General features: G+C 45.6%; 1 protein-coding gene across 1 annotated transcript; it reads right to left on the bottom strand.

Moving 5' to 3' along the window:
• Nucleotides 1-6,631: 6,631 nt before the first annotated feature.
• LOC147121154 (uncharacterized) lies at nt 6,632-70,543 on the bottom strand. The gene is made up of 2 exons (XM_085981209.1): nt 70,325-70,543; nt 6,632-10,889 (listed from the first exon to the last, which is right to left on the bottom strand). The coding sequence occupies exon 2, from the start codon at nt 10,833-10,835 to the stop codon at nt 8,568-8,570; it is 2,268 nt and encodes a 755-aa protein (XP_085837335.1). The 5' UTR covers nt 10,836-10,889; nt 70,325-70,543; the 3' UTR covers nt 6,632-8,567.
• Between the last annotated feature and the right edge of the window lie 73,636 nt (nt 70,544-144,179).

The following is a 144,179-nucleotide window of genomic DNA, read 5'->3' on the forward strand; positions in this document are numbered from 1 at the left end:
TGTGATCATTGTCTGATGTGAGAGTCACTTCCGGACTCCCTATCACCACTTGTACTATGTTTTCTTACTTTCCATTCTTTCACCCATTCTGCCAGACCTCGCTTCTTGGCCATCAACCTGAACATTCGACCAATAGCTTTTCCTGCACGTCCCAAAATTGTTGCATCTCTCCATTCATTAGTCCCTTCTAGAACATATGTTACCCATGTACCCACTTTGGGTAATTGTTCTGTGGATGTGATAGCTCGGTCATGTGTGTCATGATCACTAACATTAACACTGTCCAGCCCATGATCTACCTCATTCTGTTCCTCAGGACCCTCATCAAAAAAACCATGAACATTTGAGGTAGGAGGTGCCTCGTTTACTTCTATTAACTGCTCAGAGGCTGAGATTTTATAATTAATTCCAATTAATCAGGAGGAATGAACCATGACAGTTTGATTTTCATGTTTGACAAGTACTGTCTTATCATCAATGCCTATTACCTTACCAGGGCCTTTCCATTCTATATGACCCTCTCTTTTGTAATATACCAAATCTTCTAAATTGAACTCTGTCTCAGCTGGTCTAATACGATGCCTCAGTGCTCCAGGAATTTTCTCAAATACCTCAACCTTGATAAAAGCCTGTCTCCCTGCAAGCAAAGCATTTATATGCTCAGAAAAAGTGGCACTAATTGTAGTAACTTCTGGAGCAGGAGGATTATCACAAAGAACAGAAGGTAATTTGGTAAGGATTATATCCTCCAACCAGCTGAAGAGAATGCTTTCCGTGAACTGCCTATGCTAGGGCAGTTGACAATTTATACTCTGGTCGATCAACCAAAATTTTACGCACCATGTCATCAATCAGAGCATGATTCCTTTCACAAAGAGGATTGTGAAAAGAGCTCTCAGCTGTTGTATTCATGACAATGATATTCATATTCTCTCACAGATCTCTGAACTCTTCATTAGCGAATCAGCTCTATTTTAGGTCAAAAAATTTGCTGGTGTCCCAAGTTCAGTCCCTATCCATTTTTCCATAATTTTATCTATAATAACCTTTTTCTCACTATATATTAGTGTAGAAATACTAAATCTCATAGCCAGGTCAATAAAATATAATGGGCCATATTTTGCAACCCCTACAGGTGCGTATGAGGTGCGCACACGCCCATAGGGGCTACGCAAGTTTCGGGTTTAGGCATGCGAAGCGCATGTGCTAAAACCTGGAACTTGCGATCTTGACAGATCCTCTGCATCCCCGGGAAATGGGCCTCTGGGGGTGGAGAGTTGCGCTATTTGCCAGTGAAATTCTTACGCATAAGAGTTTTAAAAAATAGAAAAATAAAATTTTATCACTCATTTATACATTAAAAACCCTGTCCAATAAGGCAAGTTTATTTTTAGCCCCGTTAAAATGTTGCACCGGCGATTAGTGCCTAAAGAGGCCGAGAAGTGGGGCATTAGCCAATTTTCGCCCGTGCGCAGTGAACCCAACGCCTCTTGCTATATTGAGTGGGTTTTAGTGTCGGCGCTAAATCTTAGCGCCCGCTCGTGGGCGCAGGCAGATCATGACGTCATTTCAGTGTGAAACGCCTTTTTGGCGCCCCGGACCGGAAATTGAGTGGCGCCCGCCTCCGTTCCGCCTGGCGCTAATAGTGACAGCTTGCTGGAACGTTCTCAAGTCCTTCTCGGGCTAGGGGGGTGCTATTTAAAGGGGACTGCACTAGTATAAAAGCGGCAGCCATTTTTGGGTGGGCATCTTGCTGGTTGTTGGAGAGAGTTGCTGACCTTCAGTGGGAGAGCGTACTTTTCATTGAGCCAGCGGTGCCTTTGGACCTTCAGCCCTGCCCACAACAGTTTGCTGGTGAGATATTACTGTGTCTTACTTCTTTCACATTGTAATGGGAGCTGCTTTGGAGGGGAACGTCCTGCTGGCTGAACATACGGCAAGGGCACAGAGGCGGAGGGAGAGAGGGCCGGGAATGGCCAGAAGGAGGAGGGGCAATGGACGTCGCCAAATGCGACTGTACGCTGCCAGGGTTTTCAGGCAGCAGGTGTCATACATTGCCATGTCAGGGGAACAGTGTATGCGAAGGCTCCGATTCGGAAAAGATGTGGTGACTGAGCTGTGCCACCTGCTTGCTGAAGATCTGCAGCCGCAGTTACGGTGCAGGACCTCTCTGTCGGTGGCCGTCAAAGTCACTGTTGCCCTAAACTTTTTCGCCAGCGGCTCGTTTCAGGCAGCAACTGGGGACATTGCAAATATTTCTCAATTTGCGGTGCATTGCTGCATCCGGCAAGTTACAGCTGCCCTATATAGAAGGAGGTGGGAATTAATCACCTTCCCTTTGACCCTGGAGAAGCAGGGGGAGCGCGCACAGGGCTTCGCGGCTATAGCGGACTTCCCCATGGTGCAGGGCACCATTGATTGCACACACGTGGCTTTGCGGGCACCATTACAGAATCCCGAAGAGTTCCACAACCGCAAGGGGTTCCACTCCCTCAATGTGCAGCTGGTCTGTGACCACCGGCAGATGATCATCGCGGTCAACGCCCAATTCCCTGGCAGCAGCCACGACGCTTGCTTGCTGATAGATGGCCAATGGGGCATCGCGCACCCTCTGGCCATAAAATCAGGTGCAGATGGAGGAATGAAGAAGTTTGCCAAAACACCACTCACCCTCACGACCCGAGTGAGGTCGTTGAATTTCTTCCTGCACTACACAGGGCTCCTGGTCACCATGCTGTTGGAGTTGACCTTTTGAGAAACTTCCCTCCAAGCTCTTCGGTATTCCTTCTGATTAGGCCTCCTGCCATTGTCGGGGTACAGCACATCTCGCCGGCGCTCCACTGCGCCTACCAATTCATCCAATGCCCCATTGGTGAAGCGCTCCGCTCTCTGCCTCACCCTCTCCATCTTCTCAAAGTTTGTAACGCCACAGAATGGTCAGCTCCGATTTTGAGGCCTACAAGGTGCAGAGTGTGGCTGCTGATCCTTACTGACCCACCCCTTTAAGAGCTGGCCGGCACCTGAAAGTCTCGTGGTCATCGGTAATTGACAGCACCTGCGCTGCGCTCGCCCGCCCTGATATTGAGTAGCGCCGCCAGGTTAGCGCCTTAGGAGTCCCATGTAACGCCTGATTTTGCGCCTCAATCACCTTTAGGGGCGCTGCAACCCAATATCGCACGAGGTGGCGATAAGCTGCGTCTGGCTATAAAATTTGCGCAGCGCCAATTCTAACGCCCCAAGCGGGGCTATACTCAATTTCTAGGCCATAATGTTTTTTCAAAAAATTCAATTTTTGTTTAAAATATTTAAATGGCATTTTAATTAATTTTAAATATGTAATTAAAAAAAAACACGAACACATGAAATAAAAATTTTTGTGACCCTATTCATACTTATGGGAGTTCCGTACATACAGTCAGGCCGGCCCATGTGATCACAAGGGCGCTTGCGAACTGCATGCCCCCCTGGGATACGTGGGCCTCTGCCCGCGCGTACCCAGAGAGGCCCAGGATCACAAGCCTCCGTATCTCCCGGGCCACCAGGTAAATGCTTAGATATTTTACAGGTCGGAGGCATCAGCTCACGGGAAGCCTCCGATCGTAAATGTTATAAGAACATAAGAAATAGGAGCAGGAGTAGGCCAATCGGCCCCTCGAGCCTGCTCCGCCATTCAATAAGATCATGGCTGATCTGATCCTAACCGCCAATCCACTATCACAGAACCATCTCCTGAATCTAACAGAATTAGACACATGAAATAGGAGCAGGATCAGGCTACACGGCCCCTGGGCCCGCTCCGCTACCCACAGGGCCATATCCGATCCGAACCTAGACTCATGTTGGGCCATTATGAAAACATTTCTGCTTTTGTCCCAAAGCTTTAGGCCCATGGCAACTACTTTGTTAAAGTCACATGCCAATAGAAGACTTACAATAGGATGCGGGGGCGTACTTCTATACATCTTACAGATTTCTCACTAATCTCTTCCATTAGCCTCATATACTCATCAGCTACACCTGCATCTTTTAGCAGGATTTTAAACATTGGCAAGTAGGGTGGGCAAATTGTCTATGTAACTTTAAGACAACTTGGTTTTTCTCTCTCATCTTTATTGCCTGATGCCATTAATACTTGCCTAACACACTGATGAGAAACATCAGGTTTTGTTAAAGGGCCACAATAATGTCGTGACTGGGTAAACTGCAGATCAACTGATTTCCCAAGTGTTCCATGTCAAGTTTCATTTGTGCCTTTTTCATGGAAGGTTTACTCAAAAGCATAGGTATCTCACTCGAGACTACATCCGTTCTCATAAAATGGCTTACTTCAGCTATCTTACATGGAATTACCACTCTCTTGGAGGACCTCAAAAGTGTTGTCATGGCCAAACATAAAGCATGTAGTATTTTTATATTCCCTAACTTTGCATCGATCATCACTACTTAGTGAATCAAGATAACATTTTAACCAAGCTACCCCATATACCGTTGAAGTACATGCACTATCTAATACCGCACAATTATACTCCTTATGACCAGTATAATCTGTTCATATTCATCATTATCTTCATCCTCTTCCTCAGAACTACTTTCTTGATGTGTCATTTCAAAGTCCGTGTCTTCGCTCTGGGAAATTTGCCGCATAATGATACTTAAGAGTCACATCTAAAGCATTCGCCCATTATTACTGTCCCAATTTCGTCTTCTGTCGATATAACCGTATTTGCTGTATGTGCTTTCATCATCATCCTGTCTGTCTTTAATCCTTCTGTTTCATTGACGCCTGCATCCGGTATCTGGAATATTTCAAAACCTGGGAACCACTGAATCTTCTATTCTGTATCACAGCGGAATGCCTTGTTTGTTCCATGAAGGCTGAAGGGAATGACTGTTTCCCCAGGAATGTTTTTAAGGCAGCAGACATCTGATCCAACAGTCTCCTTTTCAGAGAACTTGACTCCAGTTAGGACCAGTTGCCTGTCCATATGAGACACCTTAGCACAATCTAGTAATTTAAATGATAGGACAAATCCAGGGATTCCCAAATTAAACTTTGTCAACATTTTGTACAATTTATTAAAGTCCATGGTATACTCTTTCATTGAATGACCGTGTGTTTTCTGAAAGCTATCAAATTTTGACCAAACTTCGTAGACATTTAACAGGTCATCTTCCTTGTAGATTTTATCCAGGAATTCTATTAGAGAGTCAAAGCCTTCATCATTATCCAACTGAGTTGCATCCATCTCAGAAAATACCTTACTTGTGATTTTACTTCGTTCAGGAAGCGACAACACCAAGGCTATGCCTCATTTTCTTATTGGTAGAGTAGTAACCAGTGTTCATATATCAACCTCATTCTTCCACTGGCCATACGGCTCAAACTCGGAGAACATCAGAGGGTAATTAAAGATTTGCATCAAAAAATAAATCACAGTTTCCAATCTCCACCTTTAGGCAACCATTCTCAACTACCATCTAAAAGTCAGATAGCCAGGTGGTGAAGGATAGAATACTAAAGCCTATTCTTCAGTCAGTTATGAGCCTTTATTTAGAGACACACATTATATACCCCACCCCCAAGATAAGCTTACCCCCCTCTGTCCAAACCTGCTCCCATATATATGAACACAAGAGAGTCCCCAATTAATATTCACCACCTGAATACAATTAACAACCAATTGATATACACCACCTGAATACAATTAACACTAAATGATATAAACACAATCTTAAACACGCTACAGATATTACAGCAAAATTTGTACTCCATGTTGACCATGTGCTGTAAAGCATCACCAAGAAAAGTAAATATGGAGTCTGTTTGTTTTGTTCAGGTCTTAACTCACGTCTGACACATGAGGTTCTTGAGCCACTTAGTAAGGAAGAGTAAGGAAGGTTTCCCATTGCATTCCTCACAGTTGTTATCTTCAGAGCACTTAGGTGGGTTGCAACTAAGGATAAAGAGCCCCACCAACCCTTTACGATGCCAGAAAGCCAGCTGAGCCAGACTGCAACCAAAGTCAGCAGTCTGCAGTTGGGCCCTCAAAGGCTCGAGCACCCCAGAAATCACCGGCCACAAGCATCTCAAGAGTTCCCACATGTGCAGCAGCCTTCGTCCAGCTCTGCTGAAGTCACTGGGGGAGCATCTTGTAGGAGCAGTAGAGTTAGTAAACCTTCTTTTAAGAAAAACACTACGGATTGATGATTAGGTGACAAAGTATTCACTTCAACATTGTGTTTGGAATTAAAATCATAGGGCTAATAATTTGATTAGGCCCGAAAACAGGCGCAGGGATCGCGATACACTGCTGAGTGCTTCCCAGGGGGGCGAAGTTCGTGCGAGGCTGGCTCTATTTAAAACTAGCCTCTTCTTTGAAAGGCAGTCTGCACCTCTTAAAGGGGAGGTGCATTCTGCATTCAGCAGCTGGTGGAGCTGGTTGTCAAGGCAGCTTGTAAGGGGTTTTCCTTCCTCGAGAGGTTTCCCAGAGGTTTCTCTCTCCAGAGGCCTCTCTCTCTTGCACAGTAAAACTTTGAGTGGCTCAACCCACTCACCCCTTAGGTTCTATACTCTGGACTTAGGTGCAGGAACTACAATGTAGAGAAAACTCGTGTAGACCAAGTTTGATGAATCAAAATGAAATTTTATTGCAAATGGAAAAATATATCAAATCAAATGCAACACAGATAAGAGTACAGTACATGGGAGGCAAAAACAAACACAAATAAATCATAACGACATTATACTAACTAAAACAACTACAGGCATCTTATACTCTACAAAGATCATCATGAAATAAGGAAACACACGGAACATCGAGGGACAACAACTCATGTTAATTGCACCCTTAAATCCACCCCCTTATTAAACCCATCTAGATCTGATTGTGAAGGGCCAGAAACATGTTCACCAATCCCACTAGGAAGTGCAAGGTTTTGAAAACGAGTCTGTGTTTGGTCCTTTCAGGTGTCTCGTCTCCACGTGGATCGTGGAGCCCCTGCGAGCTGCACCACACCTCTCCCCTGAGGTGGGGGTCGGGGGCGACTGGACACCGGCGGGCCTGGATGTCGGCGGGGTCGAGGATCGTCGGCTCGACCCTGGTTAGAGGAGCTTTGGGCTGGTGTGGCTCCTTCTACCTTCAGCTATGGCCCGGGGATGGTCGATGATCTCCCGATAGTCTTCCCCGGGGTGGGACGCTGGTTCCGAAATGACTTTCTTTATACAGTCATAATTATCCTTCTGATTTCTCCAACGGTGGAGCAGAGTCCGCTGATCTTTCCCCACGCCAGCTCCTCTTTGCCCAGCTCAAAAGCTGGACAGGCTGCTGGGGCTGCAACGATTGTCCGATTTTAAACTGTCCTTTTCTCGGCTCTCTTTTTGACTGTCCGAGCTTGTTGATTCAAGCTTCCTCCAGCGTCTTCTTCCAAGCTGTTTCTTCCTCCTCAAGCTGCGTGTCCGGGGTGCTGCGCTCCGTGCTCCCTGGTGCTGTGTCGAGTCGTGTCCCACTGCCGTATCAACTGCCGAAAAGTCTCTCCAGATATACCTTTCTTCCCGAGGCCTCACTTCCCACCCAAAATCAGGTTAGTCTTTGTTTTAACTTTGGCGGGCTTTTAGCACAGCGGGGCAGTTATTATATTTTAAATGTCTTAAACGGCTGGTAACGGGCCCATCTCTGGTTGGAAATGGCATTCATTGTTTTTAATGTCCTGCTGATCTTGTTACCGAGCCCTTGGTGTTGTCCTCATGAATATATATTGTCCTCCTACGTCTGGGTCAACATTTAGATGGCCTCTGTCTCCAAGCCGATCTTGAGTGGATCTGCATCTAATCCATATGCATGCCTGTGGGTCTGGTTTCGTTCTCTCCGAAACGGCTTCCAGGACTTACTGTGGGTTCAATCCACATAGCTGTCTGAGGTTGCGCAGGAACCATTTTAAAGTGTCCCAATGAGCTGATCACATGGTATGGCGGCCATTTTGTATACCCCTTTTTCTGGGCTTCTTTTAAAACAGTCTTTAAAATCACGGCCTCTTCTGCCATTTAACCCTTATTAATATGAAATCCAATTTTGCGAATCCTACTCTCCCCCCTGATGATACTGTAACTTGCTTGGAGTATCATAATTCTGGGTGAGCAAAATTTTCTCTCCTTCCACAATCTAACCATCCCCAGTATTTACCTATCTATGACCCCACGACACATGCATTTCCCATTTCAGAAAAATCTAGTGTACATTAAGCATCTATAGATGGCAATACCTTGGAGCTAAAAATCTTATAACTTACTTCCAGGTGTGGAGGGGCTCCTTATACCCCTACATCACCTAGTATATACACATTACCTTCTAATAATGACATCACATCTAATTAAACTTCAATAATAAAATAAAATACCTACAAAATCCCAAAAAACATGAATACACATCAAAAAATAATACAGAGGAGGGAGGGGAAACTTTAACTTTATACAAAGCATCATCAATCTAAACGGGTGTCTCTTCTTCTACCCGCATATAATGCTCCCTCCATTCCCCTCTATTCTGGTACTTTTGCGAATGTTTGACCTTTTAACAGTGTACAAACAACAAATACACTACAATGACAACCTGGCACACTACAAGAATGTGGGAGGCTATCCTAATCCAGGAAGGGACTTCTATATTCGTGAACAGGTCCCACCACGGTGGGGTCACTATGTCCAATATGTCTGCCCCTATCTCTAGAGTCTTCTGCTCCAGTGTGTAGAAGTGTTTCTGTGAAACAACAATGGCTTTTAATATCTTGGTGAGGTGTTCAGGGAGAGGGGGAATGATATATCCAAAATGTGCAATGAATCGCTGCAAATCAGTGAAATTCTCTTTCACAGTGAGGTGAACAGTGGAAGGTTCAGGGATGTGGACAATTCGCTCTTGGGCCACTTGAACTTCTGCCCTGGGCTTGAAACAGAAGCTGCTGTCACTCACCGGACACCAACCGTGCTGTCCATGCTGGTAGTGGGGCGCTGCAGTGGTGACACAGTATGTCCCACCTCCTATATATGCCACCTGCGGGGGCACATGGCCTTGTGCCGTTGCCTCCATGGTGCAATTTATAGGCTTCGCGCCAGCAGTTCTGAACCCGCACTGTGGTTTTGAATGGGCATTCAAGTGCTGGGGACACAGGATGATGTGTGCTCCCCGGCTCCGGCACCCCGAGAGGTCGGTACCCGTCATTGCATGCTCCCATCGAATGACGTAAGGTGGGACCCCCGTGTAGCGAATGTGCGCACCCCCCTGAATGACTCCAATGTTTTCCACCCTGTATACCGGGGCGGGTTTTGCTGTCTTTCCCATCACCGGCATTCTTACCACTATACCCATAATGGTGTGATTAGACCGTCCACAGTCCACTGGGACTGGGTAAGCCTCTGAAGCTAGTCTGAGCTGGCACGGGCTCAATGTACTCTCAAAAGGGTGGAGGGCTGCGAAGTGCTTGTTGCTAATCCAGGAGGGGACTAAGCCTTGCTTTAAATCCTCCAGGTTACTGCGGCCCTCGCCCAGTAACCACGCCCTGTATAGCACACAAGCTTCGTTCTGCGCAACCTGATCGGACGCATTCCGATCCTCCCTGATGAGAGCATTTACCGTTCTGGCGTGTTTCTCCAGCTCCGCTATTATCTCTTTTAAGTATAGTGTCATGGGCTGGTCCTCGTGTAACTCAGAACCCACTACCTTATTCTCATCAATCAGTATCTTTCTTAGCTGTGTTTTCAAACCATTAATCTGGGTTTGCAGCTCCACGTCATCCAGTGTGTTGATGATGGAAGTTCCTGTATTAAAAGCTGTGAAAATATCATTTATTGCACCCCTTCTTTGTCTTCCTATTCTGTCCAAGACCTCATGTGGTGTGGTGTACAATTCGGCTCTGTCGACATCGGCAAAGTCGAATTCGTAAAACTGTTTAAACATGTTTGTTAACAGGACCTGGTATAATTGCTCCGTTTCCTTGGGGCACCATGCTGGCAATCTTACCTCGGTGAGATTTAAAATCACCGAAGCCACCGCGTAGTGGACCCCTTGGTACAGTACCTGACCTGTGGGTACCAATACCAATCCGTTCCCAGGTCCCTTTGTCGTGGTGGGGCACCCTTCTTTGAGGGCTTTAGCTACTGGAACTGTGGGCAGGGGCTTGCGGGATCGGGTGATGAGCTCAGTGGCGTTTACTGGGATCTGTGAGTATGGGACTCCGCACGCCCGTGAGCTGACGTCCCACCTCATTCCATGTCCAGCATCCTGCCACTGTCTTTGGAAAAAGATGGAGACGCCTGTGGGGCAAGCGCTTTCTGAACCCCACATACAGATGTAGACCCCCTCATCTGGCTCCCACCATTTGTCCCAACAGACACTCAACCCCCCGTGAGTTCCCGTTATTGTCCGATGGGTGTTGTTACCCAATCTTTCCCAGTCCACAGTTGAGTTCTTCATGGTGCTGCTCAACTTGCGCAGCCACCACCAGCGGTCCAAAGGTACATTTCCGTTGCAAACAAGGCTAATTTTCTTGCCCACGGTGACGCTGATCCTGGGTGCAATGATCCGCACCCTGGGGCACATCAGAGACGTTTCTCTGTATGCAAACCCCGTCTGGCTGAAGTATTCAGAAGAGTTCGACCCCAGCCAGCCTGGCCATCTCCCTTCATGGAAGTAGACCGCAGTCTCTTCAGCGTCCCGTGAGCCGGTTCCGTCAGTTGCGACGGGGCCTCTATTTCCAGAGCACCCGTAGATGGTGGAGTCCTTGGTGCGGCCCCGATAGGCCCAGCTCCATCCAACCATCACGATCGCGACGAGGATCCCTCTCATCTTTACCGGCGTCTGTAACAAGCCAAACAAATATAGCCAGGCTCCCGAGAGATTCTGGCTTAGGTGACGGCATGATTGGATCTTTCGAACTCGATCCAAAACAACACACACACACTGGGCAGATTTAAAACTACTTAAAATTCTAATCATTTTATATTTACACACCTTAAACTTAAACTTAAACTAAACTTATGTACAGCGCCGCCCGTCCCCGGGCGGCTTGCCTAATCCCTGATCGGACTGCAGCTTGCCGCTCCCTGTGGCGGGGCTGCAGTGACCTGTGGCTCTGGACTGCAGCTTGCCGCTCCCTGTGGCGGGGCTGCAGTGACCTGTGGCTCTGGACTGCAGCTCGCCGCTCCCTGTGCCGGGGCTGCAGTAACCTGTGGTTCTGGTTCCCCGCAGCCTTTTGCTGCTAAACGGGGACTGTGTTTTTTCATGGATTTCTGAAGTCGGCGTTTACTGGGAGTGGGGGAATCGGGCCAAGACTTTACAGGCTGAGGCGTTCGGGTCGACCTGCGAGAAGGTACTTTGGGCGTGGCTCCCTTAGCGAGTGGACCTTCGGGTGGGACCTTAGCTCTCACAGCCCGTGGCTCTTCCACGACTGTAGGCTTCGGCTCCCTTCCTTCAGGCTCCGCCCCTTTGGGATTCGGGCAGGCTCCCTTGGCGAGTGGACCTTCGGGTGTGACTTCAGCTCTCACAGCCCGTGGCTCTTCCACGACTGTGGGCTTCGGCTCCCTCCCCTCAGGCTCCGCCCCTTCGGGAATTGGGTCTGTGGCAGACGGCTCCTCCCCACCTGTCCCTACAGGTGGAGGAACTCTGCCCCCAATTTCTACCTCCCCCACGCTCGAGTTGAGGGCGGGACCTCCGTCCTCCGACTCCTCCTCCTCCATAATCGTGTCGAGGGCGGGGCCTTGCTGTTCGGGTCCCTCCTTGTCCGAGTCCCAGGCCATCGGAGAAGGCTCCCCTCAGGTGGGCGTCCCGGGACCTCTTCTCCTTCCAAGCAGGCTACAATGCCAGCTTGTGTGGTCTGTGACTCATCGCGCGCCTCAGGCTGAGGATCTTTATCCTCAGACCTGGCTTCGGTTGCTGATGCTCTTGCACCCGGTTTAAACAGTTTGCACTGATTGATGTGAAACCATTTACAAGCCCTTAGCTGACCCTCTAAACTGCCAGCCCTCGCTGTTAACCTAGCGTTCTCCTCCCTTAAAACCTGCTCAACAAACTTAGCCTCCGCAACCTGGCACCGCAGGTAATCCTCCATTTTACAGGAGGTCTCTTCCTGTGCATGTCTTTCTAGAGGACACAGGTCGACAGTGTGGTGTATGTAGCCGTTCCACCTTTAAGAGAACTATTTTAAGAGATGCACTACTTTATCTTGGCTGCTGTATGTTGTAATACCGGTGGTGACCACACCGGTATATAAGTGCTGTGTAATGATTTATTGGGCAGTTCAGCCTGACCTCCGACTAGTAAAGACCTGTTGAATTTACTCTTGTGGTCTGTGTGCAGTGATTCTTATTAACAATAACTAGAACACACAGACTTAACAGTGGCGACGAGTACGATCTTACCCTGCGGCAGAGATACATCCAAGGCAGTTTAACGGGCGTCGAGAAGAGGCATCCGCCCTCATCATCCTGCTGAGAAAAGACTCGGGTCTGAAGAGCAAGGAAGAATCCTGACACGAAGCCTTCCATCAGCAACAGGCAGTGATCATCCCTTCTATCACGGTGGTGGGTAAGCCGATCAACGACGAGCAGCAAGTCGGCCACATTGGCTGTGAAGTAGGGGAGGGAAAAACGGAGGATATAAGGGCGGAGAACTCGACCACGGCCGGGGAAAAGAGCCGGACAGAAGTCGGGGCCAGAGGCGCTGAGACTGGGGCAGCGTAAGGCACGGGAGCCGCGGTGAATGCAAACGCAGCCGGTGTAAAAGACCGGGCTGCAAGCGGGCTGGGAGACGCAACAGCGTTGAGAGAGAGCTCGACCGCGACCGGGGAAAAAGGCCGGGCAGCTACCGAGACCGCGAGGCGCGGGATAAAATTTAAAAAAAACGCGGAGAACTCAGCCGCAGCCGGGGGAAAGGACCGGACTGCAAGAGGGGCTGGGAGGCACGATTTGAGAACCGCTGGGGAGGGCGAACGCAGCAATACGGCAATCGCCATTACAGCCAGCGGGGGAGAAAGGCAAACGCGGGAAGCCGCCATTTTCGTAGGCGGGGGAAGAAGACAAGCGCGAGAAACCGCCATTTTGAAAAAAAAAAATAAAAGAAACATTTCTTTTTGTTTCTCAAGAAGATTGCGAGGATGCCTACGCGTGGGAACGTCAACGATTTCGATCCCGATGTTGAAGATTGGGCCACGTATGTAGAACGCATAGAGATTTATTGTAAGGCAAATAAAATATCAGATGAAGATAAAGCACTAACCTTACTAAACTCAATGGGTGCGAAGACATACGGGCTATTGAAGCATCTTCTATCACCAGCTAAACCGGTGGATCAGGCTTTCGCTAACATTGTTGCTGTCCTGAGAAATCATTTGAACCCCACACCGCTGATGTTAGCGGAACGATTTAAATTTTATGCGAGAACGCAACTGAAAGAGGAAAGCAACGCGGAGTATTTAATTGAACTGCGTAAGCTAGCGAAATACTGTCAGTTTGGGGAAAGACTGACAGAGGCACTGAGAGACAAATTCGTGTGTGGATTGTCGAAAGAAGGAATACAAAAGCGGCTGCTTGAAGAGAATGATCTTACACTTGATAAGGCTGTCACTATTGCAGCATCGCACGAAGCCGCAGCGAGAGGCACTGCGGAAATGCAGCTGAAGGCAGCGGTACTCAGCGTAGATCAAATGGCTTTGGGTACAATGAAATGTTATCGTTGTGGAAAGACAACACACGATCAGAACCAATGCTGGTTTAAAAATCAGGAATGTAGAAAATGTGGCAAGCTTGGTCACATAGCTAAAGTATGCCGGTCAGGAAAGAAGACCAGCAACAAAAAGTCACCGCAGGAAAAGTGCAGAAAGGTACATAAGGTGGCTGAGAAGAGTTCGGATGAACAGAATTCGGATTCAGACTCCAACAGCAAGGAACTGGGTAGTCTGAGAATTCACAATGTGAGTAAGGAAGCTGACCTACAAACTATCTGGGTCACACTTCAGATAGCAGGAGTCCAAGTGAAGATGGAATTGGACACCGGATCGGCGTTGACGGTCATGAATAAGCAAGATTACAAAAGGTTATTCACACATATTCCCCTACGGGATACGGAGATAGTATTGCAGACATACACGGGGCAAAGAGTATACCCCATCGGAAAGATAAAAGTCAAGGTGGTACACAAGGGCAAAGAACACCAAGGAATGGACTTATATGTACTACCTGAGGGAGGTCCACCACTTCTGGGACGGGAGTGGATCAGGAAAATAAATATGGACTGGCACTCCCTAAAAGCAATAACGGTAGATTCCGGAAAAAAAGATGTCAAACCTGAACGATTGTCCAGAATATTGGATGAGGCTAAAGAGGTGTTCCAACAGGGACTGGGAACACTGAGAGGAATTACGGCAAAAATCAAAATTGCAGAACATGCAAACCCAAAATTTTTCAAAGCCAGACCAGTACCTTATGCGATACGACCTGCTGTGGAAGCTGAGCTGGAAGGGCTAGAACGTTCAGGAGTACTGTCTAAGGTGGACTGGAGTGAGTGGGCCACGCCCATTGTTCCCGTCATGAAGCGTTCATCGAGTAACAAGCCAGGGGAACCGGGGAAGGTCCACATCTGTGGAGACTTCAAGATCACAGTTAATCCGGTGCTTCACACGGTGCAATATCCGCTTCCACAGATTGAGGATATCTTTGCTTCATTGTCTGGCAGGAAACACTTCACCAAGATAGACCTGGCGCAAGCGTACTTACAGATGGAAGTTGAGGAAGAGTCGCGCCAGTATCTCACAATCAACACGCACAGAGGCTTGTATCGATATAATAGACTGGTTTTTGGAGTGGCTTCGGCTCCAGCAATTTGGCAAAGGGCCATGGAGCAGGTATTACAGGGAATTCCAAGCACTCAATGTTACTTGGACGATATCCTGATTACAGGAGATGACGATGAGGAACACCTTGCAAATTTGAAACTGGTGCTCACCAGATTGAAGGAATATGGACTTCGAGTTAATCGCCAGAAATGTGAGTTCTTTCAGAAACGGATCTCGTACTGTGGTCATGTCATTGACCAGGAGGGGCTGCACAAGTCACCTGACAAGATCGAAGCTGTTGTGAAGGCTCCCGCTCCGGAAAATGTATCCCAGTTGAGGTCGTTCCTAGGGTTGATTAACTATTACCATAAGTTTCTGCCAAATCTATCCACGGTGCTGCACCCGCTGAACGCTCTTTTGCAGAAAGAAGTACCATGGAAGTGGAGCGAGGACTGTAAGAAGGCCTTTCGCAAAAGCAAGGCATTGATCACCTCAGAGGAAGTGTTGGCTCACTTCAACCCAACGCTACCTATTCGTTTAGCTTGTGATGCTTCTCCTTATGGTATTGGAGCAGTACTCTCACACAAGTTGCCAAATGGCTTGGAAAGGCCAGTCGCATTTGCATCCAGATCATTGACCTCCGCTGAGCGCAACTATGCTCAGATAGATAGGGAGGCTCTCAGCCTTGTGTGGGGAGTAAAGAAGTTTAATCATTACCTGCAGGGTCAGAAGTTTACACTGCTGACAGACCACCAGCCGTTGGTATCCATTTTTAACCCTAAGAAGGGTGTTTCGGTGATGACAGCACAGAGGCTCCAGAGATGGTCCCTTTTCCTAGGGACACATCAATATCAGATAGAATTCAAAGGTACAAAGCAGCATGGTAATGCTGATGGGCTGTCGCGCCCGCCACTACCTACTGAGGAGGAGGCACCGACGGTTGACCCGGTGGAGTTATTTCACTCGACCATCATCGAATGTTTACCTGTCACCAATGCAAATATTGAAAGGGAGACTAGGAATGACCCGACACTGTCCCGGGTCTACGAATTGACAGTAAAGTGATGGCCAGCCCATGGTGATCCACTGTTACCGGCATTCTCAGCAAGACGAGAACAGCTGTCCATCTGTCAGGGAACATTGATGTATGGAACAAGGGTGATTATCCCTCCTAAGTTAAGAGAGAGAGTTCTAAAAGAACTACATGAAGGTCATCTGGGGGGAGTCAAGATGAAAAGCCTTGCTAGGGCTTATGTGTGGTGGCCGGGTATCGACCAACAGATAGAGGATCTGACGAAAAGCTGCTCAGGGTGCCAAAAAGTCCAAAATGCACCTCCAATTGCACCGCTGCATCCATGGGAATGGCCTTCAACCCCATGGCAACGTGTACATATTGACTTTGCTGGTCCATTCATGGATTCCATGTTTTTAATTGCGGTGGACGCACATTCTAAATGGCCAGAAGTGATTAAAATGACTACCACTACCTCGGAGAAGACGATCGCGGTGCTAAGAACGATATTTGCAAGAAATGGATTGCCAGAGCAAATATGTTCAGACAACGGACCACAGTTCGTGTCAGAGGAATTCCAGAAATTCCTGAAGAAGAATGGGGTGAAACATTATACCTCTGCCCCATATCATCCAGCTACGAATGGGCTGGCCGAGAGGTTTGTACAGATGTTCAAAAAGGCAATAAAGGCCATGAGCGAAGATCAGATTCCACTGCAACACAAGGTGGACAATTTCCTACTGGCATATCGAAACGCCACCCATGCAGCAACAAACCAAAGTCCTGCCATGATGTTCTATAACAGGAGGCTGCGGTCCAGGTTGGACTTGTTAAAACCAAATGTGCGGAGGGAAGTCGAAAACAAACAGTTCCAGCATATCAATAACAAGCCCACTCGGAGTTTTGAAATAGGACAACCGGTGTTAGCCAGGGACTATAAAAACGAGAAATGGCAATCTGGAACAATTCGGGCCAGACAAGGACCCCTGGTGTACACGGTAGATGTTGGTGAAAATGTAATGCGACGTCATGCTGACCAACTGGTGGGATCGAGAACAAGGGTCGAGCCCATGGTTACGACAGAGACAACCGTGGAGGAAGTTAGTGAACCTGAAGCATCTACCTCAGAAGTGAATATACCTGATGATGATGTCCTATCCATAGGGGATCAACTAGATGAGTCACCCCAGCAACGAGAACCAGAGACCCCTGAAAGGCGTTATCCGTCTCGGATCAGGAGGCCTCCTCAGAGACTGAATCTGTGAACTGTTTTTACATGAAGTTGTGTATATATGTTATTATGTTATGTTTAATGGGGAATATATACTGTTAAGCTAAAAAGGGAGGATTGTGGTGTATGTAACTGTTCCACCTTTAAGAGAACTATTTTAAGAGATGCACTACTTTATCTTGGCTGCTGTATACTGTAATACCAGTGGTGACCACACCGGTATATAAGTGCTGTGTAATGATTTATTGGGCAGTTCAGCCTGACCTCCGACTAGTAAAGACCTGTTGAATTTACTCTTGTGGTCTGTGTGCAGTGATTCTTATTAACAATAACTAGAACACACAGACTTAACAGACAGGCTGCGCTGGCTCTAGTCAATTGGGCACAGGAGTCGGGGTTTCGGGAACGACAAGACCAGTGGTGACGGCTATCTTCCCCTGCGAAATCATCAGAGACCGCATTGTCTCTATGATTGACTCAATCGCAGCGGGATTCATAACCGCACCAGCTCCTTGTGCTGGGGCAAGAGCTACGGCTTGGGTTTGGGTTGGTGCTGGGGCAGCGGTCTGGGCTTGGGCTTGGGCTGTGGGAAATCTCCCTTTATTGTTCTTCCACGGATTTCTACAGTCCTTGCGCCAATGTCCATCCTTCCCACACCCGTAGCAATTGAGCTTGGCTTGGACAGGGCGATTCCCCTCCTGACGCCACTCCTGCTTGCTTGGGGCTGCAGGTTTTGCCTCATGCACCTTTCCTTTCTGGGGAGGTGTTTCCTCACTTCTACAATTCTTGTATGCCACATTAAGCTGACGGAGTACCGTCTCTTCCGTGACACCGGGACCTTGGGGATCAAACCATGATCTGGCTGGGGCCCGTATCTCTGGCAAGCTGTTGGTAACCAAGCAACGGAGCCAATGAACCCGCTGTTCGTCGCTCATTTGAGCCCGTTCAGGCATACCCGGACAGCTGCGTCGATATACTGGCCACAGCCTTTCTGCGAAAACCCGTGGGGGTTCTCCAGATAGCTACACGGTTCCTTCTACGCGGTCGAACGGACTACCATCGTCCACTCCCATTACCTCTAAAACTTCCTCCCTGAGATCCGTATACCCTTTCCGTCCCCTCTTGCCATCCTCTGAGAGGCACTGAAGGATTGTGGAATCCAGGGAGAAAAGCAACAGTTTGACCTGTTCCTGTTCATTGCAGTCGTTAATGGCTGCTGTTTCCTCTATCTCTCTGAAATGAATCGAGGGATCTCCCTTTACTGTGAGTCGCGTGAGGTGGCTCACCATGGACCTTAATTGCGGGCCAGCGTAGGGCACCACGAGCTGGTTCTGGTGGGATCCGACACTGCCATCGGCAGCGTTGGGACCGAATCTCTGATGCCAAGCAGGACACATCGGTGCCGGTCCCGTCTTTGCTACCAGTGGTTCTTCCACACACTCCACCTCGGCTACCTCCTCTTTCGCTACCCCCTCCTTTTTCGACCAAGTCTCACTATAGCTCGGCGGTGCTGAGGGCTCGGTGGCTGGTACCACAATTACCTCAGCTGGAATCGGCTGTTTTGATTCCTTCAAAAAGTCCATGTGACTGGCTTTCGGGCTGACGAGACACACCATGCTTCTTGCCTTAACCAGGGCCGCTCTTAGGTCCTCTATGGTCTTTTGGCAGGGGCCGTGGTCTGTGCTCTCAAACCCGTGCTCGAGGGCCAGCTTGTAAGCTGCCTTAACCTCCACTACTCTCTCCTCCTGCGCTCTTAGCTGTTGTGCGAGGCGGGCGTTTCTCTCCCGTATCCTCGTTTCATTAATCTTTGCTTCAGTAACCTGGCACTCCAGGAACTCTATCCTAGCCTGACGTTGACTAGCTACCACTTGGCGTTCCTGATTCAGCGCGTGAAGCGCTGTGATGAGTTTTTCCCCACCCATGGCCTTTTCCTCTATCTCTGCTGCCTGGGTCGTGATCTTGGCTGCCTGTGCTGCAACGACTCGGTCCAAGATCTGGACCTACTTCTTGTAACACATCAGCCACACTGCCTTTTCCGCTGACTTCTTATGCTCTTTGCTCTCTGTCCACCTGATGGCTACGTCCACCGGACGCCCATCCAGCAAGAGATCGGAAATCCACTGTTTAGTGAGATTTACCTTGCCAAAGTCATAATCCGCTATTCTCTCATCCATTGCATTTCGGCCATTCAAACTTGGATCTACTACATTGCAATCCTGCCGCCAGAGTCCTGCCGCGGTCGCCATTTTCTGTAAGGGGTTTTCCTTCCTCGAGAGGTTTCCCAGAGGTTTCTCTCTCCAGAGGCCTCTCTCTCTTGCACAGTAAAACTTTGAGTGGTTCGACCCACTCACCCCTTAGGTTCTATACTCTGGAATTAGGCGCAGGAACTGCAATGTAGAGAAAACTCGTGTAGACCAAGTTTGATGAATCAAAATGAAATTTTATTGCAAATGGAAAAATATATCAAATCAAATGCAACACAGATAAAAGTACAGTACATGGGAGGGAAAAACAAACACAAACAAATCATAATGACATTATACTAACTAAAACAACTACAGGCATCTTATACTCTACAAAGATCATCATGAAATAAGGAAACACACGGAACATCGAGGGACAACAACTCATGTTAATTGTACCCTTAAATCCACCCCCTTATTAAACCTATCTAGATCTGATTGTGAAGGGCCAGAAACATGCTCACCAATCCCACTAGGAAGTGCAAGGTTTTGAAAACGAGTCTGTGTTTGGTCCTTTCAGGTGTCTCGTTTCCACGTGGATCGTGGAGCCCCTGCGAGCTGCACCACACCTCTCTCCTGAGGTGGGGGTCAGGGGCGACTGGACACCGGCGGGCCTGGATGTCGGCGGGGTCGAGGATCGTTGGCTCGACCCTGGTTAGAGGAGCTTTGGGCTGGTGTGGCTCCTTCTACCTTCAGCTACGGCCCGGGGATGGTCGATGATCTCCCGATAGTCTTCCCCGGGGCGGGACGCTGGTTCCGAAATGACTTTCTTTATACAGTCATAATTATCCTTCTGATTTCTCCAACGGTGGAGCAGAGTCCGCTGATCTTTCCCCATGCCAGCTCTTCTTTGCCCAGCTCAAAAGCTGGACAGGCTGCTGGGGCTGCAACGACTGTCCGATTTTAAACTGTCCTTTTCTCGGCTCTCTTTGTGACTGTCCGAGCTTGTTGATTCAAGCTTCCTCCAGCGTCTTCTTTCAAGCTTTTTCTTCCTCCTCAAGCTGCGTGTCCGCGGTGCTGCGCTCCGTGCTCCCTGGTGCTGTGTCGAGTCATGTCCCACTGCCGTATCAACTGCCGAAAAGTCTCTCCAGATATACCTTTCTTCCCGAGGCCTCACTTCCCGCCCAAAATCAGGTTAGTCTTTGTTTTAACTTTGGCGGGCTTTTAGCACAGCGGGGCAGTTATTATATTTTAAATGTCTTAAACGGCTGGTAACGGGCCCATCTCTGGTTGGAAATGGCTTTCATTGTTTTTAATGTCCTGCTGATCTTGTTACCGAGCCCTTTGTGTTGTCCTCATGAATATATATTGTCCTCCTTCGTCTGGGTCAACATTTAGATGGCCCCTGTCTCCAAGCCGATCTTGAGTGGATCTGCATCTAATCCATATGCATGCCTGTGGGTCTGGTTTCGTTCTCTCCGAAACGGCTTCCAGAACTTACTGTGGGTTCAATCCACATAGCTGTCTGAGGTTGCGCAGGAACCATTTTAAAGTGTCCCAATGAGCTGATCACATGGTATGGTGGCCATTTTGTATGCCCCTTTTCCTGGGCTTCTTTTAAAACAGTCTTTAAAATCATGGCCTCTTCTGCCATTTAACCCTTATTAATATGAAATCCAATTTTGCGAATCCTACAAGCTGCCACTCAGTTATGGCTCAAAAGGACTCCAAGGTTCTCCGACGCAGCTCTAGAGGCCTTAATGAAGGTGGTAGAACCAAGAAGACAGGTCCTCTACCTGCAGGAGGCTAGGGGGCCCTCCATACTCACAGTCAGAAGGCACTGGGAGCAGATAGCTGAAGTTGTCACTGCCAACAGTCTTGCCCTCAGGACCTGGATCCAGAGTTGAAAGAAGTGCAATGATCGCACACGAGTGGTCAAGGTCAGTGAATGCATCTTCAAAAGCCATCTCCCACAAACTGCAACAGTAACCTCACACACTGCTCACTGCACCACACCCCCATCACTCACCTACCAACAACCTCTATCCATCAAGACTCATACCTCACATTCATAGCTTCACCTCAACCTCACACACTTACCACTGCTGCAAGCCTCACACACACATCTCACACCATGCACACACCGCCAGCTATGCAACCATGACAGGCACATCACCCAAACACATTGCACCACACTCACTGATACACTTCCCTTTCTCTTGAAGGACAAGGTGGCTCACAACCGCAGACAGCAGCAGCTAACCGGCAGGGGACAGGCAAGTCTGCATATCCAGACCCAGCTGGAGGAGACGGTGCTTGACATTATTGGAGGGGCCATCACTGAAGCCGTGGTGATCAGTGAGGCTGAAATCATTGAAGATGATAGTATCTTCATACCTAATCCTCCTTCTCACATCCTACTTCCCCCTCATTGTACAATCTCTTCTCACTTACAAGCTGCTGATGGTGTAAGCATGCATATCTTGCTTTCCCCCTCTCCTCACCGCAAACCTATCCTTGTGCCTTTCTCCTTTCAGATACCAAAGAACTCCAACCTGCCCAGCCAGTGCAGGAAGAGCAAGAGGAGAGTGATGGAGAAGAAGAGACACTGTCAATTGATCTCACACTCGCAGGCACCAACTCAGAAACTGGCACTGCACAGAGTTTAGAGGGTAGTATAGAGGCAGGATCCACACGTGGTGAGTCACCAGGCATGAGTGGCCGGCAGCCAGGGCAGGGGGAAAGGGTAGCTCAGGTGCCAGCTCCCCGGAGGGCGAAGTTGCACATGAGTTCTGCTGCAGAGGACTCAGATGAGGACTTCAATGGGGCGGCCTACAAAAGAAGGGTGATGGGTGTAGGGGGTGGCGTGTGTCCAGTCAGCTCTGCCCCTGACTGTCTCTGAGCGGTTCGAATCGCTCCACACACCTGGGTTCTAGACACCGGACTTATGTACAGGCGGCGATACAGAAATAGAGTAGACAACTGGTTTGGTACAAGAAAACTGCAATTTTATTAAAGGCACAACAATATAACAACACTGGAAATTACTAGGATAATTACAGACATATAAAACTACACTTAGTTGGGAATGGGGAACACACGGCACATCGAGGGAACAAACACATTAAAATCCCCCTACCCTTGTCCCACCCCCAATACCTAACTAGATTGAGCTACGAGGGGCCAGGGATTTATGCTCACCAATGGGGTTCCTTTTTGACGGTTCGAAACCTGTCGATTAAGCCGGTTGTGGTTTTGGGGTTCGCTCTTTGTGTCCTTTGGAGCCTGCTGTCGTCACGTGGTCCCAGGGCGCGGCGGTGGAGTCATCTGAGTAAAGTACCCTCTTTTCCTCCATTAGAGATAGGGAGTAAAGTCTTTGTTGGGTACTTTACCTCGCAGAATGGTTGTTCTTCTGGTGGTGGTCTGGTCATCGAAGGTTTTTTTGTGGTTGGGGTTCGGTTGGCGGTCTATGGTGTTAGCTTGGGTCTGTTACCGTGGTGCTCGTGGTCGTCAGCTACTCCTTCTACCCATGCATCAAACGTCCGCTTACCGGGGTGTGTGCCCACTCGTCCCCAACGCTTCTTTACACTGCCCTTCTCTGCTTATCGGCCTTGCCGTTCGTCTCATCTCGCCTGCCCGCTTACGTCCCCGTGTGTCCTGTGTGTGTTGAATTGAGAGAGCGGGGCCCGAGAGTTTGGCTACCGGTGGGCCTACAATTATACTGGTTCTTCACCCCTTATCTGCGCGCCAAATCAGGTCAGTTCTTTGTTTAATTTTGACAGGCTCGTCTAAAGTGATTACAGTCATTCACTTTAATTGTTTTTGGGGCGGTTGTCTCCTTGTTTAATGGCTTCAATATCCTGGCTGTTTGTCATTTATGAAGTTTAATCGGGTTTTCCTGGCTTGGTAGCTACTTTGAGCTGTTACCGATTATTTATTCAGAAAGTTAATGGCATCAAGATTAGGTCTATCCTGAGTCGATCTGTTTCAAGATGAAGAATGCATATTCTGTGTTTATCTAGCTGTCTGGCTTTAGAAATGACAAAGTCCTTCACACAGATCCATGCATGTTAGGTTTTGTTTCAGGATTTGAATGGGCCTGCCTTTGCAGGGCCTTGCTTTTTAAAATCCTGCAGGCTTCTGTCACGAGGTTTCAGAAGCCATTTTCCTTTGGGTATCCTTTTTAATAGCTTGTCCATACAGGGCCCCTTTATCCATAACTTTTGGGGAATGTGGGAATTTTGAGAACCCTACACTCACCCCTGTTGATACTAAACTCGCTTTAAGTATCATCCTTTCAAGGTGAGCAAAGTTCCCGACCCTCCATAGTCAATCTTCCCCTGTAATTACCTATCTATGATTCCATGACACATGCATTTCCCATTCTTTAAAATGTAGTGTACATAAGCATACATAGGCAGAATACAGTCGTTTACACACATCCAAGCATGGAGGGGGTCCAACACTCAAGCCTGCCAGAGAGCCTGTTGCCACTGCCAAGGAGCATGGAGGAATCCAGCTCCAACCTTGCACAGGGCTTTGCACAGAGCGTGGAGCTCATGATTTTGAGGATGGAAGTGATGGGAAACTCCATTAGAGCATTTCTGGGCCTAACCATGATGCAGGATCTAATGGGTGATGTCTCAGCTTCCATTGCAACCCAACAGAAGCCATGTAAAGTCTGAGTGCTGCAATGGAAGCTCAGACTTCTGTCATGCAAACTCAGCTTGCTGCCACACAAGCTCAGACTGCTGCCATCTTGGCTGCATTTACCAGTGTGGAAAGGGGCTTACAGGGTGCCACAGCAGTCCAGCAATCTGTCCTCCAACAGATTACGAGGATTGCTGAGGCGTCAACCCAGGGGAGTGGCAGTGGCTCCATGGAGCACGGAGCTGCTGTCCTCTCTCAGGATGACACTCTGCCAGTGCTCTTGCTGTTGCCTGTCAGCCAGTCAGCCCAGACTGCTGCTGCCCATGCCAAGATGGTGCAGTCAACAGCCAGGCCTTCTAGGCCCAGAGCTGTTCGATGTTGTCCTGCAAGGCCATCTGCAGTGCTGCCACAGAAAGTCAGCAGCCTTCCACCAGCCATGCTGCAGCCACTGGGGAAGCACTTCATAGGAGCACTAGGACAGGCAAAGACACACACTAAGGGAATGCAGAAGGGTGATTAGTTGACTTTGTGATGTAGTATTGAATTGAATGATTTATAAATGAGGTTTGGAATGTTTGTTTTGTGGTTGCTTTCATTTCAGCATTGTGGCCAAGAGGACGCTGTGATGTTCCATGACAGAGGAATGGCAAGGTGGGAAAGTGATGATCTGGGGTTTCATTTGGGTGAACAGGAGTCTGATGAGGTGCTCTTGGACAGCCCGTCTGAAATGTAGATATGCCGCCGCTGCCGCGGAACCCGTGGTGGTGAGGGCTGCGCCGTCATGATGGCCAAGTTGTGGAGGATCCAGCAGACCACCACAAATTGGGACACCTGCTCCACCGAGTATCAGAGGGCTCCTCCTGAACAGTCAAGGCAGCTGAACCGTTGCTTCAGCACCCCGATGGTCTGCTCGATGATGTTCCTCGTGGCAGCATGGTTCTCATTATATGATTGCTGGCCATGAGTTGTGGGGTTGCGGAGGGGAGTCATCAGACAGGTGTAGAGTGGATAGCCCTTGTCGCTGAGTAGCCACCTTCAGGTTTGACATTGGGGCTGGAAAATTGCTGACACAGCGGACTGGCGCAGAATGGACACATCATGACTGCTGCCAGGATAGCAGGCATTCATCAGTATGATGTGCTGGGCGTTGCCGCACACCAAATGCACATTAAGTGAGTGGTAGCCTTTGCAGTTACGGAACATCTCAGCATTGATATGCGGCGCCCGCAAAGCCACGTGTGTGCAGTCGACGGCACCCTGCACCATGGGGAAGCCCGATATCCATGAAAAGCCATGTGCGCGCTCCTCCTGCTTCTCTCTGTTTAGAGAGAAGACAATGATGCCCCCTCTCCTAGCGTACAGAGCCTCTGTGACCTCGTAGATGCAGCGATGGACGCCAAACTGGGAGATGTTTGCTATGTTGCTTGTTCCAACCTGGAAGGATCCGCTGGCAAAAAAATTCAGGGCCATTCACCTTCAGGGGCACTGGCAGAGCTGTCATCACCCTGCTCCTTAGTCTTCATTATTAGAATGAAGGGATAATTACTAGTCCTAGCCCTGTTCGGGCTACCCCAGATCAGGCGTATTCCCCAGACGTTCACCTTCAACTAAAGTTAGAGATAGCCAAATTCTATAAGACACTTAAATGGGTCTAAAGGTTTAGGCTATCTCTCCCTAAAGGAAAGGAATGACTGAAGATGTTACCGTCCTCCGGATAGCACTTTTAATAAGTTTAACTAGACTGTAACCTTCCGGATATTATGAGGGTCCGGAATACCCCCCAGAACTCTGCAACTCTTCACCAAAGAATGTACAGAGATTTGAGTTCGTGAGTTTATACAGAAATACTTTGTGAGACAATTCTAAAAATATCTAAATTTATTAAAGAACCGACATGTAGTTAACAGCTGGTGAGTCCATCACAACATTAAAGTTCAAAAACAAACAGCTTACATTTCTTATTTCTCAGAGATCCTTATTTTCAAATCTTAACTGTTACATTTCTACATTGCTTACTTATTGCTAAATCCAGATTATCCACCAAAATCAAATTATAGTACCATTTCATCCCCGAGACTCAAAATTAAAAGCTTACAGATGGTGCCTGTAAAGTTGAGCTACGCTTGGCCCGTTCAGCGACTTCTAACTTTCTGTTTGAAAAGGTCTATCATTTATACCCTTTTTGCAGTGGTTTATTCTTTGAAGTTCTCTGCTGATGTAAGCTAATTGTCTTATTCATTCCTTCTGTTGAATGCTTTCTATTCTTACTGTCAATTCAACTGCTGCATGCATAATTATGTCTCTACCTTTAGGTGTTTCAAAAACCATCATAAAAACAATATGACAGCAATGGTTTCTGTTTGATGCCATTCTTATCGAAGATTTTCCATTCAATTCCTAATATCACTTTTAGCTGGTTTAACAGACTTTGAGTCTCCTAACTGCTCCAAGTTTAATACAAACACAATGTAATTGCTTGGTGTATCTATTGATGTCATATCTTCAAAGTGTTTTTGTTGGTATCATATTTACTATGTATAAATTAAAGACACTTTGACTGAGTGTTTACTTGTTTTCTAGCTATCTCAATTGGTTGCATATTTAATCTTATGTTTCCTGTCTTCCAAGTTTAACATAAAAACTATTTGACCAGCAGGTGTTTCTTTTACTTGATGTCATCTTTTCAAAAGCACATGCCTCTTTTAATGTTTGTGCTTCTGTTTCACATGTTAGTTCTTTAACACTTTAAACTGGGCATTTCATTGTGTTCCCTCCAAACTCCAGACCTTTCGGAAGCGCCAAACTGCCATTTCAATAGGGTTATTGTTTTAGTATATTTAACTAATTCCCATTTCAAAGCTTGTATGTTTACAACTTTGTTAACAACTGATCTTTATCTCAGAAGCCTATTTTTCTGTTTGCAGCCTGTGTCTCCGAGGCTTTAGATTTTTAAACCCAGTATATCATGTATTAATAAATATCAGAATTCTGTTCATATTATAGTGTATCTTTCCAAAATATGGCTTATTCCTTCACAAGAATTTCATTGACATAGAGGTTGTCTGATGTTTTCAATGTTCTTTCATGCAGAATCAAGCGAGTGATGAAGGGGTGACAAGGACTGTTAATGCTGAGGGGCTTTTTCTGACTTTTTAGGTGCTGCTCTATCAATTGCTCCCTGGACTCACTAGCTGCAGTGCATGCCCTCCTTCTCCCTTGTTCTCTCTTGCCCTCATCCAATTCTTCCTTGTCTGATGATGCCTCTTGTTGCTGTGCCTTCTCCAATCCTCTTTGCATTGTCAGCTTGTGCAGAATGCAGCAAATTACAAGAATGCGGCCCACTTTGTCTGGGCCATATTGTAGGAAGTCCTCAGATCTTCAAAATGCCACTTATCTGTTCCATGATGTTCTGGTGGTCCACTAACTCTCTTTGCAGCTGTGTTGCTCAGGCATGGTGGAGTTGTGCAGAGGTGTAAATCAACCAGGTGTGGAAGGGGTATCACTTGTCCCCATAGCAGCCATCCTCGAACATTCCTGGATGCGTGGAAAAGTGGGGGGATGGATGAGTGTCACAGAATAAGAGCACGGTGGTAGTTGCCAGCAAAACTGGCACACACTGCATTATCCTTCTGTGGTGTTCATACACAAGTTGAACATTGATGGAGTGGGATCCCTTTCAATTCACATAAGCTGCTGACTCATCTTCTGGCGCCCTGATAGCGACATGCGTGCAGTCTATAAATTTGTCTTTCTCAGATCCGAAGTGGATGACCTCACACTTCCCCACATTGAACTCCATCTGTCATAGTTTTACCCACTCACTTAGACTGTCCATGTCCCTTTGTAACTTCCTGCTCCCTTCCACGCAATTTACTGTGCCTCCTAGTTTAGTGCCAACTGCAATCTTGGAGATGCTACGCTCTATTCCTTCATCCAAGTCATTCATATATATGGTGACACGGCTGTGGTGTATGTGCCTTTAAGAGCCCCAGGTGTGCGTAATGCCGGTAATTGCCACTTGGGCTATATAAGCCTGTGTATTGTGTATATCTTTTAGAACCCCCCCCAGACTTGCTTAGTAAATACCTATGAACCAACTCCTGTCTTCAGTGTCTTTATCTACACACGAACACTACAGTGGCGACGAGGTGGAAACGGACTTACCTGCAATTCGGCAGCACCTCAAGGACATCGATTCCTCCAGCGTCCAGAAGACTCAAGGAAGTAATAGAAACTGTGGTTTCACCAGCTGGCCAAGCTGGTGGCAGGTACTGCGCTAATCCTTCCTGGGCGTCAGGCTGGGGCTCCAGCGGCGGGCTCTACAGCTGAGACAGGCAGCGAAATCGGAGGCAAGCAATAACGGACTGGGAGGGTGCACTCGGGAGACGGCCGGCGCGGCAAGCAGGTCAGCGTTTAGACCTCCGTCGGGAACGAGTCTCCAACAGTGAATAAACGGAAACCACAGTAAAACAGCGTTGTTGTCGGTAGCAGCGGCGGGAAAGCGCAGGAAGCGCCATATCTTTTTTGCAATGCCTAAGTCTGGCAATATTGATGCTTTTGATAACGAAACAGAGCCTAACTTTGGCAATATTGATGTTTTTGATAACAAGATAGAGGATTGGACCACATATGTAGAAAGAGTGGAGGTGTTTTGCACCGCAAATGGAATAGAAGATGAAAAAAAAGCTTCAGTGCTTCTGGATCTAATGGGCGCAGAAACATACAAGCTGTTACGCAACTTAATCACTCCAGCCGAACTGATGGACAAGAATTTTGAGGAGATTGTTGATACCCTACACTGCCAATTCGAGGCAGGACTGGCAGATTCTCTGCAAGACAAATTCATCTGCGATCCCCTAAGTGTAGAAACACAAAAAAAGGTATCTTCTGGAAAAGATTTAACACTGGACAAGGCTTTCAGTGCAATAGGAGCAGCAAAGATACAGCAAAGGCCACAGGACTTCGGCACCCATGAAATGACACGGGGTTTCGAGAGATGTTATCGCTGCGGCAGATCCAACCATGACCAGAGGGATTGTTGGTTCAAAGAAAAAGCATGCAGGCGATGCGGAAAGATGGGACACATTCCACGTGTATGCCGATCTGAAAATAAAAAATCCACTAACGGGAAAAGAATCAATAAGGAAAAGCACAGAAAGGTACAAATGATGACGGACAGTAGCTCCAAAGACCAGAAGAGCGATAGCGACTCCGGGAACAAGAGACTAAGCTCTCTCAAATTACATAATGTAATTGCCAATGAAGATTACCAGACCATTTGGGTTACCCTCATAATAGCAGGGTCCCCAGTTAAAATGGAGCTAGATACAGGATCAGCTCTAACCGTAATAAATCGACGAGATTACGAGAGGCTATTTTCGCATATACCTCTAAAAGACACATCCATTATCTTAAAAACATATACGGGGCAGAAAGTATACCCCAAAGGAAAAATAAAGGTGCCTGTGGTATACAACGGCAAAGAAATACAAAAGTTGTATTTATACATTCTACAAGATGGTGGTCCACCGTTGTTGGGACGTGAATGGATAAGGAAGATACGTTTAGACTGGCATTCCATTCAGGCACTGACGGTGACCAGTAAGGAAAAAAACAATGATGACATCATACCTGAACGATTAAAAGACATCTTGGCCAACGCCAAAGAAGTGTTTCAAGAGAAACTAGGAACCTTGAAAGGCATCACCGCCTCAATAAAAGTGGAAGATGCAGCAATTCCAAAATTTTTTAAGGCAAGACCAGTGCCATACGCAATACGTCCGGCAGTCGAGGCAGAGCTGGAGAATTTGGAAAAGACAGGCGTATTATCCAAAATAGATTGGAGCGAATGGGCAACACCCATCGTTCCAGTCATGAAAAAAGCATTGAAAAATAACTCTGAGGAACAGAGAAAAATTCACATCTGTGGGGACTTTAAGGTGACTGTAAACCCGGTCCTTCACACGGTACAGTATCCTCTTCCGAGGATAGAAGATATTTTCGCCTCACTATCCGGAGGAAAACGTTTCACAAAAATTGACTTGGCACAGGCATATCTACAGATGGAGGTTGAGGAGACCTCTAAAAAGTATCTCACAATAAACACACACAAAGGCCTGTACCAGTACAATCGACTGGTTTTTGGAGTAGCATCAGCTCCAGCTATCTGGCAAAGAGCTATGGAGCAAGTCCTGCAAGGGATTCCGGGGACTCAGTGTTACCTAGACGACATCCTTATAACAGGAGAAAACGACAACGAGCACCTTGCCAATTTGGAGCAGGTGCTCACTAGGCTGAAAGAACGGGGCCTACGAGCAAATCGCCCCAAGTGCAAATTTTTCCAAAATCAGATATATTGTGGCCACATAATTAATAAGGAAGGGTTGCATAAGTCACCTGAAAAAATTGAAGCAGTTATAAAAGCCCCAGCACCTGAAAATGTTTCACAATTGAGGTCATTCCTGGGATTAATAAATTACTATCATAAATTTTTACCGAACTTATCAACTATTCTACACCCTCTTAATGATCTTCTACACACAGGAGTGATTTGGAAATGGAGCGAAGACTGTAAACGTGCCTTCCATAAATGTAAAGATTTAATCACATCCGAGAAAGTTTTGGCTCATTACAACCCATCACTACCAATCAGACTGGCGTGCGATGCATCCCCTTACGGCATAGGAGCGGTATTGTCCCATAGATTCCCTGATGGCTCGGAACGGCCGATAGCTTTTGCGTCACGCTCATTGAACTCAGCTGAGCGTAACTATTCCCAGATAGACAGGGAAGCACTCAGCCTGGTATGGGGAGTGAAGAAATTCAACCATTACCTACACGGACAAAAATTTACCTTGCTGACTGACCATCAACCCCTCATCTCCATATTCAACCCTAAGAAAGGTGTCCCCATTATGACGGCACAAAGACTACAGAGGTGGTCCCTTTTTCTAGGGGCACACCAATACAACATTGAATACAAAGGGTCAAAACAGCATGGGAATGCTGACGGTTTATCGCGCCTGCTGTTGCCAACGATAGAAGAGGCACCTACAGTAGACCCAGTAGAGATATTCCACTCAACCATAGTGGAATGTCTACCAGTGACAAATTCTGCCATTGAAAGGGAGACCAGAAATGACCCTACTCTCTCACGGGTCTACGATTTAACAATGAAGGGATGGCCAGCACATGGCGAACCACTGTTGCCAGCATTCTCACAAAGAAGAGAACAGCTGTCAGTGTGCCGAGGAACCTTGATGTGTGGATCCAGAGTGGTGATTCCACCCAAACTCCAGGATAAAGTGCTAAAGGAGCTTCACGAGGGGCATCTGGGTGGAGTGAAAATGAAGAACCTAGCTAGGGCGTTTGTATGGTGGCCAGGTATCGATGGAGACATCGAAGACATGACCAAGAGCTGCCTAGGATGCCAGAAGGTCCAAAATGCTCCGCCACAGGCCCCTCTACATCCATGGGAGTGGCCCTCATCTCCCTGGCAAAGGGTGCACATCGACTTTGCTGGTCCATTTATGGACTCAATGTTCTTAATCGCAGTTGATGCACACTCCAAGTGGCCGGAGGTAATAAAGATGTCCTCCACCACCACGGAAAAAACCATCACAGTATTAAGGACCATGTTTGCCAGGAATGGGCTGCCGGAACAGATATGTTCTGATAATGGACCGCAATTTGTGTCCGAAGAATTCAGAAAGTTCTTAAAGAACAATGGGGTAAAGCACTACACGTCCGCCCCATACCATCCCGCCACCAATGGATTGGCTGAAAGGTTTGTCCAGACCTTTAAGAAGGCCATAAAGGCCATGGGTAATGAAGACATAAAACTTCAGCACAAGGTGGATAACTTCTTATTTGCATATAGGAATGCAACACATATGGTTACAAACCAAACTCCCGCCATGATGTTCTACAATAGAAACCTAAGATGCCGGCTGGATTTGGTCAAGCCCAACATCCGAAGGGACGTGGAGAACCGGCAGTTTCAGGGCATGAATGAAAGGCCAACTAGGGCCTTCCAGATAGGCCAACCGGTTTTGGCCCGGGACTACCGTACCGAGAAATGGCAGCCTGGAACTATCTGCACACGACTAGGGCCACTGATGTATACCGTGGACATCGGAGAAAGCATAATAAGGCGCCATGCTGACCAAATCATCAAGTCATCCGAAAAGGGACAACCTACACCACCACGCTATACATCTAACGATGAAGTAGAGATACCCATATCTACCTCCGATCCGGTGATACTGGAACCCGATGAACCCGACACTGGCCTTCAAGCCGAATCAGCCTTGCCAGAAGAACCTACTACACCCCCAGAAACTACTACACCCCCGAGGCGTTATCCGGACCGAGTCAGGAAGCCTCCTGAGAGACTAACTTATAATTAATTAATACAGCAATGTATATTATTTTGCATATAACATGTAATTAATAATTACTTAAAATATGATGTACTAGTTAGCTAGAAGGGGAGGAATTGTGGTGTATGTGCCTTTAAGAGCCCCAGGTGTGCGTAATGCCGGTAATTGCCACTTGGGCTATATAAGCCTGTGTATTGTGTATATCTTTTAGAACCCCCCCCAGACTTGCTTAGTAAATACCTATGAACCAACTCCTGTCTTCAGTGTCTTTATCTACACACGGACACTACAACGGCCAGTTAAAATCCCGTTAGGGTTCAGATGACATCATTGGGCCCCTATTTGAATTTATTCATGAGGCTCCGCTTCTTTCCGGCAGGTGAGATTGCGAACAATATTTTTTCTAGTTTAACCAGATAGACATTGAATGTACACGTCAGACATGCTGGGGAGAGTTTTAACCCCAAAAAAGGGGCAGGTTTGGGTCGGATGGGCGGTTAAAGTGTTAAAAATCTGAACCCTGACCCCAACCCACCTCCAACCTGCCCACTTCCGGTTTTAATGGAGGCGGTGTGGTAAACCACTGTTGTTAGTATTGTTGTTCACTCTTGCATATTGTTGTACTTGTCTGTGCATGCCTCAGCTGACTCCGCCCCTGGCTCCACCCTCATGGCTGGGTATAAAGGTCGCTGCTCAGAAGCCTCCAGCCCTTTTGGATACCAGGCAACCACAAGAGGCATGCTCTGTTCTTTGGTAATAAAAGCCTGTTTATTACTTTCTCAATCTCCAGTCTTTTGTAGCAATTGATAGTGCATCAATTTTATTACCAAAGTTAAATGTTGGCTGCGGATGCTGATCAACCGATGGCGCAAAACGCTGAGCAGCAGGCGCTGCTGCGAGCCCTCAGACCAACATGCCTGGACCTAGACCCCCAAGAAGCGGGTTCGTCGACTAAATTCGCACAATGGCTGCGTTGCTTTGAGGCGTATCTGGAAGCCTCGACCGTGACTCTTGATGAAAATAAACTGAAAATCCTGGCCTCGAAGGTGAGCCACCAAGTCTATACTTTAATCCAAGATGCGACGACCTACGCGGCGGCTATCGACCTACTGAAAGGGCAGTATGCACGCCCGGTTAACACGGTCTATGCCAGGCACCTTTTAAGATCTCGCAGACAGCAGCCCGGGGAATCGGTGGAAGCCTTCCTACGGGCACTGCGGGTACTCGGACGCGGCTGCGACTGCAAGGAAGTATCGGCCGCGGCACATGCGGAGGGATTGATACGAGACGCTTTCGTTGCGGGTCTAAGGTCCGACTACTCCCGGCAGAGGCTGCTGGAGAAGGGTGAAATAGACCTGACAAAGGCAGTGTCCCTCGCGCTCTCGCTCGACGCGGCCCACAGAAATATGGATGCTTTCTCCCCTCATCGCCCCGCGCCGTGGACGCCGCAATCTTGGGCCATGGGACCGCCACCTCCGACTGCTGCAGCGATGTCCAAGGCACAAAAATGCTATTTTTGTGGCCAAGCTAAACACCCTAGAGCACGCTGCCCCGCGAAGAATGCTACCTGCTCCGGCTGCGGGAAGAAAGGTCACTACGTTAGCGCCTGCAAAGGGAAGACCGCTAACGCCAGCAGCGCTGCGTGCGAACCGTGGGCGCAGCCATCTTGTCCGCCATCTTGGGCTCCCCCAGCCGCGTGGGGATCGGGACCGTGGGCGCCGCCATTTTGTCCGCCATCTTGGACGCCTCCGACTTCAACCACGGGGGAGCCGGACTCAACCACCGCCTCATCTGACGACCACATCGACTCGCTCGACCATACGCTGGCCTCCGTGACGCTGGACCAATCTCTCCCTCATCAACTGTCCAGGTCCATGATGGATATTACGATAAACGGCCGCGCCACTACCTGCCTTTTTGACAGCGGGAGCACGGAGAGCTTTATCCACCCCGACACGGTGCGCAGTTACTCTCTCCCGGTCCTGCCGACGCGCCATCGGATCTCTTTGGCTTCCAAAGCCCAGTCAGCGGACGTCGGTGGCTACTGTGTAGTGACCCTTTCAGTAAGGGGCACAGAATACAAAAATTTTAAACTTCTGGTCCTGCCCCATCTCTGCGCTGCCGTTCTACTGGGGTTGGATTTTCAGTGCCACCTTAAGAGTGTCACATTAGCGTATGACGGACCCCTCCCCCCACTCACAGTCTGCAGCCAGCAGCTTTTAAATCGCCCGCCGTGCACCATTTGCAGCCTCTCCACCCTTAAAGTCCCCCCCCCCTCCTTGTTCGCTAACCTCACCCGCGACTGTAAGCCCATCGCTACCAAAAGCAGGCGTTACAGTGTTGGGGATAGGAGCTTCATTAAATCCGAGGTAGCGAGACTCCTGAAGGAAGGGATTATTGAAAGTAGCACCAGCCCATGGCGAGCACAAGTGGTGGTAGTGAAGACTGGCGAAAAACAGCGCCTAGTTATTGACTACAGCCAGACGATCAATCGCTACACCCAACTAGATGCATACCCACTCCCCCGCATATCTGACATGGTCAATCAGATAGCACAATACCGGGTGTTCTCGACGATTGATCTGAAGTCGGCATACCACCAGCTCCCCATCAGGGCTGAGGACCGCCAGTACACAGCTTTTGAAGCTGACGGTCGGCTCTATCACTTTCTCAGAGTTCCCTTCGGCGTCACCAACGGAGTTTCTGTCTTCCAACGGGAGATGGACCGGATGGTTGACCAGAACGCGCTCCAGGCCACTTTCCCATATCTAGACAACGTCACCATCTGCGGCCACGACCAGCAGGACCACGACGTTAATCTAGAGAAATTCCTCCGGACGGCCCAGCGGCTGAATCTCACATACAACAAAGACAAATGTATGTTTCGTACTACGCGCCTCGCTATTCTTGGCTGCGTAGTGGAGAACGGAGTCATCGGCCCAGACCCCGATAGAATGCGCCCCCTTATGGAGCTCCCCCTCCCCCACTGCCAGAAAGCACTGAAGAGATGCCTGGGGTTTTTCTCTTACTATGCTCAGTGGGTGCCCAACTATGCGGATAAAGCCCGACCCCTCATCAAGTCCGCCTCCTTCCCCCTGACAGCAGAGGCCTGTGCAGCCTTCACTCTCATAAAAGGAGACATTGCGAAGGCCACAATGCACGCTGTGGATGAGTCCCTTCCTTTTCAAGTGGAGAGCGACGCATCCGACTTTGCCCTAGCTGCAACCCTTAACCAGGCGGGGAGACCCATGGCCTTTTTCTCAAGGACCCTCCAGGGCCCCGAGATTCGACACTCCTCTGTCGAAAAGGAGGCCCAGGCCATTGTGGAAGCCGTGCGACATTGGCGGCATTACCTGGCCGGAAAACGATTTACCCTGCTCACTGACCAGCGTTCAGTGGCTTTTATGTTTCATAATAAGCAGCGGGGCAAAATCAAGAATGACAAGATCTTAAGGTGGAGAATCGAACTCTCCACCTACAATTACGATATCTTGTACCGGCCCGGGAAACTCAATGAGCCCCCAGATGCCCTATCACGTGGTACGTGCGCCAACGCGCAGGTTGATAGGCTACAGACCCTCCACAATGACCTCTGCCACCCGGGGGTCACCAGGTTCTTCCATTTTATCAAATCCCGTAACCTGCCCTACTCCATCGAGGAGGTCAGGACCATGACCAGGAACTGCCAGATCTGTGCCGAGTGCAAGCCGCATTTTTATAGGCCAGACAGAGCGAGCCTGATCAAAGCCACGCGCCCCTTCGAGCGGCTGAGCATCGATTTTAAAGGGCCCCTCCCCTCCTCTGACCGCAATGTGTACTTCCTCAATATAATTGATGAGTACTCCCGTTTCCCGTTTGCCATCCCTTGCTCGGACATGACCAGTACCACGGTCATTAAATGTCTGAATGACCTCTTCGCCTTGTTCGGTTTCCCTAGCTATATCCATAGCGACAGGGGCTCATCTTTTATGAGCGACGAACTTCGGCAGTACCTGCTCGCGAGAGGCATTGCTACAAGCAGGACCACCAGCTACAACCCCCGGGGTAACGGCCAGGTGGAAAGGGAGAATGCGACAGTCTGGAAGGCAGTCCTTTTAAACTTAAAATCTAAGGGCCTTCCGACCTCCCGCTGGCAGGAGGTCCTCCCTGCGGCGCTCCATTCCATTCGGTCGCTGCTCTGTACACCCACCAATGCCACTCCTCACGAGAGAATGTTCTCCTTCCCCAGGAAGTCCACGTCGGGGATTTCGCTACCAACATGGCTGACTTCTCCAGGTCCCGTCCTACTGCGGAAGCACGTGAGGACCCATAAGGCGGACCCCCTGGTTGAGAGGGTGAGCCTCCTCCACGCCAACCCGCAGTATGCTTACGTGGTGTACCCGGACGGGCGGGAGGACACAGTCTCCATTCGAGACCTCGCACCTGCAGGTGCTCCTGAAACACCCTCTTCGCCACCCACCGCTACTCCTGCCTACCCCCAGGACACAGTCCCCGCACGAGACCTCGCACCTTCGGGTGCCTCTGAGAGACCACCATCGCTACCTCCCATTACCCATGCTCTGACCCCTGTAGACGGCATGCAGCAGCCCCAGGGTCCGCCACCTGCTACACCTCCTCTGAACGAGACACCGGGTTCACCATTGGATGCTGCACCATCACCGCCGCTGCTGCGACGCTCAGGACGGCTTACAAGGCCTCCTGATAGACTTCAGTACACGAATTTTTAGTGCACTTCACCCCGCCGGACTCAATTCTAAACAAGGGGTGAATGTGGTAAACCACTGTTGTTAGTATTGTTGTTCACTCTTGCATATTGTTGTACTTGTCTGTGCATGCCTCAGCTGACTCCGCCCCTGGCTCCACCCTCATGGCTGGGTATAAAGGTCGCTGCTCAGAAGCCTCCAGCCCTTTTGGATACCAGGCAACCACAAGAGGCATGCTCTGTTCTTTGGTAATAAAAGCCTGTTTATTACTTTCTCAATCTCCAGTCTTTTGTAGCAATTGATAGTGCATCAGGCGGGATGGAGGCTGGGCAGCCAACCTGCTCCAAGGAGGGGGGAATGGCACTTTAAATATGATAATGAAGGTGGAAGGCTCGGATTTTACCTGCTTTGCAGGTTTAATAGTGGCCGGGCTAGGGTTCCCGGACCTCGGGACTCCCGGCAGCTGCAGCGAGGCGAGGACAGCCTCGGGGTGCACTCTTTGTGAGCTAGGAGGAGCAGGAGTGCTTCCCCCTGGCCCCCCAAGCTCCCCCACCATACAAACTCCCCTCAAGGATCGGACCTCCCCCGCTCCAGGATCAGGGATTGGACCCCCATCCCCTGGGATCAGAATCCCAGGGCCGGGGATCGGAGCCTCCCCCGCCCCCCCCGCCACAATTTAATCTCCCACCCCAGGGTCGAGGATCGGAACCCCCAGAATTGTACTCCCTTCACCGGATCAGACTCCCCCTCGGGGTCGGGGCTCGACCTACCTGGGACTGTGGCCTCTTCTTCAGCATTCCCCGCCCAGCTGGAAGCCAAGCCTGTCCATCAGGCTGACTTCTGGTTGGGGAACCTGTCAATGACGTCACACGCACGCTCTGGAGTTAAACTTCACAGCGTGCGGGGCGACCAATACTTCCAGGTTTCCCCGCACGCTACTGGACCCACCCCAATCCCAATGGGCCCAAAAGTTAAAACTCCCCCTATTATCTCAGTCGGCTGCAGAGTAAAAATAGTGGTCAGCGAGTTTCCGGTGGGGACGTATGTAATTTTTCCTGATTTTAACTGCTCACCCGCCCCGTCCCCACCAAGCGGGTTGGATTATAACCAGAACCCTAGGAGAGACTGTCTGCCTTCCAATTTTTCAACAAAATAGATTTTGAATATATTAATTTTCATAATTTTACGATTATATCAGTATAAGCAGATTATCTTCGACCTAGATTCAAGTTACGACACCCTCTTCCTGCAATTATGCAGGGGAAAGCTACTGTGGGCCTGAACTATGACACCTTATTTACCATCAATTTATACGCATATAAAGTAAAATAACAAAGCAAATATTTTGAAAACAAAAATCAAAATTTGACCATTCATGTTATACTGGTTCTTACTGTAATGCTTTCAGCAAAAAAATGTCCTCCAAACCAGCCCTAGTACCATAGGTACTGTGGTTCAGTGAAAAATACTGCATTTAGTTCAGATAGTTAATTAGCTGTTGTAACATTTTTCCTCTGTAAATTTACAGTGACTATTCCTCTGTTCCTTTAACCTTGAAGTATGAAACAGTTGCTTTGCTATGATAATCTTTACAACTGCTTCCATTATCTCTGAGTAGAACACAACAAAAGGCATTTAAAAGCTGCTTTTTAAGCAATACTTTTTTCGAGTTCAATCAGATACACATTGTATGCACACATCAGATATACCATCCAGAAAACAGAAGGATATTGACTTCAAAATCACTGCTGAGGCAAACAGAGCCTGCAGGAATGTCAAATCTCCAACCTGCATTTTGATGTTTTGCCCCAGGTTAGTCTTTACTAACATGCTTCGAGCATTCTGTTTGTGCTTGAGCATCCATTAACTGTCCTTGACTCAATGTTATACAGGCCTTTATGGTTGGGTCGATGCAAACGGCTGCTGCACATTGTGTGCCATGAGGTGTAAGAAAAGCATACGCCTCACTTTAGTGGATCACATTGGCTATTCCATACTTCATTATGAAGTATTGTTTCATCCCAAATTAATGAAAGCTTGTTAATTATTATTCTGGTAACTGTGCTGGTGCAGGAGTGTGCCTGGCAAGTATGGTGTCAAAGAAACACTAACTTTAAAGGGAAAAATAAAATAAAGCCAAGGTTGAGATGTCTTTGAGTGAGACTTATTAATACAGAAAGTCATTCTGCCACTAATTAGGATGCTTTTGTAGGTATCAAAATTGATGTAAATATCACAGCCCCGAGTAATAGTATGGTTCTTTTACAAAAACTTATAGGTGAACCATACAATTAGATACAAATAAATCTTTGTAAATTTAAGGTAAAAGCTGTTCTGAGATAAATAAACACCTTTGTTAGAAATCTGTCTCAAAATCCTGCCTTCTTGTAAATTTTGATCTAAACAAAATACCTCAGACAATTTAACCCTATCCTTTGTGACATTTTTAATCTCTGCGGCATTCTGTGTGTGTGGGAAGTGTATGTAAAGTAGACCCAATTCAGTTTAATTCTTAACATTTATCAAAGCTCTAATGAGTTAAGTACCAGAGACCCAGAGACAGTTTTTCAACAGCCAGGACTGAGTATACCAGTGACATGGGCCGATTTTCAATGGAATGAAAATCATACAGGCTCTACAATAAGCAGCGATTCACTCCACCAGATTATCACCCACGGAGGGTCATTTTGACTTTGTGCGATAGTGTCAAATGGGTGATAGCGAGTTGGCAGCCAGTTTTACATCACTCAATTTTTATTTTATTGAAGTCAATGGAAATAAAAATCAGGAGAGATGTAAGGCAAACTTCATTTTACACTATCAACAAAGTCAAAATTACCCTCAGAAAATGCTGGAAAAACTCAGCAGGCCAGGCAACATCCGTGGAGAGAAATTATAGTCGACGTTTCGGGTGAACCCTTTTTCAAAACCATTTTGAAAAAGGGTTCACCCGAAACGTCGACTATAATTTCTCTCCACGGATGTTGCCTGGCCTGCTGAGTTTTTCCAGCATTTTCTGTTGTTATTTCGGATTTCCAGCTTCTGCAGTATCTTGCTATCGTCAAAATTACCCTCCATGGGTGATAATCTGGCAGAGCAGATCGCTGCTTATTGTAGAACGTGCGGATGGGGTGAAGATGGAAATTGATCCCATTGTGCAAACTTCATCTGTGTAGATTTTTATCTGAGAGATTCACAGCAACTACAATATCTCTGTGTCTTTATTTCATAAAATATGTTTTGATTCATAAGCCTGTATTTAATGCTTCTATTACTAAGTCCTCACTGATTTAGCTAGAAATCTGGTGCATGTAAAATAACAAATTCCTAAAGATATGATAGCCATATTCTGTCACACTTTTAGAATGTTCTATGATTTACTGCGATCTCTCTCTTATAGCACCCTCCCAAACAGGAAAATCATAAAGTACACAATCTATAAAGCATGGCTCCTAAACGTAGAGCTATAGAGAAAACCTATTGTTTTTGTGACATTAGTAATATGTTTCCTTTAAGCTGCTTTGTACTTTGTTTGTAGTTTGTATTATTCTGTGTGTACACAATCCCTGTGATTATCACACACAGGGATAATCTAATTTCTCTTCCTACAGTATTTCTGGCGTTGTGTACAGATATGGATGGGTTATTTTCATCAGAGAATTTAAGTCATTATAAGCAATATAACATTGCTGACTGCAACGAGAAGAATCTGAAAATGTTACCGTGCTAAGTGAAAATGTTGTACCCTATGTGAGCCTTAGTGTGGCTTTTAGTGCAATTACTGACCGAGACCTTCCTCTTTGATGGTTATGCTATAAGTGTGGTGGGCAAGTGCCACTGGTCCCCTCAAAATTCTCAGGCTCAACCTAATTGTGATAGTTTTGGTAGGCTCTTGGCAGGGTTTCTGCCTGTGCCAGGAATTCCACGTGAGGAAGGGGGGCAAGAAAGTGAGGAAAATCCTTGCAGGCTAGGGAAAACTGCCAGATCCTCCGGTATAACTAATCCTCTGCTTTACTGCTTTCCCGCCAGCGTTCTAGACTTGATTTCCCTAAATCTACCCTCTGTGCCTCTCTTGGCGTTGTCCAAAGGGGCCATCACGGTACTGGCTGCTGACTCCATACAAGCAGCAACAGTAACTGCCCCATCCTCCTCTCTCACCAACCTAACTGCCCAGTGTGCCTGCAGGGAACGATCTTCACCAACCTCCTTCCCACCCACCACTGCCCTCTCCGACTCTGTCAGCAGAACACAATTGCTGCCCCTCTCCACCCGCATTTTCAGTTTGTCCATTCACTTACAAACAAGGCCTTGCCATCCACAAGCATATTATGGATGATTACATTGACATCCTGTCTTTGACTGAAACATAGTTCACAGGTAGTGACACCTTGCGTCTTCCTAAAGCCACCCCACCTGGCTTTCCATCACCTACTCTGCCCAAACAGCTGTGGTGATGGTATTAACCCCATCGCCAATGTTAAGTATGTGTATTGTATTGAACAATTAACACAAAGACTTAAACGTATGACTCAAACAGGTCTTTACTGGTTGGAGGTAGGGACTATACGTAGGTCTTTACTTCATGCCCACAGGCGGGAACTGAGGGGAGATCAGTACCCACAGTACTATTTATACCCCTATGGCCAGGAGTGGTACTGCGTATCACTACGCCCTACAAGTAGTGCAGTCCTGTCCATAGGTTCAAAGTAGCACACATATTACATACACAACATTCCTCCCTTCTTAGCTTTACAGTCATCTCCCCATTTAACATAACGTAATAACATATATACATATATAACTTCAGGTTTACATAACAGAATAACATAGATAACTTCATGTCAAAACAGATCACAGATTCAGTCTCTGCGGAAAACAGTTCACAGATTCAATCTCTGTGGTGTAGTCGGTTCACGTTGCTGGAGTGACTCATTCAATAGTCCTTCCATGGATTTAACAGTTTGAACTTCCGAACTGAATTGGCTCCGTTCGGAGGGACCACGTGTGTGATCTGGTAGAGGTAATAATGGTTCAGATGGGTCATCTTCTGTTTCGACTTTTCCTTTTCTGCTTCTTGGAGACTCTCTGGGCTCCACTGTCAGCTGCCAGCTGCATGCGCAGTTCCGCCTTCTCTTCCTCCTTTTTCCGTAGTAGAGCCACCTTCTCCCGATGTTCCGTAGACTTTCGGTGCTCCTCCATGATTTCTGTATGGTGGGAGTCGAAGTTACAAGTTGGGCAGGACAGGACATAGTAATATTCGGTGTCGTCCTGATCTAGGCCAGCGAGAGGGTCTTCTATTTCCTCCATACCCAGCTGGGCGTTAGCCAGCTTTTGTTCCAAGTCCAGACATCTTTCCTGAAGAGACTTCTTCATGCGTACCTCTTCATCCAGCTTTTTCTGGGCTTTCAGCAAGTCGTTTACTAATGACCTCATTTGAGATTTTACTACTTCAACTTCTTTTGGAGATTGATTGATCGGACTATTCAATCCCTCTACCGGAGCAGCTGTTTCAGCGGTCTGTTGTTCTACGTTGACGTGAGTCAGCGTACTTTTGGCATCCAAGGGCTGCTCTGTTGCAGTCATCTCAGTCTGTGTTGCCACCTCAGCTCTTCCAATAACCTTTGAGAGCTCCGAACCCCTTTCGTTTGAATATTGAAGTTCGTGTTCAAGTTTTTCCCATTTCAGAGTCCTGTCCTTCAGCATATGCAGGAGTTGGCTGACCGTTAACTCCTCTGACATCAGACGTTTTGTGTGCTCCTGCTCCATTTTCTCCATCAGCTGCTTCTGTTGTCTTTCCAGATTCTCCAACTCTATATCAAAGAACTCTTTTGTTGCATTCAACTCTTGCTCAAAACGGCGAAGCATTTGTTCTAATTGCTGTTGTAGTTTGAAATGGAGTTGAGTTCGAGCCCGGTGTCCCTCAGAAATGGGCACATCAGTAGACTTGCCAGACTCAGAATCCACAGTTAAACTATGTTGTTGTTGCTCAGTGGAATTCTGTGCTGAAACTTTGTCTTTTGCACCTGAGTTGGGCTTACCATCATCCGTTCCAGAATCTGGGCCGACTATCTTCACCGAGTTCTCACTCGTTATTGTTTGTAGGAAATGCCAGTCCATATTCATTTTCCTAATCCACTCCCGTCCTAGTAGTGGAGGACCTCCTTCAGATATCACATATAAGTCCATTATTTGACTGTCTTCGCCCTTGTGGACCACTGCAACTTCTATTTTCCCAATGGGGTACACTCTTTGCCCCGTGTATGTTTTCAATATATTCCCCGTATCCTGTAGGGGAATATGTTGGAATAACTTTCCGTAATCTTTCTTATTTATGACCGTCAATGCCGATCCAGTGTCCAATTCCAGTTTTACTTGGACTCCTTCTATCTGAAGAGTGACCCAAATTGTCTGGAGGTCTGCACCCTTACCAGCGTTGAGTACTCTTAAGCTAGCCAGTTCATTACAGCTTAAGCTAGCCAGTTCATTACTGCTAGCGTCTGAATCGGACTCCTGTTCGGTCACCTTGTGTACCTTTGCGTATTTTCCTTGCGGTGACTTCTTGTTGCTGGTCTTCTTCCCTGACCTGCATACTCTAGCTATATGTCCAAGCCTACCACAAGTTCTACATTCTTGGTTTTTAAACCAACACTGGTTCTGATCATGCGTTGTCTTTCCACAACGATAACATTTGCCAGAACTCACACCCAATTTGTGTGCACTGAGCTCCGGTGACCGTAGCTGCATTACTGCCGTGCCTCTCGCTGCGGCTTCATGTGCTGCTGCCATAGTGACCGCCTTCTCAAGCGTCAGCTCATTCTCCTCGAGCAGTCGCTTTTGTGTATCCTGTTTAAATAAACCACACACAAATTTGTCTCGTAGTGCATCTGTCAGTCCCGTTCCAAACTGGCAATATTTCGCTAATTTACGCAATTCCAGCAAATATTCAGCATTGCTTTCATGCTGTAGCTGCCTTCTGTCGTAAAATTTAAATCGTTCCGCTAGCATCAGCGGCGTGGGGTTTAGATGATCTTTCAGAACAGTAACAATCTCATCGAACGTCTTATCCGCCGGTTCATCTGGTGATAACAGGTGTTTCAATTGCCCGTATGTCTTCGCACCCATTTAATAATGTTAGAGCATTATCTTGGTCACGAATTTTATTGGCCTTACAATAATTTTTTACTCTTTCAACATATATGGCCCAATCTTCGAGGTCACTATCAAAGGTGCTAGTATTCCCGTGTTTAGGCATTGTAGATTTGCAATTTCTCAGATTTTATTTTGTTTACTTGTTATCAAAGATGGCGGCTTCCCGCTCTTGCCGTCGTCCTCCGCCCACAAAATGGCGGTTTTCCCGCGCTTGGCGGTCTTCACCCGTCCCCCGACGCTGTCTCCCTTCAGCCCCCGAGTGCGGCCCTTATCTTCGCCGCGATCGATAGCCCGCGCTGTGCACCGCGGCTCTCGCACCTTGAGCTTCTGCAGCCGCCGCGCCTTTCAGTCCGAGTGCGGCCCTTATCTTTGGTCCCGATCGCTGGCCCGCGCTGCGCCTCGCACTTGAAGCGGCTCCCGGCCTCTGGCTCACCCGCTCGCGCGGCTCTTGCTCGCTCCCTCCCGGGCTCTGGCTTACCCGCTCGCGCGGCTCTTGCTCGCTCCCTCCCGGGCTCTGGCTTACCCGCTCGCGCGTTTCACCGCGGCTCTTATCAGGGATTGCGATCGCCCTTATCTTCAACTTCCCCAGCCCTGTCTTTGCAGCCGACGCTGCACGGCTTACCCCACCACCTAGGTTGAACAAGGAAACTACAGAAAGACTTCTGTCAGTCGCTGGAAGCTGTCAGGATGGCTGCTGCACTCCAGTGCTCAGTCGCTGATGGAGGCTTCAGAGTCCTAAAGCCTGTCGCTTCTAGTGGGGTGGTGATGTTTGAAACCTCTCTTCAACTGCCGCAGGGTAAGAACCTGACTCGTCGCCAGTGTTAAGTATGTGTATTGTATTGAACAATTAACACAAAGACTTAAACGTATAACTCAAACAGGTCTTTACTGGTTGGAGGTAGGGACTATACGTAGGTCTTTACTTCATGCCCACAGGCGGGAACTGAGGGGAGATCAGTACCCACAGTACTATTTATACCCCTATGGCCAGGAGTGGTACTGCGTATCACTACGCCCTACAAGTAGTGCAGTCCTGTCCATAGGTTCAAAGTAGCACACATATTACATACACAACAGCCAAGTCACAGCTTGGTGTCTCCCCTACTCCCCTGGCACTTTCTTTTCCTTTGAGCACCCCACCTTGTTCCACCCCTCTCATATCTTCTTTAAAATCCTCATTGTCTACTGCCCTCCCCCACCCCCCTAGCCACACCCCCCCCCCACCCCAGCCACCCCGCTACCAAGCCCCACCCAGAGTTTCTAACCAAGATATTTTTCCTCCTTTCCTTCCTCAGCCTCTGCATTGAATGACTTCCCGTCCTTGGTGATTTCAATTTTCAACTCACCTCCCCTTGCCCTCTCTTCTCTACCGTTCTGTCCTCCCTAAACCTCTCCCTCCATATAAACTCTCCTACTCATATTGAGGGCCACCCGCTCGACCTTGCCATCTCCCACGGCCTCTCTGCTCTCATGGTCTTGATTACTGACAAAGCCATCTCCAACTACTTCCTTGTATCCTTCGCTACACATGTCCCCCTACTGCTTTCCAACCCCACTTCCTTCTGCCCAAAAACTTTGCCACAAGTCATTTCCAACAGGACTTTCAAACTCCCAAGTGCCTAGCCTTTGGCTTTCCATTCACAATGATGCTTCTGCAGCTATCGAGTTGCTTAAACCACTCCCTCACCTCCACTTTTGATGCCCTTATACCCAGTGAAACCTTTACTCTCTTCCATCCTGGTCATTCCCCAAGTTATGGCCCCCATCTTCGATCTCTCAAGCCCAAGGTGCTCAGATTTGACTGTATCTGGTGCACAACTGGTTTAGCTATACATCACTGGATCTGGTTGGGCCATATTAGTGTTCTTAGGCCTCACTCTCCTCTGTCAAAACTGTCCACTACTACAGGATCATGCTGGAAAACAAATATACCCACTGATTTCTTCGCTACCAACCATCTCCTTAAACCTCTCCACTCTCACCTCCAGCAACATATGAAAAGAGCTCATGGACTTCTTTGTCACTAAGGTCAAGACCATCCATTCAGCTGCCTCTGCTGCTTCTCCCATTTGCCTTTTCCACCAAACCTCCCCCCAGCCTCACCCCACCTGAGCCCTAGACCCACATCTCTCTATAGCTTCTGTGCCATCTCCAAACTAATTTTGTCCATGAGACCAACCTCCTGATCCCTTGACCTCCTCCTCACTAAAGTGCTTACCACCATCCTAGTCACCACACTAGCTGACAATATAAATAATTCCCTCTCTTCAGGTACTGTCCCCCTCCCTTTCAAAACTGCCATCATCACCTCCTACTTCAAAAATCTCATCCTTAACCCCTGCAAACTACCCCTCCAGTGATCTCCCTTCCCTCTCCAAAGTCCTTGAATGTGTTTTTGCCTCCTACATCTGTGCTCATCTTTCCCACAACTCCCTGTTTGAATTTCTCCAGTCAGGTTTCTGACCTGTCACAGCACTGAAATGACACTAGCCAAAGTCACAAATGACATTCTTCTTGACTGTGACCGTTGTGCAATATTCATCTTTGTCCTTTGTCACCACAGCTGTTCCAAAATTCTCCTGGCCGGCCTCCCATCCTCCCCCATCCATAAACTTCAGCTCATCCAAAGCTCTGCTGCCCATATCTTATATCGCCCCAAGTCCTATTCACCCATCACCCCGTCATCACTGATCTACATTGGCTCCTGGTCATAGGACATAGGAAGGAGTAGTCCATTCAGCCCCTCAAGCCAGTTCCACCATTCAATTAATTTATAGCTGATCTGTATTTTAACTCCATCTGCCCACCTTAGTTCCGTAACCCTTAATATCCTTGCCATACAAAAATCTAACGCTTCAAATTTAAAATTCCCATCCTTGTGTTTAAATCCCTGTGGTGATTATTCCTTGATTAGTAAAAGTATTGTGATTCGTTGTTTGTTAACTGCCTTGGGATATGTGTTGTAATCTCATTGGTAGTTGATGATCACATGATGTGTTGTGGCTACCTTAAATTCAGTCCTTTTCTAGCTTTAGTTGGGACTGGATGTGGAAAGATATGCTGCTGATTTTAAAGTTAATAAAGCCTAGCTTTGGAAGGCCAATCTATTCTTTATCTCAATTTATTAACTTTATGTTAGAATGGAGCGATATCTTCAACCAGAACGATTCAAGGCTGACCCCAATTCTGCTGGAGTGGATAATAAATGGAAACATTGGTATTGTACATTTAAAAACTTTTTGGGCGTGTTGGATCAAGAGGCTCTAAATAAGCTGAATATGCTGATCAACTACATTGACCCGGATGTATATAAATATATTTTGCACTGTAAAACTTATGAAGAGGCTATTTCTACATTGGAAAAGATTTTTGTTAAACCAAAGAATGAGGTATTTGCACGTCATCTTCTATCTGCCCGTAGGCAGCAGGTGGGAGAATCTTTGGATACTTATTTACAAGCACTTCGGTGCCTTAGTGTTGACTGTAATTATAAGGCTGTGACGGCTGAAGAATATAAGGACGAATCGGTACGGGATACTTTTATTAATGGATTACTGTCTAGATCAATTCATCAGCGGTTGTTAGAAAATAAGACTCTGGATCTTAAAAGTGCTTTTGAGCAAGCTTCTACATTGGATGTGGCTCAGAGAAGTTCGGATTCTTATGCTCTTTTTAATCGGCCTGCGACTATGGTTTCGGCAGTTTCGGATGAAAAGGAATTATGTGGACTTAATGGGAGTGGTTTACTAGATTTTGAAACAGTTTCTACTTCGGCGGCCGTTGCCTCTAGGATTCAGAAGTGTTATTTTTGTGGGAATATCCGGCACCCTCGTCTGAAGTGTCCTGCTCGGGAGGCTGTGTGTAGTAAATGCGGCAAGAGAGGTCATTATGCACGTGTGTGCAAATCATCAGGTTCAATTACCTTCCCTTCTCCTGGTGTGGGAGGCTCTTCCTCCACTACCTCTTCTGTGACTATTCAGCCTTTAGATAGGGCGTTTATTGCATCAATTTCTGCTGCATTTGCTCATGGCCTAAACAAAGCTATAGTTACGGCTCAAGTTAATGGGTTGGAAGTGAAGGCCCTTATAGATACGGGCAGTACTGAGAGTTTTATAAGTCTTCAGTTTGCGAAGGAGAAGCATTTGAAAATTTTGCCTGTTACGTATCAGGTGTGTATGGCTCAGACGACCCTTACTTCACAAATAGCTGGTTGTTGCTTTGTGAAAATGGTTCTTCTAGGTAATACGTATACTGATATATGCCTATCTGTTTTGCCTAATCTCTGTGCGGATATTTTGATTGGACATGATGTGCTTCAGTTACATGAGTCTCTTAGTCTTTCATTTGGAGGGACTAAGCCACCTTTACCTATTTGTGGATTAACCTCTTTATCTATTCCTCCATTATCACTTTTTTCCAATTTGATGTCGGATTGTAAGCCAATTGCTACCAAGTCAAGAAGATATAGTAGTCAGGATAGAGAATTTATTAATTCTGAAGTTCAACGTCTCTTATTGGAAGGAATCATTGAACCTAGTTGTTCGCCTTGGCGAGCACAGGTAGTTGTCACGACTAATGAGAGACACAAGAAACGAATGGTGATAGACTATTCCCAAACTATTAATAGGTATACTCAATTAGACGCGTACCCTTTGCCTAAGATTGATGAGCTTATCAATAAAGTATCTCAGTATAAAGTTTTTAGCACTATTGATTTAAAGAGTGCTTATCATCAGATTCCTATTGTTAAGAAGGATCAACCATATACGGCCTTTGAGGCTGGTGGAAAGCTGTATCAGTTTTGCCGAATACCATTTGGTGTTACTAATGGTGTTGCTTGTTTTCAACGGTCAATGGATGCTTTTATAAGTGATAACTCCCTCTCTGACACCTTTTCATACTTAGATGACATCACAGTGTGTGGCAAATCAAGGGTAGAGCATGATTCTAATTTAAAAAGATTCCTTCAAGCTGCGGAAAAAGTTGGTTTAACTTTTAACAAAGAGAAATGTATCTTTTCGACTACTGAGGTAAATCTATTGGGGTATATTATTTCGGGAAATAAGATTAAACCAGATCCAGAACGTCTGCGACCATTGATCGATTTACCTTGTCCTACTAATTCTAGGGCTTTGCAACGAGTTGTTGGACTGTTTTCTTATTATTCTAATTGGATTGCAAATTTTTCACGGAAGATCCGGCCTCTTATTCGGGTTACGACATATCCTCTATCATGGGAGGCCAGGACATGTTTTGAGAATTTTAAAAAGGATATTTTAGGAGCAGTTGTGCATTCCATTGATGAGCAGGTTCCCTTTGTGATTGAGACGGATGCTTCGGATTTTGCAATTGGGGCTACTTTGAACCAAAATGGAAGACCTGTGGCCTTTTTCTCACGTACTTTGAATAATAGTGAAAAAAGACATTCCCCAATAGAAAAAGAGGCATACACAATAGTAGAAGCATTGCGTAAATGGAGACATTATTTATCGGGGCAATATTTCACGTTGGTAACTGATCAAAAATCTGTGTCCTTTATGTTTGATGTTAAACATTTTGGAAAGATTAAAAATGATAAAATAATGAGATGGAGGATTGAGTTGGCATGTTACCATTTTGACATAGTTTATCGTCCGGGGAAGGATAATGTTGCTGCTGATGCACTGTCGAGGGCTTATTGTTCTGTGATTCACGGAGATACGCTTATTAATCTTCACAATGCCTTATGTCATCCTGGGGTTACGAGGATGATACACTTTGTACGCAGTAAGAACTTGCCTTTTTCAGTTGAAGACGTCAAGCGGATGACTTCATCATGTTCTATCTGTGCTCGGTGTAAACCGAATTTCTTTAAGCCTCAACGAGCTCATCTTATAAAGGCTACTTCTCCTTTTGAACGTTTGAGTGTCGATTTTAAGGGACCTCTTCCTTCAACTACTCAAAACCGATATATATTTACTGTTGTGGATGAGTTTTCAAGGTTCCCTTTTGCTTTTCCTTGTGCAGATGTATCAGCTGCTACAGTTATTAAATGTTTGACTCAACTTTTTGTCATCTTTGGGATGCCTGCGTATATCCATTCGGATCAGGGAAGTTCTTTTATGTCTTCCCAGTTGAAGGAATACCTTCAGAGTCGGGGAATTTCTACTAGTAGAACTACCCCGTATAATCCCCAGGGTAATGGACAGTGTGAACGATACAATGGGGTGATCTGGAAGGCAGTTATGTTGGCGTTGACATCCCGGAACCTTAAGAATACACAGTGGGAAATGGTGCTGCCTGATGCCCTGCATTCCATTAGATCATTGCTTTCAACGGCTACTAATGTGACCCCCCATGAAAGGCTCTTTAACTATCCGCGGAGATCTACTATGGGATATTCGGTACCTTCATGGCTTACTATGCAGGGACCTGTGTTGCTTCGACGCCATGTTAGATTGTCAAAATATGACCCCTTGGTGGAGGAGGTGGAGCTGTTGGAGGCAAATTCCCAATATGCTCATATTCGATTCCAAGATGGGAAAGAAAGTACTGTTTCAATTAAAGACTTGGCTCCTTGTGGGGGCCAGCCCTCTTCTGAGGATATTAATAATGGTCATGATTCGGATAATGTGGATGCCGTTACAGATACTACGAATATTTCCAATCCGATTGCAGATAATCATACTTCTATTAGTCAGCCTTTGATAGATGTTTATGACCGTCCCAGTTCATCTTCTGATGGGATTTCTAATCCGGAAACCGTTGAGAATCGGGATATGGATAGCCTTCCTGTTGAAGATACTTCTGTGCCTTCTGGCGTGGGAGGGCAAGGAATTTCACCAAGGTTAAGAAGGTCGACACGAACAAGATATCCGGTCGACCGATTGAAAATGGACTTTTAAATTGATAGTAATGTTTTAAAAATTGTTGAAATATTATAGTATATTGTTTTAGTTGAAAGATACTTAATACTTATGCGTAATGTTATTATTTGTTGTTGTTCATTTAGTATTGTGTTATGTAAATAGTTTTATTCTCGTGCATAGTTTAGTTGTAAATAATTAATTGTAAATTGTAAAAGTTATTAGGTTGGAGTATATTTTAAAAGGAGGGGTGAATGTGGTGATTATTCCTTGATTAGTAAAAGTATTGTGATTCGTTGTTTGTTAACTGCCTTGGGATATGTGTTGTAATCTCATTGGTAGTTGATGATCACATGATGTGTTGTGGCTACCTTAAATTCAGTCCTTTTCTAGCTTTAGTTGGGACTGGATGTGGAAAGATATGCTGCTGATTTTAAAGTTAATAAAGCCTAGCTTTGGAAGGCCAATCTATTCTTTATCTCAATCCCTTCATGGCCTCACACTCCCTATCACTGTAACCTCCTCCAGTCCTACAAACTCTGCCGCCCCCCCCAAACTCTCCGTTATTCTGACTCTTGTGCCTCATCCTCTTCGCCCTTGCATTGGCAGCCATGCCTTCAGCCATCTAGGGCCCATGCCCTTCTCTCCCTAATCCTCTCTGCCTCTCCATATTTTCCTTTAAGAACCTACTTAAAATCCTGTTTTTGGTCAACCCTCCTGATATCTTATTATTTGTCACAATGCCCATTTTTTTCTGTACGCTTATGTGAAATGTTATGGGATATTTTTTGCAGTGTGTTGGGCCTTGGCAGTGCTGGTTGCCTTATGTTCCTTATGTCCAGTGCTGTAATGACAGTAATGACAGAAATTGTAACTCAGGACCTCGCACCATCATTACCACATTCTTTGGTTATGCCTGACCCTTTTTGGTGGGTGCTTCCAGTATCTGGTGGAAATGATAATTTAAGATCATTGTAGGGGTTAGAAATGGGCAGAGACATGACCTGATAGATCCCACACAATTATTTGCCCCTGACTGAGTTACTCCAGAAAATCAGCACGACACAAAAGGGAAATGCACCCTCATGTTACTGAGTTCTAAAATCCAAAGAAATCTTATGGGAAACACATAGACTATTTTTTATTGCAAGATAGTTTTTCACAGTACTTTCCTCTTTATTCAAAAAATGGCTAATAACACTTCTTGATAGTTGTTGCTGATCTGGTAGTAGAATTGCTGGGTGTGCAACATTTTTAAATGGGTGATTTCATACAATATGGTTTAATTTGGGGGATGATAAAAAATATCAGCTAATCATACTGTACCCATAACCATGAAGGGAAAGAATGTCGAGTGGGGTGTAAAATGGGTTGAATCTCTATCGTCCGTTTGGCACTACTGCCGAAGACCAATTTCACCCTCACTATGTGTTATGCATACTTAAGCTATGAATCTGGTTAATGGTACTGTTGGTAGTCTGGACTTGGCTGCTTCTGAAGGGGTGCAACCTTCTTCTGCATCTGTTCCTAGGTCAGGTGTGCTTTGTACACACCAGTAAACATGCCCGCCAACCCATAACAGGCATAATGCACTGTTTTCCTCTGGGATAATTCATGTTTTTAAAGGGCTTCACACATAAAATCATTCTGGCATAATTGGAGGAGGATTCAGGAAATACAAACCCTATAATCCCTAACAGAAGGCCAAACAGGGCAACCCTTCTCAAAGCACCTCTGCTCCCCAGCCATCAAACACACGGTTTCGGTGTTCATCACTTGCCCAAAGACACCGGAGGCTAAACTGGATAGCCTACGGAAACAGGCACGGGGATCGCGTGCGATTAACTCACACCCATTGATTGGTGCTCTCTGCTCATTATAATGATTTCCACATGCAGCCAGCACTAAAAGTACTGTTCATTGGCTGCATGCATCAGCAGGGCACCCAAAATCCTAATTTCCGAGCACCACTTAAAGCTAGCCTGCACTGCTTAAAGCTAGCCTGCATCTCTTAAAAGGGAGGTGCATTGTGGCTGGAGCAGGTGCTGGAAGTCGTGCAGGAAGTGAACCTTTCCTGGGAAACTGAGGAATGGCACAACATGGCTGAGGGAGGGCTCCAAGGTTTTCGGACGCTGCACTAGAGGTCTTTGTGGAGGAGGTGGAAAGGAGGACAGAATTCCTGTATCTGCAGGGGTCAGGAGGCCCTCCAGACACACGGTCAATAGGCAGTGGGAGTAGATAACCAGGAATCAAGCCCCAAAGTCTTGGATGCAGTTCCACAAGAAGTTCAATGACTTCACACAAGTGGTCAAGGTCAGTGAATGCATCTTCAAATACCATATCCTGCCAAATGCACCACTAGCCTCAGCCTCTGCTCAATTCACCATACCCCATCACTCACCTACCAACAATCTCTATCAATCAGGACTCATACCTAACATTCATAAGCTTCACCTCACCCTCACACACTTAGCACTGCTGCAAGCCTCACACAGACATCTCGCAAACACTGCCAGCTATTCAACCATGATAGCCACATTAACCAAACAGATTGTACGAAACTCACTGACACACTTCCCTCTCTTTTGCAAGACAAGATGGCACACAACTGGAGGCAGCAGGAGCAAACTGGAGGGGGACAGGCGCGCCTGCATGTTCTGCACGTCATGGAGGAGATGGTGCTGGCCATTATTGGAACAGCCATTGCTGAGGCCGTGGCCAGGGGCAGGGCTGAATCCATTGCAGATGACGGTAGCCTCATAACTAATCCTCCTTTTCATATTCCACTCCCCCCTCAGACCACAATCCCTTCTGATTTACAAGCTGCAGATAGTGTAAGCACGTACCTATTACTTCCTGCTCCTCCCCCCTCCACTCACCACAACCTTACCCCTGTGTCTTTTTCCTTTTGGATACCCAAGTGGTGCAACCTGACCAGGCAGTGGATGAACACCAAGAAGAGAGTGATGATGAAGACACAGAACTGTCACTTGATTTCACATTTGCAGCCACCAGCTCAGATACCGACAATGTGCATAGCTTAGATGATGGATTAGAGGTAGCATCTGCACGTGGTGATACACCGGGCACGAGTGCGCTGCCGCCAGGGCTGGGGGCAAGGATAGCGTATGAGTTGTGTTACACAGGACTCAGATGAGGACTTTGATGGGGCGGCCAACAGAAGAAGGCTGGTAGGTATGCACAACAAATGCTTGGTGCATTGGCAGGCCTGCCAGAAAGCCTGCGTTCAATGTCTAGGAGAATGGAGGAGTCCGGCATCAACTTGGCACAGGGCTTTGCGCAGAGCTTGGAGCCCATCCTTTCCAGCTTGGAAGTGGTGGCCAACTCCATTAGTGCACTTGTGGACCCAAACACGATGCAGCATCTGATGGCCGATGTCTCAGCTTCCATTGCTGCACAAGCAGCAGCCACCCAACGTCTAGTGCTGCAGTGGAAGCTCAGACTGCTGCCATCATGTCTGTGGATTACAGTCTTCGAAGGGGTTTGCAGGGTGTCACAGCAGTCCAGCAATCTGTCCTCCAAGAGATTACTAGGAATGCTGAGACGCTGCCCCGGGGGAGTGGCAGTGGCTCCATGGAGCATGAACCTGCTGTCCTCTCTCAGGATGACAGCATTCGTCCTCCTACCCCTGCCACTCCACCAGTGTCCTTGCTGTTGCCGGCCAGCCAGCCCAGACGGCTGCTGCCCATGCCGAGATGCTGCAGTCTTCAGCCAGCCTTCTAGGCCCAGAGCTGCTCAAGGTCATCCTCCAAGGCCATCTGCAGTCTCCCCCACTGAAAATCAGCAGCCTTCCACCAGCCAAGCTGCAGCAATTGGGGTAGCACTTCATAGGAGCACTAGGACAGGCAAAGGCTCACAGAAGACAGGCACTAAGAGAATGCACACAGGTGATTAATTTACGTTTGTATGCAATATGGCATGATTTGATTTATAAATTTGGTTGTGATGGTCAGTGACAGAGGGAAGGTAAGGTATGGGACTGGTGGTTAATGAGTAAATAGGGTTGCAGTTACTGGTATCGAATTAGTTCTTCACGAACAGCCCGGGCAGAAAGGGGCTGTCTAGGTTGCCTCCTCCCATCCTCTTCCTCCTCTTACTCTTACTCCTCCTCCTCATCTTCCACCTCCTCCTCATGCTCCTCAGCTGCTCGCCGTATAGCTGGGGGCAAGGGCTGTGCCCTCATGATGGCGAGGTCGTACAGAATGCAGGAGACCACCACGAATCTTGGCACCCGCTCTGCCGAGTACTGCAGAGCTCCTCCAGAGCAGTCTAGGCAGTGGAAGCGATGTTTCAGTACAGCAATGGTCTCCTCTATCACATTTTGTGTGGCAGCATGGCTTTCATTGTATGTATGCTGCGCATGTGTGCGTGGGTTGCGCACCAGGGTCATGAGCCATGTCGTCACCAGATAGCCTTTGTCACCCAGTAGCCACTCTTTGGTTTGCTATGGTGGCTGAAATGCACGTGGCACAGCGGACTGCTGCAGAATGAAGGCATCATGACTGGGCATTGACCTGCACGATGCACTGCCTATGGTTGCACACCAGCTGGAGGTTGAGGGAGTGGAATCCCTTTCAGTTCTGGTATATAGCAGAGTTGACATCCGGCACCCGCAAAGCAATGGGCGGCAGTCAATGGCTCCCTGCACCATGGAGAAGCCTGCCATCCTTGCGAAGCTGTGTGCTCGCTCTGCCTGTTGGTCTCTGGCAAGACAGAATGAAATGTAGTTTGCTCTCTAGGAAAATAAAGCCACAATAACCTCACTTACACAACAGTTGGTGGCAAACTGTGAGATGTTGCAAATATCTCCAGCTCGAGCCTGGAAGGAGCCCGACACATAAAAGTTCTTCACCATGGTCACCTTCACGGCCACTGGCAATGTGGTCCTTGCCCTGCTTGGAGGTTGCAGTTATGGCTACGGCAGGTGACAGCGTTCAGTGGGGACGTCCTTACTGAAGCACAGACATCTCACATACTGTGCCTCGCTGAGGTTCAGGTAGGAGAATTGCTCCCTGAAGACCTTGTGAGGATATGACCTCCTGCTGTGAGCCCTCCTCCCCCTCCCTCTTCTAGCAGATTGTTCTGCCCTGCATGGCTTCTGTTCATTCTCCCAGTCATGCTGTATTCCAAGTGGAATTCCTACTAGTGCACCTATGCACGGGAGCAACTGATTTGTGCAGAAGCCTTCAAGACAGCAAAAAGTCCTTCAGCACCTGCCACACCACTCCCTGTAGACTTTAGCAACTTTAAAGAACTCTAGAAAGCACCAAACACTCGTACACTCGTAGTAACAGCCAGTAGAAGTCAATCAGCAATTAACCTGGAAGTTGGTGATGATCCCTTTAAATAGCACTAGTGGGGTGGTCCTTCCTGCTGCTGAATGCCTGTACGAGGTTCAGAACATTAGCTGGAGCGTTGAGCTCCAAAATGGCACTCTGATTGACGTCATGATCTGCCTACTCTGCATACAGCCGGCGGACGTTGATGGTGCGTGCACCAACGCCCTCACCAATATGGCATCTGGCACGACTCTCACTGGAAGTATGCGCGCGCCACAGACGCCAATTTGGACCTCTAAGGGCAATCATACCACCAAAAAACGGGCGCTATGGATCCAAATTTTGCACCCGAAGTCTCTATTTATAAAGTCCAGGATTCCATATGCTTTATTAACTGCTTTGTTAACCTATCCTGCCACCTTCAAAGATTTGTGCACAAACACCACCAGGTCTCTCTGTTCTTGAACCGCCTTTAAAATTGTACCATTTAGCTTGTATTGTCTCTTCTCATTCTTCCTACCAAACTGATACAGTTTCTCCTTATTTACTCTTTCAAAACCCCACATGATTTTGACTACCCCCTATCAAATCTCCTCTTAACCTTCTCTGCTCTAAGGAGAACAACCAAAACTTCTCCAGTCTCTCCACATAACTGAAGTCCCTCATCTCTGATACCAATCTAGTAAATCTCCTCTGCATCCTCTCCAAGGTCTTAACATCCTTCCTCAAGTGTGGTGCCCAGAATTGAACACAATACTCCAGCTGAGACCTAACCAGTCTTTTATAAAGGTTTAGCATAATTTCCTTGCTTTTGTGCTCTAAGTCTCTGTAGTGGCGCTCCGTAGTTTTCAATATGCAGCCACTGAGCTTTGAGGCCTTTAGCAACGAGTAAACGCGTGTCGAAATAAAACGTTCCAAAACGTAACTTTGTCTTTTAACTGTTTACTGTAATACATTTCAAACAGAATTTCAAAGTAAAGCATGTTTAAACACGGTCAAAAACTGTATTGCTTCACAGCCATCAAAGCTTCTACCTTTCCCAGCCTCGTGGTGCTTGAACTGTAAAAATGGCTGGATATATTATGTGACAAGCTTAAGGACTATACCATTGGAGCAAGAATAAAGGGGGTCTCTCAGACTATACTATTGGAACAAGAAAAGAGGGGGTTTCTCAATACAATAAGTCAGTCAGGTAAATTAACTATATTATACTAGAATATGCATCAATGATAAACAAATGTACATACATATTGTACCATAATATTTAACCAATATTTTAAGGTATTTTCTTTCTTCTTTACACTTTCTTAAACTTTCATGACTCTTACATTCCGGCCCCTAATTGACTAGGCACATGAAGCATAGCAATTACTCAAACATTCTTAAGAGTCATAAACTAATGAGTTCAACATATTTACAATATAAATGTCCCCTTCTTTTTTTGTTCGGGAACATTTCACGCTGCTTCTTGTAGCAGGCAGAGCTTTGTGATCGGTCTTTCCAAGGTACTGGTCTTGGTTTGCAAACAAACGTGACAAGCAATGTTCTGGAGTCTGGCATGGTCTAAATTATTTTTCCCATCAACCAAGAATTTCTGGGGGCAGAATCATCCACGATTAAGACGATGTCTCCGGCAATGAAGTTCCTCTTTACTTTGGACCATTTTTGACGCTCCTGTAGCAGAGGTAAGTATCCTCTTGTCCATCTGGTCCAGAAAAGGTCTGACATATACTGAACTTGCCTCCACTTCCGACGTGCATACAGATCTTCCTTTTTGAAGACTCCCGGGGGCATGACTGGCTGTGTTTTCAACAACAACAGGTGGTTCGGGGTCAGGGCTTCGAGGTCATTGGGATCATCAGATGTCTTAGTTATCGGTCAGTCATTAATGATGGCTTCAACCTCACACAGAACGGTTTGAAGTCCCTCATTGTCAAGCATTTGCAGCTTCAGTACAGAACTGAGTAGATTTCTTACGGTGCGTATCTGTCTTTCCCAGACACCTCCGTGGTGAGATGCAGCCGATGGATTGAAGATCCACTTAATCCCTGTTTGCATCATGGCTTCCTGTATTTTGAGCTGATTCCAACCTTCAATAGCTTCCCGTAGTTCTCTCTCTGCTCCGACAAAATTAGTGCCATTATCAGAACGCATAATGGACACCTGTCCTCTTCTACAGACAAAGCGCCGCAGGGCATTAATACAGGAATCAGTGTCAAGCGTGTGTGCCACCTCAATATGAACTGCTCTGATGGTCAAACAAGTGAAAAGCACACCATATCTCTTGACAAGGCTCCGTCCTCGCTTTACCTCGAAAGGCCCGAAATAGTCCACCCCTACGTTTATAAATGGGGGCTTGTCTGGTAACAAATGGTCTTCAGGCAGGTCTGCCATTTTCTGCTCCCCAGCTCTAGCGTGTAACCGTCTGCAAACAATGCATTCAGACAGTATGTTTCTTATTACAGAATTAGCTCCTGCAATCCAGTATCTTTGTCTTAGCTTCACAAGCACGTGGTTCCTCCCACTGTGTCCAATACTCTGGTGTATATGCTGAAGAATGAGAGTAGCAACCCGGAGATCCTTAGAAAGGATAGCAGGATGCTTGGCCTCCTCTGGCATAGCAGATTTGTTTAGTCGCCCTCCTACCCTCAGTACTCCATCTTGGAGTGTAGGGTCCAGCTTGTAGATATGACTACCTTTCTTGATTGGAGTATTTCACTGTAAAGCTTCGATTTCTTCTGGATATCTTTGTCTTTGACTGAAGCAAACTATCTCCATCTCAGCCTTGGCCAAATCCTCCACGGTCAGTGAATTCTTACGCAATGTGGTCTTGTGCTGGTGTATATACTGCTGTAGAAGCATTCTCTGCTTATCAGGGTTACCTTCAAACTGACTGACAGTGGCTCGATACTTTTTTCTCTTACCGCTCAGGTGTAGCAGCAATTCTTTCAGCCTTAGAAACCGTACAACTGCTTTCCTCAACTGGTGCCATCCTGAGAAATGGTTAACAAGCTTGTTCACTGTGTCAAAGTTCTCTTTCGTAGTTATGAGATTTGCTGTGACTGATCTCTTGACTTCGACGTCGTCTTCAGCAATCTGACTTGGCATATCTGGTCTTTCTGGCCATGATCTCTCTGTTTCCAGCAGATAACTTGGGCCTTGTATCCAAGTTTCGCTCCTCATGAAGTTTTCAGCCTTCAATCCCCGTCAGGCTTGATCTGCTGGGTTTAATGAGGTGTTTACATACCTCCACTGAGATGGTTGTGTAGCTTCTCTAATGGATGAGATTCTGTTTGCTATGAAGGTCTTGAAGCGTATCTTCTCATTCCCTATATACTTCAGCACTGTAGTGCTATCCGTCCAGAAGACAGATTCTTCTAGTGGGAGCTGTAACTCTTTCCGCATCACCTTGTCAACTTTAACTGCAACAACTGCTGCCGTCAACTCCAGTCTCGGGATGGTGACCTGCTTCAGCGGAGCCACCCTGGATTTCCCCATGAGGAAGGAACAATGTTTCTGGCCCTGTTGATTTGTCAGCAAGAGGTAAGTAGCCGTGTCATAGCCGTCCTCACTGGCGTCCGAGAAATGATGTAATTGAGCCGTCTTTGTAACTCCAAAACTCACAGGCTTGATGCATCTGCTGACGTTGAAGCTAGAAAGTTGTTGCAAATCTATCAACCATCTGAGCCATCTCTGAGCTTGACCTTCTGGAATATCTTCATCCCAGCCTCTCTTGTCTCTACACAGCTCTCGTAGGATCAGCTTCACCGGCAGAATGAGTGCTGCCAGGAATCCAAGAGGGTCATAGATGGAACTGACCATGGAGAGAATCCCTCGTCTTGTGGATGGTCTTTCGTTCACCATTATTCTGAAGTTGAACGTGTCTGACTCAATGCACCATTGTACACCAAGAGCTCTCTCGATAGGAAGGACATCGTGGCTCAGGTCCAGATCTTTGACTTCAGTGGCTCTTTCCTTTTCTGGGATAGAAGCTAGAACTGCTCTGCTGTTGCTTATCCACTTAGTCAGATGGAATCCTCCATTCGAACACAGAGTTCTAAGGTCTCTTGACAGTGCAATGGCATTGCCTTCTGTTGACACGGACTTCAGACAGTTATCGACGTAAAAGTTTCTGAAGATTGCCTCCACAGCCTCTGATGGTGCCTTGCCTTTGCCATCTTCTGCAGTCTTTCTGAGAGCGTAGCTTGCACAGCTGGGAGATGATGTGGCTCCGAACAAGTGTACAGCCATTCTACATTCCACCATAGCTTGACTAACGTCGCCATCTGGCCACCAAAGGAAATGCAGAAGATCAGCATCTTCATCAGGGACTCTGACTTGGTAGAACATTGATTCTATATCCGCCATCATGGCAACGAGCTCTTGTCTAAACCTCATCAAGACGCCAATGAGGGTATTGGTAAGATCAGGACCTTGAAGCAGCTGGTCATTCAGTGAAGTTCCTCTGAATGAAACGGTGCAGTCAAACACTACACAGATCTTTTTCTTCTTTGGGTGATACACACCGTGATGAGGAATGTACCAGACCCTTCCATCTTCTCTGTTCAACTGTTCCTCGGGCACTTTTACAGCATAGCCTTTTGCTACGATGCTTCTCATGAAGCCTTTGTAGTCTTCGTGAAAGTCGGGGTTCTTGTTCAGCTTTCTCTTTAGACTGATGGCGCGCTGCTCTGCTATGCAGCGATTGTTCGGCATCTTCGCGGTCTGTCTTCTCAGTGGCAAACCAATGTGATAGTGGCCATCAATGAACTGTGTAGACCTTGTCATCAAATCCATGAACTGATTGTCTTCTTGTGACATCTCTGTCTTTTCCTCACAGATGCGTTCTGAGAAGTCTGCGTTGAACTGCTGTATCAACAGCTCTTCAATGCTTGTGATAGAGATATGATTAACTGTTACATTTTGTCGTTGCTCCTTGTTCGACTTGTTGCCATCATCTCTCCTTACCGGTCCATTGGTTACCCATCCAAGGGCTGTCCTGACGGCGTAGGGTCCGTCATCCTTGCTGTTTATCACCTGCCATGGCTCCATAGTTTTGTAGGCATTGGTTCCAATTAATAGGCCAATTTCTGCTTCAATGTATGGGAGACGCACCTTTCCCAGGTAAGGCCATCTCTCCACATCCTTCTGCAGGGCTAAGTTCCCTATTTTAACAGGAATCTCCCTCTGTGTGAAAACATTACGCAGGTCTATGAAGTCCTTCTCTTCAAGTCCACACACTTCTAAGTCTGACAGGATGTAACTTTGCATTGACTTCTCATGACCCATGATGCGTAATAGGATTTCTATTCTTCTGCCTCTAAAGTTCAGCTGTCGCATGAGTGTTTCTGTACAGAACGTTGCTGAACTACCTGGATCCATGAAGGCGTAAGTCTCCACAAACTTCTCACTCCTCTTAGACTTGATCTTTACAGGTACGATGGCAAGAATACAATCACTGTCACCAGCCCCAGTGAATCCACAAGTCTCTTGTTCTAGCGACACCAGAGCACTTGAAACAACCTTCTCATCGGTATTGTTTTCTTCACTCTTCTTAGAGACTTGTTCTTCTTTATGGATATGCAGCAGACTGGGATGTTTCCGAATGCACTCTCTGCATGTTGTTCTTTGCTTACAGTTTCTACTCAGGTGCCCCTGAGAAAGACATCCAAAACATAGGCCATTGTACTTCAGGAATTCGATTCTGTCTTTATGTGACTGTGCTTTGATGTCACTGCAGAAATCCAATGTGTGATTCTTCTGGCCGAATAAACATCGCTTCTGAAAGGCATTAGCAGGCGTCACTGTGCTGCTCTTTTTGGGAGATGAGTTCTGAGACTTTTCTTCTCCAGCTTGAGTGACGATAGTTGCAAAGCTGCTTCCCTTGGAATCACCTTTCCTGAGAATCTTTGATTCAGCAGGCTTGGCTTTCACTCTTCCATCAGTAGTTGGGCTGACATCCTAGATGTTTCCGAACAATGGGTCCATAGCAATTTTAGCCTGTTTGTCTATGAAATTCACTAAGTCTGCAAACCTGGCTCTACCTTTCCGTCTCTCCATTATCTTAAAGGCTGTTCCTCTCCATAGTTCTCTCATCCTGTAAGGAAGCTTAGAGATGATGATTCTCATAGTCGTAGGATTGTCCATCTCTTCCATGAATTCAACATCCTCCATGGTGTTGCGACATCCTATGAGAAAAAGAACATATCTGTTCAATGCCTCCCCTTCCTCCGATCTGATCCGTGGCCACTTGATAGCCTTTTCAATATATGCAGTGGCTATCTTCAGCTCATTACCATAGTGCTCCTGAAGCAACTTCCTGGCTTCTATGTATCCCCGGTCCGGTCTCATGTGTTCACAGCTTCTGACCAGGTCTTGTGGTTTACCACTGGTGTACTGTCCCAGGTAGTACAACTTATCACTGCTGCTCTCTGTTTTGGAGTCAATGGCTTGTTCGAAGGATCTGATGAAGGGCTTATACTTGAGTGGGTCACCTTGGAACACTGGTATGTCTCTTTGAGGGAGTCGGAACAGATTCTGTTGTTTTACAAGCACCTCTGTAATTTCGTTCTGACGTTGCATCACTCGGTATAGGCGTCTCTTTGTGTCTTCAGGCCTCTGGTGGTCATCAGCAGGGTCTAGTCTAGACCGTCTGACGTCTGGTGTAGCAGCACGTGCTCCTGTTAGTGGAGAGGCCTCTCGTCCATTCTGTAATGCCAGGAGATGGTCTTCAGACTCTCTTTTAACTCTTGAAGGTGCCCTGGATCCAACTCTGTGTGACACCATTGACTGGCAGTAGTCGTTCATGCCATCCTGTGAGCCTTCCTAATCTTCAAACACTCTCAACTTGGCATTTGAGACCGCAATAGCTGTTTTTAGCTCCAGCTGTTCTTTCTTAGCCTTCAGTTGGGCCTGCAGTTGGGCCTGTTGGGCCTGTTGGGCCTGTTGGGCCTGCAGTTGGGCCTCTAGTTGGGCCTGCAGTTGGGCCTCTTCCCGTTCAAGAGCTTGCTTCTCCACTAAAGATGCTGCGCGCGCCATCAACGCTGCCCGTTCAACCTCTCATGCGCTGCGACGAGCATGTGGTAGAAGCGACTGACCTGTGTCCAGTAACAGAGCTACCTTCTTTTCGATTTTTGCTCAGTCTGGCTGAAATCTCTGAAATGCTATCATCTGGTCCAACTTCATCGTCATCTTTATCTTTCTCTGCTGTATCAGCATCTTGACGAATCTTCAACATCCACTGTTCTGTGGCCTTGACATAGTCCTTAATGTTAGATGATTTAAGATCAAACCAGTGGTGCTGATCAGCGTTTCCCTCATCTTCAGACAAAAGTGCTAATACATCTTCATTGAGTACAGTAAATTCTTCATACAACTTGGAGAAATCATAATGCATTATGTCTTCAACTTTCTCAATATCAGCATTATCTTCCATGAGACAATCAATTATCTTCATTTTTCCAGTTATCTGAGCTAATTTAGCCCTCCTTGCACTTATGCTTCTATGTAACTTCTCTTCCATTGCCTTTGGGGTGAGCTTTACTTCCCTCTTTTGGCCAACAATCCTTCGTACAACCGGGGGAAGCCCCTCACGGCTTCATGAGGCCTCGGCCATTTTACCCGCAGCTCTTATCTAGCTTCTGAATAGAATGAACAAGGCAAGTAACAGTCACTGTACCTTCGCTTTCTTATATTGCCGTCTGGCTCCGTGACCATTCCTGTATATACGTTCGCCGACAATTCCATCCTTTCCTTCTTAGGGAGCTAGTTTTTGACTAATGTAGTGGTGCTCCGTAGTTTTCAATATGCAGCCACTGAGCTTTGAGGCCTTTAGCAACGAGCAGACGCGTGTCGAAATAAAACGTTCCAAAACGTAACTTTGTCTTTTAACTGTTTACTGTAATACATTTCAAACAGAATTTCAAAGTAAAACACGTTTAAACACGGTCAAAAACTGTATTGCTCCACAGCCATCAAAGCTTCTACCTTTCCTAGCCTCGTGGTGCTTGAACTGTAAAAATGGCTGGATATATCATGTGCCAAGCTTAAGGACTATACCATTGGAGCAAGAATAAAGGGGGTCTCTCAGACTATACTATTGGAACAAGAAAAGAGGGGGTTTCTCAATACAATAAGTCAGTCAGGTAAATTAACTATATTACACTAGAATATGCATCAATGATAAACAAATGTACATACATACTGTACCATAATATTTAACCAATATTTTAAGGTATTTTCTTTCTTCTTTACACTTTCTTAAACTTTCATGACTCTTACAGTCCCTATAAAGCCAAGGCTCCCATATGCTTTTTTAAGAGCCTTCTCAACTTGTCCTGCTACCTTCAATGATTTGTGTACATATATCCCCAGGTTTCTCTGTTCCTGAACCCCCTTTAAAATTGTACCATTTCGTTTATGTTCTTGCTTTGCCAAGTCAATATTCAGTCAACCAAGCCAATGACGATTCCATGCAACATTGTCTTCTATTGAAGTCTCAGATGTGGAACTTTATCAAATGCCTTCTGAATATCCAAGTAAATTATATCCATTGGACAGTCTTTGCTCTTTAATGTAATTACCTCCTCAAAGAATTCCAGCAGATTAGTGAGGCATGACCTAATGGGGCAGATTTTAGCTCCCTCGCCTGGTAGGAACAAGCCGGTTTAAGATTTAAAATAAAGGTAGATGACTTACTGCCCCATTCCTGCTCTGCCATCATTTTTCATGAGACTTCCACTGGGTGGCCGAGATGCCCGTCTGAATCAGGCAGGAGCCTCATTAATCTATAACCAGGGCCGCGACTTCCCCTACCTTGGCACGTCCGGTAAGGCTGGGGTCTGTGGCGGGTCCCGACCTCGCTGCTGGCTCCAGCCCGCTGTCCAAAGTGATTTTACGTTGATTGGGCTCGTTAAGCCTGCCCAGCGCATTTGCTGGCTAATTGAAGGAAGCAGATCTGATGATGTCACTTGATAATGTGTCTTCAGCCGGTTTCCTTACAGGGGCCATGCGCAAATTTACTTTGACAGTTGTGCTGTCAGTGTTCTACAGCATTGAGGTGCTGCAAACACTGTCAAGCACCGCACAGAGGTGCACGGCTGCACCCAGGCTCGCCCATGACTCCCTCCATATGCTTTGTAGGGTTGCTTTATGGTGTTGGTGTGGGGTGGTGCCAACCTGGCGCATCATGTGGCAGCCAGGGTGTACAGCGTCAAGTGAAGTAAATCTGGCCATGGTGAAGCCATCGCTGGCATCCCAGGCAGCAATGTGCTTGGGTGCTGATGCCCTGTGTCCTGTGCAGCATCAGTTGATTGCGAAGAAGGTTGGTGTTGTTGTTGGTGCTGCTGGTGTGCCTGGTGCTGCTGGTGTGCCTGGTGCTGCTGGTGTTAGGGCTGATCGTGGTGGGATTCTGAGGGCCAAGGCGAGATAGTTTCAAGGGCACCGATGCTGATGTAATAGATGGCAGGTGAACTTGAGATGACAGAAGCGATCTGTCAATGGTGAGAGAGGTTGTTCCAATGAGGTGACACTGGATACAGAGTTTACTCCAAACACTCGCAACCTGCATAAAGCTCAATTTGTCTTCCAAATGCAGTAAGCAACAGCTTCTGAGCTTGGAAAGTGAACAGCTGGGAGATGGGAGCTTTTATTGCACATTTGCAGCCGTCAAGTAAAGAGATAATTTCATGGTAACACAACTCCCGACCTCCTTACCTGACATGATCCCCGAGCAGCATGGACCCTGTGGGCGACCTCGTGAAATGGTAAGGTGAGCTCAAAATACTTTTGAAGTGGCGCTTAACAAGGTTATAATGACCTAAATTGCCTTCCCCGCCGCTGCATGTCGGGTCTGTTCAGTGTTGACAGACCCAACATCTGGGAAAGCCACGTGGCTGCGGGTTGACAGCGGGTTCCCGACCCGCTGTCAGAAAAAAAATGTTCCCACCTGATCCACCACTAAACGTGCCCGCTGACCCCCTGAAAAATTCCTCCCCAATAGTCAAAATACAGTGATGGCGGTTTTCTGAATTTTCTACAAATTATCTTAATATTGAGCAGGTAATGGAGCACCCTGCATCATAAGGAGTTAAAGAATGGTCTGAGATACTGAACCTGAGAAAAGTATTTAGAGTAAAAAGTCAAAAATGTAGCAAGGACATCAACAAACTTCTGATAGAAAATGCAAATTAATATTCCAATCTGAATTCTCATGAAATAAATATCTCTGATCTTGTAATATGGTTGTCAAGACCTCAGGTTATTCAGTTAGGGCTGTTTCCCCCACCTTCTGCTTTGCTAATGCCATTATCAAACCAATGGGGAAAAAAATCTATTGACCAATACATAGTCTACAAAATGCCAACATAATTCTAAAAGATTATTTGCCGAAACATTTTATTTCCTCTGGAACAGAAACTGTTAAGTGCTGGCACCAGAGATCAACAAAATAATCCAGGGTGTGTGGTCTGCGTTTCCCTATCATGCAGTGCATTTATATCAAGACCAAGAAACAGCAGATGAATAAAGAGTAGTTGTTTTAGGTCAAAATAAGTAAAATCTCAGTTTTAATGCTTCAAAAATGAAATTAATTAAAATCATGAAACAAAAATAGAAAATGCTGTTTGCCTGTCTTTACAGCTCCTGACTGACCTGCTGTGTATTTCCAAAATTTTCTGTATTGATTCAGATTTTCAGCATTTGTAGTTTTTTATAAATTAAAATTCTAGTCCTGGAATTTGCCCACAGCTGCCAGGTTTGCCAGGTATGATAGTATAGTGGTTATGTTACTGGACTTGAGTAATAATCTAGGCCTGGACTAATAATACAGCAAATCACAGAAACCCCACAGTGCAGATAGAGGCCATTTCGGCCCATCGAGCCTGCACCGACACATATCCCACCTGATCCCCGTAACCCCACGTATTTAATCCCCCTAACACTAAGGGTCAATTTATCATAGCCAATCATCCTAACCCACACATCTTTGGACTGTGGGAGGAAACCGGAGCACCCGAAGGAAACCCACGCAAACACGGGGAGAATGTGCAAACTCCACACAGTCACCCGAGGCCGGATTCGAACCCGGGTCCCTGGCGCTGTGAGGCAACAGTGCTAACCACTATGCCACCGTGCTGCCCAAATGTGACTTCAAATCCCACCTTGGCAGTTTGAGAATTTGAATTCAGTTTTAAGAAAAGCTGGAAAGAAGAAGCTGGTATCAGTAAAAGTGGCCATGAAGTTGTCGGTTTGTCGTAACAACCCAACTGACACACTACTGTCCTTCAGGGAAGGAAACCTGCCGTCCTTACCCGGTCTGGTCTATAAGTGACTCCAGTCCCACACCAATGTGGTTAACTCTAAACTGCCCTCTGAAGTAGCCTAGCAAGCCACTCAGTTGTGACAATCAAGAATAGACAACAATTGCCGGCCTTGCCAGGAATGACGAGAATGAAATAAAGGTCTGGCAGAAACCGTGCAAAATTAAGTCAGTGGAGTGGGAGCAGCTGTGAGTAAATTCCGGGTCTTAATTTTTTTCCAAGATATTTTTCAGGGGCATTCAGTCATTATTTCAACAAAAATAAAAGGCACACAATAGGGGATATGGTAGTGTTGTGGTTATCGTGTTAGACTAAGACTCCCGATGGTTGTGAATTCAAATCCCGCTATGGGGAGTTGTGAAATTGAATTCAATAAATCTGGTAAGTTGTGAGCTAGTACCAGAACAATGACCATGAAACCTGCTGGACTGTCCTAAAAGCCCCATTGGTTCACTAATACCCTTCAGGGAAGGGAATCTGTCACCCCTATCTGGTCTGGCTTGCATATGACTCGAGCCCCACAGTATGTGGTTAATGCTTAATGCCCTCAGGATGGCAATAAAATACTGCCTTGTCAGTATCATCCACATTCCAAGAACAAATTTTTAAATTTTAAAATATTTTTTCCAATAATCAGTATTATAATAACTATGTTAAGAATTTTTTAACTACCTAACAGTGATCAGGATAATCCATTTCAATGATTTTGAAGTAACCTTACATTGAAATTATATAACTGTTTTTACCATAGGTATTAAATCCTAAACAATAATAATTAATGGTAAACTATGTCAACATTTCCTGAAAAACAAATAATGGAAGAAGCTGTATTTAGTGTCTCATCCGATGCCTCGGAACCAAGTAGAAGGTTAACAGCAGAGTGTAAAGTTCACATTGTTAACCATTATAGCAGGTTGTTCCTTTCTAGTGCTCCCTTGTTCTCAAATAGCCTATCGAGTCACCCATGTTCTCTTTATCAGGCTGCAGACATTGCCTTATGACAGCAAACCCAAGGAGCATCAGTTGTGCCTGAATTGCTCTACAAGCAACCTTGCCAAAGGCCCTTTTTTGCACAAAGCTCGCTCTATCTTTGTATATTGAATGAGTTAAATCGATGTTAAATGCTGGCTTTTCACAGGACAATGGTCAGGGCTATGCTGTGTCCTCTTGCTGATTGACACTTGAAACAGCACGCTGGAATCAGCCAGAGGCAGTGTATGTGCTTGAAGCCTCTGCTGGGGATAACAACTGGTGACATCTGCAGAAAGGCCAACAAAAGCCAGTTGAAAGCTGTGTTTGTTGCCTTCCCCTCTCAGATCTTGTCGCTTTAATGGAGATCTTCTTGCTTTAATATTATGATTCAGCACCTGGCTCTTTTGAACTTGCTTTAAACTTCAAAGATGAAGTGGTATTAACAAACATGAAACGAAAAGTGGCAGTAGTTTGATTTACCACTGCCGACTTATCAAGGGTTTTTTCCTGTCACCAGCTGCCACTTTCTGTCATCTTTGGAACTATTATAATTTCTTTAGAATCCAAAAGATTTGGCTTAATGGTGGCTTTGAATCTAGCCAGGATCAATAACAAGTAGCAGTAGATAATGGGCAAAAAGACCATGAAAAAAATTATCAATAAAAGTTTAAAGCTGCAGTCTTCCTTTTAGATGGCCTTGATTTCAGAACGATCAAATCAAATCAAGTCAAATCTATTCAACATCCTTTTTCATCACATCTAAAACACTTCATTTTGTGAAAAGATTTTTATAAATATGAAATTTCTGTAATTAGAATGTTCCTACAGTATTTGGTATGTGGATGCTATGTAGATTAAAGAGCCTCTCTATTTGAAATTGTGAAAGCATTTTTTTAAACTTTATCCATACTTTGGAACATGTACTATAAGTTTCAAAGGTCATTTCAGTATTTTTTAATATTTCTGATATTGTCTTGTGTTTCTTTTTCCTTAAAAATTATGGCCCAGTAATTCCTGTCACAACGCGTGAGTACGGACAGGGTACTCACGCGTGTGCCAGGAGGAATTGTCGGTTTTCAGCATGCACAGCGCATGCGCTGAAAACCGGCATTTCCTGTCCTCTGACCCAAGGGGTTAAGAGGCTGAATGCATGCGCGGTATCGGGCAGCGCGTGCGACTTGGATTTCCTGTATTTTTACAGATTTGCGCATGTGTAAAGGGCTCCGGTTTTTACGCATTGAAAAACCACACGTAAGTACTTAATTTTACAGGTAAGTGGTCTTTTAGTACAATTTAGAATTTTTTTTTCCACAGGTTTATTATTTTTAAAGAATCTACAGTAAGGTAAGTTTAGTTTTAGACCCTATTTATTTTTTTCAAAAATTTGATTAATTGTTTAAAATAGTTTTTTAAAGTTATTCATAGTTAATTTAATTATTGGGATGCTTTTTAAAATTTTATTTAAAGTTTAAGTAGTGTTTTGGGGTGCCGTACTTTTCATGAGTTTGACAGTCTTTACTATCAAATTTATGAATGAAGTTTCCCCTCCCCTGATTGGCTGAACAGTGCTCACCTGATCCCAGCCGGCACATCGCACTAACTACGCCACTGGGTCAGGTTAGATCAGAACCGGGCCACTTACAGGAAATCCACTGCGGGCCAGGTTTCAGATGTCGGCGCGCCGGGTAAGTGCACATCGGAGGCTTGCACGCGCGGCAAGCCCCCGACAGGAATTACTGGGCCTATATATCAGCTTCCCTCACCTCTTGTTTCCTGCTGGCATGTTCTTCCTCCGCAGATTTCTCCACTGCCACTTTATTGTTGATCCGCAGGTGGTGCACTGGCCATAATAGTTTTTCGTTCCATTTAGGGAAGGGCTCCACTATTATGTAAAGAAGGGCGAGGAAGGCAATTAGGTCTAGCAATGTTAATCCTATTTGTTAGTCAATGCCATCTTGTTCACCTTCCTCAATTGTCAGTGATGCTAATTCCTGCGGGAGGCAAAACAAACAGAGAAACGTTAACAGTCCTCTGTCTCACAGCCTAGCTAAGAAAGTGGCAAAACGTACCCAATGGGCAAGCAGGTGAGTTTAACCTTAATCCAATGCTTCAATTCAAATTCACAATCCTGATTGAGATGCCAACCTTCTACTGTCAGAGATACTGAATCAATGATGCTTTGTTATCATTTAATGTTATCCTCATGGATGAGCACAGAGCACCTCTAGTGCAACCTCATCTGCCTAATATCCCTTCATTGGCCCACCTCTTGTCCTTCATAGCACTTCAGATGGGGGATTTCCAATGGGAAGTCCAATGGTGCAGGGGACACTGAATAAATAATTTACAACAATTTCCACAAAGGCTCAAGAGACCCCAAGTGCCAGAGAAAAGAAATAAAACAAAAAGAAAAAGCGTTAAGAAATACCGTAAGTTCCTTTTAAAAAAGCTTCCATATACTTACTATCACCTTGCGTAATATATGTGGATAGAATAAATGAAGGACAGAGACAGGATGAGTTGCTAGTCCATGTGCTTGCTTTATTAGGCCAGAGCAAACTGTGCATGCTCATATTAAACCATGTGACAAACCATGTGATAATTCATTTTTTTTAAGGGGAAAGCAGTGTAATGTATGTACTCCCCTCTCAAATACAACAAAACTATGGTCCACCTTTCCCAGCATTACATGTACCACATAACAAAAACCCCAGGCTTTTTTTTCTTTTAACTCAACTACAAATGCGACAAATTAACTACAAATCCAGTTTAATAACAGGTTTGCGGAGCCTTCCTGATCTCCTTACTGAAGGTTTTGGTGTTGAACCAATTTTCGGGTTGTTTTGTCATGGTTCTGAACTCAAAGATGATCCTGTTTGAACCTGGTACTTCAGTTTCTGAAGTCTGAATGGAGTCAAACTCATGTATGTGTTCATGATCAAGTGGTTCAAGATCACGTGTTGGTTCATCTCTAGCAGAGATCATTTGATCTACATCAACACTTCGGATATTGTCACCAATTTCAACCAAATATCTCTTGGTTCCACCAACGTCTACCACATTTCCTACATCCCACTTGTGTGTGTTGATAGTGAGATACTGTTGACTCTCTTTGTTAACATTCAGCTGAGCGTAAGCATGCGACAGGTCAAACTTGGAGAAAAGCTTTGACCCAGAGAGTGCTGCATACAAATCTTGTGATATAGGTAACGGGTACTGCTCATCGTCAACTGCTTGGTTGATAGTAACTTTGCAGTCACCGCACAAGCGTACAGTTTTGTCTGCTTTGGGCACTACCACAATCGGGGGAGTCCATTCACTTTTGTCAGTTTTTACTAGCGCTCCGTTCTCTCTCAGTTTCTCTAGCTCTTCCTCCACCTGACTTTTCAACGCATAGGGAACGGCTGTGCCCTACAATAGACAGGCTTCACGTTGGATTTGATGCGGATATACGCGTCATATCCAGTGATGCCCCCATAACTGTCTGAGAACGTGCTTTTATACTTGTTCAGCATTGTGTCAAGTCGTTTCTTTGAAGCATCTGTACAGAAGATGTTTTTCCAGTCTAGTTTTAACTTTCTCAACCAGTCTTTGCCCATGAGGGTTGGCCTGTTGTTGTAGCTCGCTACAATAATAGGCAGCTTTACTGACTGGCCATTGTGTTGAACTGTACATTTCATTTGTCTACATGGATTTCTCTTGGATTTCTCCGGAGTAGGTTTTTAACTCTACGGTACTCCTTGTAAATGGTATAGTGGTATTTGATTAAACTTACTCTCATATGTGTCCTTACTCATGATCGAGCAGTCCGCTGCCATGTCGATACACATATCAATATATTGGTCGCTGATCAAAAGTTTTGTATTCTTTCTCACGACTGCTAGCATTGCCACTAGTGGCATAGTTACTGTAGATGTCTAGTTCTTCAATATCAGGTATGTTCACTTCAATATTGTGAACTCCTCCCTTTTGTTGTCACTGCTTTGCATTGTGACTAGAAAGGTTCGTACTTTCTACTTTAGTTCTAGCTCTGCAAGCTGTTGAAATATGGCCTTGCTTCTGGCAGTGAAAACACTTCACATTTCTGTATTGGCAGGTCTGTGGTGAGTGATTTTCATTGCATCGATAACAATTCACTGAACTGCTCTCACCGACATGCTTTTGACTTGGTCTCAAAGCTTTAGGTTTGGCGGTGGCTTTGTGACTGTAGACCTCAGCTGCACTAGTCACTTGCGTTGGACGGAGCTCCCTAGCATTCTTAGACGCCATCTCCATAGATAGGGCAATTTTGCATGCTGTGTCAAACGTTAGGTTCAGAGTGTTCAGTAACTTGGACTGTGTGCGCTCATCCACCAGTCCACACACAAACTTATCTCGCAACGCACGATCCAAAAATGTGCTGAAGTTACAATGCAAAGACAGGTTTTTAAGAGCTACAATGTTCTCACTGATGGTTTCACTTTCTTTTTAGTTTCTGGTACCAAACTTATAGCTCTCTGCTATCTCTAAAGGCTTTGGGTCAAAATGGTTCTCGAGTTTCTTGACAATGTCTTCAAACTACTTTCCCTGGCACGAGTAGGTTTGTCAATGTTCTGTAGACATCTGGCCCGATCTCCGTTAGAAAAATTGCTTTTTCCCATTCACGAATTACTTTATTTTGAGCTTGAACATTCTCATCTGTGTTTTCGGTCTCAATAATGTTATTGGCCTTTAAAAACATCTCCATCCGCTCAATGTAAGAACTGAATGGTTCACGAGCTCGATCATACATGCCAAGGCTTCCGATGAATCTCGTAGATGCGGCCATGATTGTTCTGACCCGGTTGAACAGTGACTCAGCACACTACAGGTGTACCTATGAGAATCAACGCCGCTGTTGCTGTGTATACATACATGCGAAAGCAAAGCACAGACAATTCTGCATCAGCATTAACAGCAAAACATCGCAAAAATTCAATATAGGTGTCACAAATTCACCTTAAACTTGTCCACTCGAAGGTTGAACACTGTCCTTCCAAGACCCTAAAAATAGTTTTGGGATCCCATTCTCGTCACCAAAAATGTAATACATGTGGGTAGAACAAATGAAGGATGAAGACTCGATGAGTTACTAGTTCATGTACTTGCTTTACTAGGCCAGAGCAAACTGAGCAAGCTCATACTAAACCATGTGACAAACCATGTGATAATACATTACACCTTGCAACCCTGGACACCCATTTTACATTGATATTATTTACATCTGACATCCTGCAGGCGTTGGGTCTGCCTCACTCAGGATTCTTCAGTGGCCGCTGTGGCCACCAACAGGAGGTACGCCTTTAAAAATAAAGTAAGCCAAAAGCAAATTGCTGTGGAGGCAGGAGGTGCAGGAATGCCACCCCCCACCCCCACCCCCAAGCTCCACAGCCCTCTGGATGGCTGCTGCCCAACCACGATCAGCAACAACAACAACAACTTGCATTTATATAGTATCTTTAATGATCGGCCCCTCTCCTGTTCTCCTTCAGCTACTCTTCCATAGCTTGAGTTTTCAACTGTACTCACAGACAGACCAGTCCTGACTCTCACTCTGGTTTGGAACACTTATCCTCATTCCTGCCTCTTGTCTGTAACTCATGTTGGACTGGACAATATCCCAACTCCTGAATTACACTCGCAGCCAATCCAAGTCACTGAATCCAATCAATGTACCCAGCCAGTCCTAATCTGGATTCTCATCCAAGTGACTCACTCGGGGTAATGCTGGTGTGGAGCCTCACTAGCAGTGAGTCCGGTTCAGAAAGTCAGGGCCATAATATTCGAGCATTATCTCTGACCTGTGTTTGCATCTAACAAGACCCAGCATGGGTAGTGGCGCCTCATAGAATTACTCAAATCCAACTCCGCGTGTCCCATTTTTAGGTAATTCCAGTTCCAATTCCTTCCTTAATTTCACTTTCTGTCTCTTCCCCTCCCCTGGGGGAGAGTTGCTCTGCACACCGGGTGTAGTGAAGTTAGAAATATATTTATAAAGAATGCTACACCTCGCACACAGAGGAAATCTTCCCCACTTGCCTATTTCCTTTCTATTACCTGGTCCGATTTCTGCATCTGTTATGCTAATTTATTATTGATCCTGTTCCTATTCCTAAATTGTTATTACTACTTAGATTTGCTGTAAGTAAGAACAGGAGACACTTCAGTCATACACTATCACAACAAATGGTGATTATCTTGCTGATGCAGTCTTGCAGTTAAAAACAAAGCAACATATTATCATCAAAAAGTCTTTCTGTCACAGTTTAGTTCCAGCTTCTTTACTCTTTAATACTCTTAATATTAGTTCAGATCATGGATTTAGTATATTCCCATTTCTTCATGTACACATTTACATTAATGAACTTAGAAGAAAACGTCATTTCTTTAAACATGGCTGACAACACCTTTTAAACATGCTAGACAACGAGTTCATCAAAATCTACAAGCAATAAGGATTTCATGGCTTATCAAAGGCGCTGTACTTCAGAATAGCATGATTTTTTTTCAAGTATATTGAGCGATGCTGTTACAATAAGCCTGTTGTGGAAGATTGCCTGGACTCAAGTAGTGTAAGGCCTTGTTGTTTTCAACAGCTAGAAATAACTAGGTCCCAGAGTCACTTTCCCGATACAATATTACAATTACAATATCCTTTTATTCAGCCTTTTGTAACTCTGCATTGAAATCATAAATAAATATTGATGGGCCTCCCTTTCCCGCCATATTAATTTTAAAATTGTCATGATGTTATTGAACTTGTCTGCTTTTACATCACTCTGAGTGCACAGAGATCACTGGCTCATTGATTTAGAATGAATGAAGTTAACCTGAAATGAGAAGTAGATTGCGGCAAAGTGCTAGTGCAAGCCTATTTGTCTTTTTTTTAATTAGTACAGCACTGAATAGACAGTGATACTGGCTTGATGCCAAGGCAGGAGGCAGATAAAAATAATAGAGATACCGGAAATCAGAAATAAAACCCGAAAATGCTGGAAATGCACAACAGGACAGATGGATTTGGAGCAAAAATGGGGTTTACTTATCCAAAGCATGAAAACAGGCACTAAATGGGTGCAGTGCTAATAAGACTCGTCTGTTTGAAAGTCTAGATTTAGCACACAATTTTGGTCCTAATTGCTGATTACCATAATTTGAACTTGCCTGGAGGTGCTAAACCAGAAATCTGCAGGTTTAGCACTCAAGTGCTGATTAGATGCAATTTTCGTGGAGCAGTATATGTAGGCTCCTCACACCCACTTCCACTGAAGGTGTGGAGTGCTCTGGCTGTCACATAGCAGCACATTGCAGAATGGCTCAGGGACCAAGAAAGAGAGCGCACAGGTTTTCAGATGCGACACTGGCGGTCCTGGTGGAGGAGGTCCAGAGGAGGAGGGATGTCCTGTACTCGCAGGGGCGAAGGACACCACCTCGCCCTCCTGTCCCTCTCTCCTGCAGCAGCCGGTGCTGCTCTGCCTGGCCTCATCTCCTCCTCCCATTCCTTGACCAAGGGGGACCCCTAGCAAGATGCCCATGACCGAGCACTCCCTTCCTCCTGGTGACTCCTATAAGGTCTCCAATAAGGTGGAGTAGCACAGCACTTACTCTTTTTAGGTGAAGTCCTCAGAGAATTTCTGGAATAAATATTGCTCGAGTGTTGATGAAGTCTTAACAAAGTGTCCCAGAAAGTCCCCCGATGTGTTACAGAGGTCCTCTTCCCTGCTCCAGCAGCTATCATAGAATCATAGAATAGTACAGCACAGAAGGAGGCCATTTGGCCCATCGAGTCTGCACCAGCTCTTTCGAAGAGCAATCCAGTTAGTCCCACTCCCCTGCTCTTCCCCCATATCCGTGCAATTTTTTCTCCTTCAAGTATTTATCCAATTCCCTTTTGAAGGCTACTATTGAATCTGCATCCACCACCTATCAGGCAGTGCATTCCAAATCCTAACTACTTGCGTGAAAAAGGTTGTTCCTCATGTTGCCTCTGATTTTGCCAATCACCTTAAATCTGTGCCCTCTGGTTATTGACCCTTCAGCCATTGGAAACAGTTTCTATTTATTTACTGTATCTAAACCCTTCATGATTTTAAACACCTCTATCAAATCTCCTCTTGGCCTTCTCTCTGCTCAAAGGAGAACAACCTCAGCTTCTCCAGTCTATCTACGTAACTGTAATCGCTCATCCTTGGAACCATTCTAGTAAATCTCTCCAAAGTCTTCACGTCCTTCCTAAAGTGTGGTGCCCAGAACTGAACACAATACTCCAGCTGGGGCCAAACTAGTGTTTTATAGAGGTTTAGCATAACTTCCTGGCTTTTGTACTCTATGCCTCTATTTATAAAGCCCGGGATCCCATATGCTTTATTAACTGCTTTGTTAACCGGTCCTGCCACCATCAAAGATTTGTGCTAAAATTGTACCATTTAGCTTGTATTGTCTCTCCTCATTCTTCCTACCAAAATGTATCACCTCACACTTTTCTGTGTTGAATTTCATCTCCCATTCCACCAGTCTGCCTATGTCCTCTTGAAGTCTATTACTATGAATAGGAAATGGTGAGTATCCCTTTAAGTAGCACTTGAAATCGACATCAACACTGTGTTTACTCCCAACCAGCTGGTCACTGTTAGGAGAGGCCATTAGTTGCAGCGCTAGCCACCAAAATGCCATGCAACCTCTTTAATGAGCGCGAGCAGGCATTTCAAATGGCAATCAGCTGTTTAACGAGCCTCCAGGCTGTTGTTCTTAGCACTGGCTTCAACTCCTTTACCAAGATGGTGTCTTGTGCTAACCACTTAAAACCCCATCTTGGAGGATCTTTATCACCTAAAGTATTCGGCGAAAATCGCCCCCAAGGTCTTTTGAAAAATACAAACGTGGATGTGTTTTTGGGGGAGGGAAGCAAGTGCAGGGTCTCTTCCCCTCAGCCCCTGCACACACAAACAATTCAACAAATTCTACATGCTCATCTTCACAAGGGGATAAAGGGCAGAAACAAAGCAGGCAGCATCGCTACAATCTTTTCTTTTCTGTGGCCCTTTCTGGCTATCTGAGTGCGAAGCACATTACTTGTTTTTTTTTAACTTGTTAGATGATTGACAGATGTATGGGCAGCCTGGGAGAATAAACACACTTGAACAATGTGAGACATGATATGAATGCATTGTGCGCTCGCAACACTGTCCACTGTAGTCTCCCAATTAGCAATGTTCCTCCTCCACAGGTCATTCTATGGAAAGAACTCTTACTATGCAAGAACAGATACAACATACGTGCGCCTAATTTCCTGTGACACAGATTCTAATGTTCTAGATTTCGTACAAGTAATACAGTTAAACTCTAACAAGATTAAACTCAGTTTCACTGAGCTAAGCTGAGAAGGAAAGTGGTTTTTATTAGGGTTAAACATACATTAATAAATAATACCTTAGATTAGTGTATCCAAGTGCTGACCTTAAGACGCAAGTGAGATGTTTAAAGAATGCCATTGTTAGCTGAGTGGGTAGAATATCTTCTGTTCCTGAAGACCAGCTCACAGATCTTGATTTCTCTGATTAACCACAGGACAATTCACTTTAGAAGTATTGTGGTGCTTTGTTGCTTTGTTTTGTGGTTGGTACAGTTGCTTCGTTTAAATGCAGCTAAGAAGTCTACAGAATGTTTCAGCATGGCCTGTACAAAATGCAATTATTGCTGTCTGCTTCAGTTGACTACAGATCAGGTCACACGCCAACTGTGTGCCAGAGAAAAATGCAAAACAGGTGTCGTTCCCTCGGTATAGCTTTAACAAAATCCTCTACTGCCGAGGCAAGAACAGTCCTCTTCTGATTTCCCAATTTCTGAACTGCTGAATTTTTCCAAACCACTTTTCTATTCCATGATCATTTTAGCTTTTTTTTTTAAATCCTCCCATTTTCTCCTAAAGGGGCTGACTCTTACTGGCATACTCGTCCATAAATAGCAGCAACCTCCAGGTACATCATCCATGTAGACATTCTTTATACGTGAGCCTATGCAGTTGCTGCTGACATGCTATTGAACTGTGAAGGGCATCACAATTGTAGCCGATTATGACCTCACCTAATGTTAGCACACAGAAACTTTCCAATCACAGAAACTTTCCAATCAGGTGGGCATCCAAATTGTTTTATCCGCTCCCTAGCCAAGGGGCGCAGAGGCCGATTGTAGTCCTCCCCCCAACTGGTATCATATTGAGACCAATGATCGAATCTGGGATCTTTGTTCTGTATGAATGCCATTCAGTGTATTTCCTCACTAATCTATCAAGAGGGCTTGATTTAGCTCTTTAACATCATAGCATCTTAGAAATTGAGGCACAGAAGGAAATCAGTTAGCCCGTCGCATTTGTGTCTGGGCTTGCTCTATATCAGAACTATCTACTCTAATCCCATGTTCATGTTCCTTCCGTGTATCCCATAATATTTTTCTTCCTCAAGTATTTATATAATTCCCTCTTAAATGCTTTGATTGACTCAACTTCAACAGCCACTTGTGGTAATGCATTTCATATGCTAATAACTTTTTGTGTGAAAAACATCTTTCTATTTAGAATTATTCATAACCTCTCACCCCAATGAGTGAAGACATATCTATGAAGGGCAACAGTAATTATATTCTTAATAGTTTGGATTGGCTGGGCTACTGTTGTGACACAGTTCAAAAAAGGTGATAGAAAAGTTATCTCAATGACGTTTTGTACAATTTAAGTTTGTGAAGCTATCTATTTGAGTGAAAGGTTTTGTCTGTTATTGGTAAACCACACTACAGAAGACACATTTTAGCAGCTTTTCCGCGCCAGTTCCTCAGGCTGTCTCTCCATTTGGGACAATTTCTTCCAGTCATTATTCATAGTAAAGTCATAAATGTGGGCATGATGAATGAACTTACAATTTTACTACAAATAAAGAGCTGAGGAAACCTTCCCTCTATCACATTATAGAATAAATGTGCATGTGCTGCGACTGGCACTTGACAGTTTACATTGTGGATTATGAACCCGAATCAGCACTAAGAATTCAATTGTTTTATCTGCTCTGTTCTGTAAGAATATTCATCAGGTAAGTTCATGCAAATTTCAACTAACCAGCAAATAAAATGCTCAGAGACTAATGTTAATGATGATTAGAACTTAAAAAATCGGCAGAATTGGTTCAGTTCTGAAGCATTTCACTGAGGCTCTATTCATTATGTGGTACATTAAGTCAAACGCATGGCAGGTTTTTTTTTACAAGAATTCATATTGGGGTGGTAGGTCTTTTATCATTAAATTAAAACCTAAGTAAAGTGCATAGCATTATCTCTGGGTACAGTAGCTTAGTGGTTTTGGTGCACTAGAAACCCATAGGTTGTTCATTCAAATCCCAACATAGCAAGTTGTAAAACTGAATTTAATAAATCTGCTCATTTGCATCAGAAAATGGCCATGAGAGCCTCCACATTATCATAAAAACCCAACCAGTTTTCTGATGTCCTTCAGTGATAGGGAAGCTGCTACTCCTGCCTAACCTGACCTACATGTGACTCTACATGGTTGACTCTAGGGATGGGCAATCAATACTGCCTTGCCAGTGTTGACCACATCCCAGGAACAAGTGTTTTCTTAATATCAGTCAATTTGTACAATTGCTAAGATTTCTGCTGAAGGTGCAGTTTAAAATATTAGGATAGGTTCCTGGACCTGATGTTGAAGTAGTGGTGAGACTGGAATGCAGCGAGACTTTAGCGCTTGCTAATAGCTCACCGGGTTGACTGCACGGAATTTCTCAAGGTCAGCCCTAATTAGCTATTCATGGATTGCCTGAGCATTTTATTTGCTGGTTAGTTGAAATTTCCATTAAACTACCTGAAGAATATTCTTACAGAACAGAGCAGATAACAGGGTAGAAATTCAGGCACACCCATTTTTGATCATTCCCTGTGCCTGAATGGCGAGGTGCCTTCTCCAAATGGGGGCGTGAAAGGAAATCACATGTGTCATCTGCCCTAAAGAGCTACAGGAAAATTTAAAGGAAGGCAGCCACTTAAAGGTGAATGGCTGCATATGAGGATGTAAATAGCTTCAGACTTTACAAAAACTGCAATTATATTAAATGTATCAGCCTTTCAAAGGGCAGTATTGAAGAAAAGAATTGGCTGACAAAAGCCGCAAGCAGGCAAAACAAATGTGAAGACAGGAAATGGTGGGTGCGAAATTGGGCTCGGTAGCGCCCATACAGGTGCCGTTTGGGCACCAAAATAGCCTCTGATGCACATGCGCACTCTTCTGCCGCTAATCGCGCTGAACGCCATCTTGTTGGGGGCTACCTGAACCTCAGCGAGGAACAATGTATGAGATGTCTGTGCTTCAGTAAGGCACACAACTAACGTCTGCCGGAAGTATGCAGAATAGATCATGACGTCAATCAGTGTGCAATGCTGATTTGATGCCAGCTGTAACATTTTGGAGCTCAACGTTCCAGCCGACACCCTCTCTTAACCTCGCATGTGTTAAGCAGCAGGAAGGACCCCACCACCAGCACTATTTAAAGGGATCATCACCTACTTACAGGTTAGTTGCTGGTAGGTTTCTACTGGCTGTGGCGATGATTCTACAAGTGTTTGGTGCTTTCTATAGTTGTTTCAAGTTGCAAAAGTCTACAGGGAATGGTGTGGCAGGTGCTGAAAGACATTGTCCTGACTTCGACTTCTGTACAAACCAGTTGCTCCCAGACATGGGTGGACTAGTAGGCATTCCCCTTAGAATACAGCATGACTGGGAGAATGAGGAGAGGTCATGGAGAGCAGGACAAGCTGCCGGAAGAGGGAGGAGGAGGAGGGGGAGAACGGCTCTCAGCAGGAGGCTATTTCCACCCAGGGAGCAATTCTCCTACCTGAACCTCAGTGAGGAACAATGTATGAGATGTCTGTGCTTCAGTAAGGACGTCCTCACTGAAGTTTGCCACCTGCTGCAGCCACAACAGCAACCTCAGAGCAGTGCAAGGACCACATTGTCAATGGTGAAAGTGACCGTGGTGATGAACTGTGATGCATCTGGTTCCTTCCAGGCTGGAGCTGGAGATATTTGCAACATCTCACATCCACAATTCCCCATTCACCAACAGTCCCACCAATCTTACCTTCCCTCTGTCACTGACTATCACAGCATCCACTTGGCCACAATGCAAAAATAAAAGCCACAAAATAAATTTATAAATGAAATCATGCCATATTGCATACAAACATTACACTAACAATGCCTGGTGCACTAACACGGACATAATCGATAGATCCTGTTCGGCTGATTTGGAATTCCTCATGGTAAGGTGCAGACCCTTCTACCTGCCTCGGGAATTCACGGCTGTTATCATCACTGCGGTCTACATCCCACCACACGCTAATGCCAAACTAGCACTGAAGGACCTCTACAGGGCCATCAGCGAACAACAAACTGCGCACCCAGACGGAGCTTTTATCGTCGCGGGGGACTTCAATCACATAAACCTAAAAACTGTACTACCGAAATTCCATCAGAATGTTTCCTGCCCCACAAGAGGGGAGAACACACTGGATCAAGTCTACACGAGCATTGTAGACGCTTATAAGGCCATTCCCTGCCCCCACCTTGGGAAGTCTGACCACCTCTCCCTGTTTCTAGCCCTGGCATACAAACCGCTCATCAAAAGAGTGAGAACATCAGTGAGATCAGTGAAAGTATGGCCAGAGGGGGCAGTCTCGGAGCTTCAGGATTGCTTCGAACGCACTGATTGGGGCATGTTTGCCCATAATGACATCGAGGAATACGCATCCACAGTGCTATTCTACATTAACAGTTGCGTCGAGGTCGTCACGACCCATAAAAATATCAGGACATACCCCAACCAGAAACCCTGGATGAACGGAGAGGTCCGCTCGCTGTTGAAAGCACGCGACGCAGCATTTAAATCTGGCGACGCAGCGGCTTACAGTGCAGCTAAGACCGACCTAAAAAAGGGTATCAGGACTGCCAAAAGGAAACAGACACTGCGGATAGAGGATCATTTCCACAACAACTCGGACCCCCGGCGCATGTGGCAAGGCATCCAGTCCATCACTGACTACAAGAGCAAAAACACCAGCCCCCCGGTTAGCGATGCCTCCCTTCCGGAGGAGCTTAACAACTTCTACACTCGCTTCGACAGGGACAACAGGGAGTCAGCTACCAAAGCCTTGCCACCCCCGGAAGACCAGGTGCTCACTCTGTCGACCTCCGACGTAAGGGGTGTTCTACGCGGAGTGAACACACGAAAGGCTGCTGGACCGGATAGCATCCCTGGACGGGTACTCAAGAAATGTGCTGATCAGCTGGCTGATGTCTTCACCGTCATCTTCAATCTGTCATTGGCCCAGGCAGTAGTCCCTACATGCTTCAAGACCACTACCATTATTCCTGTGCCAAAACAAACGGCTGTGACGTGCCTGAACGACTATCGGCCTGTCGCACTCACACCCATCATAATGAAATGTTTCGAGAGACTGGTCTTAGCTCACATCAAAGCCAGTGTTCCTGCCTCTCTTGACCAACACCAGTTTGCCTATCGTGCAAACAGATCAATGGAGGATGCAATCACAACTGCTCTACACTCTGCACTAAATCACTTAGATGGTAAAGAGACCTACATCAGAATGCTGTTCATAGACTGCAGCTCAGCATTCAACACTATCTTCCCCAACAAGCTGGCCACCAAACTCCACACTCTTGGCCTGAGCACTTCCCTCTGCAACTGGACCCTGGACTTCCTAACAAACAGACCCCAGTCTGTCAAATTAGGTAACCACACCTCCCCCCCCGACCCTGAACACGGGGGCCCCACAAGGATGTGTGCTGAGCCCCCTCCTCTACTCCCTCTTCACCCACGACTGTGTGGCTGTTCATGGTTCCAACACCATCATCAAGTTTGCGGATGATACCACGGTAGTAGGCCAGATCACCAACAACGATGAGTCAGCCTACAGGGAGGAGGTCCAGCATCTCGTGAAGTGGTGCGCCGATAACAACCTGGCCCTTAACATCAAGAAAACCAAAGAAATCATTGTGGACTTCAGGAAGTCTAAAGGCGGAAGTCACACCCCCATTCACATCAATGGGGCTGTGGTGGAAAGGGTGGACAGCTTTAAGTTCCTCGGTGTCCACATTACAGAAGGCCTCTCCTGGTCCCTCAATACCTCCTCTCTGGTGAAGAAGGCCCAGCAGCGCCTATATTTCCTAAGGAGGCTGAAGGGATGTAACCTGTCACCCCTGATCCTCTCTAACTTTTACCGCTGCACAATAGAGAGCATCCTGACGAACTGTATCACAGTATGGTATGGCAGCTGTAGCTACTATGACCGGAAAGCCCTGCAGCGGGTAGTCAAAACTGCCCAACGCATTACCGGCACCCGGCTACCGACCATAGAGCACATATACCAGAAACGCTGTTTACGGAGGTCACGGACCATCATCAAAGACCCTACCCACCCCAGCCACAGTCTGTTCGCCCTCCTGCCATCTGGGAGACGCTACAGATGCATTCGCATCCGTACGACCAGATTTAGGAACAGCTTCTTTCCCAGGGCTGTCATCCTACTGAACTCCACAAATAAACTCTAAAGCCTGCACATCTGCCAATGCACTTTATTATGGTTATGTTTATGTTAATGTATTACAAGCCAAATGTATGTTGAATGTTTAAATGTCTTAATCTAAATGTACACTCTCGGGAGCCGCAAGCCTACATTTCGTTGTACTGCACTTGTGCACTAACAATGACAATAACGTTGATTATGATTATGATTATTAAACTAATCACCCTGGTGCATTGCCTTAGTGTCTGTCTTCCGTGTGCCTTTGCCTATCCTAGTGCTCCTACGCAGTGCTACCCCGGTGGCTGCAGCATGGCTAGTGGAAGGATGCTGACTTTCAGTGGGGAGACTGCAGATGACCTTGGAGGATGAGCTCGAGCAGCTCTGGGCCTAGAAGGCCTGGCTGCAGACTGCACCATCTCGGCTTGGGTGTCAGCAGCCTGGGCTGGCTGGCTGACTGGCAACAGCAAGGGCACTGGTGGAGTAGGAGGATGAATGCTTCCATCCTAAGAGAGGACAGCAGGTTCGTGCTCCATGGAGCCATTGCCACTCTCCCGAGACGTGCCTCAGCAATCCTAGTAATCAGTTGGAGGATAGATTGCTGGACTGCTGTGACACCCTGCAAGCCACTTTCAACACTGAAATCAACAGCCATGATGGCAGAAGTCTGAACTTCCACTGCAGCACTCAGACGTTGGGTGGCTGTTGCTTGTGCTGCAATGGAAGCTGATATGTCGGTCATCAAACGCTGCATCATGGTTGGGTCCACAAGTGTGGGGATGGCATTGGCCACCACTTCCATGCTGGAAAAGATAGGCTCCAAGCTCAGCGCAAAGCCATGTGCCAATTTGGTTCTGGACTCCCCCATGTTCCTTGACATTGAACGCAGGCTTTCTGGCAGGCCTGCCAATGCTCCAAGCATTTTATTGTGCATACCCATCAGCGTTCTTCTGTAAGTTGCTCCATTGAAGTGCTCATGTGAGTCCTCTGCAGCAGGACACATGAGTGACCTCGCCCTCCAGTGAGCTGGCACCTGCGCTATCCTGGTCCCCTGCCCTGGCTACAGGCCACTCGTGCCCAGTAACTCACCATGCGCAGATGCCACCTCTAACCTATCCTCTAAGATACGCGCAGTGTCAGTATCTGAGCTGGTGGCTACAAGTGTGAAATCGAGTGATGGTGTGTCCTCATCATCATTCTCTTCTTGGTCTGCCTCCACTGCCTGGCCAGGTTGCAGTTGTTGGGTATCTGAAAGGAGAAAGGCACAAGGGTAAGGTTGCGGTGAGGGGAGGGGGGGATGTAAGAGGTCCATGCTTACACCATCTTCAGCTTATAACTCAGAAGAGATTGTGGGATGAGGGGGAAGTGGGATGTGAGAAGGAGGATTAGGTCTGCAGATACCGTCATCTTCAATGGATTTAGCCCCGCCGCTGGCCACAGCCTCAGAAATGGCCATTCCAACATTGCCGGCACCATCTCCTACATGGGGGTTAGAGCATACAGGCGGCCTCTACCCCTCCGGTTGGTTCCTGCTGCCTCCAGTTGTGCACCGCCTTGTCCTGCAAGAGAGAGGGAAGTGTGTCAGTGAGTGTGGTGCAATCTGTTAGAGTGATGTGGCTCTCATGGTTGAATAGCTGGCAGTGTGTGCAAGCTGTGAGATGTGGGTGTGAGGCTTGCAACAGTGCTAAGTGTGTGAGGGTGAGGTGAAGCTATGAATGTTAGGATTGAGCCCTGATTGATAGAGATTGTTGGTAGGTGAGTGATGGGGTGTGGTGAATTGAGGAGTGTCTGAGGCTAGTGGTGCAGTTGGTAGGATATTGCATTTGAAGATGCATTCACTGACCTTGACCACTCGTGTGGTCATTGAACTTCTTGCGGTCCTGCATCCAGGTCCTCGGGGTTTGACTCCTGGTATTGACCTCCACGCTATCTGTTCCCACTGCCTTTTGAGCATATGTCTGGAGGGCCTCCTGGCCCTCTGCGGATACAAGATATCTCTCCTAATTTCCACCTCCTCCACCAAGACCTCCAGTGCAACGTCTGAAAACCTTGGAGCCTACTCTTTCCCATGTTGTGGCATTCCTCACTGTTTCCCAGAACAGATTCACTTCCTGCATGATTTTGGGCTCTCTGCTGATGCGTGCAGCCAATGAACAGCGCAGTTAGTGCTGGCTGCATGCAGAAATCATTCTAATGAGCAGCCACACTGCCTGCATTTCAATGAATGGGCGCGGGTTAATCATGCATCGCTATCCCCGCGCACTATTTGGGGGGCTATCCAATTTAGCCCCCAGGGTTTTTAAAATTTCTGGTTATTATGTTTTGAAGTTGCTTATTGATTTATCCACTGTCTCTGATGTCCAATGATGGCTGAGTGTCAAGTCCTGACAATCACACAGGCACATATGTATGTGTGTGTATTGTGTGTGTACTGTGTGTGCATGTGTATGTACTGTGTGTGTATGTGTATGTACTGTGTGTGCATGTGTGTGTACTGTGTGTGTGAATGTGTGTGTGAATGTGTGTGTGAATGTGTGTGTACTGTGTGTGTGAATGTGTGTGTGAATGTGTGTGTGAATGTGTGTGTACTGTGTGTGTGAATGTGTGTGTACTGTGTGTGTGAATGTGTATGTACTGTGTGTGCACTGTGTGTGCATGTGTGTGTACTGTGTGTGAATGTGTGTGTACTGTGTGTGTGAATGTGTGTGTGAATGTGTGTGTGAATGTGTATGTACTGTGTGTGCATATGTGTGTACTGTGTGTGTGAATGTGTGTGTGGGTGTGTGTGGGGGTGCACTGTGCGTACATGCTTGCTGTGTGTGTTTGTGCTTGTGTGTATCTGTTTGTGTGTCTGTTTCTGTGATGGGGAAACAGATGCATTTGATGTTTAATGGTTGAACAGTGAATGTGCAGTCAGGTATGTAATGATCCAGCAAAAGGAGGTGGCATTCATTTAACTTCTGACAACCTATAGTGTAGGACACCATAGGGCAAATTCAGCGATCCTGCACTACTAGTGCTCAGCCTCATTAGGTGGAAGCACGTGTTAGAGAATCGGGGCTACAGTGCTGCGTTCCTATCTCCAACCTGCACTGCCGTCTAGCAAGGGGAATCACTACTAGTGCAGGATCACTGAATAAATCCTTATATCCCTGCAGGCAGTCATCTATGAAGCCACTTTTCTACTGGCACATGTTTAGGTTAAATTCTGGGAGATTGGCATCCAAGAGCCGAAAGCCGGCGTTTACGCCAGGAAATCCAGCTCCCTTATCCTGACTGTCGATTTATAGATCCAGTTTTTGAGCTCATACGAATTTGCTGTTGTGATAAGGGAGTCAGATTTAGTAGTGTTAAAGCTAGGATTTTGGCTCATGGACTTCATGGAATCCAATCTACACAAACACAGGGGTCATTTTGACTTTGGCCGATAGTGTAAAACGGGCGATATCTGATTGGGAGAGATGTAGAACAGGCAGCTGATCCGATATCGCTCATTTTACACTATCGCCCAGAGTCAAAATAAACCCCGCACCAGTTTAAAAGTGGCCTAGGAGTCCCTAGTGGTCTAGAAATAGGTAAGTGTTTATACTCCGATAATCTAGCCGGAAAAAAATCCTGCCCTGAAATTCTGCTTTCAGCCGTTAATGCTGTTTCTCTGGGGATTCCACTGGAGTTAGGGCGGGAGAACTGTGGAACTTCAGGACTGTTATATTTAGACATAACAAACCAAATGATGATACATAAATCATTTCATTAATGCCATTCTAAATATATTATAGCAAAGGTTAGTGTTAAGCTACTTAATATGGCTGTTCTAGCAACTGAGTCATGCGTGTTATATCAGCATGGTATGTCAGCGATTGTTGCTATGCAGAGTTATTTAATACTAATTTATAATTTGGTCAATTTTTTATCCTCATTTTACAAGTGTTCTATTAAATTCAGTAGGCAAGCTGCAGGGCGCCAAACAGGCACCTCAACGCAGCTCGCCTGATTGAAGCCTGAAACCCTCAACACCCCCCACCCCATCCCTGTAATTTACCTGATTGCCGCCAGCAAGGTAAGTTGCGGGGGGGAGGGGGGGGGTGCAGTGGGGGTTGCAATCACAGAGTTTGGGAGTCCTGGGGAGACAGCAGCTGCGGCCCAGATTATTTTCGTAGGCCCTGGAGGTGTGATCCTGCTCCTCCAGGGCCCACAAAAATAATTGAGCACGTACCTTTAGAGGACCTCTTCTCTTCGATTGCCCATGGAACTGATCGAAGCCTGCACTGCGCCAGCTCCGACCAGTTCCTACCTAAAATGGCAATCGGGCTTCTATTTACATCATGGGACCCCGATTTCCATTTTAAAAGGGGCTGAATCAGGTGGGCACTTTGGACATCGGGCGATAGGCCCCTTTTAAAATAGATAATGAAACTCTCAACTCCTGGGGGTAGATTTTGACTTCTGGGCGGCCACCCATTCCTCCAGTGTTAACAGGCACTAAGGATACTGTTCTCATTTTGAGGTCGTTAACATCAGGCGATGGCACTCAAAATCGACCCCACATTGTATCATTGAGGAAGATTTCTTCTGTCTACCAGGTGTAGTGAAATTATAAAGCTACTTACAATTTAACTCGGCTTTGTGCCGAACTGAAATCGTTCTCCAATTAACACTGAAAATCCTTTCCAACCGTCCCAAATTCCATTTCTTCCTTTCATACCTTGGCAAAAAATTATTTGTTATGACTAATATGAAGTAGAAGTAAAGCAAAATGCATGGAGAGCTTTATGGTATACTTTAAAACAAATATATTATGTTTTATATTACAGCAGAGGTGCTAATGGGAGCTGTCAAAGGATTAAATGGAAATAAAACCCCTAGTGTGGCTTGGCTATCACGATCAATGGACTCTCTTTCAAGCTGAAGCCCTATCCACAGCTGTTACTGTGTTAAGAATTAGTGTGTCACACTCTTTAAAATACAGTCAGCTGGAAATAACTAAGTTGTATTTTTAATACACAGCAGCATATGTAATCTTACAGATCATTCTTACAAGGAAATGTTTTCAATTATGCTCTTTACTGCATTTATTTTAAACATCGTAAGGTTGTAGTTAACATTGTTTGACTGCTGTGTTATGTCGTACGGTTAACCTCCTCATTTTGATCTTGGAGTGAAATCAATATTGCATGACCTGAAATTTATTGGTCAATATATATATATATATTTTTTTTACTTAAGCTGTTTTTTTGAGCCAGTTTGCCACGAGCCATTTCCATTTCCATTCTTCTTTCCCAATGAATTAGCACTGCATTTTCAAAGTAAGCGTTGTGCAGTTATCTTCTCTCACTTTCAAAAATAGTGTCACTGAATGTGTAAGTAATTAGCGATTCTGGAAGGCTTTTAATTGCTTTATTTCCAGTATGAGCTGCGTGTAAAATGTTATTAACAAAAAGAAATTGCTGACATGCCTCCTCTAAAAGATGCACACAGCAATCCTGTCTGAATTAACCTGAGAAAAAAATTTCATTTCCAATAATGCTGAAGTAGTAATTGTAATAAAACAATGTATCCTATTAGTGATTTTATACATTTGTCATTCAAGCACATGCCCTATGAAGCAAGTTCATGCTTTGTAAGCAGACTAACTCATAAGTGTTTTGTTTTTCTTCGCGCCTCAGGCCTTGTACAGTTCCTTTTTATGTATTGCTTTTGTCTCTCTTTTTACATTTCTTTTCACGACACAAATTGCACTTATCGCATCCAATCCACAAGGACTAACATGCGACAGAGGCATTAAATGTCACATGACATCAATTTATTTTGTTTTCTAAAATATTCTCTAAAGTTACTGATTAATCTCCCTAGAGTCAAGGAAAAGCTAGCATTTCATTTTTGGTTTTTTTATCTGAGGTTTCAATCCTGTTTAATATACAGTAAAGTTGCTTAAAGGTTGTTTTCAACAATGGATTGCCTCTGCTCACTTTTTAAACTTTACATCTTCCATATTCTCTTAAAAAATTTCAAATGCAATCAAAACAATCTACAGTGTTATATTTATCCAGCAAATCATCAAGAAAACCGATTTACAAAATAATCTTGTTAAAACTAACTCTGTCTTTTAATGTTCATTCACCTCCTTTTCTAATTTTTTATATTCCTTGTTTGAGATCCTGCACCATGTGACGCCCCATTCCCCACACAGTGGAGAGGTAGACCAGCGACCCATTCTCATGTTTTGCCGAGTCACTCTTCAGCCAGCGACTAGACAGTGAGTGGGGCTGCTACCAGTTTCGTTGCTCTCCTATTTCCTGCCACTTACTCCGGTGAAGCGAAGAATCAAATGTGCAGCTGTTGATACAGATTAAGGCACACAAACATGGTGACCAAGATCAAAATCCACAATGTTATTTGAAAGGTTTTATGAAAGGGAAATCGTGTTTGACAAATTTACTCGAGTTCTTTGAGGATGTAACGAGTAGGGTGGATAAAGGGGAACCAGTAGATGTAGTGTATTTGGATTTCCAGAAGGCATTCAATAAGGTGCTACATACAAGGTTACTGCACAAGATAAGAATGCACGGGGTTGGGGGTAATATATTGGCATGGATAGAGGATTGGCTAACTAACAGAAAACAGAGAGTCGGGATAAATGGGTCATTTACAGGTTAGCAATCAGTAACTAGTGGAGTGCCACAGGGATTAGTGCTGGGGCCTCAACTATTTACAATCTATATTAATGACTTGGATGAAGGGACCGAGTATGCTGTAGCCAAATTTGCTGATGATACAAAGATAGGTGGGAAAGAAAATTGTGCGGAGGACACAAAGGCCTAGAAATTTGGTGGGCTGCGCCACCAGTTAGCGCCCAAAGAGGGCACTTAGTGGGTTTAGCGCCACTGGCCATGCCTCCTGCGAAATTTAGCGGGGCACTAATGGCGGCGTTAGCCTGTAGCGCTGCGCCACCACAGATGACGTCATCGGTGTGCGCAGCGCCCCGCTACCACCCCGATCGCGATATTTGGTCGCGCCCCCCGCTGTAACGCTGGTCGCAATTTGCGACCGGTTCAGGGGGGGCCTACCTGCGGCGGTAGTGGTGCTAATTAAAGGGGAGGTGCGGGGCGGCCATTTTTTTTGCTGGCCGCCTGCCAGCACCTCCTCGCGCCGCCGTCCCCGGCCTCCTGAGCCCCCCACCCCCCGGGCAGTGCCGGCTGTGTCCCAAGAGCCCTGCACTTTTCCTCGGTGCCGGGCTCTTTTGCCGGCACTCGCGGTCTCTGATCGCGCTGGTGCAGGCCCCTCCCCTTTAAGAAGAGGAGGAAGGCCTGCAGTACCGCAGCACGCCGTGCCACAGCACGCCGTGCCACAGCGTGTGGCGCTGCAGCACGTTGCGCTGCGATATTCAGTTGCAGCACCCCAAGAGGGACGCGGGGCGCCTCGAGCAGTGCCCCGCTTCCGTTTGGGGCGCTGAAACTGAATTTCCGGCTGGCGCAAGCGGCTCCATCCGGAGCGGTAATTCCGGCGCCCAGGTGAGCTTGGCGCCACCGAATTTCTAGGCCAAAGAGCCTGCAAAGGGATATAGATAGGCTAAGTGAGTGGGCAAAAATCTAGCGGATGGAGTATAATGTGGAAAAATGTGAGGTTAGCCACTTTGGAAGGGAGAATGAAAAAGCAAATTATTATTTAAATAGAGACTACAAAATGCTGCAGTACAAAGGGATCTGGGGGTCCTAGTACATGAAACACAAAAAGTTAGTATGCAGGTACAGCAAGTAATTAGGAAGGCTAATGGAATGTTGGCCTTTATTGCAAGGGGTATGGAGTATAAAAGTAGGGAAGTTTTGATACAACTTTACAGGGCGCTGGTGAGACTGCACCTGGAGTACTGCGTACAGTTGTGGTCTCCATATTTAAGGAAGGATATACTTGCATTGGAGGCGGTGCAGAGAAGGTTCACTAAGTTGATTCCTGGGATGTAGGGGTTGACATATGATGAAAGGTTGAGTAGGTTGGGCCTATACTCATTGGAGTTTAGAAGAATGAGAGGTGATCTTATTGAAACATATAGGATTCTGAGGGGGATTGACAGAGTGGATGCTGGGAGGATGTTTCCCCTAGTGGAGGTATCTAGAACGAGGGGGCATAGTTTCAGAATAAGGATTCGCCCATTAAGACGGAGATGAGGAGGAATTTCTTCTCTCAGAGGGTTGTGAATCTTTGGAATTCTCTACTCCAGAGCGCTGTGGAGGCGGAGTCATTGAATATATTCAAGGCGGAGATTGACAGACATTTGAACTACAAGAGAGTCAAGGGGTATGGGGAGAGAGCGGGAAAGTGATGTTGAGGCCAAGATTGGATCAGCCATGATCTTATTGAATGGCGGCGCAGGTTCGAGGGGCCGATTGGCCTACTCCTGCTCCTGTTTCTTATGTTCTTATGTTCTTATTTGAATAAAGTAAAGTAGGGGTACAAATGCATCACTGTAATTTCATTTGAAAGACTGTAATTGAAAAGTATTTGCCATATTTTGGTTCAAAGCCAAAAATACTTTCCTACATCCTGGAGATCAAAACAACTAGACTGCCATTATGTTGCATAAGTTAATACAATTATTTTGGTAGAAAGAATGAGGAGAGGTAATATAAACTGAATGGTACAATTCTAAAGGGGGTGCACGAACAGAGAGACCTGGGGGTATAGGTGCACAAATCGTTGAAGGTGGCAGGGCAAGTCGAGAAAGCAGTTAAAAAGGCTTACGGGATCCTGGCCTTCATAAATAGAGGTATAGAGTACAAAAGTGTGGAAATTATGATGAATCTGTATACAACACTGGTTCAGCCCCAACTGGAGTATTGTGTCCAATTCTGGGCACCACACTTTAGGAAGGATGTGAAGGCCTTAGAGAGGGTGCAGAAAAGATTTGATGGAGGTGTTCAAAATCATGAGGGGTCTGGACAGAGTAGATAGAGAGAAACTGCTCCTATTGGTAGAAGGGTCGAGAACCAGAGGACACAGATTTAAGGTGATTGGCAAAAGAACCAAAGGTGACGTAAGAAATAACTTTTTTACGCAGCGAGTGGTTAAGATCTGGAATGCACTGCCTGAAAGGGTGGTAGAGGGAGACTCAATCTTATCTTTCAAAAGGGAGTTGGATAAGTATCAGAAGGAAAAAAATTTGCAGGGCTACAGGGAAAGGGCGGGGGAGTGGGACTAGCTGAGAGTCGGCACGGGCTCGACGGGCCGAATGGTCTTTTTCCGTGCTGTAACCATTCTATGATTCTATGATTCTGTTTTAAGTTGTGTAAAAACAGTACCAGAAAAATGCAATTTAAAAAATATTGAGTGGACACATATAGAGGTTGGTATTAACCCCCTCACGACACGCACGGGATGGTCAGGGGAGTTAAAAATTAAAAATCGCAAAACGCGACCCCAATCCACGGGTTGTGTACCATGCATGTCTCCTGTCTTGGAGAGGTGTGACACTTCATTATAATATTTAAATCAGGCTCCCACAGTGCAATTGGGAGCCTGATTTAAATTTAACGGTTGCCGGCTACAACTAAATGTTGACCGGAGCAGTTAGCTGCAGAAGCTAAGTGCTGTTTAGAGCACTGCTTGTGAGCCAGGAGGAGCAGGAGTGCATCCCCCCCAACTCCTCAAGCAAACCGTCTGCCGATCATGGCCTCTCCTCGTTCTGTGATTGGCCGAACACCCCCCTTCAACCTATGATCTTTCCCAACAGTCTCCAGCTGCGGCCTTCTGCCACTGGCTTTCCTGCCCGGCAACTGGCCAGCCTGTCAATCTGGCCGGCTACTGAGGGGGGAAAATGGAATTTTAAAAATTATAATGAGGGCCTGCCGTCAAAAAGGAACTGGATATATGTTTGAAAAGGAAAAAGTTACAGAGCTATGGGGAAAGAGCAGGGGAGTGGGATTAAATAGATAGCTCTTTCAAAGAGCCAGCATAGGCATGATGGGCCGAATGGCCTCCTTCATTGCTGTAAGATTCTATGGGAGAAAAATTCGGTTGCGCCCCCTTTGGGGCGCTAACTTCGCTGGGGCACAAATTTGAGCACCCCGTAAATTGAGTGGTAGCACCCCAAGCAGGAGGCGAGGTGCTACTGGAAGTGCTCCCCCTCCTTCCTGGGCGTTACCATTGAATATCATGGCGCTACATGCAACAGCGCCATGCACGTTGGCACGTAGTATTACAGGCTTCCCTCCCCTGATTAAAGGGGAGGGGCCTAGTGCAGTGCACACCGGGGCCCTGCTGGACCACCGGGGAGCAGGGTGCCGGGAAAACAGCCCGGCACTCAAGAGGAGGCGCAGCGCTGCGGGGGCACGACCGGCTACCGCCGCTAACCTCCCGCTGAATTTCACGGGAGGCGTTAGCAGCGTTAGCAGTGCCATGCTCGGGCGCTCGGGGCTTTGCGCCCCGTTAGCGCCCCCTTGGGATTCACCCGCCTGTAATTTCTGAGGGGTTTCTCATGATGTCCTGCTGTAACTTCAGCCGAACTCCCCGAGAAACAGCATAAATGGCCATTTTTAATCATTTACACCATTTCTACAGTTATGGCAGGAGATCAGGAGACAACCCCAAAGGAAATAGTACCCCATTATTATTTGTATTTAGGGAAGAGTAGCTATGTTCTGTAAAATATTGTAATCTGCTGCATTGTCCTTGCCCGTGCTTAGCTGTTATTATTAATGAACCTGCTATGTACTTTATAGCCTAAGCCATGATCTGATTAATGTGTGCAGAAAGTGAGGGTTCATTTATGGGAATTATTATCTGAGAAAAAAAACTAAAAATGTAATAAGGATAGGGGAGCAGTGCATCACCGTTGTGTCTGATCCTGTTCTCACATGTACACATCCAGCAAGGGTATGTGGATAGTGATCGGGAGTAGGAACTCTACCTGATTCGCTCCTCCCTAACTCAGGGATGCTGCAATCAATTGATGTGCACACACCACTGCCCAGGCTGAGATCAGCACAAACTGGAGATTGAACTTGAAATCTTCCTGGTATATATGACTCAGATATTCATTGGTGCATCAGTATCAATTGTAGTTGGCTCCTAGGAGGTGTGTGAGAGTGGTGCTGTGTGACTCCCTCGCTATGGGGATGTGCCCAGATTAGCAAGGCCTCACCTGAAAACACAGCAGGTATCAATAAGGAAATCCGTATACAACCACTTCATCACACTGAAGTTCCAATTCATTTCAATCTTTATGCCTCCAGTATTTTTGAATTCAGTTCATTGGGCCACTGCAGTATTACTATTGAATACATATTTAATGTACATGCTCTATTGTTTTGAATTGACAAACATTTTGTTTCAGGATGAACTACAAAATTCCCTTGGCAGTTCCATTAGATTCCTGGCGTAGTTACAGCCAGAATCCAGCAGAACAACTCAGGCTGGCATCCAATTGCACAATGCTTGGCCTGCATCCACCCTTTCTAAACCACTTATGCAGAGGGTCCTGGCCCAAGGGCAAGGGATCCCTGTGCTGGGAGTTCCTGCTTCCCTGGCCCATAAGGGACGTGGTGTAGACTGGTCCATCCAGTGAGATGAAGCATACTGACCTCCAGAAGGGCGGATGTGGACCCCACATGAGGCCGAAGCGGGAAGGATTGCCTGGGATCTCCAGGGGCAAAGGTTGGGCACTCCCCTCTCGATGGCAGCTACGCACCAGAGTTTGCGGCAGGCACGGGGCAGGTGGTCGCCCAAGATATACCCATAGTGTCGTGGGCACCCACTGGCCACATGTAAATGAAGTACTCTCCTACTGGCCCCACAAATTCAGTGCTGGAGGGCACCGGCATTACTGCCAGGTGGACAGCCTGTGCATTTCACAGAGGTTCTCCCGATCTACTGCCGGAAATTGTGTTAACACCGTTACTGCAAGGATTCCAGTGAAGTTACAGTGGGAGGTCAGGAAATTCTTACATCTTCGCACCCCCACCCCCCCAACCCCCGCCCCCGCCCCCTGCTGGCTTTTATGTGTTACCAAAGTGGCCTCAAGCTTGTACCACATGAGTGGTAATCGTCAAATCAATGTGCAAATCAATGAGCCCCTCCCCCATACATGGCTTTATTTCACTCCCTAACCATCTGCTGTGAACTGTAATGCACAAAAAGAATGTTATTCTAATAGTGGAAGATGTGCAGAATGATGGGTGTGTGATATCACAGACGCTACAGTATTCAATGTCTGAGCTATAAAATAATGGACAGAGTAGCAGTGATTACAAGGAAATAACCAAGTAGAGTGGTTCAGGTGACCTAATAAACCACCAGTTTGGATCTTATTTCATTTTATAGAATTTTATGCAATTCCTGATCCAAGCTTTCAATGTTCTCCATCTATCTGGTTCTTTTTCTGTATTCAGTGTCCTATCCGTTCATTGCCAAGTCTAACCTAGAGAAAGCATTGTATTTTTGAAATTTAATCTCTTCTGTATAATAGGAATGTTTTCATCTTTTGTTCACACCAGATTGCTTATTGAATGATTTCACAAGTTGTGCTACAAAGCTTTGCAAAATGGTTATTTCTGTCCACAGTTTACAAAAATCCTGACATAAAGATAAAATTTCTTGACAAATATAAGATCCAACTCTACTTATGAATAAAGCATTATTTCCCGATGATAATTATAACTTAAAGACACTATAGCCCTTGTTTTTTTAATGTTCCTCATCCTTCAGAGAACTTTTTAAATGTCCTTTAATCATTTTGCAGTTTGTTTTTAAAGGATAAATTCCTCAGTCTCTCAATGCCCTCCACCCTCTCGTTAGGTCAGGTAGAGTGCCAGATGCACATGGCTGCCTGAACTGTGAAGAGGGATTTCTACCTGACCGTACAATCTCCAAATGACAAATCTGGAGAGCATCGCATGGGGGAGGGGAGGGGACAGGAGATTACTCTTGGTTGCTAGGAAATGTGCTAGCTGGAAAAGGATAAATGTAACAAAGTAGCCAGTGTGCATTATTTTCACAATGGGGTTGGAACTATGGTCAATACAGATATGTGTTTGTACAAAGTGTATATGATATGGATGTACATTTCTCACTCAAATATAGAATATTCTCTCTATATATATAGATATAAAGTATATACAGTAAACTCTTTCATATCCAGCACCTACGGGACCGGGATGGTGACTGTTGATAAAAAAAATTCTGGATAACAGAGAGGTAGGCAATTTTTAACACAAAAAAAATAAAAACCACTGACTAACTCGGCCACCGCAGGAAACTCGGACTCGGAAAAACGAGTGCTGGATGGATTCGGCAAGATTACCGGTTATCTATTTTGCCAGTTATTAAAGAATTCCGGATGATTGAGTGCCGTTCAAACAAGAGTTTACTGTATTTAAGAAATACATAACCCTAAAATTTCTGCAGGGGTTCTCCCACCATAATGTTGGTGGAGGGTCAGCAGAACTTCCCGGAGTAATAGTGTAAATGACTGAAAACAGCTGTTTACACTATTTCTCTTGCTGATCTTCTGCTGATGTTACAAAGGGAGATCGTGAGAAAGCTGCAAAATTCTCCCCATAGTTTTTTAAAAGAGACAGATATAATAGTGAACCAAGTATGTACTGTACGAGAAAACAGGGTCAGACTGCAAGTGGGCAACAGTGTGTCATCATCATCTACTCGGTGGACCCACATTCAAAATGGTGGCTCTCGTGAGCGCCTGGTAGAGGTAACGTATAATAAAATATATTTTTAAATTGAAATATATGTTTCTGTTTAGCAGATATTCATTGTGGAATTATAATATTTTTGACTGTACGGGCAAAACTTAAAAGGACCAAGGACCTTCTTTTAGAAATTTGCCTTTCTTACACAACTTCCAGTATTTTTGGTAAAATTATGCAAATTTTCTGCTTTCAAATAAGTTGATGTGTAAAAGAAAAAGACTTGCATTTATATAGCGCCTTTTACGACCACCGGACATCTCAAATGCTTTACAGCCAATGAAGTACTTTTGAAGTGGAGTCACTGTTGTAATGTAGGAATCGCAGAAGCCAATTTGTGCACAGCAAGCTCCCACAAACAGCAATGTGATAATGACCAGATAATCTGTTTTTGTTATGTTGATTGAGGGATAAATATTGGCCAGGACACCGGGGATAACTCCCCTACTCTTCTTCAAAATAGTGCCATGGGATCTTTTACGTCCACCTGAGAGGGCAGGCGGGACCTCGGTTTAACAACTCATCCAAAAGACGGCACCTCCAACAGTGCAGCACTCCCTCAGCACTGCGCTGGAGTGTCAGCCTAGATTTATGTGCTCAAGTCCCTGGAGTGGGACTTGAACCCACAACCTTCTGACTCAGAGGCAAGTGTGCTATAAATAGAAGTAACTGCGCCAGATCTGGACAAAAAGATTAATTAGTCTCCAAACTATTCACCCTGCCTCTGACCCGCCACCCCAAAGAAGAAGCAGTTATCTGAAACCTCTAGTTTTGAAGAATTATAAGACATTTCGAACTTGATAATCCATTGATTGAAAAAAAATTTCAAGAAGGAATTTCAACAGTAGGTACAGAAAATAGTTGTGATTTGTTTTTTTCTGATGGCGTTGATTCCTGAATATTTTTGTTCAAATAGTACTGAACACTTGGGGAGGTTAGGAATAACTATATAATATGAAATAGCTGAAATAGTAACACAGGGCAGAGCCTTTAAGCCAGGGTGTTTTATACTTCATGCACTTTGCTACACTGCTACTGCTGGCTTCTGATGAAGGGTCTGGCCCCAGGCATTAACAGATGCCGACTCACCTACTGGGCATTACCGACACATCGGGGGTGAAATGGGTGCCTTTGCACCTCCCGGGGCCGCTAACTGGGCGCAAATGGCGATAGCGCCCTAAGAAGGAAGTGGAGCACTTTGATTTAGCGCTCCACTTCCCTCTTGGGGCGCTAAAATTCAATTTCGTGGTCGCCGGCGCTAAAGTTCACGCCCAGGCGATGTTAGCGCCCCAAAATGGTCGATACCGAATTTTTCCCCCATTTTGTTTTATTTTGGATTCTCCGCATTTGCCATTTTTATTTTTAACTCCATAATAGCCCCTCATCAGGTGCTCCAAGGATGTTTGTTAATCATAATTATTTTAACCAGTTTTATTGTTAAAATAAATAATAAAAATATATGAATAACTGTATAAAGTGAGAAAGGACACAAACTGTACAGCTGGCATGTTTACCCCTATATGAATGCATTAACCTTTACTATTGTTTTTCCTGAAGAACACTCCAGAGGGCCAACCTGACAGTTATTAGCAGGTCCTTCTGGTCCATTGCACTGACCATCTGACAGAATCTAAAGTCCACTGGTCCATGTAAACAGAAATGACATTGCATTTAAAAATCACCAGTTGAATTGGGGCATTTGCAGCTGTTTACACAATCTATCTGTAGGTTATGGTCACTTTCATCATTTAAATAGCGTGAATCTGTGCACTAATACTGTCTATTCGTGAGCTCTTTTAGTGAAAGGAGAGGATTCAAGAAACCTGTAGAGAAAACAAGAGCAAAAACAAAAGTTAAAATAGCAATATCTTCTGGGGGACTGAGTTTAAATGAAAATCTGATTTTCTAAATTATTTGCCTTTGAATACAGTACATTCTGTGAGTTATACCTTTTTATATCATAATCCAGATATTATCATCAAAACTGTTAAGCATTTGGATTTTAAGTTTCTATAGAATAATTTAACCTTTTTTATTTGTTCTTGGGATGTGGGCAATGCAGGCAAGGCTGCAGTTATTGCCCATCCCTAGTTGCCCTGAGAAGTGGGATGTGGGCCTTCTCTTTGATCCACTGCGGCGATGATGGTACTCCCACATGGTGGTAGGTAGGGAATTGTATCATGTACGTATTTTGATTGCAATTGTGCTCCCCACTAGTTATAAATACTTTATGCAAGATGGAGAGCAGGGTTTTGCTCACTTCGGATTGGCTGGAATGGATTAATAATAAAGGCAGTCCCTTGTATTGAAGAACTGCCTCCACTGGGTCTCTGTTTAGTGATAGACCATATTGCCCACGAAGCAGATGTCCTGGTCCTGTTTGGTTATTGACAGTAGACTTTATATTAAAAGTTTTGCAAAACCGATCACAGTAACAATGTCCTATTAATTTCTAACGATGAAGCAGCTGAGCAGCCTAAAATTGGCAGCTGCCAACAAAGCATAATTTATTTGGTGACAATATAATTCAATATTTTTTATTGTTTTATTTATTATCCAAGCCATGGAGCAAATAATTCAAACTGAGATCTACAGATCACTGGTAAATAAAATTGCATCTAGAGCTGAAAGGTCCTGTGGACATATATTTAGTGGCTGCAAAGGGAATTTTCAAAATGGCTTATAGACACTTCTGAATAGAAGTCACATGTAACTCATGTGACATAATGGGGAGTGTTAAAGCGCCCTTTGTGTTATCATTAATCTCCATTAGGATTTTTAGACTTATTAAACACATTATGAGCAATGAAATATAACTAGGTATTTAACCATTATATGCATTCTGTATGCATCAGACTTCTCAAATACAAGATATTATGCTGTACGGTGTTAGTGCACGAACACTTAATTCACAAACCTGAAATTCCTTTCTCCAGCCATTACCTTATTTAAAATAAATTGGTTGAAGTCTCCATTCCAATAGCATTAAGGGCGCGATCTTACTAGCCCTGGAGAGGTGGGTATGGAAGCGGGACTGCTGGGAAAATGGCAGAATTTGGGGGCGGGTACCCATCCCGCCCCCAACCCACCTCTGTGCCATCTTTCCAGGAAGTGGGTAACTGTTCCGTGCCGGGTCCCATCTCCTTGGAGGTGGGAAGGGGATTACAGCCACTTAACTGCCCATTTTACCCACACAAATGCGGACTTCCCGAAGGCTGCGAACCCCGCCAGTGTCACCGATGCGAGTAGTGGGTCTGCGGGGTCGGAGAGGTGCAAAAGTGCACTGTGAAGGTAAGTGATGGGTGTGAGTGTGCAGAGGTGAGTATGTGAGGTAAGTGGAAAGTGTTAGAAAAAGTTTACTGACCTTTTTTCTTCCTGCAGGCTTCAAGAGTTGGGTATGCGGAGAGTCTCGCACCTCCGCAGCAGAGATGACAGATGGCCGTTGCATTCTCCAATGCAGCAACCATCTAATTTCTGCAAAAGAAAGAGGTTTGATGAGTCTTGAATTCAAGAACTCATCAAAGTACAGAGAATGTCAGTGTTTGACAGCTTCACAGAGCTGTCAAATGATGACAATTCATCTGTCAAAAGTTTTTGACAGATGAAACGTCATACGCTGACAGGGCGGGCTTAACAAGGTCAATCAAGGAAAAATAGCGTGGGTTGGCCACAAGTCGATGGAGGCGGGACATCAACCCACCAAGCAGCAGTCCCGCATTCAACGCGCCCCCATTGACAAAATCGCCACCCAAGTGTTCATACCCTAAAATCACACAGTATAATTTGTAGGCTATAAGTTTGATAATGGAAGCAGAGTTGAGAAAAGCCATGTGCATAAATCATGTTTTCCTATAAATGAGATTCCAAAAACACTTACCATAGGCTTTGTGGGCAAGAGTGATTTTCCAAGGCCCCACACTGCCAGTGGAGTCTCACGTACCACATTAGCAAATCTTTTAGATTTCCTGGGGGTGCCTCCATTCTTACAATTTTTGGATTTTTTTCTCCCATCCAATACTTTTCTTCATTATTTTTAGCTTCTGTTTGCATTGACAAGGTGCCATATAAATAGGCAAGGAAGTGTATACCTTTGAGGGTTCCAGACATGCTGTAGAACTACAGTGAGGAAGATGAGTTTGTGAGGGACCGAACAATAAAGGTGCAACAACCTCTGAGGTGTGTTTGTGCCACACACACTAACTGGCGATCTGTTCCATGACATTTTTAAAAATTCATTCTTGAGATATGGGCATCACTGGCAAGGCTGGCATTTATTTTCCATCGCTAGTTGCCCTTGAGAAAGTGGTGGAGGGCCTCCTTCTTGAACATGCCAAAGGAGTTCTGTTTTTGCTGCCTCTGTTTCACAAGACAGACTGCCACAGAGTTGTACCATTCGCTGCCCAATGATCTGAATGCAACACTGTGATCACAGATGGTACTTCCAATAGAAGTGAAGCCTGCCATATCATGCAGCCTTCATGCCACCACGTCCTTCCAAGCCACTCCAGAAGACATCTCCCACATCAGGCAGTCTGCAATGTATTTTTTATTAGAGAATGACAACTGCTATGTTGGCAAGGGCAGCAACTTCACCATCTTTCCTGTGCAAAAGAGGCAACAGCTGGATAGGACATACAGTTTTCAGCAGATGGCAAAGTACCCTTGAGTGCAAAGAGTCGCAGACGGAACCCAAGCGTCCATCAGAGCTCTTCATAGTAAATCCATGGCCTTCATGAAGAGAAAGGGGGGAATTTTTCGCGGGGTCAGCGGGCACGTTCGATGGCGGGTCGGGTGGGAAAAATAAAATTAGTGACAGCGGGTCGGGACCCCACTGTCAACCCGCTGCCACATGACTTTCCCAGATGTCAGGTCTGTCAGGGCTGAACAGACCCAACACGCAGCGGCAGGGGAGACAATTCAGGTCATTATGACCTTGTTAAGAGCCACTTAAAAAGTATTTTGAGCTCACCTTACCATTTTACAAGGTCACCCATGGGGTTCATGCTGCTTGGGGATCACGTCAGGTAAGGAGGTCAGGAGTTGTATGACCATGGAATCCTCTCATTACTTGACAGCTGAAATTGTGCTATAAAAGCTCCCATCTCACAGCTGTTCACTTTCCAAGGTTAGAAGCTGTTGCTTACTGCATTTGGAAGACAGATTGAGCTTTATGCAGCTTGCAAGTGTTTGGAGCAAACTCTCTATCCAGTGTCACCTCATTGGAACAACCTCTCTCATCATTGACAGATCGCTTCTGTCATCTCAAGTTCACCTGTCATCTGTTCAATCAGCATCAGTGCCCTTGAAACAATCTCACCTTGGTCCTCAGAATCCCACCACGATCAGCCCCAACACCAGCACCAACAACAACGCCAACCTTCTCTGCAATCACCTGATGCTGCACAGGACACAGGGCATCAGCACCCGACCACATTGCTGCCTGGGATGCCAGGGATGGCCTCACCATGACCAGATTTACTTCACTTGATGCTGTACACCCTGGCTGCCACATGATGCGACTGGTTGGCACCAAACCACACCATAAAGCATCCCTACAATGCCGAAGCCATTCCTTTCACACTCCTCATCATTGCGGGGGTACCGTTATGTCTCACCATTCACTGCAACTCATGAAGCCACTTCCAAAGGTGCACACAAATCTGTCCAAGAACGCAAAGTGTTGAAAATAAAGATTTCAATGTTTGACACCACATTAACAGAAACTTCACATGAACATTGACTAAAACACACAAGTGCCTACCCTTGTGTGTTAGTTGGTATGATTGGACTAGGATGAGAGTGAGTGTGAGTGGTGACTAGTGAGATGGGGAAGTGATAATGTAGATAGAGAGGGATGGGTGGAGGTGCAAGGTAAGTTGGTGTGAGTAAGGATGTGCAGGAGGGCAGCACGGTGACATAGTGGTTAGCACTGTTGCCTCACAGCGCCAGGGACCCGGGTTCGAATCCGGCCTCGGGTGACTGTCTGTGTGGAGTTTGCACATTCTCCCCGTGTTTGCGTGGGTTTTCTCCGGGTGCTCCGGTTTCCTCCCACAGTCCAAAGATGTGCGGGTTAGGTTGATTGGCTATGATAAATTGACCCTTAGTGTTAGGGGGATTAAGTGCATGGGGTTACGGGGATAGGGTGGGATATGTGTTGGTGTTGGTGTCGGGGTTACAGGGATCGGGTGGGATATGTGTCGGTGCAGGCTCGATGGGCCGAAATGGCCTCTATCTGCACAGTGGGGTTTCTGTGATTCTGTGAGTACGGTAGGGAAGGCAGAGTGATGGGGATGTGATGAGTGGCACAGCAGGATGAGGCTGAGTGTGGCTTTGCAGTAAAGTTTCATGATCTACTGAGATCATTGAAAGGTTTGCGCCACTGCAGCCTGGTCCCCCTGACGACATCCCTGCTTGTTTCTTCCTGTGCAATGTGCAACCAGACTGTGTTGGTCTCCTGGAGAGGTCATTTCCGCCCATTGGGAGGGAAGAGAACCTCCCTGCATGCTGTGACCAGCCTGGGTGCAGCCATGCACCTTTGTGCAGTGCTTGTCAGTGTTTGCAGCACCTCAATGCTGTGGAACACTGACAGCACAAATGTCAAAATCAATTTGTGCAAGGTCCCTTTAAGGAAACCGGCTGATGACGTGTCATCAAATGATGTCATCAGACTCACTTCCCTCAATTGGCCGGCAAACGCGCCGGGCAGGCTTAACAAGCCCAATCGATGTAAAATCATTCTACACAGCAGGCTGGAGCCAGCAGCGGGGTCAGGACCCACCGCCACAGACCTGCCGAGGTATGGGAAATCACGGCCAAAGGGTTTGCACTCAATTGAAATTCAGGTGGTATCTGACTTTAGAAACATCACCGCAGATATCAGTGACTGTTGTCTGGGAAGTGACAGTCAACAGCCTGCATTCTGTGAAAATGAAGAAACACTGGGTGAATGATTTTTGGTGGAACCAGGCTATCTTCTGTATACGTGATTATTGACCCCATTAAGAAACCCTGGAATTACAGAGGAGGAGCTCAAGCTGGAAGTTTAAACATGTGCTTATAGTTCCGCATCTGAAAATGCCTTGCAGCTTGACAGGTGGATGTGAGAGAAAGGGCAATGATTGTGTATGGTGCTTGAAATGGTCCCTCCTAGATTATTGGTGAGCTTCTAACTCAGGTTTGTTCCATAGTTGATGGGCTTCCAAAAACATTAGTGCCTAAATGAGGAGCACACTCAGTTTCACCTTACCCTTGACAACAGAACAAGTCTTCTTCATTTGCAACCAGGTACAGGGAAGCTGCATTAACGTGAGCAGACTTCCTTCCATAAAGTTGACACCTTTGCTTTTACTACAGCCCAAAATGACACCACCCTCCTTTGGTGCACCTTTTGCAGGAGAAGCTCGGAACCTTCAGTATCAAAAGGGAGCTGTGTTGTCCACATGGTTCTGAACTTTCCCTTTTATGGTGAGTTGCAACTGTTAAAAAGCTGTTCTTGTGCAAGATTTTCTAATCCCCAGCCAAGTGAGCTGCAGGCCAAGTTTCCCCGTAGCCTAATCAAATAGTGGGCAGAGCTAAGATTGGAAAATGTAGTGCATTCCATTTCCCGCCTCCTCCTCCCCCTCCCCCCTACACATGCTAGTGACTTGGATTCATCTAATATTTTAGCTGTCACAAGACCATTTTAGCCAGGATTCGAAAATGAGGTTGTTAGGTTGTTACCTATCCGACAGCTGGCCTCTGGTGAATGTTTATCTATCTATAAGAATCTTGTGTATAGTGCACGTTGTAGGCCATCACACCCCACACTGTACATGGGGCATAAAATAGTGATTAGTTGAAATAATTACTGTCCGTTAAATTATTGATGCTAAATGACTGAAATATCCCACTGAATAAATGTGAAGCAATTAAAAACCACTTCCATTCAATCAACAGGTGGGGAGAAACACCAATCAGCAAGCGAGCACCACAAAACCACTCAAGTCAAATCACACATTTTTTTTTCAAAATGAGCGATTTGGATCAAACAGCTACCACAAAACAAATGAGTCAAATTACTCAAAGAATGTTTTCAAACTGCCTTGGGCTGCCATTTTTCTTCCTCATTCAGGTCAGTGTCTGTAGTGAAAAAGAACATTTATACTATAAAATTATACAATTCTAAAAAAAAAATCACTATTCAAACCCTTAAAATGAGACATTTACTGGCAATGTTTTCAATTGCACACTCCTGCATGGAGCCTTGCCCACTCAGAGCGCATATCGCGAGATTGCCGTGCGTAGCCTACAATTTTCCATTCCATAATAATTATAAAGTCATGGGCTGTGTGCACAGTTTCTGAATATGCACTTTCATCAGGCTAGACTCTGCAGCAGGAGTGCAAAATCTGAAAATTACCTTTCCATTTTAGAAATGTCTCTATTCCACCCATGGTACCTCATGTTCTGCTTCAGCCCTGGACATTTCATCTGGGCCTTCACCTGGGTGCTAGGAGTTCCATTTCCTGTTGACACGTTCTGTGCGTGTGAGAGAACTGCAATATTCATAATGCACCATGGCAACATGTGTCCCATGACAACCAAGCAGATAATTGACAAATAAATAATTGTGAGACATCGACAACAGAAAAAAACCCATCAAAAGCAAAACAATTCTCTTTTGTCACTATTTTATATAGCTTAGGCCATTACATAAGAGTTCTGAACTAATGATATTGTTTGGAAAGAATTTTTTGCATCACTGAAGAGTACTGATGATTGCGCCAGGGCTAGAGGGGAATGCTTATGAGTTTGAACATTGCATCTAGAATCAGTCAGGCCCAAAAAATGGTAAATGACCATCTGTTCAAGGTGCTGGTCATTGGATATTCAGCAGTAAGGAAAAACATCTCTGCTGCAACACTATGCCAACTTCAACAGGAATTACAAATCCACTGTGGGAAGTAAAGAATAAGAACAAACATTTCTTATGATCATGTGAATAACTGAGAAAAAGACATAAGATTTTGAGGAGGGACGGAGAAGAATAAACAAACAAATAAAGTACTTGCATCTTAAGGAAATACTGCAAATCTACTATAAAAGGCAGAGCAGAAAAATGTGAATAACTGAGAAAAGAGGTTTTGGGGGAGGGAGGAAAAAACATGTTATTTGCATCTGAATCAAAAGTGGCCTCTAGATAGTATCATAAACGCAGTAGATAATTTTTATTTATGTAGGACTTTCTGGTCCTGGTGTGAAGCCAGAAGGACCAGATTACAGGAAATGAAGCACTCACAGAAATCCAATCTCATGCTATATTCTGTGGTTGGACAATTTCAATAATGTATGCAAGCTTCCAACCCACTTTCCACTTGCAGGCAGGGGAATGCCAAAGGTAAGTGGCCACATATGGAAGAAAAAAATTATTAGAATTTTCGTCAGCATTTGAAAGGCTGTATGGGCGGCGGTAGATTGGCTGACAAAAGACCAAGAGAATGAAAAGTAAATGTGCAGGTCTGAAATTTAGTCTGTAGACAAGTGACACAATGGGCAGCACCCAAACTTTTAATTCATGGCTGGGGAGTGGAGGTGCTGCTGCATTAACACTCAAAAGGAAAGCAGTGCGGTAAGACTGGCAGAAGGTGGTAGCCAGGCCTAATACTGTGTACACTACTTGTAGGACTTCAGAATAAACTTGGGCGAAGTTGACACATCATAGAAATCCGATAACCCAACAGTACTATTTACCAGGTAGATGGCCCAAAGTGTTGACTTTCAACCTGTTCCACATGCATTGCTAGTTCATGACAAGACCTCAAATAACCTTACAGTTCTTTCTTTGCATCACATGCACACCCACACACAGCAAGGCACACATACAAGCTATAATTGAAACTTTTGACACACTGACATCTTCCAAGAGCTTCAAACATCAAATCATCGTAATGCAACCTAGCTGCATGATCACATGTCTGTCACTGTGTATGTGCTCCTACAACTTATAATGGCCGCAATATTCGGCTTCGTAGTACCCGTTGTTTGGGCGCTATGAGTGCCGTTTTGATTCCAAAATGGTGTCCACGGCGGGTGCGCACACTTTTGGTGCAGGCAGCGCCGGATGCCATCTTGGGTAGTGTAAGAGCCATAAAAGCTTAAGAAAATACTTTAAAATAGTGGCTAAATGGCATAATACAGTTAATTTACCTGAACGACTTATTGTATTAAGAAACCCCCTATTTTCTTGCTCCAGTAGTATAGTCCGACACCCCCTTCATTCTTGCCACAATGGAACAGTCCCTAAGCCACACATGGGTGCAGCCATCTTACAGTTTTAAACTGCACGTGGTGAAAGAGGCAGAAGCTGTGAGGTTTGGAGCAGTACAGTTTTTGACCGTGTTCGTTTATACGTGTTTGCTTTGTAATTCTGTTTGTTAAGTGTTATAGTAAACCGTTTAAAAGACAAAGCTACGTTTGGGAACGTTTTATTTCGACACGCGTCTACTCGATGTTAAAAGCCCCACAGCCCAGTGGCCTGCCTGTTTGGAAACTAAGAAGCGCCACTACATTAGTCAAAAACTAGCTCCCTAAGAAGGAAGGGACGGAATCGTCGGCGAACGTATACATGAATGGTCACGGAGCCAGACGACAATTTAAGAAAGCGAAGGTACAGTGACTGTTACTTGCCTTGTTCATTCTGTTGAGAAGCTAAATAAGAGCTGCGGGTAAAATGGCCGAGGCCTTACGGAGCCAGGAGCTTCCCCCAGCCAGAAGGATTGCTGGCCAAAAGAGGGAAATAAAGCTCACCCCAAAGGCAAGGGAAGAGAAGTTACATAGAAGCATAGGTGCAAGGAAGGCTAAATTAGTTCAGATAACTGGAAAAATGAAGATAATTGATCGTCTCATGGAAGATAATGCTAATATTAAGAAAGCTGAAGACATGATGTATTACGATTTCTCCAAGCTGCATGAAGAATTTAATATACTCAATGAAGATGTATTAGCACTTCTGTCTGAAGAAGAGGGAAACACTGATCAGCACGACTGGTTTGATCTTAAATCAACCAGCATTAAGGACTATATCAAGGCCACGGAGCAGTGGATGTTAAAAATTTGTCAAGATGCTGATACAGCAGAGAAAGATAAGGTTGACGATGAAGTCGGACCAGACGATAGCATTTCAGAGACTTCCGCCAGACCGAGCAAAAATCGAAAAGAAGGTAGCTCTGTTTCTGGACGCAGGTCAGTCGCTTCTACCACAAGCTCGGCGCGACGCATGAGAGCGGAGGCTGAACGGGCGGTGTTGATGGCGCGCGCAGCATCTTTAGATGAGAAGCAAGCTCTTAAACGGGAAGAGGCCCAACTGCAGGTCCAAGAGGCCCAACTGCAGGCCCAACTGCAGGCCCAACAGGCCCAACTGCAGGCTCAACTGCAGGCCCAACAGGCCCAACTGCAGGCCCAAGTGCAGGCCCAACAGGCCCAAGTGCAGGCCCAGCGGGTCCAGGTGCAGGCAAAGAAAGAACGGCTGGAGATGAAAACAGCTATCGAGGTCTCAGATGCCAGGTTGAGTGCGTACGAAGATTATGAAGGCTCACGGGACGGCGGGAGCCACTGCCAGTCAACGTTGCCACATAGAGTTGGATCCAGGGCACCTTCAAGAGTTACAACAGAGCCCGAAAGCAATTCCCCGGCATTACAGCGTGGAAGAGTGGCCTCTCCACTAACAGGAGCACGTGATGCTACCCCAGACGTCAGACGGTCTAGACTAGACCCTGCTGATGACCACCAGAGGCCTGAAGACACAGGGAGAAGCCTATACCGAGTGATGCAACGTCAGAACGAAATTACAGAGATGCTTGTAAAACAACAGAATCTGTTTCGACTCCCTCAAAGAGACATACCAGTGTTCCAAGGCGACCCACTCAAGTATAAGCCCTTCATCAGATCCTTTGAACAAGCCATTGACTCCAAGACAGAGAGCAGCAGTGATAAGTTGTACTACCTGGGACAGTACACCAGTGGTAAACCACAAGACCTGGTCAGAAGCTGTGAACACATGAGACCGGACCGGGGATACATAGAAGCCAGGAAGTTGCTGCAGGAGCACTATGGTAACGAGCTGAAGATAGCCACTGCATATATCGAAAAGGCTACCAAGTGGCCACAGATCAGATCGGAAGACGGAGAGGCATTGAACGCATATGTTCTCTTCCTCATAGGATGTCGCAACACCATGGAGGATGTTGAATTCATGGAAGAGATGGACAATCCTACGACTATGAGAATCGTCATCTCTAAGCTTCCTTACAGGATGAGAGAACAATGGAGAAGAACAGCCTTTGAGATAATGGAGAGACGGAAAAGTAGAGCCAGGTTTGCAGACTTAGTGAATTTCATAGACAAACAGGCTAAAATTGCTAGGGACCCATTGTTTGGAAACATCCAGGATGTCAGCCCGACCACCGATGGAAGAGTGAAAGCCAAGCCTGCTGAATCAAAGACTCTCAGGAAAGGTGGTTCCAGGGGAAGCAGCTTTGCAACTATCGTCACTCAGGCCGAGGAAGAAAGGCCCAGAACTCATCTCCCAAAAAGAGCAGCACAGTGACGCCTGCTAATGCCTTTCAGAAGCCATGCTTATTCTGCCAGAAGAATCATACATTGGATTTCTGCAGCGACATCAAAGCACAGCCACATAAGGACAGAATCGAATTCCTGAAGTACAACGGCCTATGTTTTGGATGTCTCTCTCAGGGGCACCTGAGTAGAAACTGTAAGCAAAGAACAACATGCAGAGAGTGCACTCGGAAACATCCCAGTCTGCTGCATATCCATAAAGAAGAACAAGTCTCTAAGAAGAGTGAAGAAAACAATACCGACGAGAAGGTTGTTTCAAGTGCTCTGGTGTCGCTAGAACCAGAGACTTGTGGACTCACTGGGGCCGGTGACAGTGACTGTATCCTTGCCATCGTACCAGTAAGGATCAAGTCTAAGAGGAGTGAGAAGGTTGTGGAGACTTACGCCTTCATGGATCCAGGTAGTTCAGCAACGTTCTGCACAGAATCACTCATGCGACAGCTGAACGTTAGAGGCAGAAGAACAGAAATCCTATTACGCACCATGGGTCATGAGAAGTCAATGCAAAGCTATATCCTGTCAGACCTAGAAGTGTGCGGACTTGAAGAGAAGGACTTCATAGACCTGCCTAATGTTTTCACACAGAGGGAGATTCCTGTTAGAATAGGGAACCTAGCCCTGCAGAAGGATGTGGATAGATGGCCCTACCTAGAAAAGGTGCGTCTCCCATACTTTGAAGCAGAAATTGGCCTATTATTTGGAACCAATGCCTACAAAACTATGGAGCCATGGCAGGTGATAAACAGCAAGGATGACGGACCCTACGCCGTCAGGACAGCCCTTGGATGGGTAATCAATGGACCGGTAAGGAGAGATGATGGCCACAAGTCGAACAAGGAGGAACGACAAAACGTCACAGTTAATTGCATCTCTATCGCAAGCATTGAAGAGCTGTTGATACAGCAGTTCAACGCAGACTTCTCAGAACGCAGCTGTGAGGAAAAGACAGAGATGTCACAAGAAGACCATCAGTTCATGGGTTTGATGACAAGGTCTACACAGTTCATTGATGGCCACTATCACATTGGTTTGCCACTGAGAAGACAGACCGCGAAGATGCCGAACAATCGCTGCATAGCAGAGCAACGCGCCATCAGTCTAAAGAGAAAGCTGAACAAGAACCCCGACTTTCACGAAGACTACAAAGACTTCATGAGAAACATCATAGCGAAAGGCTATGCTGTAAAAGTGCCCGAAGAACAGTTGAACAGAGACGATGGAAGGGTCTGGTACATTCCTCATCACGGGGTGTATCACCCAAAGAAGAAAAAGATCTGTGTAGTGTTTGACTGCGCCGCCTCATTCAGAGGAACTTCATTGAATGACCAGCTGCTTCAAGGTCCTGATCTTACTAATACCCTCATTGGCGTCTTGACTAGGTTTAGACAAGAGCTCGTTGCCATGATGGCAGACATAGAATCAATGTTCTACCAAGTCAGAATCCCTGACGAAGATGCTGATCTTCTGCGTTTCCTTTGGTGGCCAGATGGCGACGTTAGTGAAGCGATGGTGGAATGTAGAATGGCCGTACACCTGTTTGGAGCCACATCATCTCCCAGCTGTGCAAGCTACGCTCTCAGAAAAACTGCAGAAGATGGCAAGGGCAAAGCACCATCCGAGGCTGTGGAGACAATCTTCAGAAACTTTTATGTCGATGACTGTCTGAAGTCCGTGTCAACAGAAGACGATGCCATCGCACTGTCAAGAGACCTTAGAACTCTGTGTTCGAATGGAGGATTCCATCTGACTAAGTGGATAAGCAACAGCAGAGCAGTTCTAGCTTCTATCCCAGAAAAGGAAAGAGCCACTGAAGTCAAAGATCTGGACCTGAGCCACGATGTCCTTCCTATCGAGAGAGCTCTTGGTGTACAATGGTGCATCGAGTCAGACACGTTCAACTTCAGGATAATGGTGAACGAAAGACCATCCACAAGACGAGGGATTCTCTCCGTGGTCAGTTCCATCTACGACCCTCTCGGATTCCTGGCACCACTCATTCTGCCGGTGAAGCTGATGCTACGAGAGCTGTGTAGAGACAAGAGAGGATGGGATGAAGATATCCCAGAAGGTCAAGCTCAGAGATGGCACAGATGGCTGACAGATTTGCAACAACTTTCTAGCTTCAACGTCAGTAGATGCATCAAGCCCGCGAGTTTTGGAGTTACAAAGACGGCTCAACTACATCATTTCTCGGACGCCAGTGAGGACGGCTATGGCACGGCTACCTACCTCTTGCTGACAAATCAACAGGGCCAGAAACATTGTGCCTTCCTCATGGGAAAATCCAGGGTGGCTCCGCTGAAGCAGGTCACCATCCCGAGACTGGAATTGACGGCAGCGGTTGTTGCAGTTAAAGTTGACCAGGTGATGCGTAAAGAGTTACAGCTCCCATTAGAAGACTCTGTCTTCTGGACGGATAGCACGACGGTGCTGAAGTATATAGAGAATGAGAAGATACGCTTCAAGACCTTCGTAGCAAACAGAATCTCATCCATTAGAGAAGCTACACAACCATCTCAATGGAGGTATGTAAACACCTCATTAAACCCAGCAGATCAAGCCTCACGGGGATTGAAGGCTGAAAACTTCATGAGGAGTGAAACTTGGATACAAGGCCCAAGTTATCTGCTGGAAACAGAGAGATCATGGCCAGAAAGACCAGATATGCCAAGTCAGATTACTGAAGACGACGTCGAAGTCAAGAGATCAGTCACAGTAAATTTCATAACTACGAAAGAGAACTTTGACACAGTGAACAAGCTTGTTAACCATTTCTCAGGATGGCACCAGTTGAGGAAAGCAGTTGCATGGTTTCTAAGGTTGAAAGAGTTGCTGCTACACCTGAGCGGTAAGAGAAAAGAGTACCGAGCCACTATCAGTCAGTCTGAAAGTAACCCTGATAAGCAGAGAATGCTTCTACAGCAGTATATGCATCAGCACAAGACCACATTGAGCAAGAATTCATTGACCGTGGAGGATTTGGCCAAGGCTGAGAAGGAGATAGTTTGCTTCAGTCAAAGACAAAGATACCCAGAAGAAACCGAAGCTCTACAGCAAAATACTCCAATCAAGAAAGGTAGTCATATCTACAAGCTGGACCCTACACTGCAAGATGGAGTACTGAGGGTGGGAGGGAGACTAAACAAATCTGCTATGCCAGAGGAGGCCAAGCATCCTGCTATCCTTTCTAAGGACCTCCGGGTTGCTACTCTCATTCTTCAGCATATACACCAGAGTATTGGACACAGTGGGAGGAATCACGTGCTTGCGAAGCTAAGACAAAGATACTGGATTCCAGGAGCTAATTCCGTAATAAGAAAAATACTCTCTGAATGTATTGTTTGCAGACGGTTACACGCTAGAGCTGGGGAGCAGAAAATGGCAGACCTGCCTGAAGACCGTTTGTTACCAGACAAGCCCCCATTTACAAACGTAGGGGTGGACTATTTCGGGCCTTTCGAGGTAAAGCGAGGACGGAGCCTTGTCAAGAGATATGGTGTGCTTTTCACTTGTTTGACCATCAGAGCAGTTCATATTGAGGTGGCACACACGCTTGACACTGATTCCTGTATTAACGCCTTGCGGCGCTTTGTATGTAAAAGAGGACAGGTGTCCATTATGCGTTCTGATAATGGCACTAATTTCGTCGGAGCGGAGAGAGAACTATGGGAAGCTATTGAAGGTTGGAATCAGCTTAAAATACAGAAAGCCATGATGCAAACAGGAATTAAGTGGATCTTCAATCCTCCGGCTGCATCCCACCACGGAGGTGTCTGGGAAAGACAGATACGCACCATAAGAAAACTACTCAGTTCTGTACTGAAGCAGCAAGCGCTGGACGACGAGGGACTCCAAACCGTTCTGTGCGAGGTCGAAGCCATCATTAATGACCGACCGATAACTAAGACATCAGATGATCCCAATGACCTCGAAGCCCTGACTCCGAACCACCTGTTGTTGTTGAAAACACAGCCAGCCATGCCCCCGGGAGTCTTCAAAAAGGAAGATCTGTATGCCCGTCGGAAGTGGAGGCAAGTTCAGTATATGTCAGACCTCTTCTGGACCAGATGGACAAGAGAATACTTACCTCTGCTACAGGAGCGTCAAAAATGGTCCAAAATAAAGAGGAACTTCATCGTCGGAGACATTGTCTTAATTGTGGATGATTCAGCCCCTAGAAATTCTTGGTTGATGGGAAAAATAATTAAGACCATGCCAGACTCCAGAGGCGTCGTTCGTCGCGTCTGTTTGCAAACCAAGACCAGTACCCTGGAGAGACCGATCACAAAGCTCTGCCTGCTACAAGAAGCAGCGTGAAAAGCTCCTGAACGAAAGAAAAAAGTGGACACTTGTATTGTAAATATGTTGAACTCATTAGTTTATGACTCTTAATGTTTGAGTAATTGATATGCTTCATGTGCCTAGTCAATTAGGGGCCGGAATGTAAGAGCCATAAAAGCTTAAGAAAATATTTTAAAATAGTGGCTAAATGGCATAATACAGTTAATTTACCTGAACGACTTATTGTATTAAGAAACCCCCTATTTTCTTGCTCCAGTAGTATAGTCCGACACCCCCTTCATTCTTGCCACAATGGAACAGTCCCTAAGCCACACATGGGTGCAGCCATCTTACAGTTTTAAACTGCACATGGTGAAAGAGGCAGAAGCTGTGAGGTTTGGAGCAGTACAGTTTTTGACCGTGTTCGTTTATACGTGTTTGCTTTGTAATTCTGTTTGTTAAGTGTTATAGTAAACCGTTTAAAAGACAAAGCTACGTTTGGGAACGTTTTATTTCGACACGCGTCTACTCGATGTTAAAAGCCCCACAGCCCAGTGGCCTGCCTGTTTGGAAACTAAGAAGCGCCACTACAGGTAGGGCATTAGCCCAGGTGCTGTGAGTGTGCGCCGGAAGTATGCAGAGTAGGCAGATCGTGGCATCAATCAATTTGATACCAGGGCTGCCATTTTGGAGCTCAACACTCCAGCTAATCCCCTCATAGCTGTGGCTCAGTGGGTAGCACACTTGCCTTTGAGTCAGAAGGTTGTGGGTTCAAGTCCCACTTCAGGGACTTGAAGTACATAAAGCTATGCAGACACTCCAGTGCAGTACTGAGGGAGTGCTGCACTGTCAGAGGTGCCGTCTTTTGGATGCGATGTTAAACCGAGGCCCTGTCTGCTCTCTCAGGTGGCCGTTAAAGATCCCATGGCCCTATTTCGAAGAACAGTAGGGGAGTTATCCCCAGTGTCCTGGCCAATATTTATCCCTCAACCAACATAACAAAAACAGATTATCTGGTCATTATCACATTGCTGCTTGCAAATTGGCTGCTGTGTTTCCCACATTACAACAGTGACTGTACTTCATTGGCTGTAAAGTGCTTTGAGACATCTGGGCTTGTGAAAGGTGCTATATAAATGCAAGTCTTTTCTCTTAAGCTTAACATACGTTCGGCTGTAGGAAGGACCCATCCTCCAGTGCTATTTAGTTGCTGATTGATTTCTACTGGTACTTGCTGCATTTGTAGAAGTATTTGGTGGTTTACAGAGTTATTTAAAGTTGCTAAAGTCTACAAGGAGTGGAGTGTCAGGTGCTGAAGGACTTTGTCCTGACTTCATAGATTCTGCACAGACCACTTGTTCCCAGACATGGGTGCAGTAGTAGTCATTCCACTTGGCCTACAACATGACAGGGAGAATGAGCAGAGGCGACACAGAGCAGGACAAACTACCGGAAGAGGTGGGCGGAAGGGCTCTAAGAAGGAGGCCATATCTGCCCAGGCTGTTCAGGGAGCTATACTCCTTCCTGAACTTCAGTGAGGAACAGTGTGTCAGACGTCTGTGCTTCTCTAAAGATGTCATAACAGAAATCTGCCACCTGCTGTAGACACAACTGCAACCTCCGAGCAGGGTGAGGACCACATTGCCAGTGGCTATGAAGGTCATGGTGGCCATGAACTTTTAAAAGTCAGGATCCTTCCAGGCTAGAACAGGAGATATTTGCAACATCTCCCAGTTTTCCATGCACTGTGGCATAAGGGAGGTAACTGAGGCTCTGTATTCCAAGAGAGCCGAATACATTTTATTCTCACTGGCTAGAGAGCAGCAGGTGGACCAAGCACAGGAATTGCAGGCTTCCCCATGGTGCAGGATGCCATTGACTGCACGCACGTCCCTTTGCGTGTGCCACATGTAAACTCGCCCTGTGCTAATGGAGTTGGCCACGACTTCCATGCTGAAAAGGATGGGCTGCAAGCTCTGTGCAAGGACCTGTGCCAAGTTGGTGCCAGACTCCTCCATGCTCCTTGACATTGCACACAGGCTTTCTGGCAGGCCTGCCAATGCGCCAAGCATTTCTGTGTGCATACCCACCAGCGTTCTTCCGTAGCCTGCCCCATCAAAGTGCTCATCTGAGTCCTCTGCAGCAGAACTTGTGTACGACCTCGCCCTCCAGCAAGCTGGCACCTGCGCTACCCTTGTCGCCTGCCCTGGCTGCAGGCCACTCGTGCCTAGTGTCTCACCACGTGCCGATCCCGCCTCTATGCTATCCCCTAAATTACGCACAGTGTCAGTATCTGAGCTGGTGGCTGTGAGTGTGAAATCGAGTGATGGTGCTGTGCCTTCATTATCACTGCCTTATTCCTCTTCCACCTGTTGCACTTCCACCACTGCCTGGCCAGGTTGCAGTTCTTGGGTATCTGAGAATGGCACAAGGGTAGAGTTGCAGTGTGGGGAGGGGTGAAAGTAAGAGGTGCTGCTTACACCATCTGCAGCTTTTAAATCAAAGACGTGGGATGAGGGGGAAGCGGGATGTAAGAAGAAGGTTTATGTATGAGGATACCGTCATCTTCGATGGTTTCAGCCCCACTGCTGGCCACAGCCTCAGTGATGGCTGCTCCAATGATGGCGACCACCATCTCCTCCATCGGGGTAAGGTCATGCAGCCATGCCTGTCCCTGCCGGTTAGCTCCTGCTGCTTCCGGTTACGTGCCAACTTGTCCTGCAAGAGAGAGATGTGTGTCAGTGAGTGTGGTGCAATGTATTTGGGTGATGTGCGTGTCATTGTTGAATAGCTGAGTGTGTGCAAGCTGTGAGATGTGGGTGCGAGGCTTGCAGCAGTGATAAGTGTGTGAGGGTGAGGTGGAGCTATGGATGTGAGATATGAGTCCTGTTTGATAGAGATTGTTGGTAGGTGTGTGATGGGGGTGTGATGTATTGAGCAGTATGTGAGTCTAGTGGTGCAGTTGGTGGGATATGGGATTTGAAGATGAATTCACTGATTTTGACCACTCATGTGAGGTCATTGAACTTTTTGTGGAACTGTATCCAGGTCCTCGGGGCTTGGTTCCTGGCATTGACTGCTCCCGCTGCCTTCCTAGTTTGGCTCCCTATGACCTCTCTCCTCCTGTCCACCTCCTCCACCAAGGCGTCCAGTGCAGCATCAGAGAACCTTGGTGCATGCTCTCTCCCCTGTTGTGCCATTATTTAGTCTTCGTCCTGCTCATGGTCTCCTCCACAAAGAGTTCCAGCACCTGCTCCAGCCAGAATGCACCTCCCTTTTAAGAGGTGCAGGCTGGCTTTAAGATGTGCAGGCTAACTTTAATTGGTGCTGGTGTCGCACAAACCTGGGCTCCCTGCTGAGGCATGCAGCCACTCAACAGTGCGTTTAGTGCTGGCTGCATGCTCCAATCATTTAAATTAGTAAGCAGCACGAAGCCTGCATGCTGCCTGCATCGGAAGCAACAAACGCAGGTTCATTGCTTACATTTAATATAAGGAAACATATCCTAACTAAAGAAAGGCTCAGAAGTGACAAGTTAAATCCTAAAAAATGGGGAACACATCCCCAACCTGACGTGTATGTGCCTGTTGTCATTATTGCAGCGACTGGTAGTGTGCCATGTGAGTGTCCCATCTTAGTGAGGTGGGACTCTTTATTATCATATTTAAATCAGGCTCCCACAGTGTAATTGAGAGCCTGATTTCAATTTAAATGCTGCTGTGAGGGTTTCCTAGGGCTCAGAAAACCTGGCAGTGAAATGTAGATGGGAGCTGCTGGCTCCAGAGGGTGTGCTTTTTATAGCATTCTTTGTGGGTTAGGAGGAGCAGAAATGCTCCCCCTGGCCCCTCAAGCAAATCTTCTGCCTCCCTTCAGCCGATCCTGGCCTCTCTCTAGCCCCTGCCGTGATCGGAGACCTCCCCCCTTCCCCCAGCCCCAAACGTAAAACTGCCCAATGATTGCTGACACATCCCCCAACTGATGCCTGACCCACGATTGCCAAGGTCCCCAGCTGCGGCCTCTTGCCGTTGGTTTTCCCACCCGGCAGTCGGCCAGCCTTTCCTATTCTGCTGAAGTCTTGTAAATGGTTCAGTTGCAATGATTATTCCAGTGAGTTAGCAGACAAGAATTGGCTATTTTTCTTGGGCATCTAAAAACCTACCTACCTTTATGACTAGGTAAAAATTACCCCTGGAAAAACTGTTCAAAATCATATTTCATTTTTACCCCAAAAAGTGGCAGAAAGTTATCATAAAAGTAATACTAAGTATAGTATATAGTTCACAAAGTATAAATATAGTTCACTGATGATTGCACAGAGTTCAGCTCCATTCGCAATTCCTCAGATAATGAAACAGTCCATGCCCGCCTGGAGCAAGGCCTGGAGCAAGACCTGGACAACATCCAGGCTTGGGATGATAAGTGCAAATAGCATTTGCCAAGTGACAAGCAACGACTATCTCCAACAAGAGAAAGCCTAACCACCTCCCCACAACATTCAATAGTTACCATCACCGAATACCTAGCCATCAACATCCCGGGGATCACCATTGATCAGAAACTCAACTGGACCAGCTACATAAATGTTGTGGCTAGAGCAGATCAGAGGCTGAGTATTCTGCGGTGAGTGGCTCACCTCCTGGCTCACCAAAGCCTCTCTACCACATACAAGCCATAGTGGGAAGTGTGATGTAATATTTTACACTTGCCTGGATGGGTGCAGCAGCAACAACACTGAAGAAGCTCCCTATCCACCACCTTAAACATTCACTCCCTCCACCACTGGCGCACCGTGGCTGCAGTGTGTATTATCTACAGGATTCACTGCAGCAACTGGCCAAGGCTTCATCGACAGCACCTCCCAAACCCATGGCCTCCACCACCTAGAAGGACAAGGGCAGCAAGTGCATGGGACACCATCAATTCCAAGTTTCCTCCAAATCACACACAAGCCAGACTTAGTCATACATCGCCATTCCTTCATTGTTGCTGGATCAAAATCCTGGGACTCCCTACTTAACAGCACTGTGGAAGCACCTCCATCACACGGACTGCAGCAGTTCAAGAAGAAGGCCCACCACCACCTTCTCAGGGCAACTAGAAATGGGCGATACCCAAATCCCAAGAATTAATAAAACAAATCTACTGAAAAATCTATAAAATGCCTGTTCCTTTAAGAGCTCTATCTCATTTGACACTTTCCTTAAGCACAGAAAAATTAAGCTGAGGGGGCAAGCAGCATTATCTTGGCAAAAGAGACACAAAATTGCAACCTTCTACCAATTTAAAAATTTGAAACAAATTTTTTTGCCCACTTATTAAAAGCCTTCCTCATGTCATGTGGGAACGTGCTTTTTAAAAAATAAAAACAGCTTGAAAATTGCAGGCAGAAAGAATAGAAAGAAACGGGTTGAAGGCCTACTTGCCCAATCTCCCAACCTCTGTTTGTACAGTGCTTGCCTGCACTAATCATAAGGGCCATCAGGAAATCTACCCTTCTATCTCTGAGACCTGTATGTTCAGTATCAGTAAAATGTGTAATATTTTTGCTTTGTATCCTTCATGTTATACATTGTCTCAGTAAGTTTTCTTCCATGGACAAACTGCTGTTAGTTAGGCTGCAGCAGGACTGTGGTAAACATCAGAAACTGCAATGCCACGGCAGATTGCTGGTAGTTAATTTGATGTTTTGTGCGTTTAACAGATATGTCACAGTGAAGCCAGTTATTTGTTGACAGGAATGTATTATCACATGGTTTGTCACATGGTTTAGTATGAGCATGCTCAGTTCGCTCAGGCCTAGTAAACAAGCACACGGACTAGCAACTCATCCTGTTTCTGTCCATCATTTGTTCTACCCACATATATTACAGAAACTAAGTGGAAAATGCTCATAAACTACCAATCAAGATGTGCCCATAGTGTTAAAGTGCCTGAAATAAACAACATAAAAACAGTACAGATAATAGGAAACACTGTGTCTGCTGAAAATCTGAAATAAAAACAGAAATGCTAGAAGTACTCAGTAGGTCAATTAATGTCTGAAAGAAAAACACAAAGGTCAACTCCTGTAAGAGAAGATGCTGCCTCCTTGTTGGTGAGACCTGCCTTGTCACAATAAGTGAAATGGTATTGAGAATGTGAAGACAGTTACAAAGTATCAAAATATCCAGTTTATTTGTGCATCTGGGTTTTTGAAGGGACAAGACTTATACAAAGCTAAACTGGGCCAAATCAGGCAATTTCAAATCCATTCCTTGGATTTAGCATTCATCACTCCCCAATGCGCTGTGGTCTTTTTCACACACTACACCTCAAAATGATTCTTTTTTTATCATATAATAATCATATAATTAGCACTTCTGCATGAAAGATTGTTCAATCAGATTTGCTCCTTCTCTGGGTCAGGTATGGCTGTGCTGAAAGTGTTTCCAAAAAGATTTGAACTGTGATGACAGTAAACAAGAAGTGATTAGAATGCAATTCAAATTCTACATATGCATGTGCTCTATAATGAAATCACATACTAAAGTGTATATAATGAATATTGCTCTGTAGTTTTGTATAGTGTATATATTTCAAGATTAAGTATGTGTCTTTCAAATTGTGTTGTATATGTATTTTGATACAGTATATGAAAATTCTCTTTATTGAAGTCTCTCCATGTTCAGACTTTGAATTATTTCCCTAACAACCCTCTACAATAGGGATATTGGGATGATTCAATTAGAGTCATTAAATAATGTGCATGTTATTGTGTTCAAAGCAGCATTGCTTGCAGGACGCTTGTATGCAGACCACTGTTAAACGCATCATCTTTATTTGTTTCCTGCAATTAGGAATGCACAGTTAGCCAGTAAAATAGAAAACAGGCCTACCTGTCTTGTGCAACCTTGCTTGTTACTTAATCAAATTGCATTATTATAATCCAAACAGGAGTCCAAAAACATAATAAACATTAATAACATTATTGTGTGCGGATCTTATGTGTAAATGTTTGTTCCAGGTGGGTTTTTCATAAGCAGGCAGAACTGCTTTTTCGAATCCTTCTACTGACTGTGGCTGCTTCCTTCATTATTGTTCAGTATCAAATGTTGTGTACTTAACACAGGCATCTAAACAAAAGAAGGAGCAGGTGTTTTAAGTTTACCTAAAATTCAGCAGCTTATAAGGGCCACAATTTTTAAAGGAAGGGAAGCAATGTCTTTGTTTTGTCTTGGGTACAAAAGATCCATGATAATTAAGGAAGCTGAGAATTTATTTCCACCTTCTCATTTTGACATTGACAAATAATTGACGAATATAATTTTTCTTCCTCAATGATGCACCGCGTTCGCAGATGTGTGTGGCTTCTATCGGCTTGATTAAACCTTTCCATGACTTGCATAAGATGACTGTAAACCTTGCAGTATTTGCACTGAGATGTAGGCCTGAGATAAGATGACTTAATAATCCACCAGCTTTGGCCGATTAGGAGTCCTCTCTTAACTCTTCGGAAAAACAGAGACAGAGGGAAGAAGCATTTCAAAAATATTTATACAGTGTTTCCAAAATGTTTGCGTTGTATTTATTTATCCTGTTTAAATAGTAAAATCATAGGGAAATCTTCGATGTAGATGGCGGTGCATGACAATATATTCAGCGGAGTGACTGAGCTATTGCTGCTCATTCATGAAGGCAGGATGCAACAGATGTTCACCTGGACGACCAAACCTCTTGAAAGCAATAACTCCATATGTTGAGGGGGCTGCAGCTTGTTCTGATTCTTGGACTGACGGCGGCGCTTAGCAGAAGAAACTCGATAAAGGGGCAGTAAGAAAGTGGGTGGACAGGAAGAAATTAACTTTACAAAGTCTGACATGATTATAAAACAAATTTTAAAAAGCATGAAAATTAATAGGTTGTTTTTAAAATCACAGAAAACATGCATAAAGGTAGTAAGGAAGAGAAAATATTTTTAAACAACAAAGAAACTGAAATAAAGGGCTAATGGAAAAGTGAAAGAAAAAAATACGTTTTTAAACATGGCACATGGAATGTCAGAAAGGAGATTGTATTACACGGTTATATCAACTAAAGATTTACAATAATTGAAAGGTTAAAGAATAAAATGACATTAGGAATTAACCCCAGCAATAATTAATATTTTTTAGCAATAAATGTCTACACTGAAACCTTTTTAATCCAAGCACATTTCACAAATAGCCTGTCAGGCTTTATGTAGAAAATGATTGGGAAGTCATTTAGAGGTGAAATGACATCGGCCTTTCTTGGATACACACAGCAGACAGTGCCCCTTAGTTCAGATTACTGGCACAAATTCATCAGTGCTGATAGAGAGTGGTCTGCTCAGCTTGCCTGGTCAGCTTGTTACTTATCAAACATACAGCACACTTGTGAGGAACAGAGCTGCCAAGCACTGCGCAAGTCTTTTTTTTTCATAGCTGCATGTGAAAACTCCATTTGTCCTTTATCTTCAGCCTTGTCTGTTAGTATTCCCCTGAGAATGTGTGTTATGGGAGGTCCTTGTAGCCATAGAGAGAGCAATGCAGCAGCTAAGCCACATGGCTCCGCAGCAGTCCGTCTACTTTATCCCCTTACTGATCTTTTTTTTTCAGACTCCTAATGACATGTGAGTTGCCATGAAAATGTTGATGAAATATTTGCTCAGAAGACAGCTCTGGGCAAGGCTGATAACCTATCTCTGTTTGAGTTTGGCTTCCCATATTCTAATAATCATCTTCTGTCTGTTTGGATTATTGATTGGTTTGCCAAGAAAGTGGCCTTGTCATCAATGAGCAAGGTCAAATCAAACAAAAAGAATGGAGAGAAGTGGGGCAATTTGGAATTATTTGTATCAGAGTACGAAGGTTCTTTCAGGGTCATAGGCCAAACTGTCGATCCTTTCTTGTCACATGTGCAACCCTCAGCCTATTTTTAAGTGTCACAGGACGGCTGAGGAGATGTCTTTAATTCCTAGTTTGATTCACCTCCACAAACAAGGCATTGTCTATTTTGCTTAGTTTTCATGTGATCAGCTATTAATAGTACACTGAGCCCTCCAACCCTAAACTCTAACTTCCCCTTGTCCTTATATATATCAGTCTGTTTGCAGAAGTGGCAGATGACCTGCCATTGTCAAGCTGACTTGGCACAGCTTTGTTCTGTTCTTAGCCAGGCTTATTGTTCAGCTCAAGTATGACACAAGCATGTAAGACTCTTGCTGACATTTTGACTTTAACCGTTGTATCCCATTAATCAATCGCCACAGAAACTGAGCTACATCTGTTTGGAAAAAGTGGCTTTCGTCCGGATAAGCACACTAACACGTAATCCTTAAACAAACTGAAAGGTGAAGACAGCTTTTAATCTTCAGTGATAATAACAATGATCAAAACTTCCTTTTAATTAAGTAACATATTAATTTTAGTCTTTTAAAGCTCTGATAGTATAAATTTTTCATCTGCTTGTACCAGCTGTCTGTCAGATGTGTGGAAATTTAGCTTATATGACAATCCCTCTGTATACTTTGGCATTTATCCAATGTTATCTGTAGTTTAGTTTCACTGGTAAAAGGAGAATAATTCAGCAGGATTTGCTCAATACTGATGCCATCTTTAGAAACTAAATCCATATAAACTACAAACACTTGAGTAACGGCTAATGTATGAGGTGTGGATATACTGTGTGTAAAATATATATTTATAATATGGTTTGTCAATGGACTAGGCTAGAAAAGTGGAGAATAACACAACTGAATAAATACTATTACCCTATATAAGATGAAATCATTAAGGTTTAATTGATTTGTGCCAGTGTAGAAGGCTTTCTGTGTTGTTTAGTATGCTTAAAATAATCTTTATTAGTCAAAGAGACAGCACAAAAAGGGAGAGGGGGAAATATATTAAGATTTTAGGCCACAAGTGAAGCAATATCGGCACTAGATACTTCGGGGGAAAAATTTGGTTGCTTTGCGCCTCCCGTTAGCACCCTAAGAGGGCGCTAATGGGGTGCAAAGCAACTAGCGCCCAGGTGCGGCGATGTTTGCGCCGCTCGCGAAATTGATCAGATATTTTGCGGCAGCGCTAAACACTACCGCCACGATCTCCTGCACCCGCAGATCGTGACGTCTAGCAATGACAAGTTGAAGGGAGCGTTTTGCAGTCGGGGAGGGACTGGGGGAGCGCTATTTAAAGGTGGCCGCTTCCTGACTTTTTTTGTCAGCGACATTTTTGCACCACGCATTCTGAGAGAGAGATACTTCTGGAGAGATTCAACATTGTGTGAAGGAGTTTTGGGTACTGAGCAGCACTTTGCAAGTTCATTTTGATTTGACCTTCCTTGCATCAATTTAGAAGAGACTATGGGGGCTGCACTCTGAGCTCTCTCCTTGGGCCTCTCCATTGTTCTTTCCAGCAGATTTGATGTACAGGTCTCTCCAGGCCAAGATTCAAGGCTGCAATGAGCAGGGTGTGGATGGAGAGCAAGATCGACCTCCCCCTTTAAGAACTAGCCGGCGCCAGTATGTCTGTGTTCCATTGCTGACTGACATCACATGAGCTTCGCCAGCGTTCTGAGGTAGCACCTCGCTCCTCGGCGTTAGTGCTTTAAGAGAAGCGTGTAGCGCCTGATTTAGTGCTCCGATCCCCGCCAGGGGCGATAGAAGCCAAGTTTGCAGTCGGAGGCGATAATTAGCGCCAGGCGCTAAACTTTGTGCCCGGCCGATAATTGCGCCCCAAATGGGGCGATACCGAATTTCTCCCCCTTCAAGACTACCTAAAAAACTAGAAGGAAGGTGCCAGAAGACACAAACTCAACCCTTTCCCCCTTTTCTTAGGGTTACCATGACATAATAAATGCAAAAGCAAAGATAGGTACTGTAATATATGTGGGTAGAACAAATGAAGGACAGAGTCACCAGTTGCTAGTTCAGGAGCTTGTTTTACTAAGCCAGAGCGAACTGAGCATGCTCATACTAAACCATGTGACAAACCATGTGATAATACATTACGCTGCTTTCCCCTTAAAAAAAAATGCACATATTCCCCTCTCAAATACAACAAAAATTTGGTCCCACCTTTCCCAGCATTACATGTACCACATAACAAAAACCCCAGGCTTTTTTTTCTTTTAAATGAACTACAAATGCTACAAATTAACTACAAATCCAGTTTAATAACAGGTTTGCAGTGTCTTCTTGATCTCCTTACAGAAGGTTTTGGTGTTGAACCAATTTTCGGGCTGTTTTGTTCTGGTTCCAAACTCAAAGATGATTCTGTTTCTATCTCATACTTGTTTGAACCTGGTACTTCAGTTTCTGAAGTCTGAACGGAGTCAAGTGGTTCAAGATCATATCTTGGTTCATCTCTAGCAGATATCATTGGATCTACATGAACACTTTGGATGTTGTCACCAATCTCAACCAAATACCTCTTGGTTCCACCAACCTCTACCATGGTTCCTATATCCCACTTGTGTTTTTTTTAATTCATTTGTGGGATCTGGGCGTCGCTGGCAATGCCAGCATTTATTGCCCATCCATAATTGCCCTTGAGAAGGTGGTGGTGAGCCACCTTCTTGAACCACTGCAGTCTGTGTGGTGATGGTACTCCCACTGTGCTGATAGGTAGGGAGTTCCAGGACGATGAAGGATCGGCGATATACTTTTAAGTCAGGATGGTGTGTGATTTGGAGGGGAACTTGGAGGTGATGGTGTTCCCATGCACCTGCTGCCCTTGTCCTTCTAGGTGGAAGAGGTCACGGGTTTGGGAGGTGCTGCCGAAGAAGCCTTGGCGAGTTGCTGCAGTGCATCGTGTAGATGGTACACACTGCAGCCACGGTACGCCGGTGGTGGAGGGAGTGAATGTTTAAGGTGGTGGATGGGGTACCAATCGAGCGGGCTGCTTTGTCCTGGATGCTATCGAGCTTCTTGAGTGTTGTTGGAGCTGCACTCATCCAGGCAAGTGGAGAGTATTCCATCACGCTCCTTACTTGTGCCTTGTAGATGGTGGAAAGGCTTTGTGGAGTCAGGAGGTGAGACACTCACCACAGATTACCTAGCCTCTGACCTGCTCTTGTTGCCACAGTATTTATGTGGCTGGTCCAGTTAAGTTTCTGGTTAATGGTGACCCCCAGGATGTTGATAGTGGGGGATTCGGCAATGGTAATGCCATTAAATGTCAAGGGGAGGTGGTTAGACTCTCGCTTGTCGGAGATAGTGATTGCCTGGCACTTTTGTGGCGCGAATGTTCACAGAATCACAGAATCACAGAAACCCCACAATGCAGATAGAGGCCATTTCGGCCCATCGAGCCTGCACCGATACATATCCCACCCGATCCCCGTAACCTCTACACCAACACATATCCCACCCCTATCCCCGTAACCCCACGTGTTTAATCCCCCTAACACTAAGGGTCAATTTTTATCATAGCCAATCAACCTAACCCGCACATCTTTGGACTGTGGGAGGAAACCGGAGCACCCGGAGGAAACCCACGCAAACACAGGGAGAATGTGCAAACTCCACACAGACAGTCGCCCGAGGCCGGATTCGAACCCGGGTCCCTGGCGCTGTGAGGCAACAGTGCTAACCACTATGCCACCATGCTGCCACTTATCAGCCCAAGCCTGAACGTCATCCAGTTCTTGTTGCATACGGGCATGGACTACTTCATTATATGTGGAGTTGTGAATGGCGCTGAACACTGTGCAGTCATCAGCGAACATCTCCATTTCTGACCTTATGTTGGAGGGAAGGTCATTGATGAAGCAACTGAAGATGGTTGGGCCTAGGACACTGCCCTGACGAACTCCTGCAGTGATGTCCTGTTGCTGTGATGATTGACCTTCAATCACCACAACCATCTTCCTTTGTGCTAGGTATGACTCCAGCCAGTGGAGCATTTTCCCCCTGATTTCCATTGACTTCAGTTTTACTAGAGCTTCTTGATGCCAGACTCAGTCAAATGCTGCCTTGATGTCAAGGGCAGTCACTCTCACCTCACCTCTGGAATTCAGCTCCTTTGTCCATGTTTGGACCAAGGCTGTAATGAGGTCGGGAGCTAAGTGGTCTTGGCGGAACCCAAACTGGGCATCAGTGAGCAGATTATTGGTGAGTAAGTGCCACTTGATAGCACTGTTGATAACACCTTCCATCACTTTGCTGGTGATTGAGAGTAGACTGATGGGGCAGTAATTGGCTGGATTGGATTTGTCCTGCTTTTTGTGGACAGGACATACTTGGGCAGTTTTCCACATTGTCGGATAGATGCCAGTGTTGTAGCTGTACTGGAACAGCTTGGCTAGAGGCACGGCTAGTTCTGGAGCACAAGTCTTCAGCACGATAGCCGGGATGTTGTCGGGGTCCATAACCTTTGCTGTATGCAGTGCGCTCAGCCGTTTCTTGATATCACGTGAAGTGAATCGAATTGGCTGAAGACTGGCTTCTATGATGGTGGGGAGCTCGGGAGTAGGCTGATATGAATCATCCACTCGGCACTTCTGCCTGAAGTTGGTTGCAAACGCTTCAGCCTTGTCTTTTGCATTCACGTGCTGGGCTCCACCATCATTGAGGATGGGAGGATATTCTTGGGGCCTCCTCCTCCCTTTAGTTGTTTAATGGTCCACCACCATTCATGACTGGATGTGGCAGGACTGCAGAACTTTGATCTGATCTGTTGATTGTGGGATCGCTTAGCCCTGTCTATAGCATGCATGTAGTCCTGTATTGCAGCTTCCCCAGGTTGGCACCTCATTTTTATGTACGCCTGGTGCTGCTCCTGGCATGCTCTTCTGCACTCCTCATTGAACCAGGGTTGGTCCCCTGGCTTGATGGTAATGGTAGAGTGAGGGATATGCCGGGCCATGAGTTTACAGATTGTGGTGGAATACAATTCTGCTGCTGCTGATGGCCCACAGCGCCTCATGGATTCCCAGTTTTGAGCTGCTAGATCTGTTCTGAATCTATCCCATTTAGCACGGTGGTAGTGCCACACAACACGATGGAGGGTGTTCTCAGTGTGAAGATGGGACTTCGTCTCCACGATGACTGTGTGGTGGTCACTGCTGCCAATGCTGTCATGGGCAGATGCATCTGTGACAGGTAGATTGGTGAGGACGAGGTCAAGTAGGTTTTTCCCTCGTGTTGTTTCACTCACCACCTGTTGCAGGCTCAGACTGGCAGTTATGTCCTTCAGGACTCGGCCAGCTCGGTCAGTAGTGGTGCTACCGAGCCACTCTTGGTGATGGACATTGAAGTCCCCCGCCCAGAGTACATTCTGTGCCCTTGCTACTCTCAGTGCTTCTTCCAAGTGGTGTTCAACATAGAGGAGTACTGATTCATCAGCTGAGGGAGGGCGGTAGGTGGTAATCAGCAGGAGATTTCCTTGCCCATGGTTGACCTGAAGCCATGAGACTTCATGGGTTCCAAAATCAATGTTGAGGACTCCCAGGGCTGTATACCACTGTGCCGCCACCTCTGGTGGGTCTGTCCTGCCGGTGGGACAGAACATACCCAGGGATGGTGATGGAAGAGTCTGGGACATTGGCTGAAAGGTATGATTACGTTAGTATGACTATGTCAGGCTGTTGCTTGACTAGTCTTTGGGACAGCTCCCCCAATTTTGGCACAAGTCCCCAGATGTTGGTGAGGAGGACTTTGCAGGGTTGACTGGGCTGGGTGTGCCATTGCCATGTCCGTAGCCGGTACCGAGATCAATGTCGGGTGGTCCGTCCGGTTTCATTCTTATTATTTTGTTTCGTAGCGGTTAGTTACAACTGAGTGACTTGCTAGGCCATTTCCGAGGGCAGTTAAGAGTCAACTACATTGCTGTGAGTTTTGAGTCACATATAGGCCAGACCAGGTAAGGACGGCAGACTTCCTTCCCTATATGACATTAGTGAACCAGATGGGTGTTTACGACAATCCGATAGTTTCATGGTTACCATTACTGATACTAGCTTTTTATTCCAGATTTAGTTAATTAACTGAATTTAAATTCTCCAGCTGCCGTGGTGGGATTTGAGCTCACATCTCTGGATCATTAGTCCAGGCCTATGGATTACTAGCCCAGTGACATTACCACTACGCCACCTTTCCCTGAACTCGACTTGCCAGGGGGACTGAGAACACGAACACACTCATTTTATCTGAAACTGCGTTCTTTCCAATTGCTGTCATAATAATATTTCTGAATCAACTGTTTCTGTTCAACTCTTGAGGCCAAATTTGGTTAAACAAGACTCAATCGTGTTCTCAATCTCCTCTTCATCAAGAGTTCTGCTGGGGTATATCCAGTTGCAGTGTGCGGAGTAGTTCTGTACTTCAGCAAGAAATTTGCCAAACGTTGCTTCATGCTGAGCCCTGAACAACCCTGCAACACTTGTTTTTTGAGAGCTTCTTTTACTATTCTGACTGACCTTTCGGTTGCTCCTTTTGAAGCTGGATGATATGATGAAACGAGAGTGTGTTTGATACTGTTCCATTTCATGAACTTTTGGAATAGAGCAGAACGGAACTAAGGGCCATTGTCAGAAAAAAGCTCTTCAGGTAAACCATAACATGCGAAGATAGACCTCAACTCATCTATGGTTTGTTCAGTTGTAGTATTTGAACCCATGGGTTCCACTTCAATCCACTTTGAGTGACTATATACAAATGCCAGGAAATAATAATTTGCTTTCTCACAGAAGTCTACATGTACTCTCTGAAAAGGTCTACTTGGCCATGACCAGGGTTGTGGTGGAGTTTTGGGTGGTTTGTTTCTGCAATTTTGCCAAACGCTGCATTTGCTGACAAGTGATTCAAGATCACTGTTCAATCTCGGCCAGTAAACAAAACTTCTTGCAATTGATTTCATACTGACAATCCCTGGATGTTCAGTATGAAGTTCAGCCAGAATTCTATCTCTCAAAGAAGTAGATACCACCACTCTGTTTCCCCACTTGATATAACCTTGCTCACAAGACAATTCAGTACAACGGTTATAGAATGGTTTCAATTCTGTGTCCAGACATAGATCAGTCCATCCATTCAAGGTATTTACATACACTCTTTGCAGTACTGAGTCCTTTTGAGTTTAATTTGCAATCTCAGTTGCATTCATGGGAAAGTCTTTGTCAACTTCACCTAACGTGAAAATCTCACCTTCACTCCCAACACATGAGTCTTCATGTGGCAACTTGGACAAAGCATCTGCAATTGCGTTTTGCTTTGAAGTGCGATTATCAGTCATGTAGTCATATTGTGACAACAACACTGCCCAATGTTGCATTCTTGATGCGGCCATTGCAAGGATGGCAGATTTGAACCCCAATGTTGCTAGGAGTGGTTTGAGATCGGTTATCAGGGTAAAGTTACTGCCGATCAGGAACTATTGCAATTCTTAGTTCCAAACACTATGGCGAGTGCTTCCTTATCAATTTGCGCATAATTTCTTTCACTCTTTGTGAGGGTTCATGATGCAAATGCGATTGGTTTCTCTTGGCTGTCATCCATTACATGGCTTATGACAGCTCCCACACCATAGCTGGAAGCATCACACGCTAACCTAAGCTCACGCTCTGTGTTGTAGTGCACAAGTAGAGCAACACTAGAGAAACTTCTCTTATAAGCGTCATAAGCTTCCTGTTGCGCTTTTGTCCACTTCCACTGGACATCCTTCTTAAGGAACTTGTGCAATGGAGCTAACATGGTCACTAACTCAGGTAAGAAACGTGCGTAGTACTGAACCATTCCAAGGGAAGATCTTAACTCAGACACGTTCTGTGGTTTTGGAGCATTGATGACAGCATCAACCTTTTCCTTAAATGGTTGCAAGCTATTTACATCAACTTTCAGACCAAAGTACACAACCTCGGCTGCACAAAAGCACATTTGCTCCTTTTCCATTTGTGGGAATTCAACCTTTGAAGCAATAACTCTAACACTTCTAGATTTTCTTCCTCACTGCTTGTTGCAGTCAGCACATTATCTTGATTGCATACGCAATTTGGAATTTCTTGCAAAATTTTATCCATTGTAGCCTGGAAGATTTTGGGGGAGGACTTTACACCATATAGCAGCTTGGTGTATGAGTACAGTCCCTTGTGTGTGTTGATAGTGAGATACTGTACAGGTACTGTTCATCGTCAACTGCTTGGTTGCTAGTAATTTTGTAGTCACCACACAAGCGTACAGTTTTGTCTGCTTTGGGCACTACCACAATCGGGGTAGCCCATTCACTTTTGTCAGTTTTTACTAGCACTCCATTCTCTCTCAGTTTCTCTAGCTCTTCCTCCACCTGACTTCTCAACGCATAGGGTACTGGTCTTGGTCATTGATCAAAAGTTTTGTATGGAAGTCTTTCTCACGACTGCTAGCATTGCCGCTAGTGGTATAGATACTGTGGATGCCTAGTTCTTCAATATCAGGTGTGTTCACTTCAATATTGTGAACTCTTCCCTTTTGTTGTCTCTGCTTTGCATTGCCACTAGAATGGTTCTTACTTCCTGCTTTCGATCTAGCTCTGCAAGCTGTTGAAATATGGCCTTGCTTCTGGCAGTGAAAACACTTTGCATTTCTGTATTGGCAGGTCTGTGGTGAGTGATTTCCATTGCAGCGATAACAATTCACTGAACTGCTCTCACCGACATGCTTTTGACCCGGTCTCACAGCTTTAGGTTCGGCGGTGGCTTTGTGACTGTAGACCTCAGCTATACTAGTCACTTGAGTTGGACGGAGCTCCCTAGCATTCTTACATGCCATCTCCATAGATAGGGCAATTTTGCATGCTATGTCAAACGTTAGGTTCAGAGTGTTCAGTAACTTGGACTGTGTGCGCTCATCCACCAGTCCACACACAAACTTATCTCGCAACGCACGATCCAACAATGTGCTGAAGTTACAATGCATAGACAAGTTTTTAAGAGCTACAATGTACTCACTGATGGGGGGTGATTTTGCCAGCCCTGGGGAGATGGGTATGGGGGTGGGATGGCCGGGAAAGTGGCAGAATCTGGGGGGGCGGGTACCCATCCCGCCCCCAACCCGCCTCCGTGCCATCTTCCCAGGAGGCGGGTACCCGACCCGCGCTGGGACCTGCCTCCTCGAGGCAGGAAGGGGATTAGTGCTAATTAACTGCCTGTTAACAAGTAGTTAACAGGCAGTTTTTTGGATAATCCCTATTTTGAGCCCTAAAGTGCAGGCTTCCCGACGGCTCCAACCCTCACCAGGGTCAGCGAGGCGGGCCGTCGGTCTGCGGGGGCCGGAGGAGCCAAGATGTCCGGTGTGCAGGTGAGTGATGAGTGCATGTGTGCAGAGGTAAGTGTGTGATGTGTGTGTAAAGTGTTTTAAAAACTTTACTTACCTTTGCTTCTATCTCCAGGTTTCAACCCTTCAGGTCTCGGGAGTCCCTCATCCGACCGGCAGAGAAAGCAGAATGGCCGCTGCATTCTCAAATGCATCGGCCTTCTGCTTTCTGCTCAGGAGAGATCTCTAAGTGAGCCTGTGTCTCAGGACTCAACTTAGAAGACAGATTGTCAGTGTTTGACAACTTCACAGAGCTGTCAAACGATGACATTTCATCTGTCAAAAGCTCTTGACAGATGAAACGTCACTCGCTGACGTCACCTGTAACCAGCTTTCCCTTAATTGGCCTGCTAAACCCACTGGGCGGGCGTAACAAGGTCAATCAAGGGAAAATAGCGTAGGTTGGCCAGACGTAGATGGAGGCGGGACTAAATCCTGACAAGCAGCAGTCCCTCCTCCATCACGTCTCCATTGGCAAAATCACCCCCATGGTTTCTCTTTGTTTTTGGTTTCTGGTACCAAACTTATAGCTCTCTGCTATCTCTAATGGCTTTGGGTCAAAATGGTCCTCGAGTTTCTCGACAATGTCTTCAAATGACACATCCTTCACTTTCCCTGGTGTGAGTAAATTTGTCAACGTTCTGTAGACATCTGGCCCGATCTCCGTTAGAAAAATTGTATTTTTACGTTCACGAATTATTTGATTTTGAGCTTGAGCATTCTCATCTGCACATTCGGTCTCAATAATGTTATTGGCCTTAAAAAACCTCTCCATCCGCTCAATGTAAGAACTGAATGGTTCGCGAGCTCAGTCATACTTGCCGAGGCTTCCGATGAATCCCATAGACGCGGCCATGATTGTCCAGATCCCGTCGGACAGTGACTCAGCACAGTACCTGTGTGCCTGTGAGAATCAACGCTGCTGTTGCTGTATATATGTACACGCGAAGGCGAAGCACAGACGATTCTGCATCAGCATTAACAGTAAAACATCGCAAAAAAATTCAGTTTAGGTGTCACAAATTCACCTTTAACTTTTCCACTCATAGGTTGAACACTGTGCCCTTCCATGATCCCTAAAAATAACTTTGGGAGCAGTCCTCTTTTCAGTAGCATTGATCAGTAAATGATGCCTTTGTCAGCAAAGTTGTATTTTTGTTAGATTTAACTGACTTATGGTACACAGTCCACTGCAAAAGGATACAAAGTTGTAAATATGAACCACAATGAAATGAGGCTTCTCTTTCTCATAAGAATGCACAGTACCAAGAGAAAATATTAATACAGAACCACTATTTCTTTTGCATAGCCTACATAGATGAAAACCACCTATCTTAATGCATATCCTATCCATAAACAAGACTACTTACTTCCACATCTGCAATATTGCCTACTACCACTGAAAACCTTATTCACTTTTACTCTTCCACTGATTAGTACTCATTTCTCCTAGTGATGCACCATGAGAAATGTATTACATTAAATGTGTTGTATAAGTGTAAGTTGTTATTGTTGAAGATAATTTTTGAACAGATAAAGGCTACTAGCCCCAAGAATCCAAAGCAAAACAAAATAATTCAATGTTATGCCAATTCCTACCACAGCTCTAGTCACTTTCACAAATCTAACAGTAAAAAGCTTAAAAATTGACTGCAGTGGAACTGAATATCAGGCGCTGTGTATAATGCAGGGGGGGGGGGGGCAATCCGATACCATCCGTTTTACACCACTGCCCAAGATGAATTTCTAGCCCATAGTTTTTCTAGATATATTAAGAGAAACAGAGTGTTAAGTGGAGGGATGTGGGCTCATTAAAGGCAGATGTTGGTGATACTATAATAGATAATAAGGAAATCATAGACTTGTTAAATCAATGGCCTAGAAATTGAGCTGACGCCGCGCCAGGGCTTTAGCGCCGGAAATTTAGCGCCGGCGCTAATTCCCTTGCGCGCGCCAAAAATTCAGTAGCGCCGCGCCCAGACGGCTGCCGGCGCTACTGGCGGGCGTGAGTGCCTCCCAATGGGCGCTGAGTGCCGCATTGCGGCGCTAATCCGGCGCTGCGGCACCCGATGCGGTGCGGCAGGCTAGGGAAGTGCAGGCCTCCTCCTCCCGTTAAGGAGGCGCTGCCTTCACCCGATCGCTGGCCGTTTGATTTTTTCAAAAATGAGCCCGGCACCTCGGACAAGTGCCGGGCTTGCAGGCCAGACGCATCTGTTCCGCGGGGGGTGCTGGAGGAGTCCGGGGAGGGAGGTGCGGGCAGGCGGCCGGCGGGAAAGCGGCCGGCCGCCGCGCGACCTTAATGCACCGGCGCTAACTTGTGTAAGACTCGGTTGCCAGAGTCTTAGTTGCGGCTGCCACGGGCGAGACGGCCGCAACTGAATTTCGGCGTTCGGGCGCGTTGCCACGGCAACCGGGACGCTGCGCACACCGATGACGTCATCGGTGCCGGCGCAGCGCAACTGGCTAATGCCGATGGCAGCGCCAAAGTGAATTTCAGAAACGGCTATCATTGCGGCGCTAGGCCCTCTAGCGCCGCAAAATGGGCGCTAACCCTACTGAATTTTCAGCCCAATACTTTGTATTCGTTTTCACAGTGAAGGAAGAGGACAGAATGCCAGTGGTACAAGGAAATCTAAAAATAAGTCAAGGGGAGGAACTTATTGGATTTAATATAAGTAAAATAACGGTAATGGAGAAAATAATGGGACTTAAGATAGACAAATTTTCAGGACTTGCTGGTTTCCACCCTAGGGTATTAAAAGAAACAGGTGGGGAAGTTGTTGATGTGTTAGTCATAATTTTCCAAAGTTCTCTAGATTTGGGAATTGTGCCCTTGGATTGGAAAATTGCAAATTGCAAATTATGTAAGAAGGGAGGGAGTGAAAATCCTGGTAACTACAAACCTGTCAGTTTAACGTCAATTGTGGGGAAGTTACTGAAATTTATCATCAGGGACAGAGTGACTGACCACTTGAGCAAGTATGAGCTGATCAAAGAGATCATTACATAAATTTAAAACAGAAATAGACAGTTTCCTAGAAGTAAAGGGAATTAAGGGTTACGGGGAGCGGGCAGGAATTTGGACATGAGTCCAGGTTCGGATCGGACATGGCCCTGTGGGTAGCGGAGCGGGCCCAGGGGCCGTGTAGCCTGATCCTGCTGCTATTTTGTGTGTCTAATTCTGTTAGATTCAGGAGATGGTTCTGTGATAGTAGATTGGCGGTTAGGATCAGATCAGCCATGATCTTATTGAATGGCGGAGCAGGCTCGAGGGGCCGATTGGCCTACTCCTGCTCCTATTTCTTATGTTCTTAGTCAGCGTGGATTTATAAAGGGTAGGCCCTGTCTGACTAATCTAGTGAAATTTGTTGAGGATGTCACTAAAATGGTGGACAGGGGAGTGTCTATGGATGTTGTCTATATGGATTTCCAGAAGCCATTTGATAAGGGTCCATGCAAGAGATTATTAGCAAAACTAAAAGCACACAGAATTGGAAGTAACTTTGTGACATGGGTTGGTAATTGGCTGGGAGGCAGGAGACAGAGAGTAGGGTTAAAAGCAATGTTCTGTGATTGGTGAGATGTGACAAGTGGTGTTCCCCAGGGATCTGTAGTGGAGCCTCAGCTTTTCACCATATATATCAGTGATTTGGATGAAGGAATAGAGATGTGTATATCCAAGTTTGAAGATGACACTAAGTTAGGAGGTACAGTAAATTGTGTAGATGGGAGCAAGAAGTTACAAAAGGACATAGACAGATTGTGGCAGATGGAGTTCATTGTAGGGAAGTGTGAAGTCATCCACTTTGGATCCGAGAAGTACAAATCGGAATAATTTCTTAATGACAAGAGACTAGGAACTGTGGAGGAGCAAAGGGATTTATGTGCCCAGGTACACAAACCACTAAAAGATAGTGCCCAGGTGCAAAATGTAATTAAAATGTCTAATAGAATGTTGGCCTTTATCTCAAGGGAGCTGGAATACAAGGGGAGGAAGTGATGCTTCAGTTGTACAGAACTTTGGTCAGACCCCATCTGGAGCACTGCGTTCAGTTTTGGGCACCACACCTCAGGAAGGATACATTGGCCCAGGATGAGGTACAGCGCAGATTCACCAGAATGATACCAGGGCTTAAAGGGTTAAATTATGAGGACAGGTTACATAAACGTGGCCTGTATTCCCTTGAGTTTAGCAGGTTAAGGGGTGATCTAATCAAGGCATTTAAAATGTTAAAGATACAAAGAAAATGGAGGAATGCAGAACAAGGGGACACAAAATTGAAATTAGAGCTAGACCATTCAGGAATGAAATCAGGAAACACGTTTTCACACAAAGGGTAGTAGAAAGCTGGAATTCCCTTCCCCAAAAGGCTGTAGCTGCTAGGTCAATTGAAATTTTCAAAACTGAGATCGACAGATTTTTATTAAGAAAGAGATATGGATCAAAGGCAGGTAACTGGAGTTGAGGTACAGATCAGCCATGATCTAATTGAATAGCGGAACAGGGTCAAGCCGCTGAATGGCCTACTCCAGTTCTCACATTCCACATGCCATCCCTGTTAGTATAAGGAAGTTCAAACAGCCCAATTTTCTGTTGAACAAAGCATGCACATAATTCACCTACACTTTCTATAAATTCATGAATAAAAGGGTGTATTTTAAAATAATACTTCCTAAATGATATGTCATTGTTGGATGACTTTTGCTAAATAATGGCCCTGAATTTCCGATTGGAGGCTTCCTGCGGGCGAATGCCTCCGATTGGAAAAAATCTACGAACTTACCTACGAGGCTTGCGATCCTGGGCCTCTCCTCTTCGAAATGCGCAGAGGTGGTTCACAAGTGCCCCTGGGATCGCATGGGATCGCATGGGCCAGACGAACCAATGAAAGAAGGGAATCCCCCTTCATACTTTTGACAGTTCTGTATGTACAGAACTGTCAAAAGTATGAATGGGGGCATCACATTTAAAGACACACTATAGTATGTATATAAAAAAAATAATAATTACAAATTTAAAATTAATTAAAATGCCATTTAACTTTTAAAAAATTAAAAATTAATTTTTAGGAAAAAAATTTAATGTTTTCACGGGGCTAAAAATAAACGTACCTTTTTGAAGAGTATTTTTAATTTATAAATGAGTTAACAAATTTCATTTTTCTATTTTTTTAAACTCTTAAGCTGGTAAAAGCAAGCCTTACACCTGCTTTTACCAGGCGTAAGAATTTGACAGTCATTCAGTAGGTGGAAGTTATGCTAAAAGCGCAACTCTCCACCCGCAGAGGCACTTTTCCCGGGCAGGCGGATGATCTGTCAAGAGAATTATGGACAGATCGCAAGTGCTGGTTTTCAGCGCATGCGCTTCGCATGCCTGAAACTGGCACTTGCGCGGCCCCTACGGGCGCGTACGTACCTTGTATGCACCCATAGGGGTCGCAAAATCCGGCCCAATACAAACATGTTTACAGAACCTCACATTTTCAATGACAACTTACATTACATGTATATAATGCAGCTTCAACATACAGAGGCCTCAATTTTTATGGGGGGGGACAGGAAGGCTGCGCGGGACCCCGGTAGCAGGCGGCGCAATCAGACAGGTCGTGGTCATGGAGCCCCTTCTGATCTTAACATCAGGGCCTCATTTAAATAAAACTTCCTGGACACCCGCCCGACTGCCAAACAGATTCCCTAACCAGTCAGTGGGAGTGATCAGGAATTTGGCCACAGGAGGCCGCAGCTGGGGAACTGTAGGAATGGTCCCCAACAATCAGTGGAGGAGTTCCAGGGCAATTGCAGTACGCGATTGGGAAGGGCTGGGGATTCCCTCACGGTGCACAATCGCGGGGGAACTTGGGATTCGCGAGGCCCATGGACTCCTTGAGGAGCCTGGGGGAGCCTCTACTACCTAATCAGCTCCTCCCGTCATGGCTCTGCTGTCAGGCTGCAGACAGTGCAGAACTCCCCCAGCTTGCCATTAATATTATGTTTGCCTCTTAAGAAGGCCCCCGCCTGTTTTTAGCGGGAGCCTCATCGGTGGCCTGATTCACTGCCGTTAATATTACAGCGGCCAGGAAGGTGTCGGGTTGGAAGCGGGATTTCGATTTTCAAGATTTTAACCGCTTGCCCGACCCTTTCCTGCCAGTTGGCAGGGCGTGGGGGTTAAGATTTAGGCCTAAATGTCCCAAAGCACTTCACAGAGGTGAAATGGGAGAAGACTTAGGAGAGGAGACCAAATGAAGAGATAGATTTTGAGGAGGCTTTTAAAGGAAGGGAGAGAGGTAGTAAGGTGTAAGAGTTTAGGGAGAGATTTACAGGATGGAGGAACATGAATGCTGAACATCCTGTCACTGATGGTGAAACAGAAGAGCAGAGGGAGGGAAGGACATGCAAGAACCCAGAGTTGATGATCCAGAGGGTATGGGTTGTGTTGTAGGGTTGAAGCAAATTGTAGATGTAAGGTGGGCCATGTAAATTTGTAAATGGAGTTTATGTAAAGTCAAGCTCGAGCAGCTGCTGAGAAGGCATTGGATACATTGACTTAGGAGGTAATAAAAGCATAGTCAAGGATTGCCATTTTCCCTTTGCCATCTAACTCAGCTTTACATGAATATTGCCCTTGGTCTTGAACCCATGAGCAAGACCACAGGAGACTGGCTAGGTAGTAGTGAAAAAAAGTTAAAAGAAAATCAATTCACATTTAATTATCCTTTAGCTTTCACTTCCTCTTTATATTTGTTGATTTTTTAAAATATATTTTCTTGAATAGTAAATAGTTTTGGTCGCAGGAAGGAGATATTGAACTCAGCAGTATAGTGAAGCTGAATTAATATCAGTAGGTGCAATGATTATTCCAAGGTATTTCAGTGATTTTGATATTTCTACTGCGTAACTTAGTTAATGAAGCATTGTTGAATGTATTCGTTTCTCCAAGGCAATTTTCTCTAGTGATGTCATCAGCAGCAACTATTCAGAAAAAATCAACAAAATAATAAAGGAACATAAGATAAATTGCTCTGAAAAATTATTTCAACTATTGATCTGAACAATTCAGGACCTGCACTACTTTGTATGGGACTAAACTAATGGGACTAAAAGTCAATAAATCCCAAGGACCGGATGATCTACATCCTAGGGTTTTGAAAGAGGTGGCCATTGGGATAGTGGATGCATTGGTTGTCATCTTCCAAAATTCTATAGATTCTGGAACGGTTTCTGCAGATTGGAGAATAGTAAATATAACCCCGCTATTTAAGAAAGGAGGGAGAGAGAAACCAGGGAACTACAGACCTGTTAGCCTCACATCAGTAGTTGGGAAAATTATAAAGGATGCAATAACTGGGCACTTAGAAACTAATAGTAAGATTGGGCAGAGTCAACATAGATTTATGAAAGGGAAGTCCTGTTTGACAAACCTACTGGAGTTCTTTGAGGATGTAACTGGTGGAGTAGACAAAGGGGAACCAGTAGATGTGGTGTTTTTGGATTTTCAGAAGGCCTTCGATAAGGTCCCACACAAGAGGTTGGTGAACAAAGTTAGGGCACATGGAATTGGGGGTAATATACTAGCATGGATTGAGAATTGGTTAACAGACAGAAAACAAAGAGTAGGGATAAACGGGTCTTTTTCAGGATGGCAGGCTGTGACTAGTGGGGTACCGCAAGGATCAGTGCTTGGGTCCCAGCTATTCACAATCTATATCAATGATTTGGATGAGGGGACTAAATGTAACATTTCCAAATTTGCTGATGATACAAAGCTAGGTGACAGTGTCAGTTGTGAAGAGGATATGAAGAGGCTTCAAGGGGATCTCGACAGGCTCAGTGAGTGGGCGAGAACATGGCAGATGGAATATAATGTGGATAAATGTGAAGTTATCCACTTTGGTAGAAAAAACACAAAGGCAGAATATTTCCTAAATGGTGAAAGATTGGGGAATGCAGAAGCTCAAAGGGACCTGGGTGTCCTTGTACATGGTATGCTGGCCTTCATTACAAGAGGATTTGAGTATAGGAGTAAAGAAGTCTTACTCCAATTATATAGGGCCTTGGTGAGACCACACCTGGAGTACTGTGTACAATTTTGGTCTGCTTACCTAAGGAAGGATATACTTGTCATAGAGGGAGTGCAACGAAGGTTCACGAGATTGATTCCTGGGATGGCGGGACTGTCATATGAGAAGAGATTGAGTAAACTAGGCCTGTATTCTCTTGAATTCAGAAGAATGAGAGGGGACCTCATTGAAGCATACAAAATTATTACAGGGCTTGATAGGGTGGATGCTGGGAGAATGTTTCCCTTGGCTGGGGAGTCTAGAACCAGGGGCCACAGCCTCAGGATAAAGGGTAGGACATTCAGGACTGAGATGAGAAGAAATTTCTTCACACAGAGGGTGGTGAATCTTTGGAATTCTCTACCCCAGAGGGCTGTGGAGGCTCAGTCATTGGGTATATTCAAAACAGAAGTTGATAGATTTCTGACTAGTAAGGGCATCAAGGGATATAGCGATAGGCCCGGTGAAGGGAGTTGAGGCAGAAGATCAGCCATGATCTCATTGAATGGCGGTGCAGGCTCGGAGGGCTGAATGGCCTACTCCTGCTCCTATTTCTTATGTTCTTATGTTGGAACTGGAAGACAGCAATAAAGAGAAAAATGATTAAACTTTTTTTATATCCGCACATACAAAAATGACAGACAGGAAAAGACCAGCTGGTCCATTGAGACTGTCCCCTACTGTCATGGTGCAATATGGAAACCATCAGTCTCCCCACTCTCCACCCAACAGCAGCCACGTAATCACCTACGAGAGGCAAAAAAAAACCTAGGCCAATTCAGGGGGAAAAGCTATCTGGGTCATTTCTCTCCAATCCCCAAGGGTGATGAAACAAGTTCCAGGAGGTCACTGTGACCAGGAGGCTCATCGCCCAATATCCCACTGCCTTTTGTACACTGTGATGTCAGGCACAGTTAGAAGCTCATCCAGCTCTCTTCTGATCGCTTGCAATGAATCCATACTCACTGCACGAGCCAGAAACTTGTTCCAAAGGGCAACAACCCTCTGTGAAAAGAAATATCTCCTGACATCTAACCTAGTTCTATGCTCACATAAATTATGCACATGTCCCCTGGTTCTCCGTAACTTATCTAACTTGAATAGCCTATCCACATAGATTGAATCTAATTCTTTCATTATTTTAAAAACCTCAATCAAATCTCCTCAAAGTCCATGCTTTTCTAGAATAAAAAACCCCAGCTCTCTAAGCCTAGTGTGGTAACTAGAGGGTTTTAAACTAGCTATCAATCTAGTGGCTCTCCTCTGAACCTTTTCCCAAACTGTGAGGGGACCAAAACTGCACACAGTATTCTAGATGCGGTCTAACCAAGGATAGTGTTTTTCTGTTTTGGATTGGATTGACCTAGCAATACATCCTGATACACTATTTGCTTTCGCTATAGCCTCGTGCACTGGTTGTGAAACCTAACAGACTTTGTATTATAATACTTAAGTCTTTCCCCCACTCAACAGTCTTAACTTCTCAACCCTGCATGTAATACACATGCTTGACATTAGCCTTACCCATGGGCATAACACCACATTAATCTCTATTAAATTACATCTGCCAGATGTGGGCCCATTCCTCAATCACATCTAGACCTGCTTGTATCTATTTTTCTCATTTAAGGCCCTAACATCTGCACACGTCTTTGCATCATCCATGAACTTGCAGACAGTTCCCCTGATGTCTTAATCTAGATCATTAATAAAGATTGTGAAGAGCAATGGTCCTAACTCCGATCCCTGTGGGAGTCCACTAGCAACTGGGTCCCACCCAGAACCAGTGCCATTAATAACAGCTTTCTGCCTATGAGAATGCAACCAATTCATTATCCAACCCAAAATTTGCCAACCAATCCCACAAGATTCTTATTAAGTAACCTATTGTGTGGTACCTTGTCAAAAGCTTCATGAAAATTCAGGTACACAATGTCAACCATGCTACCTACATTCACCACATTAGTAACTGTCTCAAAAAATTCAAGCAGCTTGGTAAGATGTAACCTTCTTTTCCAGAAACCATGTTGAGAGTCTCTGATAATCCCTTCTCTGTCAAGGTGGTCACCCAAAGTGGGATATAATTGGTACTGGACGATTGCACAAAACGGGCAATAGTGAATCAGCATTCCATTTCATGCCCCGCGCATTTTAAAAATCAGTGGAAAAGAAAATAAGGCTGGGTGTAAAGTGAGCTGCCGATTCACTACTGCCCAAGACCAATTTCACTCTCAGTATTTCTAATGATCCCTTCTAGCAACCTGCCTATAACCGAAGTCAAACTTATGAAGTCTGTAACTTTCTGGTTCTGACCTTTTTTGAATATTGGCATTACACGGGCCTGTTTAATATTTATTAATTAGATTTACAGATCACTAAGAATGGTATCTGTTTTTTAAGCAATGTCTTATTTAGCTAATAGGTAGGAAGAATGACTGACTTTTCCTTCAAAGGTTTAAATAAAATTTGGGATTGCATAGCTGGACATAATCACACAGGAATGTGAAAAGGCTTTTTAGCCTTTCATTCTTGCTCTATCATCCAGTTTCAGCATGCCACACATTTATATTTTTTAAATAATTTTTCTCCCTAAAATCTATAACCTCTACTCTATGCTACATAACAAATTGATTGAACTCTCTTTTGATGCTTCACCAGAGTAAGTAGTTACTGCACTAGGTGGCAGTCTGTTCTACGGGTCCATAGCTATAAGCGTTCACAAGGTATTGCTTCAGTTAAAGGGACACTGTCTTTGTGGAAAAAGTGTTTGTAATTATTTTTGGTTGAGTAAGGAAAAGAATCAGAAGAGGCATGAAACGTATTCATCATGATGATATCACACATGTGAATTAATGCTGCATTTTGATTCAAATCATACCAGGGCATCATGAGCTTGTAAAGAAAAGAAAATGTCAAACATTTCTCCATGAAGTGGCATTCTTTCAAATCCAGCTGTGGTTTCCTTAGCTTCTAATCCTACCATTTGCTCTCCTATCCTGGTTTGTGTACAACATAACTCCCATCATCATTATTATTGATCCCCTTCTATATTCCCAACCTTCTGACC

This window comes from Somniosus microcephalus, chromosome 3 (assembly GCF_052327205.1).
Source record: "Somniosus microcephalus isolate GS21.2 chromosome 3, FLI_Smic_1.0, whole genome shotgun sequence".
In the NCBI taxonomy this organism is placed as follows: domain Eukaryota; kingdom Metazoa; phylum Chordata; class Chondrichthyes; order Squaliformes; family Somniosidae; genus Somniosus; species Somniosus microcephalus.

Excerpts from the sequence above, each read along its gene's own strand:
- LOC147121154 (XM_085981209.1), bottom strand. The coding sequence starts at position 10,835 with ATGAGAGGGATCCTCGTCGCGATCGTGATGGTTGGATGGAGCTGGGCC.